The 115,152-nt window shown below is 43.2% G+C and overlaps 5 protein-coding genes across 11 annotated transcripts; 3 read left to right on the top strand and 2 right to left on the bottom strand.

The window, feature by feature from the left end:
• Positions 1-24,259: 24,259 nt before the first annotated feature.
• Positions 24,260-27,049, top strand: LOC131307834 (3-hydroxy-3-methylglutaryl-coenzyme A reductase-like). Its single transcript, XM_058334543.1, has 3 exons — positions 24,260-25,456; positions 25,846-26,027; positions 26,178-27,049. The coding sequence occupies exons 1-3, from the start codon at positions 24,417-24,419 to the stop codon at positions 26,765-26,767; spliced, it is 1,812 nt and encodes a 603-aa protein (XP_058190526.1). The 5' UTR covers positions 24,260-24,416; the 3' UTR covers positions 26,768-27,049.
• Positions 27,050-32,143: 5,094 nt separating this feature from the next.
• LOC131307831 (cellulose synthase-like protein D4) lies at positions 32,144-37,726 on the top strand. Of its 2 annotated transcripts, XR_009194237.1 has the most exons (5): positions 32,144-33,119; positions 33,248-33,643; positions 34,445-35,663; positions 35,926-37,309; positions 37,604-37,726. XR_009194237.1 is itself a non-coding variant. In XM_058334535.1 (4 exons), the coding sequence occupies exons 1-4, from the start codon at positions 32,647-32,649 to the stop codon at positions 37,255-37,257; spliced, it is 3,420 nt and encodes a 1,139-aa protein (XP_058190518.1). In that variant the 5' UTR covers positions 32,144-32,646; the 3' UTR covers positions 37,258-37,726. The 2 variants fall into 2 exon arrangements, 1 of the variants encoding a protein (XP_058190518.1); XM_058334535.1 differs by having other exon boundaries at positions 35,926-37,726.
• Positions 37,727-38,392: 666 nt separating this feature from the next.
• LOC131307835 (AT-rich interactive domain-containing protein 6-like) lies at positions 38,393-49,221 on the bottom strand. Of its 3 annotated transcripts, none has more exons than XM_058334545.1 (12): positions 47,805-49,221; positions 47,654-47,693; positions 47,185-47,237; positions 45,484-45,529; positions 42,178-42,270; positions 40,948-41,070; positions 40,761-40,812; positions 40,604-40,679; positions 40,066-40,132; positions 39,916-39,966; positions 39,254-39,346; positions 38,393-38,845 (listed from the first exon to the last, which is right to left on the bottom strand). In XM_058334545.1, the coding sequence occupies exons 1-12, from the start codon at positions 48,800-48,802 to the stop codon at positions 38,738-38,740; spliced, it is 1,800 nt and encodes a 599-aa protein (XP_058190528.1). In that variant the 5' UTR covers positions 48,803-49,221; the 3' UTR covers positions 38,393-38,737. The 3 variants fall into 3 exon arrangements, with proteins under 3 accessions (XP_058190528.1, XP_058190527.1, XP_058190529.1); XM_058334544.1 differs by having other exon boundaries at positions 40,948-41,073; XM_058334546.1 differs by lacking the exons at positions 38,393-38,845; positions 39,254-39,346; positions 39,916-39,966; ... (2 more) ...; positions 40,761-40,812; positions 40,948-41,070 and adding an exon at positions 41,087-41,723.
• Positions 49,222-55,499: 6,278 nt separating this feature from the next.
• LOC131307832 (protein FAR1-RELATED SEQUENCE 5) lies at positions 55,500-98,137 on the top strand. 4 transcript variants are annotated; one of them, XM_058334538.1, is made up of 4 exons: positions 55,500-56,041; positions 56,162-58,391; positions 60,066-60,241; positions 60,722-61,077. In XM_058334538.1, exons 2-3 carry the CDS (start codon positions 56,202-56,204, stop codon positions 60,237-60,239), a joined length of 2,364 nt encoding a protein of 787 aa, XP_058190521.1. In that variant the 5' UTR covers positions 55,500-56,041; positions 56,162-56,201; the 3' UTR covers positions 60,240-60,241; positions 60,722-61,077. The 4 variants fall into 4 exon arrangements, with proteins under 4 accessions (XP_058190521.1, XP_058190524.1, XP_058190520.1 ...); XM_058334541.1 differs by having other exon boundaries at positions 56,185-58,391; positions 60,684-61,077; XM_058334537.1 differs by having other exon boundaries at positions 56,185-58,391.
• On the bottom strand, positions 62,975-69,115 carry LOC131307838 (protein FAR1-RELATED SEQUENCE 9). The gene is made up of 3 exons (XM_058334550.1): positions 68,886-69,115; positions 64,873-66,433; positions 62,975-63,313 (listed from the first exon to the last, which is right to left on the bottom strand). Exons 2-3 carry the CDS (start codon positions 66,361-66,363, stop codon positions 63,146-63,148), a joined length of 1,659 nt encoding a protein of 552 aa, XP_058190533.1. The 5' UTR covers positions 66,364-66,433; positions 68,886-69,115; the 3' UTR covers positions 62,975-63,145.
• Positions 98,138-115,152: the final 17,015 nt, after the last annotated feature.

The raw sequence follows: 115,152 nt of genomic DNA on the forward strand, positions 1-115,152 counted from the left end.
TGGTCCTGCGTGACCATAGTATTTTAACCCTTCGTGGTACCAGTACTTTCGTTTAGTATGGTAATACTTCTGATAATACAGGTATTCGGCCCTTTGTGGCACAACTTTATTATTTGCTCGGCTTCCCTCTTTGTTGCATCTGTTTGGATGCAAACAGTAAATATTTCGTACTTGAATGCTTCTAAGTTTCTCGTACTTAAAATAGATTGCAAACCATACAAGTGTTTCATACTTGTACTCGCTAAGTTTCACGTACTCAACTATTTTAAGTTTCTCGTACTTAAATAATTGTGGCTAACATATACTCGTTTAAGTTTCACGTACTTAAACAAGGCATACAAATGTTCTCATACTTGTTAAGTTTCACGTACTTTGTACATCACACAAGTGTTTCATACTGTTTAAGTTTCACGTACTTAAACAAGGCATACAAGTGTTCTCATACTTGTTAAGTTTCACGTACTTAGTGTATAGGTGCCTGTTCTCTGCTCTCCAATACGAATGAGGGAAACCAAGCCCGTAGTTCGTATTTAAATACCAAGAATGCAATAGTTGATACTGAAAAAATTGATTTTATTCATAATCTATGAAACTCAAGAGGGCGTTATTCGTACCCCTGGCAACCAAAACAATAAAACTAGAACAAGAGAATTATATTCGTAATTCCCACACAATCACGTAGTGCAATCTAAAACAGAATTTTAACGCTTCTAGACAAAGAATTTTCTTAGATTATGGACATTCCAAGGCTTCGGAATTGGATTACCATCCAGATTTGCCAATCTATAGGCCCATGTGCCTACAATCTCGGTTACTCAATACGGGCCTTCCCAGTTGGCCCCCAGCTTGCCTTCGTTGGCCACCTTGGTGTTGCCGAGCACCTTCCGAAGTACGAGGTCCCCAACACCAAACTCTCGAGGGTGAACGTGTTTGTTATAGCTTTTCATCAGCTATTCCTGGTAAGAAGCCAGATGCACCAGGGCCCTTTCCCTTCTTTCTTCGGCGAGATCAAGCTCAATCTCGAGGGCTCTGTCATTGCCTCCACTTTCAACCAAAACGGTTCTGTTGGTCGGCAGACCTACTTCCAGAGGTATGACAGCCTCTGTTCCATATGCCAATGAATAGGGCGTCTCTCCCGTAGACCTTCTAGGCGTTGTTCGGTGAGCCTAACTCATCAGGCCACTTCCCTTTGGCTTTGTCCAGCCTTTTCTTGATCCCGTCAAGGATAGTTTTATTAGATGCCTCTGCCTGCCCATTACTCTGAGGGTAGGCTGGGGTGGAATAATAATTTCGTATTCCATACTGGACACAAAAAGCTTTAAATTTCTTCTGAAATTGGGATCCATTGTCAATTACCAATGAATAAGAGACCCCAAAGCGAGTGATAATGCTCTTCCATACGAACCTTTCTATCATAGGTTCAGTGATTTTGGCCAGTGATTCTGCCTCAATCCACTTAGTAAAATAGTCCGTTGCAACTAATAGAAATTTTCGATTCCCAGTTGCTCTGTGTAATGGACCCACGATGTCCATTCCCCATTGAGCAAACGGCCAGGGACTAGTCAAAGGCACCAAATCCTCGGCGGGTGTTCGAATCATTGGTGAGAATTTTTGACACTTCTCACAAATCTTCACATACACCTTTGCATCTTCCTGCATGTGCGGCCACCAGTAGCCTTGGGTGATTGCTCGGTGGGCAATGGATCTGCCTCCAGCATGGCTCCCACATGTTCCCTCATGGATTTCATGAAGAAACTTCTGCACCATCTCAGGATGTACGCATAGTAAATATGGTCCTGTAAAGGATTTTCTGTATAACTTACCCTCTGGGGACAGCCAAAACCTAGCAGATTTAATCCTTATCTTATGAGCCTCATTTTTGTCAGAAGGGAGTTTCTCATCTCGTAAGAACTCCATGATTGGGTCCATCCAACTTGGTCCTTGGTTCACGTCCAAGACCAAGTTTATACTCCTCCCAATGCTCGGCTCATTCAAATATTCTACTGCCACCTTCCTTTTGAACTCAGTTGGTACAGCTGCAGCCAACCAAGCTAATGAATCTGCATGAGCATTCTGTCCAGAACTTATCTGTTCGATATATACCCTTTCGAAGGTATCAAGTAGGTCCTTGGCTGCCTGTACGTAGGCCACCATCTTTTCACTTCAAGTTTCATATTCCCCGGACAGTTGATTGACCACAAGCTGTGAATCACAGTACACCCTCACCCGTTCTGCTTTTAGGGTCTTTGCACTCCTTAATCCAGCCAAGAGTGCCTCATATTCAGCTACATTATTTGATGCACTAAATCCGAGCCGAACAAATAGTTCAATCAGTTCTCCATCAGGAGGAAAAAGGACAACCCCAATTCCTGAACCTGTATTACATGCTGATCCATCAACGAATAACTTCCATTCTATAGGATCCTGTTCGGCTGAGGAATGAATTTTCTCTGGCGATGTCTTAGTTACCTATTCCTTTCTCGTAGGAGGTAGGGGAGCCACTGTAGGAGAAAACTTTGCCACAAAAACTGCCAATACTTGGCCTTTGATCGCTGTGCGTGGCTGATAATCGAGATCGTACTCACTTAACTCGACGGACCACATGGAGATCCTTCCCGAGAAGTTTGCTTTTCGTAGCAGTGATTTCAATGGAAACTCAGTGTAAACCACAATCTTGTGGCTTTGGAAGTAGTGTGGCAATTTCCTTGTGGTTGTCCTAAGTGCCAGGACAAGTTTTTCTAAAGGCAGATATCTCGTTTCTGCATCCAGCAATGTCTTGCTAACATAATAAATAGGGATTTGTTCTACTCCCAAATCCCTCAACAGGACTGCACTTACTGCATGCTCGGAAACAGCTAAGTACAGAATTAAAGACTCACCTGTCTGTGGAGTCGATAAAAGTGGGGGCTCGGCCAGATACTTCTTCAGGTCCTGGAAGGCCTATTCACACTCTGCTCCCCATTCAAATCCCTCCCTTTTTTTCAATAATTGAAAAAAGGGTCTACATTTGTCACTTGACTTGCTGATAAATCTATTAAGTGCTGCAGCCATTCCAGTCAACCTCTGGACTTCTTTGGTGGTTTTGGGACTTTGTAGCCTTTGTAGGGCCGCAATTTGATCGAGATTAGCCTCAATTCCTCTCATGGTCACCAAATGGCCCAAAAAAATTTCTGATCCAACTCCAAACGCACATTTTGAAGCGTTGAGTTTCAGTTTGTACTCCCTCAAGATTTCGAAAACTTCTTTCAAATCAGTTATATGCCCCCGTTTATCTTGACTTTTTACCACCATATCATCTATGTAGACTTCCATAGTCTTTCCAAGGAGCTTCTTGAACATGATGGTTGCAAGTCTTTGGTATGTTGCACCAGCATTTTTTAGCTCGAACGGCATAACACTTTAGCAATACAACCCTCGTGGTGTGATAAATGAAGTCTTCTCTTGATCAGACCCAAACATAGCAATCTGATGATATCCTCGATATGCATCAAGAAAACTCATTCGCTCGTATCCAGCGGTTGCATCAACCAACTGGTCAATTCTTGGAAAAGGAAAGCTATCTTTTGGACAGGCTTTGTTCAAGTCTGTGAAGTCTACGCATACTCGCCACTTCCCATTCTTTTTCTTCACCACAACGGTGTTGGATAACCACTATGGGTAGTAGACTTCACGTATTGCTTTGGCCTCCAGTAAGCGATCTACCTCTTCAATCACTGCATCCACATGTTGCACGGCTGCCCTCCGTTTTTTCTGAATGATTGGCTTATGCTGAGGATCAACGTTTAAATAGTGACAGATCACACCTGCATCCACTCCGGGCATTTCCTCTGGCACCCATGCAAATACATCAACATATTCCTTCAGAAATCTTATGGATTCAGCCTTTTCCTCCGCTGGTAATGATTCCCCTATTAAGAAATATCTCTCAGGATCAGTCTCGTCGATCTGGATTTTCTCCAAGCCTTCAACCACATTTTCAGCCGGACTCCTTCCAACATCCTCGATAGTTGGTTGATCTGGTGCTTCTAATGTATGAACGTGGTGGACCTTTGGGGCTCTTTTAATGATTGAAATCAAACATTGTTGTGCCACTTTCTGATTGCCTCTTAGTACTTCAACCCCATTCGATCCTGGGAACTTCACCATCTGGTGATAAGTCGAGGAGACTGCTCTCATCTTGTGCAACCATGTCCTTCCTTTAATCGCGTTATAGGAAGAAGGAACATCGACAACTAAAAATCAGTCCTCAACACCACTGATCCAACCCGAACAGGTAGTGCTACCTTTCCAAGAGGCCAGACTACTCCTGCACCGAACCCAATCAGAGGTGTTGTAGATTGCTCTAAGTCTGTTTGGGCCAATCCCAGCTTCTTGAATGCATCGTAGTACATCACCTCTATACAACTTCCTGAATCCACTAGAATCCTCTCAATGTCATATTCCCCAACTCGTAGGGTTACGACCAAAGCATCGTTGTGGGGTATTTGGACCTCTCCCAGGTCATCATCAGTGAATGCTATGCTCTCATTACACACATCATTCTCTCGCCCTCTCTTGTTTCCCAATCGCATCACATACTGATCGCGCTTGACTTGCCTTTGTAACAGCCTAACCTCATTTCTCGTATAAGGTGTGGCCAACCCATGTATCATATGGATTACTCTTTTAGGGTTTTACTCGTAACCCAATTCCATAGCTTTCCCTTTCTCCTTTGAATCCTCCTGGATAAATTCCTTGAGATAGCCCCGAGAGACCAAATCATCAAGGTGTCTCTTGTACATCTCACAATCCTCAGTCATATGGCCCCAATCTTTATGGTAACTGCAGTGCTGATTCGTAGCACGTTTTGCATCCTTGTCTCCGCCTAGACTCGGGGGCCATTTAAAATATGGATGATTCTTTATTCGATAAAGAATCCTGTATATTGGTTCCTTCCAAACCGTAGTGATAGAAAAGAAAGATTTGGGGTCAGGAGCTTGCTTATCCTTGTACGGTTCTTTCTTAGCTTGCCCATACTCCCTTCTTTCTCTATAAGTTTTGAGCTCTGGTTTATCCACCTTTTTGACAGGTGCTTTCGGCTGCTCGGCAACAGTCCTGCCATCCTCACGGAGTATGTCATCCTCCATTCTGGCGTGTTGCTCTATCCGTTCCATCAGTTTGGCCAACGTGGCTACTGGATGTTTATTCAATGACCGACGCAGCTCTCCCCGAACAGGCAAACCAGTCTTGAAGGTGGCAATTGCGTACTCCTCACTGCAGCTTTCAATCTCGTTGAAAGTTTCCCAGTACTTTTTTGCATAATCCCTGATCTGCTCGTTCTCCTCCTGTTTCATGGTGGAAAGACTCTCAAAGGTCTTTGGGGCTTTTCTGCTTGTCAGGAACCGAGCAGTGAATTCCTCTACCAACTGCCTCCATCCTCGTATGGATCACGGGCCCAGTTTATGAAACCAAGCTAAAGCCACCTTACCAAGGCTGGAGGGGAACATCTTGCATAAGATGGCATCATCTCTCTCGTGCATGAACATAGCCTGCTGATAATGCTGTATGTGAGCTACGGGATCCGTATTTGTCTCGTAAAGTACGAACGTACTGTGCTTCACTCTGCTCGGCAACCTAGCCTCTTGTAGCCTCTTTACAAAAGGGGAGGCTGCAATATTACTTAGGGCCTTGCGTGCTGCTTCTCGTGCAGTCACTGTCCCATCCTCATGTTCCTTCGATTTGTGAGCCGTAGCCTCGACCCAATCAGCATCAGGCCTCTCGTACCTGTCTCGATGATGCTTCCTTTTTTCTTCCTCTTCTGGGGTGGAATTTCGGTCTCTGCCCCTCCTTTTCGTGAAGAAGCCCTTCTCACCGGTGTTCGGCTTCTACTTCTGCTTCTCCTTTTTCGTGGAGAAGCTTCGTATCTCCCTTTGTTAGGACTCCTGCTCGTTCTCCTTCGTGAATGAGTCTGCTTATGGACTACCAGAGTCCGTCCGTCCTTTTGGGAATTCCTATGAGAAAGTCCAAAATCTTCTGGGTGCTCTCGTACCCGCTGCAATTCCTGTATCTCGTACTCTCATTTTTTAATCAAGCGAGTGTACTCCTCGATTTCCCTTCTCTTTTTATCGAGGACATCATTATCATTATATACATTTCTTGAATGGGTGTCTGACTTTTCTCTTCGATGAGACTTACTCCTTCTCGTGGAGCCAGTAGCAGTTTTGTCTCATTTTTCTTTGAAGTTATCTCTATCATGTCTACCAGTGGGCTTTCTCGGAGCACCTGGTGGGGATTTATCTCTTCCCCCACCCAACTGGTCCTTTGGACTAAACGGAGTAACTAGATCTTCTTCTATCATGATTATTTTTCTGAAAAATTGTTCGCTTTCCCACAGACGGCGCCAATTGTAGGGGGATGAAAACAATTGATGTTTCAAATCACCTTGGATTGCAACGGCTTATTCGTGCCTTTTCACCGGAACCCTAATTCGTCGTCTGAACCCTAATCTGCAAAATAGACAGGGGGTGAGTGCACCTCTGCCTCTCGTGGCAAAGGCCCTCCGATGCCAAAGTTAGTATCACGTACTAATAGTCGAATCCTAATTATCAGTAGGAAAGCAGTAAGAATGCAATATATTGTGTACCTTTTTCCTTTAGCTTTACCTCATATTTATAGATTTGCGTATGCTTGTTGCCTAAGCATCCCTGTTGCCATAGGATTCCCATCTCGTATAGGAAACCCAGGATATCAAGGATTCTCATTTCCCTTATCAGTTTATTAGAAAAGAGTCCGTTTAGGATTCTTTTCCATTACTGGCCGAACATCCCATTCTCATTGGGTATTTTTCTTAGATCCTATATTCTCGGGATCTTATTCCCTTATGGGACATGACTACTCTAGAATCTTCTAGAGTATTCTTTCTGCTTCTACCTTTAATTGGAGCTCTTCCTTTGTTCGGCCATCTCATGGCCGAATAGACGGCTTGGACCGGTCACTTCACATGTAACTGGTCCTTTTATCATTTATTTGGACCAACGACCTCACATGCCTTTTGTCTTGATTAGCCGAACAGACTGCGTGGATCAATGACTTCCCATATCATTGGTCCATATCGCTGTTCACCGTACTGCCCGGCGATAAGTCCTGTCTTATTTACCACGTGCTTTCAAATATCACGTGTTCGGCAACTATAAGTATTTGTTCAGGAATACCTCCCTACAGTGGGTTTTATTCTGAACATTCTATCCAGTATTAATCAGCTGCGCACAGGGGCGGAGCCATGATTTTCGATAAGTGGGGTCGAAAATTTAAACTATGTATTTTTCATTTTTTCTAGTTGCTATTTGGAAGGAACAATCAAATTAACAAGTTAATCAAAAAGTAGATATATATTAATACAAGAACAATGAAACGCTATTCACATTTTGGAGATTTTTGTGGATGAAAATTCTATTTTGACTCCTCTTTTTTCTAAGTACAAAACCCTTATATATGGGTTGGGGCAAAAATGAATTTTAAAGGGGGGTCAAAAGAGTAAAAATTATTCCAATCTCTAAAAAAATTTGGGAGGCAGCGGGGACAACTGCCCCCCCCCCCTTGACTCTTAATCCCTCCGCCCCGGCTGTGCACAGACCACAGACCTCGAACCACAGGCCACGCCCACGAATCCTGAGCTTCAGCCTCGGCCCGGTCAAATTTAGGTGTTTGGTGACGGTATGCACACACGTCATTTGGCTTTTCTAATTCCCATAATAAGACAATTTCTCATTCATTTCTTAATGCAATTTATTCACTGTTGTTGGGTCTACCTCACGCGGTGTGAGTCCTACCAAATTCTCTTTGGTAAAATTCCATTTTTCCAACAACTTTTCATGCAAATGTATCAAGAGTCTCTAAACTTTACAAGTCTCCAATTACTCTTTCTTTTTCTTTAATTATTACTCCAAATATTTTGAAAAATCTAATACATATGGCATGCATCTTTTTTTTATAACTAGGTGTTCGGTTTAGGTTCTGCGCACCATGACTAATTCTGAGAACCATAAAACCACCATTCACTAGAGGGAGCCCTACTTAAAGCCAAAGCAAATACTCCGTATGGACTGACATCAAAATAGTTAATAACACTTAAGAGGTTTTGAATATGAAATCTTAGGAGAGTAGAAATCCCTAACTCAAACCTTAATCACTAGGCCAACTCCTTGGGGTATGTGCACCGTAGACAGCAAATGCCCCAACTCTTATCAATCTCACAAGCCAACATTATTTCCCTGAAAACTTGAAAATTAAAAAGAAATTCAAATATCGAAACCCTGCGAAGCCAACATTATTTCCCAGATACACTTTATCTCTCGTTTGTTATTACGGAGTACAATTCTGATTAGAGAGAGAGACGCGAGGCATTTCTTCTTCTTCTCATTCGTACATCATGAACTGTTCTCACTCATAAAGGCTCCGTTCCGGTTTCTTTCAAAAAATTACTTTTTGAAAAGAAAGATAATTTTAAGTTTAAAAATTATGTGTTTACGCAAATAATTTTTTTACAAATATGAATCTTATTTAATAGATCTAATTGAGATCTTTTAAAATGTGCAAAAAAAATAAAAAAAAATTTATTTTTATTATATTTGAGCTTGAAATTAGTTTTTAAAAAATTAAAAAAAAACTAGAACGGGGCCAAACATCAACTGAATAGTGTAGTCAAAATTATAACCCAGTACTTTTCCTTCATTAATTATGAACTTCACACAAGAGCTGATGACCTATGTGAAAATCTATTTTGGATGAAAATATCTCTTTTTCTTTTTCTTTTTTTTTTTAAAAAAAAAAACAGTAACGTGCGGTGCGGGAATGATTATGCTTCTCGATTTTCCCTTTTTGTTCTTTGTTACGATCACGTCAATTAAGAACGAGCCAGCTTATCCTTGCGTCGTTTTTTGAGATTTTGGCACACACCTCTAGTAATGAAATCAATAAAGAAAAAATGGTCATAGTCGGACGTTTGAATGTTAGTAGATAGATGATTCGTCAGTATTGAACACAACTCGAGCACAAGGAAATAGATAAACATGAACAATAAGAAAGCATGGTGATTGGTGGAAGTTGAGTCAGTTGACTGCCTAATTGGGCATTTGCATTGATTGAAGATTTCAAGCTCAGTATTATAGTAGTTTGAGTCATATAAAATAAGATAAGAGATTGGCGCCTGCCACTTGAGACCGGCACCCTCAATATGGCTCAATGTATGTATTACTACTATTGTTGTAACATTTGAAAATTACAAGTATATTTTCTGCACACTCTTTGTCAGCTTACGCTATCTTTATTCTCTGTTTTTAATTCTTCGTCCACTGTTACTTTTCATAAGAACCAGTCTACTTGCACAGCAGATCTGTGCACAGATTGTGCACAGATTTTTATGTGGGACCCACTACGGGTCTCACACAAGTGATCCAAGTCATTCATTATATTTAAAACATTTTTTTAGGGGCCTCTGCAAAAAATCAGCTCAATCTGATACTTATAAGTGTAGGGAGGTATTCCCGAGAACATACATTTTGCTGCCGAACACGTGATATTCGGGAGCACGTGGTAAGTATGACAGGACTTACCGCCGGGCAGTTTGGTGAACAGCGGTATGAACCAAAGATATGGGAAGTCATTGATCCATGCTGTCTGTTCGGCAGATTAAGGGCCAATAATATGAGAAGTCATGACTATAAACTGACTGTTCGACAGTTAGAGACATTCCGATTACATCGGACCAAGTTACATGTGAAGTAGCTGGTCCAAAGCAGACTGTTCGGTTATAAAACAGCCGAACAGATGAAGCAAGAACTAAGCACGTGATGCGAGGGATCACGGGTTAAAAGTAATGCAAATGGTATGTAGGACCATAGTTTGAAATATAGACAGGACAGTCATCATGCTAAACAAATGTTCGGCAATATGGACCAGTGACATGAGAAGTCAATAGGTCCAAACCGTCTGTTCGGCCATGAGATGGCCGAGCAAAGAAAGAGCTCCAATCAAGAATAGGAGCATAGGGAATACTCTGGAAGATTCTAGAGTAGTCATGTCCCGTAAAGGAATAAGATCCCGGGAGTATAGGATCTAGTAAAGATATCCAATGAGAATGGGATGTTCAGCTCATTATGGAAAAGGATCCAAAGAGGACTCTTTTAATGAGCTGATAAGGAAACGAGAATCATTAATGTCCTGGGTTTCCTATACGAGTTGGGAATCCTATGGCAATAGGGATGCTTGGGCGCCAAGCATACGAATGTCTATATAAACAGAGTAAATCTAGAGGTAAAAGGTACGCAATACATTGTATATTTCGATATTCACCTACTGATAATTAGGGTTTCTTTAGTACGAAATACTAACTTCGGCATCGGAGGGCCTTTGCCACGAGAGGCAAAGGTGCACTCACTCCTTGTCTGTTTTGCAGGATAAGGGTTTTGTTGACAAACTAGGTTTCCGGTCAAGAGGCACGAGAAGCCGTTGCATTCCAGTGCTGTTCAGAGCATTACTAGAATTTGTCCACCTACAATAAGTGCTTGATTTAATCATCTAACTTTTCATTCAAGTTTTAGAGAATGAAAAGTTAGACAATTAGATCAAGTACTTATAGGTATCGGATTGAGCTGATTTTTTGAAGGAACCCTTGAAAAAATGTTTTAAACATAATGAACGGCTCGGATCACTTATGTGGGACCCTTAGTGGGCCCCACATAAAAATCTGTGCACAATCTGTGCACAGATTTGCTGTGCAATTAGACTTTCTGTTTTCATAATATGTGAGTTTCTCTCTCTCTCTCTCTCTCTCTCTCTCTCTCTGACACCACCTCCCTTCCCGACCCCACCCCCACGACAGAAGTACCCTCCACCCCAAACTAAATTCTTTTTTTTTATTTACTTAATTTTATTTATTTAATTATTTAATTTAATCAAATTATATTTTCAATTAAATTTGACTTTATATAATTTTAATTAGTTAATTAATTTATCTTAACAATGAATAATAAATAAATAAAACTTTTAATTAATAATAATAAATTTAAATAAAATTTTATTTTATTATAATTGAGTATATATTGACAATACATGAAAATATGATTAAAAAATTAAGTGCTCCAATTTTCAGTCCAGTTGAGCTGGTGAGAAGATCTTATTTTTTTATTGTTTTATCCTAAATTATTGTAATAAATTTTTGGCTTCAAGGCCTTTTAACGAACACCTTAAGACTCCTTATTTAGTTTCAGGACTCTCTTAGGGTGCCCATTGAAAGTCCTTAGAGTCAAAAATCCATTATGACCATTTAAGATAAAATGATCAGAAAAATAATATCTTTGCACGGATTCAAACAGATTGAAAATTGAAACACTTAATTTTTTAATTATATTTTTTAATATATAAACGATGTAAAAAAATAAGTGTTCGGATTTTCAATCCGGTTGAACCGGTGTGAAGATTTTATTTTTTTGATCATTTTATCCTGAATGGTCGTAATGAATTATTTGTTCTAAGGCCTTTCAATGAGCACCCTAAGAGAACTCTGAAACCAAATAAGAAGTCTTAGGATACTCGTTGAAAGGCCTTGCCAAAAATTCATTACGACCATTTAGGATAAAATAAAATAAAAATAAGATCTTTGCACCAGTTCAACTAGATTAAAAATCGGAGTACTTAAATAATATTAAATAAATAAAAGAGAAAAAAGATATACAAAATATTAAATAAATATTCTTGGCACACGAATCAACATTTTTGTTGTCTTTTTTTTGGACTAATAATAGGCCACATTTATTTATTGGCATACACAGATCAACATTTTGACTTCTCAAATTCGGTGATTAAATGGATTGATCTTTGCAATATTGTAATTGTCTTGAGAACATTTTAGACTATCCAAAATTATCAACGTTGTCCGATCAAGTCCCGAGATATGTCAATTTTCTCATATCGGCGCACACATTACAATAGTGAGATTGAAGGAAAAAAAGAAAGAGATAAATAGATAAACAAAGAAATAAATTGTAGACACCCCAATCTGATTTCCCGATCGTTTTACTTTGTTCTTCGGTTTCTTGTTTCGCCGATGATGAATCAGGTCGAAAACAGTCTCGAGAACTTGGAATGGCTTGAGTTTGGTGTACGCGGAACCCATCCTTAGCCCTAAAACATTTGAATCAAAACCTGGACCTTGGGTTTGACAGTCGCGCGACACATTGGGATCCTCGCGCGATGGTCCATTTGCCAGGTGGTGGTCAAAGTCAAAGCTTTGACTATTGACCCTCGCGGGGTTGGATGGACCCTCGCGCGATGGTCTCATTATCTCGCGCGATGGTCAACACCTGTTGTTTTCACCCGGATTGCGTGGTGGTCAGGGGGCTACAGGCCTATGTGACCCCGTTTTCGTCGGCTGAACAGCGTTCTGGGGGGCTCCCCTTGCACCACCTCACCCCCCATTCTCCCATCACCTTTGCCACCCCACTTCTCCACCAAGCAATTGTAACCAGCATTGTTGGCTGGTTACATGGCCTTGGCTAGCCACCAACCAACCCATTTTTCTATAAACACCACCACCCCCCCCCCATGCTTCATTTCAAGGGGTTACCATTTTCTCTCTAAGAAAGAAGAAGCAAAGCTCAAGCACAAACATCTCATACCACACTCTCTCCTACATAGTCACCTCCCAAGCCTCACCACCTCATTCAAGCCATCTCCAAGACACTCAGGCAAAGGTATAATACCTTTCTGCTCACTGTTCGAACCCCTGAGGGGGGCTGGCAGGGCCAAGGCTGGTAATCAATACCAGTTCTGGCCCTAAAGCTAGCAAGGTTTCAAGAGCCGTTACCAGGAATACCCTCGCGCGATGGTCCCATACACTCGCGCGACAGTTTTGTCTGTGTGAGATTGGACCACGTGGGGAAGGGATGCTGGTCTTTAAGTTTATTGTTATGTTCATAGTCATTTTTAAGTCTTTTAAAAAGTATTAGTTCACTGTTTTGCATGTTAAAAATCATCGTTTAGCTTAGTTTATAACTCCTTTTGGTTTAAAATGCTCTTGGGATGCTCTTGAATATGTCTCAGGGCCCTAGGTGTGCAAAGCAATTCCTGGAAGTCCAGTCTGAATAATCGCGCGCCTGTATCACTCTGTCGCGCGATGGTTCTGTGTTTTTCCAGGGATTGCCCTTGCATGAGCAGCTTGGCCTTGGCCTCTGTTTAGACACCCCCACTGTTTAGGGGTCGTGTTTTCAATATTTTCATCCGTCTGTTGTAATATTGTTTACTTTCAAGTACTTATAAACTGCTTGGTTTGCACCTGGGTGAGCACTGGTTCTTCCAGAGCCCAGAAGGGGGTGAAATTCAAACCATTGGTGAAGCATCAACACTCACGCGAGTGTATGGTATTGTCGCGCGACGGTTCAGTTGCATGCAGATGGATTCACGCATGCAAGCTGGCTGTTTGTTCGTGCCAAAATCATATTGATCGATGTTTTGAACTTTATTCCATTTATTACTTGTCATCACATTAATCCATGCCATATCTATCACATCCTGCAAATTGTTACAGTTTTAATCCCCGATTAACTGTTCCCCCGTCCTAATTGGCTTAAAATTAATTAATCAAACAGAATCACAAACAAACATTTTCGCAAATGCCTAAGTAGAGACCGATCTCCGGATTGGGCGATAGGGGTGCCATAAAACCCTTCCCCTCTCGTAACCTGGCTCCCGAACCCAGATATGGTTATGACGGACTGGTTCCTTAACTTTTTCAAATCAATCAGCGCGGCAAGTGCTTCGAAATACGGTTCCTTGGGTGTCGGACCTTCAAAACCCGAGTGGCGACTCTGTATTTTGCGAGCGCTTGCTTCCCCGCTCGCGCTCCCTCGATCTGGGCCCCTTCGCGTCTCGGAATCCGGAAATTCCGAAAGGCACGCATGCCCACATAAATAAGAAATAAAATTACATGAAAAATATTAAATAAAATAAGATAAAAGAATTAAGAAATTAAATAAAAAATATTTTAGTTAAAAAAGAGGGGTATTTTGGATAAATAAAAGAGAAAAATATATATATAATAAATAAAAGAGAAAAAAGATATAAAGAAAAGAGAAAAATAAATAATTACATAAATGAATTAAATAAATAAGATAAAGGAATTAATAAATTAAATAAAACTGGAATTTAATTAAAAGGGAGGGATATTTTGGACTTTTGACATGGGTCCCATGGGGGTGTGTGTGTGTCGGGGGTGGGAAAAGCAATTTACATTTTTTTTTTTTTTTGATCAAGTCACATTAGATTAAACGAAAGCTCTAGTACAAGTCTCTAAGCAAAATAGAAACTAGCTCGGGCGGAATACAACCCGTTTGAAGTAAAAGCTTTCTCTCCATACATTTTGATGCAATTCAATGGGCAGCTCTATTAGAAGATCGCGCACACCAGGCAAATGTCCATTTTCGATTATGGGCTCATTCCGTAATGTCCTTCGCCATCGCAGCTATTTCCCAAGGCCACTGCTTCTTCTGATCATTGAGGCAATCTACAAGATTTTTGCAATCAGTTTCAAATATTACTTCCTGGAGATTTTGCTCCTTTGCCACTATACAAGCTATACGCAAAGCCCAAGCTTCAATGGCCAAGGCCGAGTATACCAAAACTCTTTCACAACGCCACAATTGAGCCGATCCGCCATTATCTCTGACGATGACGCCAAAGGCAGCTAAGCTGCGGGGGGATTTAAATGCTCCGTCGCAATTGATTTTCAGAACGGAAGGGGGAGGGGCTACCCACCTTCCCAACCGAGCAGCACTAGCAGGTAGGCGCTGGACTTTTCTACACACCGCTTGAAGATAATCAACCACATCCTTCTTTGTACGTTCTATTACCTCTTCTGGCTTTGGGTTCTTTTTTTCGAACACGTAATTGTTCCTTGCTTTCCAGATACCCCAACATATTTGAAATAGAGTTCCCACATCTTCCTTGGTCGTTTTCTGGAATTTAGTATATTGTGCTTCTAGAAAAAGTTATCTCAAAGGGTAAAAATTATACTTTGGCTCTATATTGTTTCAGGGATGGATCATGGATCACTACCTGGAAAATGCAGGTTTAGAACACGGTTGTTTCACTTATGGTTTTATGGGTTTTGTAGTATTTTGGCATGAATCATGTTCAAGTTGGAATATGGCTCAGTGGAATATGTGCAGGTTTTCCATACAGAATACATGTGGCGTATAACCTTCCATCTTCTTCTTTTTTTACTTTTTACTTTCAAAAATTACTTTTCACTCTTTATTTAATTTTAGTAATAAATAAATATGCAATAATTTTATTACTATTTATTAAAAATTACTTTCACCCCATTTTTTATTTTTAAATTACCCCTCTGTGTGTGTGTGTGTGTGTGAGAGATTTAAGGTTTGGATTCAGGGAAATCTGAAATTCCACTATCGGTTGGTTGTGGGGCTAATTGGTGGTGTAAGGTTGAATTTTTTTTAAAAAAAAGAAGAGGGAGAGAGGGAAAATGTATGATTTGTAAATAAAAAAAACGGGCTTAAAGTAATTTTTGTAAATAGTTAAAAAAAACAAGGGTGAAAGTAATTTTCGGAAAATAGTAAGAAAAAAAGAATTTTATTTCATATTTATTTATTACTAAAAAAGTTAAAAGTTAATTTTTGAAAGTAAAAAGTAAAAAAAAAAAAAGAAAAGAAAAGAAGAGGAGGTTAAAGTAATTTAAAATTTCTGAAATAGGGGCTAGGGTTTTGGCGGTTGATTAGTGGTGTGGTGTCGAATTTCTAAAAAAAAAAAGGGAGAGAGAGAGAAGTAAAAAAAACGGGGGTTAAAGTGATTTTTGATAAATAGTAAGGAAAAACTTTATTGCATATTTATTTACTATTAAAAAAAGAAATAATTAAAAGTAATTTTTGAAAGTAAAAGTAAAAACGAGAGAGAAGGATAACGCCTTCCATTATAAATTGACGGAATTAGATGGTGGGGGCCTAATTGTTAACAGAATGATAAGTTCAGGTGTCTTTTTGTCATTAATTAAAATTCAAGTGTTTTTTTGTAAAATTTCTGAAAGTTCATAGGCTTTTTTGAAATTTTCCCAAAACTAAAACCAATCTTATAATCGATCGGGTGTGAATGTGCGTAACTACTGTAAATATGAAGTCCTTTTTCTTTTTTATTGGGTAAACCAGGTGCATTACTTGCAGGAGTCTTATTTTTCTGTTTCTTTCTTGACAATGACGCAGTTTGGAGTACTAATAAATAAAGAAAAGAAAGCTTGTTAAAGTTTCATTTGTTTTTCTTTTATTATATTATTATAATTTTGGAGCAATAAAGGAGGCTTTAGTATACCATTTCCATCAATCAAAACGTGCGGGCGGAAAGAAAGCGTATTTGGCCCCAAGTTTGAAGTTTCTGTCTTCCATTATTTTATGAGTATATTACAGTACTCCGTATATTATTATATATGGACAAAAAGTGCAATAGCTAGACATGCATGTACCCATAATTATCTTGGGAGAAACTTATTTACGGTTTTACGTAATTTTAATCGTTCGTTTCGACAATTAATGGTTCGAATTTGAAAAAAACTATTTGCACTAAGAGTTTAACTATTCAGGCAAAAAAAAACTATCTAGAACGTCCAAAACACATTTGAACGCGTGCGATTGAGCATCGTAAATTATTTTCACAGCTCCTCCGTAAAAACGTTTTTCTCAATTTAGAATAAATTCCGTCCAAATGAGACGGAAACCACACGATTTTCGCCACCGCCATTTACGGGCCCTAATGTGTATTCATTGCAGTAATCTAAACCGTTCATCTTGTAGGGCCCGCAAAGTAGTTTATCCACGCAAAAAATCAGCTTTATCAGACATCTATATGTATATCAAAAATGGAATTTGGGTTTATAAAATGGACGGCATGGCTTCTGTCAATAGTTTGTAAGTTGATATGTTCATGACCATTTTATAAATCAAAATTTAGATTTTAAAATACCTATCGATGTCCGATCATGTTGATTTTTGGCGTGAATACACTACTCTACAGGTTCTATAAGATAGACGGTTTAAATTATTGTAATGAATGCAAGGTGGAGTCCATAATGGAAGGCAGAAACCCCATGATTTTCACCTCATCCAGAAATAACTTTTTAATGACTTTTTCTCTTCTGAATTATCTATGGTACTCCATGAAAATACTAGTAGTAGTATTTGACTTGTTTTCGGAGGGTGGAGTGCAAAGGTTTTTCTGTACTACTCTCTCTGTTCCGATTTGCTAATTCAATCTCGGGTTTTCAACTTATTAAGGAAATCAAATCTTATCTATTGATTTGAAAATTTACATGATCTAAACCATTGATTTTGAAATTGAACAATCAATTTGAAATATACATTAGTCAAAAAGAGAATAAATAAATCGGGACGGAGGGAGTAGCTGGTTTAAGAAAGTGGCAAGTCACTTGCGTAATTGTTACGGAGTCAGTGCTCTTGACCGATGTCTCCATGTGCTTTGACAAAGTCTCAAACCAGCAGTGCAGTTGACCCCTGCATCCTCCAATCAATTTTCATTTTCTTGTTCTTTACAATACTCCTAATTTACCATGCACTTACTAGTAGCCAATTATAGACGCCTCGTGCTCTTATGGATCAAGTGATGGTTTTAAATTGCACTCATTCTATTGCCAATAGAGCACAGCAAATTTCTTGTGTTGTAAAATAAAAGAACAATAGTACTAGAATAATTAGGCCTCGTTTCGCTAAAATTTTTATTTTTTATTACTTAATTTTTGCTTTACAAGACCGGTTATTCTCTCATAATACCTCACTTTTAATTTTTTAAAAATGTACTTAGGCTCCATTCCATTAAGGTTCTTACATTTTAAGTACTTATTTTCTGTTTTACGAAACATGTCATTCTCTCACAATACAATACCTTTAGTAAAAAAAAGTACTTATTTTAGTTAGCGGAACGAGATTTTAGTTAGTGGAACACATCCTATGATGCTATGTTTTCTAGGCAAAGAAACTTTATTGAACATGTAAATAGTTTCTAAGGTCAATATAGGAATTTTGCAAAGTGTATTTGGAAGAAAAATGCCACAAAATTAAAAAAAAATATTTGACCGTCAATTCTAATGTGGAAACTAGCAGTCTTACTTTAGTCCATAGTACAAGGGGTTACGTGTTTAAAAATATAGTTGAAGGGGTGTCTCTGAAAATTGCTAAAAGTATAGGGGTGTAAGTGAAAATTCCCCAATATACATAAAGTACGTGAGATATATGAGGCCTAAACTAAGAAACAAATACTCCAAAGAGAATTTGTGCCAGAATTTGTGCCATGCCAAGCACAAGAATGTTAAACACGTTTTCCAAGGTATAACTTTTTCCCGTTCTCAAAACGTTCAAACTTGAGAAGGAGAGAGAGTTTCCACCCCTCTTCTCATCTTTTCCTTCTTAGAGCCCGTTCCAGAAAACAAATAAAAATTTATTTTTTGTTCAATAATAAGGATTGTTCCAAAAAAATAAGAAGGTAGTACTTATTTTTTCAGAATTTACATAGGTGCCAATGGGCGCCGGGGAGGGAAATCGTACCGACGGCCGCGCCGGGCCATCTCCGGCCACCAGAAGGCCGATCCGAGCTGTCCAAAAATTCTTTAAAAAAAACCCGAATGGGCTAGCCTAGGAATCAACGACATCCGAGATGTGTCGGGTGCTTGATCCGAGCACCCCTTTTCCGTGTAGGGTGCTTGATCATATATTTACACACCTCGGATGCCGTTGATTCCCGCAAAGGTCCCCTTGTTTTTTTTTTTTATAGAATTTTTGGACGGCTCGAATCGGCCGTCCGGTGGCCGGAGACAGCCCGGCGGGGCCGCCGGTACGATTTTCCTCTGCCGGCACCCATTATCATAGCAACAATCTTATTTTTTGTATAAGGTAACTTCAAGCTCAAAAATCATGTGTTTACGCAAATAATTTTCCTACCACTGTAGATCTTGTTTGGTAGATCTCATTGAGATTTTTAATATCGTGCAAAAAAAAATTGAATTTTTTTTTTCATTTACATTATTTTTGAATTTGAAAATGTGAAAGAAACTTTTTATTTGGATTTTGTGGAATAACCTTTCTTATTTTTGAATGAGAAGTGGCAAAATAAGTACTTATTTTTTAAAAAGGTTTCTCAACGGAGCCTTCATCCTCTCTCAATTGCTCACCACCCAGACTCTCTCATCTCCTCTCCGCTTCTCTCCTACCCATCTTCTCATCATTTTTAGACTCAGGAATCAGATCTAGGGTTCTAAATCGGGTTTGTTGGAACTAGTTCAGCGGCGACAATTGCGGCGTCTACAACGTCTTCAGCTTTCAGTCTATGGCAGGAATGAGCTCAAGTTGGTGCGGCGGTTCCATTCAGGAGAGTTTTGCTCCGTGTCCATACCTGATCACTCTAACCCCCTTCACGAGTATGATCGACGGGTCCAACTCTGATTTCTTGGCTCTAGATGGCTTTTCATTTTTGTTTATTCTTTTGTTTTGTTTGTTTGTTGTATTTTGTTTTTGTCCGTTATTTTTTGTATTTTCAAACCGATAGTATCCATTTTTATAGTATTATGTTTTTCTTATTTTATAATGTTTAAGATGATCTGGTTTGTCAAAAAAAAACCATTCAAACATTGAAAGGCTCTGGGGCCTGATGGATTCCATCCGGCCTTTTTCCAAAGATGCTGGGAATCCGTTAGTGACTCTGTTGTCTATCTCACTTCTTCTGTTTTTACGTCTGGCCGTATTCTTGATGGATTGAATAAAACGCTTATTATACTCTCTCGTTTGATAGTCTACTATGAAAAGTTGTGTCAATTTCAAATTAAAAAATCAACTACTTCCGTGTGTTTTAATTTTTTTTTTGCACCAAATTAAAGTACTAATTGAGATCTTTAATACGGTGCGAAAAAATTCAAAAAATTATACACGAAAGTAATTGATTTTTGATTTTAAAAAATAACAAGAGAGAAAATGGGACTCTCAATATGGATGGGAGGAAATATGTCTTATTCCCAAAATCTATCGCCGCCCGGAAATGGTTAATCATCTCCGGTCTTCGCAACACTATCTACAAGTTGGTTAACTAAAAAATACAATAATGCCTCTAGTAGGCTTAAAGCTTCACTGAAAGAGGATTGTAAGAATCCTAAACGGGTCCTCGAATGGGAAGAAAAATCCAATCGAAAACTCTCGGAGTAGTGCAGTTGGTTGATCAGTTAGGACGGAGGGGTTTATCATCCTCAAATTTCTTCCTAATCCTAACTTCAAGGGTGCGGTTGGTCGATCAGTCAGAAACGGAGGGGCTTAACACCCGGAGATCTCAGGTTCAACTCTCTTGCACTGTGAAAAATTCTTGGGGCCACCCCATGCGTAAAAACTCTTTGAATTGACGAATGTTGGTGGGGGACTAGAGAGATTAGTCCTGTGGTGGACGCAAGCTGGCTCAAGAACTACTCTTCATTACCTAAAAATAAATAAATTTCTTCCTAACCCACATCTCAAATTGTTTCCAAAATTCATTTTGCGTTAATTTTCTCACCATTAATCCCATGACGGTATTCTCCACTGAATTTTAAAGCTCACAAATGTCTACAACTATTGCGGGCCTTTTCTTGGTAGCTGAAATGTTTTGATCCAAACTGAGAAATTCTGCAAATCGGCAGATGACCCTTCTTTAGATGCAGTTCGACCTTTCAGACTTAGGCCTAGTTTGAGTTGAAAAGTTACCCAATTTATTTTTTTGTTTTTATTTTAAAAAAATTTACATTTGTTTTTTTTCATCAAACTTTTATAACTTATTGATTTGTCTCGACGAGAGGATTCAAAAAAATAAAAAATTTTGATCGAAACTCATAATTTTTTGAATAAAGACGAAAATAAGTCAAAAAGATATATTTTTTTACTTATTTGTGTCTTTTTTTAAAAAAGTATGAGTATCGATCAAAATTTTATACTTTTTCAATTCCTCTTGCCGAGACAAATCAATAAGTCACAAAAGTTTAACGCAAAACTAAAAAATACAATTTTTTTTCAAATAAAGACAAAAAATAAGTTACTATTCCACTTTTCAATCTAAATCCACCCTTATTAAGCATCTTCAATAGCCTAATCATTTTTCTAGCCATTTTGGCTAGGAAAAGTGTGTTAGGCAGCCACTAAATTTGTAGTCTACCCAACAGCCTCTCAACACCCCTAGGCATTTAAGCCTCGTTTGATAACAGTGATAGATGTGTGGGATTCGTAAAGAGATGTGATTAGGATTGGGATTGGTAATGAGAATGGATTAATAAGAAGAAGGGATTAATAATGAGTATGTTTGTTTGGGATGTGATGGGATGGGATTAGATGATAGGATTATTAATATCATGTTTGTTTTCATGGGATATGATTGGATTGATAGTATACATTTTCATTTTTGCCCTTATGCAAAATTGAAGGATAACAATCATATGAGAGCCCTAGAGCAAAAAAATAATTATGATCCTTTAGAATAAAATGATCAGAAAAATAAAATCTTCGCACCGGTTTAAACGAATTGAAAATTAGAGCACTTAATTTTTTAATCATATTTTTAGTGTATAAACTCTTTTTAAAAATTAAATGTTTCAATTTTCAATTCGCTTGAACCAGTGCGAAGATTTTATTTTTCTGATCATTTTATCCTAAAGGGTCATAATTATTTTTTAGCTCGAGGGTTTTCATATACGAGCCCTAAGATAGCTGAAAAACCAAATAAAGGCAATTTGGTCAACATAATTTAGTCCCATGGGACAGGACTACCAATGCCATGTGATCTACCGGGGTATTACCAATACCCCAATTTGGCCGGATTTGTAGTCCATAGGATTAATAGTTCGAAGGTGTTTTGAGTTAACAAACAAGGGATTCATAATCCCTTCGGATTCACAATCCAATCCCATGGCTTAACATGTTTAACAAACGGGGCCTTAGAATAAAGTAAGGGCATCAAAGTAAACCATCTCTCCCTTTGTCGTTATCCCAGAAATCTTGAAACTCACCCATCGGAAACACAGAAATCCACCGACCGGAAACTACCTTTTAGAATAAGAAGAGAGAGAGTGAACGGCAACTCTTGAAACCCACCGATAGGAACCACATCTCTCTCTCTCTCTCTCTCTCTCAAATTGAAAAACCTACAAATCAAACCTCCAATGAAACCACAGAACTGAAAAAAATCATAGATCGGAAACCGTAGAACTATAAAACCCACAAATCAAACCCCCTGAAAACCCCACAAAAATCAAACCTCTGATGATTATGAGGTAGGGCTATTCTCGGTCGAAGCTGTTCTCCAGCGATGACGTTGCAGCGGAGAGAGTGGTACTACTGACCGATGATGACATTGCAGCAGGAATCGAAGCAAGCTCGCTCAAAAAGCTGGCCTCCCTCAGCGAGGGACTGGAGCCGAGGTTAAACTGGCGACCTCTCAAGAGAGGCTGCTGGGTCTGTGTTTTCCCCCCTTTTGTCGCCATTTTGTTGAATATTGTGTTTTGGCTAGTCTGGTGGAGATGCTTTAGGCGCTTGGCACGAGTGACCGTCTTTGTTGTACAGTAGTACTTCCTCCGTCTGGATTTAATAGTCCATTTTTGGAGTTCGTGCCATTTTTCAATCGATTATATCTTCAAATTTATAATGTTTTACGTGATTTTGAAAATATTGTATTATAGAACTAATCGAGATTTATCAAACAAGATCCATATTCGATATGAAATTCATTACGGATTCAAAGATATAACCCATTTTTTAGACGGTTAAAATAGAACTAGGGACAATTAAATCCGGACGGAAGGAGTAATAGTTTGCGTGTGGGTCTTACTCCCATTTACACCCTGGCTCACCTTGTTTTCTTCTCTTTACAATGAGAACTAATTATCTATGCCTGAAGGGGAGTAGTTCCCTTTTCCTCCAAACCAATCCCCTGGAGCCGAGTTGAGTTTTGTTCACCCTCCACTTAAGAGGGCGAACATTACCCTCCTTTCCATTGGTTAACATACTATGGACCCCACCACAAAGTGATGTAATGCTTACCAAAAAATGTATTGCATAGTAAGCATAACATCATTTTATGGTGGAATCCACACCATTTTAACCAATAGAAAAGAGAGTAATGTTCACCCTATTTAAAAGAGGGTGAACAAAATTGCACTCCCTGGAGCCACGTCATCAACAGTGCGAAACCAAATGAAAATCACGTGTGGTGTCTAAACATGAGTTAACTCTTCTACTCCTCCGGTATAAACTTTTAAGGTTTTGAAAATTACCCACATGCCACAACACCCCATATATCTCACCGATAAAAAAGTGGAACGTGCGATCCATAAATAAATGTCTGGTCCACAAACTTATACCTTTATAAACATGCAATTTTTTCATAATTTTTTTTTACAATTTGAAAAAACTCATTAATATATATTGATTTGTGAAAAGAATTTGAATTATTTAGCGAAACAAACTCATCTTTTTGGGAACGAAGGGAGTACAATACAAATTTTTATGGATGGAGGGAGTATTTGTTAAGCGGAAAGTCTACCCTTACCGACCCAAATTTCCGATCGGAATCCTGACACCTCGCTGGGCACACTCCGGCCACCGGATGGCCGATCCGAGCCGTCCAAAAATTCTATAAAAAAAACCCGAGTGGGTTGCCGCAGGAATAAACGGCATCCGCCGGGTGTACATGGCCGATCCGAACAATCCATTTTTGTATTTGGATCGGCCAAAAATGGAGTGCTTGGATCGGCCACCTACATACGTCGGATGCCGTTTATTCTCGCGTAGGCCCACTCGGTTTTTTTTTTTAAATTTTTGGACGGCTCGGATCGGCCGTCTGGTGGCCGAAATGTGCCTTGCGGGACGTCGGGATTCCGATCGGGATTTTGGCCGTCAAGAACTGTAGCTTTACTCTTTGTTTAGTCGCATATTCCACTTTTTAATCGATGAGATATAATGGGGTGTTGTGGCATGTGGGTAATTCTCGAAACCTTCAAGGTTTAAGTTTTTACCGGAGGAGTAGAAGAGTTAACCCGTGTTTAGACACCACATGTTTTTTTCATTTGGTTTGGCACTGTTGATGACGTGGCGCCGGGGGATTGGTTTGCAGGAAAAAGAAACTTCTCCTCCTCAGGCGGAGATAATTTATTGTAAAATTACTCCATTTTTTAATAACATGGAAAATGACCAATCTTTCTCAGCTTGCCCAAAACCCTATAAATGTGGTCTTAAATGAAAGCTCCTCCATCCAACCCCAAAACCCATATCTCTCTCTCCCTCTCTCCCTGCGGTGTAATTCTCTTTTGATTCCTGTTAGTTTCAAATTGAATTGCAGCCGGGGAAAGGGAAAGAGTGGTGAGAATGGACTTGAAACAGCGATCGATCAAACCCCACCTCCACAGAATCCCTTCCTCTGCGGCATTTCCACCGTCCAATATCAAGGCCAAGGCCGCCAAGGTGGTCATGGTCGACGAGGATTCCCCAAAGGCCTCCGACGCCCTGCCCCTCCCTCTGTACATCACAAACGGCGTTTTCTTCACCCTATTCTTCTCTGTGGTCTACTACCTCCTCACCCGCTGGAGGGAGAAGATCCGAAACTCCACCCCTCTCCACGTCGTCACCCTCTCCGAAATCGCTGCCATCGTTGCGTTTGTCGCCTCCTTCATCTACCTCCTTGGCTTCTTTGGCATCAGCTTCGTCCAGTCCTTGATAATCCCCCGCTCTTCCCACGATGACGTCTGGGCCGCCGATGATGACCTTGACCTTGACAACATCATCCTCAAGGAAGAAACTCGCTCCGTTCCTTGTGCTGCCGCCGCCATAGTCGATTGCCCCTCACTCCCCTCCCCCAAACCCCAACCCCACAAGGCCAACGTCGATGATGTTCTCCCTCTTCCTAATAATACTACATCATCGGAAGAAGAAGACGAGGAGATTATCAAGTCTGTGGTGGCCGGAACCACTCCCTCTTATGCCCTGGAGTCCAAGCTCGGGGATTGCTACAGAGCCGCCGCGATTAGGCGGGAGGCATTACAGAGGATGACAGGGAAGTCGGTGGAAGGGTTGCCCTTGGATGGATTCGACTACCAGTCAATACTGGGGCAGTGCTGCGAGATGCCTATTGGGTATGTTCAGGTCCCAGTTGGTATTGCGGGTCCTCTTTTGCTGGACGGCAGGGAGTATTCGGTTCCCATGGCCACAACTGAGGGTTGTTTGGTGGCCAGTACAAACAGGGGATGCAAGGCCATTTACGCTTCCGGTGGGGCCTCCAGTGTCCTGTTAAAAGATGGGATGACCAGGGCTCCTGTTGTCAGGTTCGGCACTGCCAAGAGGGCCGCCGATTTGAAGTTCTTCTTGGAGGACCCCCTCCATTTCGACACCCTCTCCCTCGTTTTTAATAGGTTTGTTTGTTCTCTCTCTTTCTTTTTTTTTCAAAAAATGGGTTCCGTTTCTGATGTTATTTCTATCATTAGACTAACAGCCACCTTGGATTGTGAGAAAGGGCGTGATGAGAATGGGGAACCCTTTCTCACCATTTTAGTGAGGTTTGCTGAGAAAGGAGAGCCAATCAACAACATATCATTATTGTGCTTGACTCCCCATTTCTCACCTAATCACTCAATCCAAGTGAGTGATTTGGTTAGAAACTCTAAGCCTTTCTTCTCTTCTCTTACCAAATAACTCAATCCAAGGGGACTGGAAGGGGAAAAAAACCTTTTTTGCTCTTTATTGTCAATAGAGCTTGGGAATTTAATCATGGTTATTTATTCCATGCCTTTGGATGTTACAGGTCTAGCCGATTTGGTAGGCTACAGAGCATTAAGTGTGCAATTGCTGGGAAGAATCTGTACATGAGGTTCTGTTGCAGCACAGGAGATGCCATGGGAATGAACATGGTCTCGAAAGGTGTACAGAACGTTTTGGATTTCCTTCAGAATGACTTCCCTGACATGGATGTCATCGGCATCTCTGGTAAATTTCAACATTGTTTCTTTCGTTTGTCACTCTCTAATCCGCATTTCAAAACTAGTGCCTGCCATCGTTTCTTGTCAATTAAGATTAGGTAGTTACAGCATGGGCATGTGGGTCTTAATTGGTTTGGTGTTCAAAAATGTATTGCAGGAAACTTCTGTTCCGACAAGAAGCCAGCTGCAGTGAACTGGATCGAAGGAAGGGGGAAGTCAGTTGTATGTGAGGCAATCATTAAGGAGGAGGTGGTGAGGAAGGTGCTAAAGACCGACGTTGGTTCCTTGGTGGAGTTGAACATGCTCAAGAACCTTACGGGTTCAGCAATGGCGGGAGCACTGGGTGGATTCAACGCCCATGCGGGTAATATTGTATCAGCAGTGTTTCTAGCCACAGGCCAAGACCCAGCTCAAAACGTGGAGAGTTCCCACTGCATCACCATGATGGAAGCAGTCAACGATGGCAAGGACCTTCACGTATCCGTTACAATGCCTTCTATTGAGGTTGGAACAGTTGGAGGTGGTACCCAACTAGCATCTCAGTCAGCATGTCTGAACCTGCTTGGGGTGAAGGGTGCGTGCAAAGATTCGCCCGGATCAAACGCAAGGCTGCTGGCTACCATTGTAGCTGGTTCGGTTCTAGCAGGGGAGCTCTCCCTCATGTCAGCAATTGCAGCTGGACAGCTTGTCAAGAGTCACATGAAGTACAACAGATCAAACAAAGATGTTTCTAAACCGGCTTCCTAACTTTTGGGCATATATTCATCAGCTTGTAACTAACTCCAGAGGAAAATTGGTGTATCCTTATACTACTTCAACAATTCTAGTGCTGGATGTTCATAACTGAAAGGATGTTGGAGGGGTGAGGAAACCGGGGAAGGTGGAAAGTTTGCACTGGTTTTGGTTATTTTGTTGTTGTGCTACTCTTGTATTCATTGTTTTGGAATTCCGTTTCCAGTACTGAAATCCCATGTTTCGATTTACAATAAGCTACTACCGTACCAATGATAATCAATCTAAAGTCTGTCAGCCTCATCTCCCATACATGAACATTTATTTGTGTCTGCTACAAAATTACCTTCCAAATTTTCGATGATCTTATATCCGTGGTAGTAGTTTTCAGTGACAAGAAGGGTTCTAAGAAATCTTTGGCTTAATTGCAAGAACACCCCCTAAATTATCGTGTTTTGGCAAGTTCACCCCTTAAGTTTAAATTCGAGCAACTTCACCCCCCAAACTACCAAATTCGAGCAACTTCACCCCCTCCCCCATTTTCCGTCCATTTCTGTTATAAATTTGGATGGAAAGTTTCAAAATTGGGTACCAGTACCACCTAAAATTCGGTACCAGTACCAAATTTGGACAGAAAATTGGGTACCAGTACCACCTAAAATTCGGTACCAGTACCAAATGTGGAAACTTTCCATCCAAATTATAACAGAAATGGACGGAAAATGGGGGAGGGGGTGAAGTTGCTTGAATTTGGTAGTTTGGGGGGTGAAGTTGCTCGAATTTAAACTTAAGGGGGTGAACTTGCCAAAATGCGATAGTTTAGGGGGTGTTTTTGCAATTAAGCCAATCTTTTTTCAACTCAAAGTTTGCGATGAACTCCAGTTCCAGGGTGCGAATAATCACGACAGCATTATTATTTCCTTGTGTTGCGTGATTGACTTCTCTTGGGCGTCCTAGTGAATACCCCTTTTTACTAATCTTTCCTCCTCTTTTTTACGTCCCCTTATTTATTATGGCGGAATCCAGGTGGTCAAATGAAGAAAAATGAGCTTTTGGGAAAAAAAAAAATGTCCGTAATGGCTGCGGCCGTTCCATGTTGACTGATGAATCTAGATTAAACTCTAGGCATTCAGTAGCGCCCACCCCCGAAGACTTACGACCAAGTCTATCTTCAAAATTCGACCCTTTCTGCTGGCAATGTATCTTAATGCCAATTTTTCTCCGTGGGAGGCAACAACCCACCAGAATTGACTGTTGTTTGTCCCTGATGTATTCTTTCGTTTTTTCTTCTCTCAGCACAACCATTTAATTATAATATCTTATATAGTGGAGTACTAATTTCTTAATGAATAATAGCCTGAATGATTCTATATTTTACACGTATTTCATAAGTGGGGGATCATGTGTTTTGATGAGATCCTTTTTAAAAAAAAATTAGAAATGGTAAATTTTAACTATTTATGGACCCCACCATAAGACCAATCCTTTGCATGAGGAGGATATATTTTGTGTTGTGTTTTTGCAAGTTGTGCACATAGTGTTTGTATCCAAAAAAGTGTTTTTGCAAGTTGTACACTTATTAGTGTTTGTACCTAAAAATGACCGTTCAATAAAACGTGCCACAATGCTGGTACTTGGTAACCAAAGGGGAGCAGAGCATGAATTTTTCCCTGCCAAGGTTGCAGTGAATTGCTTTCCAGAATGTGAAAACGTGGGTTCAAGGATTATGGTTTTGTTTGTCCCCATGAAACCATGGCAATAGCACAAAATAGGGCCGTGGGACACTTGGCAATAATTGGTTACAAATATGTTGCATGATTTCAAGCACTATGGAGGTTGTGCATCATGATCCTGAGAATGGGGTGATAACCGCCCTCGGCCAACGTCTATAAAAGCAAGAAACAGAGAAGAGAAAAAGCCCCTGCAAATCAACACACAACTTCAAGCTCTTGCTTCAATTATCTTCCCTTCTGCTCCGGCCACACTATGTTTATTTTTCTGCACTTTCAGTTTCGGCACATGTTACTTTTATTATTTCTGACAACGGAAATCCCGAGCATTTCCATTTCAACAGCGTTCTTTACGTTTGAGCACCGCGCTCATCTCTTCAATAATGGAAAACCCCGAGCATTTTCCATTCCATTCCTACGGCGTTTACAAGGTTCGAGTACCGCACTCGTTCCTCTCTCTACATCACTTTAAGAAAATGGTAAAGTCCTCTTCCGCTGAGGCAAAAAAGAACCAGCGGTGGATTTCATCTATTGCACACAACTCGCATGTTCAGAAGTCAGAATCATGCTCTCTAGCCTAATTCATGTTTGGATCACATCACGGTCTTGGCAGTGTTGGCACGCCCGCGCATCTCAATCACACGGCCAAGGCGTATGCTTCACCTTTTCGATGGAAACACGTAGTATTAGTGACAGGGGGTTATGAGACAACATGCGCGGGGTAGCATGTTTTTGTAACCTGTGTTGTGGTTAAGGTAGGGCACCAAAGGTTTATCATGAAAACCATGCCCATGTCTTACATGCGCAGCTGAGAGATAGTAGTAGAAAGGCGATGCTTTGATATATTCCAATCAAACCAGACTCGCTACTTAACGTGGGACATCCCTTAACGTGAGGGCAGGGAAGAGCTCCAACATTTTGTTGTTTTCTGTTAATCTGAGATTCTGAGTCGAGAACTCCCACTAAATTTCACAAATAAGATACATAATACTGGCTTCTAGCCTCCAGAGATGATCAGTCACACGAGTGTAGATCTTTGTGTGTGTGTGTGTGTGTGTGTGTGTACATGACTTGTGACGCCCAGTCGATAACTATATCTTGCAATACCATCTAGAAGAAAGAAGAAACAAAAACCAATGGTACATGTTCTTATGCAAGTGAAATGCTCTTATTGACAGCAAAGCAGTAGAAGTTCTACCAAAGTCTTGTTCCTCCTCACTACCCCCAATACTCATGTTTTCGAAAGGGTAAGCAACTACAGAAGCAATTTCACCCATGAGCGATTTGTGATGTAAAAGGGCATGAACAAAGATTACACTTGAAGGATTTCTGTGCACGCTCAAACTTTATCTTCTTCAGACATTTTACAGGCTATAAAATGGATAGTCTGCACCTTATTCTCTATTTGTCTAGGTTTTCTGGAAAATATACTATAGTCCAAAAATTGGAAACAGTTAAAAACCCTTTTCATCATGAATGGATGATCACAGTCCATGAGAAAGGTTTTTTGTCATCATGGAAATCTTACATAGAGGTGGTAACAATATCACTCTCGGTCTATGCAATGCCATGTTTTTTAAGCTCTCGGAGTCTTTGCACAAAGAAATGAATGCATCCAGGACACGATATATACTTGTGGGGTGATGGAGACAGTACAAGGAGGATTCACTGGCTTTCATGGCATAAAATGGTGAGAAATAAATTGAGAGGAGGTTTTGATTTTAAGGACTTGTCGATCCTCAATCTAGCCATGTTGGCTAAATTTGGATGGAGATTAATAGCCAGCCCTCACACTTAGGTTGGTAAAGGTACTTAAGGCCAAGTACTACCAAGAAAGCTCTTTTTTATATGCTAAATTAGGTTCTAATCCATCGTGGGTATCAAGAAGCGTTATGGAAGAGGAAGAATCCTTAAAGCTGGGGTTCAATGGAGAATTGGCTGGGGAAACAATGTGGGGCTGACTCTGATCCGTGGCTATAGAAACCCATGACTTACAGTCCCCAATGGGTTGCTGAGGAGGGAAGGAATTTAAAAGTTCTTTTTATGATTGGTGGGTACATGAGATCATGGAAGAGAAATATAGTTCATGAACTATTTCGAGAAGATGATGCTGGGGGGATTCTTGCTATTAATTCAATTGCCAGCGGGGACTTGGTTGGTCGACTAGTGTGGCATTATACTCCAAATGTCATGTACTAGCTTAAGTTTTAATCCCAATGGAGAATTTGGAGAATTGCCAGCAAATCCAGTAGGTGTGAGGAGTATAAACGAAAGTAAAACAAGCTATCTATGACATAGTGCCTGTTAAGAAAATTTTGTTCATGAGAAAAATCATAGTGGATCCTATCTAGCCTGTGTCCAAAGAAGATCCAAAGTCCCTGTCTTCAGGTTATTGCTCATTGTAAGCTTCCCCAAACCTTTGGGAAGGCTTCCCCGCTTCTATTACTAACAAATGTGACAAAGGTAAAGTAATTTGAAAGAGATTGTGCCGTACAAACCTACACATAGGTGTGTATTAATCGTAACAACTAACATACTTCGATATTGTTCAGAAGGATTGACAAATGGATGTTGCTCTTTGATTTCTTCTTCTGATTTTGTCCTCCTATAGTCCTAGTTCTTTAGGGTTGGGTTCTCTAAGCCATAAAGAGTAAGCTTTGTAGTCATGAGGTCTCTAACTAAAGATTTCAAGGCAATAGAGTAATACAAATGATATTGAACTCCTCTTTCTTATAAATACATTTCAAATTTATCCTCTTTTTTCTTTTTCATATCTCAAAGCAAAATTTGTACATTTTAAATAGTCAGCTTAGTTAGTAAATTTTTTGGAAATGAACAATTATATTGCTTTTACTTTTGAATTTAGGAAGTTATTATACATAACATTTGATAGGTAATTTTGGAGAAGTTACAAGTATTTGAGTGCCATTATTTTATTTTACAGTTAATTTAAAATGCAAATTTACAAAATATTGGACCAATAAATGTTGTAGGATACTAGGAGTAGCTTTTCCACGTTGGTGCTCGCTTCTGCTTTCATTGTAAGAACTTCTTTGTCTTTTGATTCATTGTTGATCCTGTTTGCTGGTATATACGTGTCGTGGGGGCGTAGTGATAGTGGTGCATGGTGGTGGTGGCAAAGGGTGATGAAGAGGGACTCAGTTGCAGTGGCTTTAAAAGAACAAGAAGCTACCTATGCACTATGTATGTATGTGTATAATGTGGTCCGATTTGAATTTGAACTGAAATAACTGGAGTTTTTTTTTGGGTTTTGGTAGTTTCACTTACGATTATGAAGACCTCTTGAACCAAATTATGGTACTCTCTCATTGCAACATGTTGCGGCTTCATCTCCTGATCCTGATTCATCATTGCAAGATGTTGCGGCTTCATCTCCTGATCCTGATTCAGCTTATTGTGTGGTTATCGCATGTATGTATAGCTACATATGTATATGAACAAATAGAGTTGGCATTGTGGATGAGAGCATGAAAGCCCTTGGTGTCATTGGATTCCACAAACAACCCTCCTTCCTTGAAACCCGTAAACAGGTGGCCCAAAATAGGCTATTAAGTAGGACTTGGTCTGTCACCATTAATTCCATTAGCCATTCTTCCTACTTTCTTTGCATATCTCTCTCTCTCTCTCTCTCTCTCTCTCTCTCTCTCTCTCTCTCTCCCCACCCCAATTCCTATTCCTAAGTTAACGGAGGAAATTCCATGGATGTTCACTACTTTCTTAGCCATTCTTTTGTGGTCTAATTAGTTATGTTCTATGTTCTTGTCTGCCCCCTTCCCTCACTTTTTCCCCTCATTTTTACTGTTTTTGACAACCCAAGCAGAAACTAGTCTCAATTCTTGTCGTTCATGTGGGTTGGATCTTAAGTCTTAAGCCCTTTTTTAAAAATAAAAATAAAAACTGACAATGGTTCATTTCTCCTTGTCTATGTTTTTATGAATCTACCGTTCAGAAGCTCGAAAAATTTGGATTTAACTCCGGAGCAATATTATTCTTTAGAGAAAAATCCATTGCAAAATGCATAACGCACCACGAGTTAGGGGAGAGAAGAGTCATTGATAAGAACGAAGGAGGGGAGGGGGAGGGGAGATTAACAGAAAATAAGAAGTTGCAGGGGAAAGAAAGAAAGAAAAAAAGATATAGTAGATGGCATCTTTATCCACCCAACCATCTAAAAAGGCAATACGTACCCCTGGGGGTGGTGGTTCTAATTCTGGCTCCCAGGGGGGTACTCGCAATTCAAGTGGACAAACTGTGAAATTTGCCAGACGAACTTCAAGTGGCCGATATGTTAGCCTTTCCAGGGAAGACCTTGATATGTCGGGAGAACTGTCAGGCGATTATATGAACTACACAGTCCACATTCCTCCAACACCTGATAACCAACCAATGGACACCTCAGTGGCTGCAAAGGCTGAAGAACAATATGTTTCCAATTCTCTATTCACCGGTGGATTTAACAGTGTCACTCGAGCCCACCTCATGGATAAGGTGATTGAGTCGGAGGTGAGTCATCCTCAAATGGCTGGTGCCAAGGGCTCTGCATGTTCCATGCCAGCTTGTGATGGCAAGGTCATGAAAGATGAGAGAGGAGCTGATGTTACCCCTTGCGATTGCAGGTAAACTATTTACAGCATTTTGATTTTTATTATATCATGCATGCATACCGGTTAGATAGAACCAATAAATGCTTTCATTTCTCTGCTAAAGTTTCTAATCAGAAACATCAAATGGACTGTCCCTGCAGGTTCAAAATTTGCAGAGATTGCTTTCTTGATGCCCAGAAAGATACAGGTCTTTGTCCAGGGTGCAAGGAACCATACAAAAATGGGGATTATGATGATGATGTACCCGACTTTTCTAGTGGAGCTCTGTCATTGCCAGCCCCAGATGATTCAAAAGGAGACCGACGCAACATGTCCATGATGAAGAGGAACCAAACTGGAGAATTTGATCATAATAAGTGGCTGTTTGAAACAAAGGGTACTTACGGCTATGGTAATGCTTATTGGCCTCAAGACGACATGTATGGTGATGATGGAAATGATGGATTCCAAGGGGGCATGATAGAATCTAATGATAAACCTTGGAAGCCATTAAGTCGGAGAATTCCCATCCCACAAGGCATTATAAGCCCTTACAGGTAGTGGTGGAATTGAATCTCTCATCTAGATTTATTGCATTTTTTACCAGCAAACTAACATGATGCAGATCACTTTACCTAGAAATTTGAAGCTACAGTGCATACAACTAACTTCCATTTTAACTCATCTTAAAATGAAAAACCCTTGTCATACCACTTTGAGAATTTTCACTTTTCATACTTGCCTGAGGAAAAATTGTGAGATTTGTATATACCAATCAGATAAGAGAAAAGGCAAGGGTTATATGGACCCTTCACATGGAAGGCAAGGAAGAGAGATTAACTGTTGCCTACACAAATTCTGTACAACTATTGAGGGCATGCTATTTGGTTTTGTTAAATCTCCATTGCTCGAAGACATTAGAAAAAAAAAATTCCTGAAGGGTGCTTTCATTCGTTTGGTGCCTCTATAGATCTTTTGAAAATTTCATCTCAGCGGGTGTAGTGCTGTAACCGCAGCTCTAGACCAAAACTCTAAAGGGTGATGATGCTGGCTGGTACACCAAGGACGCAATTAAGGGCACATGAGGTGTGAGTTTGATCTCAAAATGTCACTTGTAGTTCAATCATAGTGCATTTTATAGAACATCAAAGTGCCGAAGCATAAGTGCTTGGGTTGAGAACTTAAATTTTCATGGTGCTAAGCATGAAAGAGAGAACTTTGTGGTAATACAGGATCATTGTGGTAGGGCTAGGAACGCTCGTTCAATGTTCCAATTTGGACTTTTCTCAAAGATTGTTTATGTGATATATAGTACTGTTTTTTTTTTTTTTTCCATATGTATTGATCTCGCTTTGTAGGCTGCTGGTTGTGATACGGTTTGTGGTGCTCGGCTTCTTCTTGGCATGGAGGATAACACATCCAAATGAGGATGCTATATGGCTGTGGTTGATGTCAATCTGTTGTGAGGTGTGGTTTGCCTTCTCCTGGATACTTGATCAGATTCCAAAGCTCTGCCCAATAAATCGTTCCACCGACCTTGAAGTCCTGCGTGAGAAATTTGATATGCCATCGCCGTCCAATCCTACTGGCCGCTCCGACCTTCCTGGGATTGACATGTTTGTGTCCACCGCTGATCCTGAAAAAGAGCCTCCACTAGTTACTGCAAACACCATCTTATCAATCCTGGCTGCTGATTACCCAGTGGAGAAGCTCGCTTGCTATATTTCTGACGATGGAGGAGCACTGCTTACTTTCGAGGCAATGGCCGAGGCTGCAAGCTTTGCTGATTTGTGGGTACCATTCTGTCGTAAACATGACATTGAGCCCAGGAATCCGGAGACCTACTTCACCCTTAAGGGGGACCCAACGAAGAACAAGTTGAGGTCAGATTTCGTCAAGGATAGGAGGAGGGTGAAGAGGGAGTATGATGAGTTCAAGGTGAGGATAAACGGGCTCCCTGATTCGATCAGGAGGAGGTCAGAAGCATTCAATGCAAGGGAGGAGATGAAGATGTTGAAGCACATGAGGGAGACTCAGAATGCTGGTGACGCTTTAGAGCCAATCAAGGTCCAAAAGGCCACTTGGATGGCTGATGGAACCCATTGGCCTGGGACTTGGGCAGTGTCTGCTAGAGAGCATTCCAAAGGCGATCATGCAGGAATCCTCCAGGTCATGCTGAAGCCACCAAGCAGTGACCCTCTCATGGGTGGGGCTGACGATGACAAATTCCTAGACTTCACGGATGTTGACATACGCCTTCCCATGTTTGTCTACATGTCTCGTGAGAAGCGACCGGGCTATGATCACAACAAGAAAGCCGGTGCCATGAATGCCCTGGTGCGAGCGTCAGCCGTATTGTCCAACGGCCCTTTCATACTCAACCTCGATTGTGATCACTACATCTTCAACTGTAGAGCTATTCGTGAAGGTATGTGCTTCATGATGGACCGAGGTGGAGAAGACATCTGCTACATTCAGTTCCCTCAGAGATTCGAAGGTATTGATCCTTCTGACCGCTATGCCAACCACAATACTGTGTTTTTTGATGGCAACATGCGAGCGCTTGATGGTGTTCAGGTACTAGGCACTCTGTGTCATCAATTTTTTTGTATGTTAAACTTTCCTTCTCCTTCTACTACTACTAATGTCATTTTCACTGGTCATATAGTACTAGTACTTTGTGCTCCCTTGTTTCAACATCAGGAGCAGCCAAAGCCTAGTTGTAGTACAACTGTAGAAGTATCACTATTTTAAGCAGTACAGTACTAATTTTTGAACATGAACTCATGAAGTAAAGATTGTGCTAATGATCCTGATACATGAATAACTGTGCATGAAGGGCCCAGTTTATGTGGGGACAGGCTGCATGTTTAGGAGGTTTGCACTGTATGGGTTTGATCCTCCGCAGCCTGATAAGTTGCTGGCTCCTAATAATAATAATAAAGCAGCAGCAGATGCAGAGACCCAAACCATATTGACTGCCACAGATTTCGATCCCGAACTGGATGTGAATCTATTGCCCAAGAGATTCGGGAATTCTACAATGCTGTCCGAATCCATTCCAGTTGCTGAATTTCAAGGTCGTCCACTGGCCGATCACCCTGCAGTCAAGTTCGGTCGACCTCCCGGGGCCCTCAGGGTCCCACGTGAACCACTTGATGCTGCTACTGTTGCTGAATCAGTCTCCGTCATCTCTTGTTGGTATGAGGACAAGACAGAGTGGGGTGACCGCGTTGGGTGGATCTATGGTTCAGTTACAGAAGACGTGGTGACAGGGTACCGCATGCACAATCGTGGGTGGCGGTCGGTGTACTGCATCACCAAGCGAGACGCCTTCAGAGGGTCAGCTCCCATAAACCTCACCGATAGGCTCCATCAGGTTCTCCGGTGGGCCACAGGGTCGGTAGAGATTTTCTTCTCCAGAAACAATGCAATCCTGGCTACCAGGAAACTCAAGTTGCTCCAGCGCCTCGCTTATCTCAACGTCGGCATGTACCCCTTCACCTCCATGTTTCTCATCGTCTACTGCTTCCTCCCAGCCCTCTCCCTCTTCTCGGGACAATTCATTGTCCAAAATCTAGATGTCAAATTCCTAATCTACCTTCTGGTGATCACGCTTTGCCTGATCGGGTTAGCCATTTTGGAAGTGAAATGGTCCGAGGTGGGACTGGAGCAGTGGTGGAGGAACGAACAGTTTTGGCTCATCGCCGGAACAAGCGCGCACTTGGCTGCTGTGGTACAAGGCCTTCTCAAGGTGATAGCAGGTATTGAGATATCCTTCACATTGACAGCCAAATCTGGGAGTGAAGACAATGATGACATATACGCCGACTTGTACCTGGTGAAGTGGACCTCCTTGATGATTCCCCCAATTGTGATTGCAATGGTTAACATAATAGCGGTTGCTTTTGCCTTCTCAAGGACGGTTTATAGCACTGTCCCTGCTTGGAGTAAATTCATCGGCGGTACCTTCTTCAGCTTCTGGGTGTTGGCTCATTTGTATCCTTTTGCTAAGGGTTTGATGGGGAGGAGAGGGAAAACCCCCACCATCGTCTTCGTTTGGTCAGGTCTCATTGCAATTACCATCTCATTACTCTGGGTTGCCATCAACCCCTCTACGGGTGCGACCACTGAAGTGGTTGGAGGAGGGACTACTTTTACATTCCCATGAAAAAGATGATGATCAAGTTGCAGTAAGGAAACTTGTGAAACAAATACGCATGGTCGGTTCTTCTTTTTCTTTTCCTTGTACTTCCACTTTTTTCAAGAGGGGAACTACTGGATTCACTGCTTTATGGACCTCTCCACTTAGGATTCATTCCATTACAGAATTTGTTGGGAAAACAAGAAAATATATAGTCCCGTTCAACCCCTGCAGATTGCCATGTCAAGTGGGCCAGTGAAAACGGAAGACATCGCCATCCTTTCTATTTGCTCTAGGATCTTTTTTCTTTTCCCTGCTTTTCTACGCTTTATTTTAATCGTTAGCTTTGAAAACTAAGAGGAGTTTGTGACAGGTTTCAGTAAGATTGCCTTGCACTGAAGATAACAGTGGAGAGAGATCAGCATGTGCAATAATAACGGGTAGAGATACTAGTAAACCTCATACACAGCGATTTGCTACAGATACAAGCTAGGGAGTCGTTCATTTCACTCAAAGTCGTACCTGTTGACAGAATTTATTTCTCAGAACGCGCTGTTCTACCCAATTCTTTTAGTAAATATATATATATATATTAGCTTTTCATTTCTATTGACCTTGTAGAGAAGTGAGGCATGCCCGTGTACATTTTTCATGCAAATATTCCTCCTTTACCAGGCTCCAGTTTTTTGGAGCACCCTACGCTAGTGTTAAAACTCGTTTCCAATGCTATATAGAACACAAATAACATGGTCGTGCATAAATATATGCGCACACGGTAAAGGCATAAACAATGCATGATGCCTACTTTTTTTTTGAGAAGCAACACTGCAAATATATATATCATTAATAATATCCAAGGTTACATCATTAAAAAATTGTATCAATTTTTGCATCAATTCATGGAAGAAACCAGTCCTGCAGATTTCAGTACACATCAGCACACTGTCCACCAAAAATATCCACAAAAAACGCAGAGAAGTTCAATATCTTTTGCAACTTCACACGTGAACCACCCACAAAGCAAAATAAGAAACAAAATTGAATAAAGCTTCGTTTTAACCCCAGTCAAATACTGTAACCCGCAGTTCACACTGAATGATTTAACTCAAAGACATATGAACAAAAAAAACAGCAAGAAAAAGCAATAAGATGGTCTGAAAGCTAGAATTGGAAGAGAGATCAATAAAATTCTGCCTGGGAAAAAATTAGTAGCCGTTAGTTCTATACAGTAATGCAAGCTTTTGCAGGGGTTCCTAACTGCATTAAGACCATGATTAAACAATCGCAATTCTCATCTCTCACTAATAATAACAAAGGCGCCCTAAAAAGAGAAAGCACTTATCCAACTGGATAAGATAGCAACATTGTTATACTTTGAATGAGTTGCCTAAGAAAAAACTTGCATCCAAAAGCTGAATTTAATGCCCTATATTTCCTCCAAAAAAGTCCGAGTCTATGTGCAAAGGTGGTCAGAGCAAACCACTCCCATGAAGTATAATCATCCCTACTACTGCAGATCTGACTGCTCGAATGGTACTCGCACAAACAGCTGGCCATGTAGGGTGACCACAGCAGAGGTCTGATGAGGATCGATCCTGGAAGGTAGGCTCACAACCTACAAATAAAATACAATTCCATAATCATCTAAAGTTGGATTGAGCAGTCTCAAGCAGAAATTGTTGAATTAAAAATTCAAGGAATATCCAAAGCCCGAATCTGTTTTCCAATCTCAAGGGGAGGGGAGGGGGATATAGATCCTTGAGAAACCAGAAAAAAACATCAACATTATGCCATTTATAAGCAGCCGAATTTTCTCATAACAGAGACTACATGATTCTGAAAGTTAATAGAGCATAGAAAGTGGTATCTGAGAGAGAGAGAGAGAGAGAGAGAGAGAGAGAGAGAGAGAGACGTGCTATACTTGGAATATCTTCTTTGAAAGTACCGTTTTCTGAATGAGCCATTCAGATGGGACTAACAGTTCTGTATTTTACACTGCTTCCAGAAGATACATTATACAAACCTTTTTGAATGGTGTGACACCCCAAGGATTGTCTAACTGCTCTGGTTGACCAGATATAACCAAGCGCCCCGCTGGATCAGACTGGACTCGCACCTGATTTCACCAAAGAACAAGAATGTTTAAATAGTGGTTAAAACTGCAAACCACGTAAACTGTATATAATAAGCATGGGAAGAGCAAGAGTCGAAGTTTCAGTTGATGTCCTATTCATCAGCTCTTAAAATGAAATGTTTCTTAGATGGAAGGGGAACAAAAAACAAATATGGAAACACCAGAAAACATAAACAAAGACCATTATATATGTACCTATAAAATAACTATTGAATATTGATTGCATAGAGTTGAGGTTTATCCATCCATTTACGTGAAGATTTTTGAGATAACTGCGTATATTACTAAGAACTAAATGCAAATATGGCAATAAACCAATGATAGAATGTCCAAATACAACCATTTTTTTTTTTTTTTTGGGTCAAAAGTCCAAATACAGCCATACCGTATGTAAATCTATATTATCTCAAGGTACACCAAATGAGGTCAAACAATTTGGTCAAATGGCTCAAGTTTTCTACTGTTCTTATTTCATTAGCGTACTGGTCCAATGTACTGCTAAACTCAGTTCAACTAAAAATGTGGAGAGATTTACAAGATTTTCTACTAACCTCCTCGCGCAAAAGCCCAGGAACCAAAGCGTATACCTCATAGCAGTCTTTCTGTGTAATCAGGATAGTAAACTTAGTTAAATACCCTTAGATTTAGGCTGAATATCCAGCATATCATACTGCTCAAAGAGTAGTACTAGACAAACATACAGTTCTCTGCACATTGATCTTTACCCAATCAGCAGAGGGGCCAATATCAACAACCATGGTGTCAGACCTGACAAAAAAAATCAGATGAATACCATCAATAGAAAAGTTGATGGGCACATGAATATATAAATTTTTGTCCTCCATTACAACCACTTTATGTACATCAGCATGGAAACATTGAGAAGAAATTGCTGCTACCAATTTTCTCCTAACTGGAAAAGAAAGGGGCAGAAATGGAAGCTTTGCCATCTAGAAGGGCCTCCCGATGAGGCATTAGCATTTCAACAAGCATTATTGAAAAGTCCACAGTATTGGAACTTAAAATGACCATTGGGACATAGTCCTCAATCCTCATAGATCAGCAATAAATTTATATGGGCCAATAAAACCAACAAAAAGCAAGACAATTCAGATAGAGAATATTAGATAATAAAGGCTAAATACAAGATGTGATCCAATACCCTACATTAGCATCAAACACAAGGAATCAAAATTCCAAGTCAAACATGATTGCAAGATATAGACTTTAGATCTTAACTGTGACTTTGATGCTTTCAGACGCCCAGCTTTGACAGCTCGTTCAACCGGGGATGGCCTTTTCCGCTTTAGCAAACCTGAAGCATCAAATTTTTAAGGAAAAATTGATGGGGTCTCATATTGCATGACAACTTGCAGATTTAGCAGAGAGAATATACCAATGCTTTTAAGGTATTTTTCACGTCTGGGAGTAGAAGTTGAGTTTTTGTCCTAACCAAAAATGAAGTCTGACATCATTGAATGAAGAAAACAAAAATCATACGTGCAGACATTTTTAGTCGGCCGGGAAGGAACCAACCAAAGAGAAGAAGTGACAAGGCTATAGATTACTTTTCCTCCACAAACCTTTATAAGTGGGTCCCCAACCTCGCCATTCCCAAGAAGACGCTGAGAGTGCCAACCCTGCATAGCACGAGCCGCAGCATCTCTTCTTGCCCTACCTGGTCCTGAAGCTTGATGCATGCCCGGCTGCTAAAAGTAGTTTGTAATGGCACTAAGATATGCGCTAAAAACAAACAAGTACGATCACAGATATTCAAGAAATTTTAGCATTTAAGCACACAATCATGACTATCACCAAGCTGGATCAGGCACAAAAGCGTTACGCATGGACATCCAGAAACTTGGCTAGCATAACAGTTTCCACACCATCACAGGTATTATGCATGGGCTTATAAGACCAGGAACAGCTTATCCGCTTTACCCTTGAAGCAAATATCGTTAATAAAAGAACCCATCTGGATACTGAATGCACTATGGCAAGCAATTAACGTTGACTAAAGGGAAATGCAAAAATACATTTTACCCCCATGGGGTTTGGCTTTGAAGCACTTAGCTTCTTTGACATTCAAAAATAGCCAATGCCCCATGGTTTTGGCTTCTCCACACCTTCCCCTAATCAATGAAAACCCCAACACTAATCCCAGCCACCTTCTTCCACCTCGTTCTCCATCCCTCCGAGCCCCCACCACCACCATTACTCCACTCCCCTGCCACCTGAAGCACTGACACTTCATTTCAGCGGTGGTATCTGTGCCCGGCACACGTCTTGTTGTTATGTACTTATATAGTGGTATTAGCTTCAATGAACTCATCTGGAACACAGAAAGGGCATTTGTGTCCTGTATGAAAACAGGTTTCTGATATTGTTTTTCTTAAATATATTTGGTGTCAAATGGTAATATTAAGATATGACTATTACAGCTCCAAGAATCCGATATGCATCCATGTTCATTCAGATAAAATCACATATACAGAAAGAACTTATTGACGAACTAACCTCGTTATGCCTCTGTGACTGAACTATGAACTGAGACTGAAATGCAGACAGTAGTTGATATTTATGTAGACTTTGCTTACATTAGTATATATTGTATTGTTTGTGGTTATTGCAGCTTCAATTTAATCAAAACATTACAGAGGTAACATACATAACATATGAGAAATGGATTTACAGCTATGACAGATGAAAATCGCTGAATATTAAGATTCCGGACGAACATGAAGGGGGTTCTGTATTACTTTTATGAAAAAGAATCAACATGATATGGAGCACAATTACATGTAAACCCTTACCAGATTCCCAGCACTTGCAGGCTCGGTAAAAGAAGCATCAGTGAAAGGGAGCTCGCCACTACGCATTTTATGCTTTTCATATTCCAGTAAAGCCTGCAAAAAAAATATCAGCGACTCCAAAAAATGCAGGTAAGAAGAAGCAAGCAGATGCCCACCAAAAACAACCCGCACAAATGTGAAGAACCCATTGACCCGAATCTACATAGAGATGTATAAGGACATAGTGAAAATTTCAAAAGGAACATTATCCCCCCTCCTGATCAACTATAAAGATTCACAAACACCCATGTCTGTAACTTGAAATATTTTAACCACAAAGGGTAGGTTGTACTTAAGCGGAAGCCCTTTCAATCCAAAATATATTAACTAGAACTTCATGAGTTCTCTTCTTCTAGCTAACAAAAACATGACTTGATTATTCGGGTGAAACATCCAACCAAATGACACGTGTATGTGAAGCAAAGTCTCACATCGCCAGCTCTCACTTCATGAGCTAACTTTTAGGGTCGAGTTCTACCCAATACCGTGTAACATAGCATCAGAGCTATACCAGAGAAGGATAGGGTGTGTGTATCTGGCTGCACGCGACAGTTGCTGCCGAGTGAGCACGTTGCACGTGAGGGAGGGTACAAAGAGAAATCCCACATTGCCTGGGTACCAAAGTAACTTGAAGAATATAAGTATGAGGGTACCCTCACTTCAACAACTGGGGTTAAGTTCTACCCAAGACCGGGTGACAGTGTAATATTTAGGAAGAACCATAGCTTTCTGTATAGTCAATATTGTACCAATTTCCTCTTTGTTAAGAAGTTATATTGTTCCAACTTTCCCCTTGGACAGAGTAATTATGAGTGGAGACTAGGAAATTTGCAACAAAATTTTATGAGCCAGAGTTTCGATACCACAAACAACCAAAGTAGAGAGAGAGAGAGAGAGAGAGAGAGAGAGAGAGAGAGAGAGATGGTATATTACGGTTATGGCATAACTACAAAAGAAGATAAACAAGAGAAAAAGACAACCCCGTTTAGGCAGTGTAGTGGCCAAGAATGATGCATAGTAGAGTAAGGGTATCACAATTCAAATGGATGTACAGGAGGATGTATACATGTACAACCTATCCGTTAGATGGTTGTACACATTCTAGCCGAATGCTCCCTCCGTCCCATAAAGATAGTCCCTTATTCCATTTTGAGAGGTCCCAAAATACATGTCCACTTTCCAAAAATAACCATAGAAACTTTGTAAAAATCCATTATTACCCTAATGATTAAATTAAAGTATGTCTACCTACATCAATCAAATTTGGAAAGTTAAGGGCATAATTGGAAAGTCAAATGCATTTTGATGTAATCATTATGCTTTGTTAAAAAGTTGGAATCCCCAAATGGGACTATAAAAATGGGACGGAAGGAGTATAACAAAGCCATGACAGGTATTCTTGCCTTTCCACCTCAGCATATGAAATTCCCAAGTACAAACTTTTCCAGAAAGGAAAAAAGATTCTGACCTCCAAATTTTCGGCAAACCTGTCTCCTTGGTTCTGACAATCCAACTCACCTTTCATGGTTCATAGAGAAACATCAAAGGACACGGAAGTACTGAATTAGATTCATTAAGAAATTTGGCTTTTCCTTATTTGGAAAACTATTTGATTTATTTGGATGCAAATTGTTACACCTCGCACATTTGATTTCACTATCCGGAAGACCCATCTCCTTGGGCCCAACAATCCAACTCACCTTCCAGGGACAAGAGATAGCAACATCAAGATAGTACACTAACACATGGAATTATTTGATTTCACTATTTGCTAATTGTTGATGCATTTGGTGCTGAGCTGGAACCAAGCAAACAAATAAATTTCTTGAATCAAATTCTGGGAGAACCATCCAACTATTCCAAAGTTTTACCTAAACTTTTAATGCTTACATAGTTTTTTCATCTATTTTTTCCTATTATTCCGTTCGCCTTATTCAGGAATATGTAGTATAAGAACATCTCACATAGTATCTCCTACTTAACACAAACTAAAACGCAAAATTTTAATTTTAATTCTAATTTGAATTTGTTTTTCGTTTAAGCATAAGAGTAGGATTTGAAATCATATCATCGCTACCTTGCAAGACCAGAAAGGCAGACAATCATTGTAGTATAGAACCATATCTATCTTAGCTGCTCCTACTCCACCTTCCCCCCAAAATAACCAAGCTCCCATAAAGTGTCATAGAAACACACAAATTTTTAAACTACTTAAACATTTTGAGCATGGACTTTCCACCTCAAACAAAGTCAACTGGAAGAACGATGTTCCATGGAATTTACTTTCTCTTGCTACTAAATTAACAAAAAAGTTCTTATAGGCTCAAACTCCTCTTTAATGAGTCTTAGGCTATGTTTAACCTAGAACAAAGTCAATCTGCTCAACTCCACAAACAAATATACATTGTCCTCACCCCTCCGTCCCTACATCAACATATTGTCTTTTACCATAATAATATTCGCTATGCGAGAGGTCAGTGGATAAAGGATTACCGGCAAAAAAAAAGCAATTGACATCAAGGAAATCAGCGAAAATAAAGGCAAACCCAAAAGAAGAGAAACCCTACATACTTGATCTCGATGTAAGTGGCTCAATGCAATATCATATTCTGCCCAAATCTATTGTGCAGAGGCCTATCCATAAACATGCTAGGAAACCCTAATCAAAGTGAAGCAAAATTTAAATCCTAACAAAATTCCAAGTAAAGATAAATTTCCCAGAGTCTTAAATTATTGCCTCATCGAACACCTTCTATTGCCTCATCAGTTGGTCTGCAATAGAAGTTAGAACCTCCTCATGTACTTCAAAATTCCTTTAGGCATAAACTTTTACTCCTCAAATGTACCAGAATATCACAATTACTTCCGATAAGCTACATGAACCTATATTGTGCCTCTACTCATCCAATGTTATGTCTTCTACGAAATGATGACCCCTTGTGATTCTGTCACCATCTTGCTTTTGTTCTGTATGTGTTTGGCCTAGCATTTGTTGCACCTTGCCCCTGCATGCACACTTAGAAGGGAAACACTCCTTTCCATAGCTGTCATTCTTGTTTAACGAAACATTCATGTTACAAAAACTTTAATCCAGATTGAGAGATTAGGAAGTGTACTTTATAATACTTCTATAAAAAAAATTGTCATACTATTCCCAATGCAGTTCAAGGTTCCACATGTTCAAGGAAAAAAGAAAGACTCACCATCAAAATTCTCAATATCAAGCAATATGCAAAGGAAGAAATAACTCAGCAACTATAGCATAACCTTTTCATAGAAACATCGAAAGGTCCATGAGACAGTTGTACATGTCCTGCAAGTTTAAAATTATGAAACATTTAGCCCTGAAGTTCAATTATCGTAAAAAATCAACAATATAATACAGCGGCCAAGCAAGAGGAGTATGAGAAGGTAACCTATTCTTAACAAGTGTACAGTCTAACTTAATTTTTCCAGATTTCAATTCTTTTCCAGGGGAAATTTTAGTTAATGACAGGAGATATGGTCTTTACAGTTTTATTACACAGCACTACCCTAAGGGTAACCCCAGCATAATTGATCAAAAACCTACACCCTTAGGGATTTCCTATATGCTCTAAACAAGCTCCAACTATATTTGACATTCAGGAAATTGCTTTCAAGTCTATCTATTGTGCAGCCGTGGATAACCTACGTGGACCTTTATTTGCTAAGTTTGGGACAAGGGTCATCTACAATTTGGGCAGAAACCTCTATGCCAAAGTTGCATCTATCATTACTAATCAGAAATGGCAGTGGCCAAGAAGAAGGAATGCAGTTACTAGAGAAATCCTAAGGAGTACTCCTGCTTCTCTTACTCCTCACATCTCTCAAGAGGATTCAGTGGTATGGAACCTGACAGCAAATGGTAGATTCTCCATAAAATCTGCCTGGAATCCCCTCAGAACTCCCCACCCGGTTGTGAATTGGTCCAAAGTAATTTGGTTTAAGCATGCTGTCCATTGTTGGTCAATTATCCAGGGGATGACAGTCCTGGGTAGTTTGTTCACTAGGGATAGACTCCTTAAATTGGGAATGCTTGTGGATGCTCAGTGTGTGATGTGCTCAGCTGCAAATGAGAGTCACGAACACCTTTTCTTTCAATGTTCTTTTTCATCTCAAGTGTGGAAGTCAGTTCAACAGAGGCTTAGGCCTCCTTGCCCCTTCAATGACCTACCTCAGATTATGGGATGGATGGTTCAACATAGGACTGATACCCAATTTCATCTAAGCTTGCTTTGGCTGATATTATCTACCACGTTGGGGGAGAACGTAACAGAAGAATTTTCCAGGCTGCTCGGGGTGATGTGCATCAGTTGGAAGCCAAGGTTTTGACTGATATCAAGGCTTGTGCTAGTTCCTGGAGAAGAATTAAGAAGACTGCTGCTAACATAGCTTTCTGCTCTTCTTTGAATATTCCTTCTCAAGTCTTTAGTAGAGCTTAAGACTGGATGTGTATACCCCATATTTGGATGCTTGTTTTTTGTTGTGCTAACTCCTAGCTAGCAGTTTTGCTTTGTAGGGTGTTAGCTTGTTGTTTTGTTTTTTAGCCCATTTGGCTCTTTTATGGGGTATGCCCCTGTCTTAGTAGCTTCCTGCATCTACGAGGATTTTCTGACTGCTGCTCTCTTTGTCAACTGACAGCTAACCGGTACATACAACTAGTCCGCACCGCTCTAACAGCTGCTACAAACCGATGCGAGAGCACTGCCACTTACTTCCTCTCCGAAAGCTGCTCTGTAAGTTTGGTTTTGTCAATAAAATCTTACTTTACCCAAAAAACTATATTTGACAACTAAACAACTAATTTGAGAACTGAACAACTACTACTAATAGAAAGGCAATAAAACTGTATGCATACAAACTCAGATGTCCCTTCTTAAGTCATCTAAAACGAATGATTTAAATTAGAACCATACAAATTGACAAGAAACATTTGGTACTCCTTACTTCGGGGGCTTGAATGATTCTCCGACTTGCCGCCAATACTTGCACGACGTTACCTACAAATGCCATACAAAAAGGAAAAAATTACAAATTTAATGTTGCAATTTTTTGTAGCTGACAGTGACGAAAGATTATACTTGTTAAAACCCTGGAAGGAATCTTACAATCGATCAACTAAAACTAGAGGTAACAAGTATATTTGACGGACAAATGACCAGCAAAACTAAGGCGTGTACTTATCAAGAAAACTAGGATTGCTAAGTTTTCTGCTAGTTTTCCCTCTTACGTGTGTGTGTGTGTGTGTGTGTTGGTGGGGAAGGGATATTAAACATTTTACACAGAAGCAGCAATGAATACTCTGAACATAACCACGCATTTGCATATCTAGTCACATGAACCCATACAACTACCAACAGGTCAATACACACACACACACACACACAGAAAGAGAAGTCAATCAAACTCTGGTTACCTGTTCATAGCCGCCAAGTCTGATGACAGCTCTCCATAACCTAACTCACGGGAAAAAAAGGAAGAGAAGTCGGTGCAAACAAGGAAGGCACAAAAAAAATTGACAGTAGGCAAAAACTGCAAATATGAATAAACAGTCACCAAAAACTGACTTGAGGCAATTTAGTGGTTCTCCATAAAATCTTGGGGGTTTGAATTCCAGAAACCTCTCTTTGTGGAAGGTTTCCAACTCCCTCATGAATGCTGCTTGCTCCTCCTCTGTTCCCCACTCATCAGCCATATCATTAGATTCCAAGAGGAACGACCTGTTCGAGCTCTTGTCCTCAATTGCAACTCCTACATCCAATTCATCCTTACGAGATTCATTTTTTATTTTGCTGTCCACTAGCACCTCTTTCCCCATCACCGCGCCATTTGATTCCTCTTCAATTCCATTATCGGGTGTTAACTCTGTTCCAGTCATCACGTCATCCAATTCCTCCTCCTTTGTACCCGTATTCTGAGGTAATTCCAAGTCAGTCACCCCAACATTCAATTCCTCACTGTTTGATTCGTGGTCCTTTGTTTCATGTTCTGGTAGAAACTCTGCCCTCATTTCACCATAGTTCAATTCATCTTCCTTTGCTGCAATGCCCTCATCCAACTCCATCACAGTCAACCCTCTCTTCAGTTCCTTCCCTATTTCATCGTCAGCTTGAGTTTTCACAGACATCTCAACAAGCCTGATAGAGTCTGACTGAATCGGGGGATCCAGGTGCATGTCCTCGAATTTTTCATTTCTGTCCTGAGGCTCATTTGGGCTGGCATTATTGGCAGGATCAACAGCAGAAGGTTCAATAAGACTTTTTTCTTCAAGCGAGCTACCTTCTTTAGGCAATTCAAGACTCCTAACATCAGGGTGCTCAAGGTCATCTTCTGGATGCAACCTTGCAGTTGCAATAGGGTTTTGGATATGGTGAGGGAGAACGCATTCCTTGTTCCCAACGTTTGCATAATCAGATTGCAGAGACTCCTTATTTCCAGCTAGTCTGTCGGTGGAGTGAGTGGAATCCTTGTCGCCAAGATAGGTGCTTTCATCCTTCTCCACCTCCGTGTCCTCCACCGCGATATCGTTGCTAACACCATCGTGTTCATCTGTGACTTTTACCATTTCTTGATTATCCTCTGCAGGGTCGGCCAAGCAGAAGCCTAGAAAGCCACCGCTTCAGGCCAACAACAAAATGCCAAAGGAGCTGGCACTGAATGTGGGATACTCGTACTTACTAGACCCCAAAACTAATGTGTTCGGTGAGATAACCACGAACAGGAAGAGCGGAGAGAGGGGGATATACGACGACGGTCCACGGAGAGGGATGAGAGACAAGTACCTGTTGTTAGCGTCGCCGGAGCTGCTGAGATTTGTTCGATTTAGATCATCTCGGGTGGTATTCTGATCGATTGACTATTAGGGCTTACACACACTCTCTCTCTCGTACATACACAGTAAAACAGATTTTGCCTCTAAACACAGGTCTCAGTTGTTATTGGTCAACGAATTGTGCAGGAAACTTGGTCCGATAAAAATGAATGGGGTGGAGGAACCGAAAATGAAATTTATTTTATCTTTATCCAATGGGATTTCGAACAGTTCAAAAAAAAAAAAAAGAATCTCGAATAAAAGTAATTTTGGAAGCTAAATATCTGACCATCATATTTTCAAGAAATTAATAAATACAAAATACTATCTCTGAATCGCTTAAATAAGCCAACCAGTATTGTTTCAAATTGACCTCAATATATATTTTTATAAATTTATGAAAAACAAAAATACTTCAAATAGAGAAATAAAATAAATTCTAACACTTTGATATACATTAACATTAGTCCTAATAACAAATTAAGATGGTTAACATATTATAGAGTTCAAGTTTTATTAAATTATCCTAAAAATCAAGCCTTTTTTAAGCAAGAGAAACAAATACATTTATTTTTGTACCAGCCGAGATTCCGTTACAAGTTTGGCATTGATCGGTATCTGCCGGAACGCCCAAGTATCGCTTGGTACAGGCCAGTACACCTAGGTATCGTCCGGTACAGGGTGTTTGGGCAATCCAGAGATTCTGCAGGGCACCTTGTAGGGCACAATCATAACCGTTCAAAAGTGCTTCCAATAGTCTGAATTTAAAATAAACTCTTCCAGCGATGAAAGACTTTATTTTAGGGGGGAATTTATTTTAAATCTCCCTGAAAGAATTTATTTTAAATCCAGATCTTAACTCTTTCCTATAAGAGTTTATTTTAAATTTGGACATTTGAATACACTTGTGGACAACTTTAATGTGCCCGTAGGATTTCTGATTCCGTATTTGAGGCGATACAAAACACTTAAGTATAAGTGTCGTTTTATTATCGGTACAGGCCGGTATGGTATATGGTATTAACAACGGAGTCTTCGAGATGCCTCCAAGTTTCACTCTACTTTTCCATTTGGCATTTATGCATACTTATGTGCACATCCAACCCACCCTTTAAATTTTTTATTCTCCATTTTGGCCTGTCAATGGACTGGATTCGATTCGTAAAATTTGATCCGAATCCGATAACAGCAATCCGTAATTTGAATTCGATAAATACGGATCAGATCGGATAAAATTCAGATTGTGTCGGATTAAATCCGACAACAATCCAATCCGAAATGTTTTTTAAAAAACCCTATTCCTTTCACTTCTCTCAATTCTCTGGTTCCAGAAGAAGTCACCACCGCCAGGTCCACCACCATCACGTTTCATAATCAATCGAAAATAGAGAGAGAAGAGGCAGAACGTTACTTACCCTCTCTGTCGTTGTCACCGCCGGAGCTGCGGTTATCGGCGAAAATGAGCTCCAAAACGCCACTGTCATTCGGATTTACTTGGCCAATGGGGACGCAACGGAGTCGTCAAGTGACGAGGACGAGCCGTTCAGGCGTCGTAATGGAGTGAAGAAACGCGTGACTGAAATCAAATTCGAAGCTTGTTGTGAGAACAAGATCAAGGTTGTGTCCGTCACCGGTGGGTACGACTATGGCGACCTCTTGTCGCCGACCTTCGTTCTGTGTTTCAGTCACAAGGAAGAAGAAAAGAGCGATTGAGAAGCGGTGGGGCTGGAGACCAGCTGAGTTAGCGGCGGAGGCTGTGAGTTTGCCGGATGATGATTGTTGCTTGCCACTGGATGATTATTGATTGTTTCTTTCCTCTTTTTTTTTAAATTCTGAAATTTAAAAAAAAAAAAACTAAATCGGATTCGGATTTTCGAATCGGATCCAATTTTTTCATATTCGGATTACCACTATTAAATCTAAGTTTAATCGAATTCAGATCGGATTCGAATTTGTCAGATCCGGATCGGATCCGGCCTATTGATAGGCCTAACTCCAATATAGAGTATAAAAAAAAACTTATGGAGATATACTTCATTTCAGTATTGGGCCACGGTCACCCCTTAATTATCTTCTTGTAATATTTTTAGTATTAGGTTTTAAACCTATAAATGCATGGCCCCAAAAGTAATTTGGAATGAAATATATTACTTAATAAAGAGTTTTTCATTTAGAGTTCCTAGAGTTATAGTCCAAGTGGTTGATGGATATGCTCCTCACACAATTGTTTTGAGTTAAGCTATTGCGGTTAGACTACAAGAAAGTAAATTTTTGTAAATCCTTTTATCTTAGCATGAATGGGTATGCCTCTAATCATGTTAAGAAGACGAAAGTCGAGGTACGTGTAAGCTGATTTGGATACACCTAACCGCCATACAAAAATAAAAAGGAGTTGTTCGTGTTGTGTCAAACAAGAACTTGAGAATATAACAAATAAACAAGCGATAAACAATAACACAAAGATATACGTGGTTCCGCTCAAACACAAAGCAAAAACGTACTCCATGGAAAAAAGAGCCGGAGGATTCACTATAAACAGGGAGAGAAACAAAGAGCAGGCTATACCTGTAACTCTACTCTAAGTACCAAACAAATATCTAGGGACAAATCTCTGTTGGAACCCACAAGGGAGACACAAACCTTTGGTGGAACCCTAAGAGATGAACAAAACCCTAATATCTAAACCATTGAACAAAAAACTATAATATTAGTAGCCCCAAAACCTCTTATTTATAATATGGTACAAAAACGGGAACAACATAATTAACCAATATGGGACAAAATATTTAAGGTATTCCCAACAATTCTCCACCTCAACTTGAATTCCCTTGAATTCAACATTATAGGCAATCATCTCTTTCAATCGCTCATCTCCCCGGCCAAAAGCCCCCCACGGGGTAATCACCAACGGTACAAACGAGCAAGGCTCAAGCACACTTGCTTGACCTTGTAAACACGACTTAGGAAACCCAGCTACACATGCCTCCAAATTGAGTCTCTATCTTCCAACGGGCACCTCCCACCCAACGCATCCTTCTAGAATACACACAAAGATCTGCTTAAAGTCCCCCACAGAGTTAATTACTGACTCCACCACGGAGTTAAAAACCCAATATTGAGTCAACCTCGAATTCACCGATGAAGAACCCAAAGACGTAGCATCCACAATCGTACTACCATCAAGCACATAGAGGTTATTCGATTTTCCGACTCTTCATCAAACACGAGCATTCTTTGAAACCCTCAAGACTCCACTTTCAACGGTACGCTTCCAACCCAAAGAGTCAAGAGTACCTAAAGAGATAAGGTTCCTCTTCAAATCTGGTACATGTCGAACACCAAACATCGCCCTCACAAACCCATCATGTATTCTGACTTTAACTATTCTAATTCCAACAATTCTACGTGGCATATTATTCCCTATAAGAATTGTACTGCAGCTGACCGATTTATAAGTGTTGAACCAATTCTTATTCGGACACATGTGGTAAGAACATCCGGAGTCCAGAATTCATTCAGTATTCGAACAGATATCACCGACACTTACAGAAAGAACCATAAGTGAATCGTTAGAATCCCCTTCAACAATTCCAGCAACAACCTTCTTTTCAAAATTGTCCCTATTTTTCAACTTAGGACAATTTTTCATCATGTGCCCGTATTTTCTATAGTAAAAACACTTTATTTCCTGATTTGTGGAATGAGAGCCAAAAATCCCTCTACTACCATTATCATTCTCAAAATGTCTTTCTTGCACCACCAAACCATCAGCATAAATCTCACTTTCACTAGATACTTTTTTCCTTAATTCCTTTGAATATAAATTAGATTTAACATTCTCTATGTAAATCGTATCTCTCCCGTAAAGTAAGGTAGTAACAAAATGCTCATAAGACGCAGACAAAGAACATAACACAATAAGGGCTTGATTTTCATCATCAATCACAACATCAATATTTTTTAAATCCATAATAATTCGATTTTAACTCATCTAGATGGTTTTTTACGGGCGTACCTTCCCTCATACGAAACAAATAAAGGCATTGCTTCAAATACAATCGGTTGGTAAGAGACTTCATCATATAGATGCTTTCCAACTTCAACTAAATACCGGCAGCCGTATCCTCCTCCCCAACCTCGCGAAGCACATCATCGGCTAAACACAACTGAATCGAACTGAGCGTCTTCGCATCGAGATCCTCAAACTCACTATCCTGCATATCAGTAGGCTTCTTTGATTTTCCCAATAAAGTCAAATCCTTGTTGAACAAGCAAAGCCTTCATCTTAATACGCCATAAACTGAAGCTAGTGCTGTGCCCATCGAACTTTGCAATTTCGAAATGAGTCACCGTTGAAACAATCACTAATTGCATAATACACAGCGGAAAACAAAAGCTTCGGATTGAAATCCAGAGCTCTGATACCAATTTGTTGTGCCGAACACGAAATTGAGAATATAACAAATCAACAAGCGATAAATAAAAACACAAGGATATATGTGGTTCTGCTCAAGCACAAAGTAAGAACGTACTCCACGAAAAAAAGAGTAAGAGAATTCACTATAAACAGGGAGAGAAACAAAAGAGCCGCCTATACCCGTAACTCTACTTGAAACACCAAATAGATATCTAGGGACAAATCTCTGGTGGAATCTGAAAGGGAGACACAAACTCTTGGTGAAACCCTAAGAGATGAACAAAACTCTAATATCTAAACTAGGGGTATGCACGGGTCGGATGGGTCGGGTTCGGCCCCCGAATCTGAACCCGAACCCGACTGGTCGGGTATCGAATTTTTTTTTTTTTGGCCCCGAACTCGAACCGAACTAGTGGGAATAACCGTTCGCGTGCCCCATTTTTTTTGGTTGGGTCGGGTCCGACCAAAACCGAAGTAAATCTATATGAATTGGTCGTCTTTTGGTCGGGTCGGGTAAGAAAAATAGCACCCCGAGCCTCGAACCGAAAACTGATTTTTTTCAAAAAATGAACCCGTACCTAATCGAACCACATGTTCGGCCCCACCCGAAACCCTTCGGGTCGGGTCGGGCCACTGGTTTTTGCACACCCCTAATCTAAACTATTGAACAAAAAACCATAATACTAGTAGCTTCCAAACCCCTTATTTATAATATGGTACAAAAACGGGAATAACATAATTAATCAACGTGGGACAAAATATTCAAGACATTCCCAACAGTTCATGTTGTGGTCCTCTCGTGTAAGAAATTCTGGTTGTATCCCTGTTTGAAGTTACATTTTATTTATCAAATAGGTGTTTGTAGAGTTCATTTTCATAAAATTGTTTATGCAATATTTTGTCTTTGGTATTTTTTAACTAAAACTTACTTTTCATACTTTTTGTTTAGATTTTTGTCGTAATCTTGGAATTAATTTGGTCGCCTTGATGAATAATCGAAAAAGCATAAAAATGTGTGCTGAAGTTAAAAAATTCATATAAGGCTATAAAGGTACTCCTAATCGGAGTAGAAAATACCGGCTGTCAAGCAATTTTTTGTCTTTACTGTTTTTTTTTTTTGTTATAATTTTTTTACTTTTGAATAATTAATTCAAAAAAAAGTGAATTTAACAGCAAAAAACGAATAAAACTACCGAAACGAAAAAGGAGTACTACGAATAAAACTCATTTTATATAGTATTTTGTTTATTTATGGGAGTAATAGGAAGGGCACGCTTCATAGTACATACTAGGGGTGCTCAAAAAATTCGGTGAACGATGAAATCGGTCCGGATCGAACCGATCCGTACCTTTTGGATTTTGTCCGTGGATTAATGGTTCGGACACGGATTGAAAAATTAAAAAACAGTGACTCGCGGTTCGGTCCACGGATTTTCATTACGAAACAGTGAATTAACCGAATCGGACCGTGAGATATTTATTTTATATAAATAATATATATGTGTGTATTTATATAATAAATTGTTAGTAATGTTAACACTTTTTTTCACCAATTTTAGTATTTTATCTTAATAATGAGATATAGTGTAGATGAACATAAAATATAAAGAGTAAATCGTAGTTTTTTCGTATAAATTATGAGTAACCCTAGTTGAGTTTCAGTAGTTTGTTTTTTTTCCGGTTCCTTTATGTTATGTAATGTACTATAATGATACAATCCTACTAGTGTTTTAGATTTTTTTGAATTTGATTTCTAAAGTAAACCTTTGGTAGTTTATGTAACAAGTACTTTCTAGTGGTGTTAAACTTAATTCTGAATGTAACATTCTTCCCTTTTATTGTGGGATATATGCTTGAGCTTTATTTTTGCTAAAATTCGTGAACAAAATCGTAACCGATCTGCGAGTCACGGATCGGATTGGCACCAGATCGTAGGACTTTTGGTCCGGACACGAATTTCATTTTGTAAAAATCGTGATTAGCGGTTCGATTCTTGAATTTCTAGAAATCCGAATCGGACCGGACGACGAGCAGCCCAAGTGCATACGTCCCAAATTTTGGGAAAGGGAAACCAAAGAAACAGAGATGCGATGAGCCGATGATCGAACGATGGAGGCTCTCCTTACCTTGTGTAGGGTTAGAAAATACTACTCCTACTAGTACTAGTAAAACACACGATCCCATCCGCTTTCTTTCTCTCGGAAGTCGTCGTCCTCGTCGTTTTTCCCCCAATTTTTGTTTGTTTTTACGCCTCCTGAAAAATCGACACAGAAACTCCCACCCCCTCCTCCACCACCGCTCTGCAGCGGAAATACTACTATTCAAACTTCCGTTATAGGGCAGCATCGGTCGAGCGTTTTGTTTTACTTTTTTTTAACTCTTTAATCTTTCGCGACTAGTCCGTTTTGTTTCCCAGAAACCCTAAAAGTGGAATTACCCTACCAAATTCACTCCACCCTTTCCTCTAATAGCCGTCGAGACTAAAAGACGACAGTTCAGCGGCGCTTCCCTTACGAAAGGAGAGTTTTCTTTCCTCACTCCTGTCTTCTGTACATCACGGGCGCCCGCATATGACGGTGAGTTCTTCTTCCCTCTCACTCTAAAACAGTGTATACATCTTTTTTGCTCTGTGAAAAAATACTCAATCTTTTTTCTTTTTCCGTTTGCAATGTTGCAAAAAATGATTATAATTTTAGTGAATTCCTATTCCGATGCGCAGTGGTGGCCCTTTTAGAAATGAACATGGAGAATGAGATGATTGAGTTCGATATAGGTTTGGGAGGTGGAGGTGCTGGCAGTGGAGACGATGATGCCATGGACAGTGAGCAGCACCATGTCATTGACGAAGAGATGGCTGATAGTTCCCCCACTGGTGGTGGTGGTGGAGCAATTTATATTCCTGAAGGGGACCCGGATCTCGAGCCTTATGAGGGCATGGAATTTGAATCTGAAGAGGCTGCCAAGGCCTTTTACAACTCTTACGGCCGGCGTGTTGGGTTTAGCACCCGCGTTAGCTCCTCCCGCCGTTCCAGGAAGGATGGGGCTATCATCCAGAGGTCCTTTGTTTGTGCTAAAGAAGGGTTCCGGAACTTGAATGAGAAGCGCACCAAAGACAGAGAGATTAAGCGGCCCCGCATCATTACTCGGTGCGGATGCAAAGCTTCTCTGTCTGTGAAGATCCAGGAGCCCTCTGGGAAATGGGTTGTATCTGGTCTTGTCAAGGAACACAATCATGAACTGGTTCCCCCTGACGAGGTGCATCGCCTCCGGTCCCACCGCCAAATTTCAGGCCCTGCCAAGACCTTGATAGATACGTTGCAGGCAGCCGGAATGGGCCCCAGGAGGATTATGTCAGCCTTGATAAAAGAGTATGGTGGTGCCAGCAAAGTTGGATTTACGGAGGTAGACTGCAGGAATTACATAAGGAATAATCGCCAGAGAAGCTTCGAAGGAGAGATTCAGCTCCTTCTGGATTATTTGAGGCAAATGCATGCTGACAACTCTTCATTCTTCTATGCCGTGCAAGGTGACGAAGACCAGTATACTGGTAATGTCTTTTGGGCTGATCCCAAGGCAAGGATGAACTACACTTACTTTGGTGATACTGTTACATTTGACACGACTTACCGGTCAAATAGGTACCGTTTGCCATTTGCACCTTTCATTGGAGTAAATCATCATGGCCAGCCTGTGTTGTTTGGCTGTGCTTTCCTGTTAAATGAATCAGAAGCGTCATTTGTTTGGTTGTTTAAGACATGGCTCATGGCAATGTCTGGTCGCCCTCCGGTATCAATCACCACTGATCATGATACCGTGATTGGGTCAGCAATCATGCAGGTTTTCCCAGAGACCCGCCACCGATTCTGCAAATGGCATATCTTCAAGAAATGCCAGGAGAAACTGTCCCATGTGTTTCTTGCGCATCCAAATTTTGAAGCAGACTTCCATAAATGTGTCAACTTGACTGATTCAATTGAGGAGTTTGAGTCTTGCTGGTTATCACTTGTTGAAAAGTTTGATCTTAGGGATCATGAGTGGCTTCAGACAATATACTCTGCTCGCAGGCAATGGGTACCAGTGTATTTACGGGATACATTTTTTGCAGAAATGTCTATAACCCAACGTAGTGACAGTATGAACTCGTATTTTGATGGATACGTGAATGCCTCAACCAACCTCAACCAGTTTTTCAAACTGTATGAGAAAGCATTGGAGAGTCGCAATGAGAAAGAAGTGAAAGCAGATTATGATACCATGAACACTTCTCCTGTCCTGAAGACCCCTTCTCCCATGGAGAAACAAGCATCTGAGCTTTACACTAGAAAGCTGTTTGCAAGATTTCAAGAGGAGTTGGTTGGGACTCTTACTTTCATGGCATCAAAAGTGGAAGATGATGGAGAGGTGACGACTTATCAAGTAGCGAAGTTTGGGGAGGATCATAAAGCTTACTATGTTAAGTTTAATGTGCTGGAGATGAGAGCAACTTGTAGCTGTCAGATGTTTGAATTCTCAGGTCTTCTTTGCAGACATGTATTGGCCATCTTTAGAGTGACAAATGTCCTTACTCTTCCATCTCATTACATTTTGAAACGATGGACAAGAAACGCCAAGAGCTCTATCATACTGGAAGAACGTGGTGGCAGCGGTGTAGTTAGCAGTTATCTGGAGTCTCATACTGTCCGATTTAATACCTTGCGCCATAAGGCCTTCAAATTTGTAGAAGAAGGGGCAGAATCTATAGACTCTTACAATGTGGCAATAGTGGCCCTAAAACAGGCTGCCAAAATAGTTGCCGTGGCGACCAAAAATGAGGGGAAAACACCAATGACCAATGGGCGCATCAGGGAGAATGTAAGTAATGGTGGAAGCCAGGCAAATAATAGCGTTGGGAATCACCCCAGAAGTGTATCAGGGCAGTTGTCTGAGGTTAGTCATTTTCTTCTTGTTGTGTTGTCAAGCACTTTTTTTTTGTTGCTTTCTGGTGAAAATACTGGCTGTTGCTTTATTTGTCTTCTTGCAAGTTCACGTAATTTGCTTATAGTTAACGTGCCTTTTGATTCTGGTTGAATTTTTTTTTTTTTGTCATATCGACCTCTCGTATTAGCTAAATAACTCTGCTTCAGAGATTGTGTTGCCCCTCATTTATTTATGTAAAGATGTTAGCAAAAGTGCCATGGGGGCACAACTAGTGGGAAAGTTGATAGACAGCGAAGATTACAAAAGGAAAACCCAAAACAACAAAAGCCCCGTCTCTCCAACATATGTGAAAGAAGTCAAAACAAAAACCTCCCCTTCAACGAAAAGATACAAACAATAACGAGTAGCAGCGACTTGTTTACCCTCTGCCCTTTCAGTAATGCACTTGCTTGCCTTCCAAGTACTCAACCGGGAGCACATCATTACACTGGTCTACACCTTCTTGTCTTCCCTCCAAGCCAGGATTTTGACTCCGAGGGGGCCGGCTTAAAAGACATTTTTTATCGGAACATATATTTATTATATCATAAGGTTTTTGCTTTTCGATTCACTACATTTGTACATTAAAATGATTTTTTAGGCTAATTTAACTCTCACGTGCTTATTTTTTATTTATGAAAGAAATTGAGAAATGAGAATGTAAAATAACTGGTTTTTTTATCAAATCGGACTAAAATTATTAAGATTATAAGTAGCTATATAGGAATAATTATCAATAATATTCAAATCAGGTATGTACGTAATCAAAATTTTAAAACTCGGATGCTCAGGGGCTGGGGCCAGGGGGGGCCCCGGCCCCCCCGGGCCTCAACATAGCTCCGCCCCTAACGCCAAGCTGATGAAGCCTATGGCTGAAAGAGGCATAAGCCAATGCTTTAAAAAAGGAGCATCAAGTTTTCTGTGCTATGGGAATGATGTAATGCTACTGACCTTTTTGAATGTACGTTCCAATTGGGAGAAATTAGTCCTGGACGGTTTATTACCATTTACCAGTACTCAAGATTTTCTCCAAAGCAATGGTCCACCCATAGAAGTCACAATAGGGTGGACTTTTGAGCACCAAGAGCCTTAAGAGAAAACTGGGTGAACTCTCCCTCCTGATCAATCGTCCACTAGAATCTTACGTTTGTGTTGTGCTAAGCAAATGTGGGGATCATTATCAAATACTATGTTCCACCTCAAAAGTCTTACTCCGTAAATTGCTAGCTCCCCACGAAAAGTCATGCAATTTGGTGCAAAAAAATGTTGCGTGGAAGTATTTTGTTTTTTGATGCGTGACTTTCCGTATGACAGTATGAGGCAAGCAATTTGGGATGGAGGCAGTAGAAACGGCCATAGTTGTGAATCGTGTGATTTTCGTGTTCCAGCAATTCACCACACAGACGTGAATTGATAACTTGGTGTATCATGAATCGTATGGTTTTGATAACGCAATAAACAACTATGATCTGGTTGGTAACTTATTTTCTCATGAACTTGACCCTGGTTTTAATGTAACCCAATTTCTGTGATTGAATGAGTTACACCTCTGTCAGGATTTTTTTATTTCATTAGATTGTTGGAGTCTTTTAAGTTCATTATTGGACAACTTTTTAAAGTTACAAGTTTGTCGATATCATGTAGGATGACATGGACAGGAAGATACAAGATCTGACCCATGAGGTGGACTGTGCGAATCGTAAGTGTGAAGTTTACCGGGCCAACCTGCTGTCAGTTTTGAGGGATATTGAAGATCATAAGCAACAGTTATCAGTCAAAGTCCAAAACATAAAGCTTAGCATGAAAGATGGCCTTTGAAGGTGCACTGCTGTTATATCCTGTCTTTTGTCTTTAAACTTTTTCGAATGTCTGTACCTTAGTAAGAAAAGGTTTTCTTTTACTCTTCGATGGTGTGCACATGGAAAAGGTTTTCCAGTTACATTGTCTTTGATGGACCATTTCATAAGTGTAGCCAAAAAAAAAAAAGGTTCCTTCTTTCCAATCTCGTACAAGTGGATTACCATTACTCCTAATATTTAAATGATTTATCTTTCATAAGTTCTCACAGATCATGAGAAGGATTGTGCTAGAACCTAGGCGTGCAATGGCGCAGGTAGGTGTAGGCTGCAGTTTGGCTGATGAGAGGATTAGAAAGATATACATTTGCTGATTTAAGCATCTTTCCTTTGTGCGATCCATCTGGACAATTTTCCATCGGACTATTTAGTTGTAACCTCCAACTTCGTAAATTTTACTTTGCAGGTGAAGAGTATTTCTGTATGATCTGCTTGCTTTTGCAGGTACAACAGATGTGGAACTCAAGGTGCAATGCCTATGGCATGTCTGTAATGCTCCTATGTTTGGATTTGTGAACAAACATCTTACCATATCACAACTCAAGGGTTGAAAAGATAGAGATATTCACTGGTCAAGGGTCTAGGAACAACTACAATTAATCATCAAGCAGATGCTAGTCAAAGCATCTCAATGCTTATCAACCGAGTTTGAACGAGGTTGGTCAAACCCATTCATCGGTCAATTGTGATTATTCCCTCCTGCAGAAATATATTGAATTGCTGTTTTCTCTTGTAAGGTAGACTAATATAATGTTCCTGGGAACAATTTTTACTAGTGGAAATATCTGTAGTTAAAAACATTCTAAATCCTCCTGAAACTTACGTACTGCTGCTACTTCAATCCATTCACTCTCTCTCTATTTTTGTTGCCTAAGCATTTTAGTTAAGTGAAATGGGTCCTTTTTCTATGTTTGGTTCACATATGCCCAGGAGAGACAGGACAAGGATGATAGCTGGAATTCAGTTCATTTTTTTTTCCGACCCTTGGCAGAGTTAGAATGTTTTTCTATTTTTGCACGATTTCAGGATCTCGTAGTTCTTAGTTGGGTCCATTTGATCAATACACTCTTTGGTAATAATAAGGTTAGTTTGTTCACCCTCATTTAGTTGGGGTGAAAAAATTCGCACTCTCCATTTCTTGCACTGCTTCTTTAACTTTTTGTCTTTATGCTGTGGCCAGATTTTAATGCAGTTAATTCGACGGTGGAGGTGTTCACTCCTATTTCCTATAGTTTTTTCTTTTTTCTTTTTTGAAGGTAGTTTAACTTGATGTTTGGACAAATTAGAGTTAAATTTTGTGGGTTCCAATAACATTCAGGGACGTCTCCTGCAGTCAATGGCCTTCAAAGCTCAACCAAAACTACAGATCAAGAATATGTCTCCAATGGCCTTCGGGGACGTCTCCATTTTTCGCATTAATGTTTTATGTTGTGGTTTTGTATGGTTGCGGTTAGTACTACAAGTTCACAGCACTCAGCGCCTGACAAGCCACCATTTGTGATTCCATGAGGGTAACAACAGAATCCAAGTAGCCCCAAATCATTGGGGGTATGGGTGGGGAGGGTTGGAGATAGACTTAACTTTTGGTAATATGCACAAAGTGACTGCTCTCAAAATACTACTGAAACAATGATCACTTTATAGCTATTTTGTTGCGAAATCATATCCCCAAATTAAAACCACAATGTTCTCGAACATTTTGGTATTATGCTAGTAGCATACATTGGTAGATCCTTGATTTCAACTCAGCATCTCTTTTTGTTTAAAAAAAAATACATTAACAATCCATTTAAGTTTGTCCTTGCAAGGTCTTCACCAACATGCAGGAGTACTTCGTTTCGATTTTTTCTAATTGAAGATTGGACATGACTCTAAGCCAAAGGTGTGCTTTGCAGTTTTTATTTGACATGAGCTATAACTTGGGAGTCTTCATTTGCATTCGTAACGAGAGCTTTGGACAATGTGACCACTGTAAAATTAAATCAAACCAAACTAAACCAAACCCAATCAAGGCTGAACTCCTATTGATTGGGGTTTTGACAACATCACAGTCACAAAATCAAATCAAATCAAATCAAATTGAACTTTTTGTCCCAATTAGTTGGGGTAATCAACTACTGCATGATATCACAAAATATACGAATCTCAAGTTTGTGTCCAAACTTGAACTTGGTCTTTGCCAACACTTGTGTCCTGGAAAATTGACTCTCAGATTGGTCAACCGTAATGTACGACTGATCGGCTATAACCCTTATGAAGTTTCTTGGCCTGTTTTCTTAATAACTTTTTGGGGCAAGGCTACAAAAAGATTTCTTTGCATGTTAGTAATAATTTTCTCTCTTCTTTTAAATAACTTATCTTTGACCAAGCAAAGCATTGGGCAAATGGCACTACAACATTAGATCCACACCTCCAGTGTAGGAGCCATTGGACACTGATTCCTTGGTACCACTACAACCTAGGCTCTATGGCGTTTGAATTCCTAGCATAAGACATAAGTAGGCAACTAGAGAGATGCTAACTACTATATTAAATTTCAATTACTTTCAAATCCCCCCAGATGGGCAAAATTCCTAGAAAAAAGGGGTTAGCACTCAAGTCTCCTTAAAAACCGTATACCTCTCATTCAGCCACCAGTTCCTCTTCAGTTTGCCATCAAATCCAGTCCATCCACTGGCATTGTTTCGAAAGCACAAGAGCAAAACATCTATTCTCAAACATTCAACTAAACTGTGATAATAGTTTCTTCCACAGAAAAGATGAGGGATGAAATTGATGCAAACCAGCCATCACTCCAGCCCCTCAAGTACTAAAGCAGGAAAAGTAATAGAGAACGATGGACATGTTTTGGTTCAATTTTTTTCAAGTTCATTCTTTCAAGCTAAGCCTTGCATTTTGAACTTTCACCGACAATTTTAACTTCTGGTCCTCCATATCTCTCAAAACCGCAAGCAGATTTGCACGATATACTTCACATCGTTGATTTGTGCTTTCCAACTCAGCAGCCAAATCATGAATTTTCTTTTCCTTCTCATCCTGCAAATGGGCATTAAGAGGACCCAATCATTTATTCTACTATGAAACGCAGAAGGGCTTTGGGAGTGAACAGATTTGTAAATTTGTGTCATAAAAGTAATTTCCGTATGTACAAAGAAATCTCAAATTGACACACATCTCAAAGGAAAGAAGGCAGTCCTAGTTTGCAGCATCGAAACCATAGATCTGTCGATCTTCAGGTTCCTCTCTCTTCCTCGATCCTCAAGGCCCCCTCTTTCTCTCTAACCTAAATGTATTGGTATTCAGCATGTATGTCTGACAACCAATTAAACACCTAAAAAAATACCCCAAATCTCAATCTCATAGTTCCCGATCAAATTTTTATGATCCGAACCGTTCAATGTGTGCAGAATGTGATTTTAAGGGTGCACGCGAGAAATTAGCAAAAAATATGACCGGGAAGTGCTTGTTTTGAGCAATTTTTAATTGAACCGTTCATCAAATTTAAGCTAAAAACTGCTCAAATCAAGCCCTTCCCGGTCTTTTTTTTGCAGATTTCTCGCGGGTACCCTTAAAATCACATTGAACGGCTTGGATCATTAAAATTTGATCCGGAACTATGATGTGTTTTTTAGGGTGTCTAATTAGTTGTCCCTGGAACTGCCCCATATATATATATATACAGAGTCCCGCTCTTATGAGGACCACCTCATTTTAATAAAATGCGGACCTCCCTTTCCCGATCGAATTTTGATGATCCGAGCCGTTCAATGTGTTCAGAACGTGATTTTAAGGGTACCCGCTAGAAATCAGCAAAAAAAATGATCGGGAAGGGTTTCATCCGAGCAGTTTTTGTTTATTTTTTATCGAACGGTTCAAACAAAAACTGTTCGGATGAAGCCCTTCCCGATCATTTTTTTTGCCGATTTCTCGCGGGTACCCTTAAAATCACGTTCTGAACACATTGAGTGACTCGGATCATCAAAATTCGATCGGGAAATGAGAGAAATGAGGAGGTTCGCATTTTAGTTAAAATGTAGACTCCCTCATTTGAGACTGATTGTATGTATGTATATATATATATATATGTGTGTGTGTGTGTGTGTGTGTGTGTGTGTGTCCTAGTCCCCCGTCATGTCTGTGTCTCCATTCTTTAAAAATTGCAATGTCCCGTGTCCGTATCTATGTGTGTGCTACATAGGTGGATGCTGATCAGATAGAGAAAATAGTGGGATGTTTCTGTACAGTATCAACTAGAGGGAAAGGATCTATGACAAAGGCATATTTACCGCAGAACAAAAGTGTGCACAATGTAAATGGAAAATTTAAGAAAAAATGGAAGTCAACCTCTACACTAGCCAACATAACTATACGCTAGTTATTCACCACCAATTTTTTTTCATAAGTATTCACCAACTGTATTCCTTATTCTCAAACTATCGAAAGATAAGTTCTAGTTTCAGGTTCTAGAACTTATCCCATCCCTCAACAAAAGGGGAAAACAAAAGAAATAAAGAAAAACAAATATTGAGCAGCAGTATAGTCTAGGACGATGCAAATGATGCCAATGACTCAAATTTAGATCACGTTCTACTTACAGCAGATTTATGTGGTGGCATCATTTGATTTTCTTCACCCGTGTGCGTTCCTTGGTTGGCTCCATTGCCCAGCGTGCTTCCCTGTGTGGCTCCAGAACTTTGCTTCTTTGCAGCAGCAACCTTTTTTGCAGCCTCTTGTAGAGCATCCATAGCGACGTTATAAAAATGTATAGACTTTGCTCCTTCTTCAACGAATTTAATTGCTTCATGCCGTAGATTGTTATGTCTAACAGTCAAAGGCTCTTGAGAATTTCCCCGCAATTCAGAAGCCTGTTCATCAACGGCGCCTCCACTCTTGGCATTCCTTGTCCACCGTTTCAACAGATATTCAGAAGGAAGTGTAAGAACATTTTTTGATCTGAAAACTGCCAATATGTGCCTACAAATAATACCAGAAAATTCAAACATTTGGCAGCTGCAGTTAGCTTTCATCTCAAAGGCATTGAACCTAACAGTATGAGCTTTGATCTCCTCCCCATACTTGGCCACTCGATATGAAGTAATTGTTCCAGATTCTTCAATTTTAGTAGCAGGATTAGCTAGGGTCTCTACTAGTTCCTCTTGGAATTTCGTGAATATTCTCTTCGTGTAAAGGTCTGCAGCTTGTTTTTCCATGGGTGATGGTGTCTTCAAAACTGGCGTAGTGCTAGTTGTATCATAGTCAGCCTTCAATTCCTTTTCATGCCAACCTGCTACAGCTTTCTCATACTGTTTAATTAGCAACTGTATAGAGGTTGCTGCATTCACATAACCATCAAAAAACAAGTTTACAGCGTCACCTCTAGTGTCCGTCATACACAACTCTCCAAAAAATGTGTCTCGCATGTAAACTGGGACCCACTGGTGACGAGCATTGTAGAGTGACTGAAGCCATTCATTATCCAAGAGGTAGTATCTCTCTAGGAGTGATTCCCAGCATGACTCAAATTCATCAACTGTCTCGGTCTCATTAATGCACTTCTTGAACTCCATTTCGAAGGTTGGATGTGTCTGATATATATGAGCCAGTTTCTCCTGAGTTTCTAGGAATATGCTCTGCTTACAGAAACGGTGACGGGTTCCAGGCAAGACTTGTGCAACAGCCATCTGTATGAGCCGATCTGGGTCAGTAGTAATGGAGACGGGGAAGTGTCCAGACATTGCATGAAGCCAAGTCTGGATAAGCCAAAGAAAAGTGGTATCAGACTCATTTAAAAGTAAAGCACAGCCAAACAAGACCGGTTGCCCATGATGATTTAGGCCTGTGAATGCTGCAAATGGTACTTTGTAGTTGTTCATCCTGTAGAATGTGTCAAACTTAACAGTATCTCCAAAGTGATTATAGTTCATCCTGGAAGTTGCATCAGCCCAAAATATGTTTCCAGTAGAGTGCTCATTATCACCCTGAAATGCATAAAAGAAAGCAGGATTCTCTGCCTGCATTCGCTTGAGATAGTCCAAAATTTGTTGAGCCCCACCCCCAAGGGTTCTGTGTCGGGCCCCGCTACTCATCTATCTCTCCAGCAATTAACGCGGTTCTACAACTCAAGATGCATCAATTTGATCCACCAGATTGAGTGATCTACAAGTTGATCAGAGACAAAAAACAATTAATTGGGCATCAAAAGCATGCAAATGGTGCTCTACGCTATATTGTGCGTCAATGTGATTGTTTGTATCTATTTTGTGTGCATATTGATTGTGGGTGAGATTGCAGGGATATGCTCTGAACTCTCCTCAAATATGTTTCTATAGCCGCCGACGAAGAGTTGACAATCAGTTCAATGTTAGGCTACCAATGATAAAAATATATTGTCATTATCATCACATAGTTATTTTGAAAAGGGAGAGTAAATATGGAATCACAAAAAATACCCAAAGTGCTCTGGCCAAGTCACCACCAACTAAATACCCAAAATTGCTACAACCATAAACATTCACTCTAATCTAGCTGCATTGCTAGTTCCAAATCCATACACACTTCTCTCACCAGATATCATACCAAAATTTTAAATCTGGAAAATATTAAATTACAATCAATAAGCAAATTGGGTTCTCTCCCTCCCTCCCTCTCTCCCTCCTGTGTCTACTTGGGCAAAATAAGACACGCACACACGTACAACAACAACAACAACAACATAACATAACTCATCTAGTCCCCAATCATTGGGGGTATGGGCGGGGGATGATTGGAGACAGACCTAACCTTTGGCAATATATGCACAAAGTGGCTGCTCTCAAAATACCACTAAAACAGTGGCCCCCCTAACCTCCAAGAACTGAGGAGCTACAGGGACGTTTTGTTGTAGAACCATGCCTCCAAATCAAAGCCAAATGGCATCAGAGAGGGCAGGGCTAGACACGCACACACGTAACAGTGGTAAATTGTTTTGCCATTTGATAAACAAAACCCAGTGGAGCTGATTGAACTCAGATTGACAGTTCAGCAAGAAAAATAGAGAAGTAATGACATAGGCAGGGCTGGCCCTGGTCAGAAGCCTAGAAAGCCACCGCTTTGGGCCCAAAAGAATTGCTAAAAAGAAAAGCCCTTAAATGGCTAATCGTCCTACATCTGAATGATTCACTCCCTATTCCATTTGACTAAAAAAAAAAGAATAGATTCACTCCAGGTTGTGTGGATCGGACATCCCCTTACTCATGAACAATATTGCTATTAAGTAGGGGCTGGGAACCCGACCCTTACAATGATCCTAAGTGGAAAGTTGTAATTGTCCAACTCCTCTATTCCCAACTTCACAAACGCGTGTGAGTTTTGCGAGAAAAAGGAAGAGAAACCCATTTCAAAAATCTTGGGAAAGTGGTTTAGTGCTCTCTCTCTCTCTCCACGATTCAGCACCAATGCCCTCCCACATATGCTGGCCCACCACTGATCGACCACCACCGGAGCTCCCACATACGCCGGCCCACCACCATCGGAGCTGTACTTGCTCGGCTGGTGTTGTGTGCCGCACCCAAGCTCTGTGTGCTTCATCGAAAGAGCTATATTTTTTATACACGGCACTAGGGAATCTAGTCACTTGTTCACTACAAGCTGGCCAAGATTCATAAATACTGGGAGTCCTACTCACAAACACAACGTAATAGTCTTGTTTTCCCACCATTTCTAAGAAAGTTAATTTCGAAACAACTTACACCAAATAAAAGTATAATAAAGGTGTATGTGACAGTAAGAAAGAGCATTTGAAAGAAATCAATGCCTCTGTTTTTCCAATATAAATTTTGGAAATTTGTATGTCAGCATTTGTATGCGATTAGTGTTGAGGGAAGGAACACAAGCTGGCACCTTAACCGAACTTCAAGGGAGACTCTTAGGTTACTTACATGTTGTTTAGAAGTACAATAGTTCGGAATTGATTTCTGAGAATTCAACTGCAATGGAGTTTCACACGAATGAGAATAAATGACTTAGTCAAAGAGAACTTGGCAAAGGAGTCCTTGAATGATTGGTTAACTCCTAATTCCTCGCAAGATACTTCAACAGGATAACTAAGGAGCGATGCTTTTTTTTTTTTTCCCCTTAACATGGAAGCCTTCCTGTTGCCAAGGGAACAAAACAACTCAAGGTCTAACGATGTCCTCTTATTTGGAGAGTTTTGTTTCTCTGGGCAGGAATGTCTTTATATCAAGACAACTCACCAAGGTACTGGACTATTGCATCTCGTTTAAATCCTTAAAATTCCCATTCAATTGTTCATCCATTTCATAGCCAATTTTGCATGGAAGGGGAAAATTGGAAATGAAAGAGAGGAAAGTTTGTCTTTAACAAGCCGTGCAAGAAACAGAGAGGGTTAACTCGTTATTCAATCAACAGAATGACAGCCAAAAGAAACGATAACATCTACAACCTATACCATCAGAATCGAAAACCCTAATAAAATTCAGCTTCTACGACTTTTGAACAATTAGAAATAATTTTATGAAAGCTGAAAAAAACCCACTAATTTTTTTCGTGTGTGTACGTTAGTGAAAGAATCAAATGTAGATTAGTGGAGAGGGAAGTGAGAGAGAGACACCTGTGAGAGAGAGATGGTGGTGGTGCGTCGGTGGTGTAGGGGGGTTTGGGATTGCCCGTCGCTGGTGAGATGGAGGAGAGAGGAGAAAGAAGAGAGGAGATCGGGGTGGGGGTGGTGGTGGTGGTGGGGGAGCTTTGGGTGGCTGCGTCGAGAGAGAGATGAGAGATATCCGGCTGCGTCGAGAGAGATCGTGTTTTGAGAGAAAAGGGAAGAAGGAAAAATTATATTATGCACCAAGGCATAGCCACGTGGTGTCCTAGAGAATTTTTGTACAACACAAATATGTGTGAGCCACTGAAATGTATAGTACAAAAAGTCCTGGGTACTACATGGCCATACTCCGGAGGCATGGAATAATCTCTCCCTAAACCCTGTTGCCAAATTAAATGCTCCATCCATATTGAGCTTGATAAAATATTCTCTTGGTGAAACCCAAACCACACTGATGTTACCATCCTTATCACTAGATGCGTTCTGGTATACACAATAAAGAACCACTCCAACGACTTGCTCAAGATTGGCTTAGCTGTTCAAGATCGACTCTCTCTCTCTCTCTCTCTCTCTCTCTCTCTCTCTCCTATGTGCGTGTGTGTTCTGTTCTCCCCTTTCTCTATGGATAATTGAGATGCTTAAACAGGATAGATTTGGGGTCTAGTGAAAAAATCCTTTCATCCTGAATAATTTTGCAATCAGCAGGAACCTAACCCTTACAATCATCCTACGTGGAAACGAAAGTTACAAGGGTCCCACTCCTCTACTCCCAGCAGCAGCGGTCTTACCAAACAAAATTTAGAAACCCCCAAATTTAAAGGAAATTGATTTTCACATTTTATTTTATATTTATACTTTTTTTTTGTCTTTTATTAGTAAAAAAAAGTACATACATTTTCAATATTTTACATATAAAAAAAGGGCTTTTTATCGCTAGGTATAGAAAATAAAACGTATTTTCCATCAAATCACCTTCAATTAATGAAACGCTAAAACCTTATAAAAGTATCTAAAATCCTAAATTGCCTAAACTCTAGGATACTCTATGAAAGTGCTCAAAATCCTGGAGTACCTTATGAAAGTGCATAAACCATAGCATATTCTATAAAAATACCTAAACCCTAGGATACCTTATGAAAATATATCGCTAAAACCCTATGATAGAAAAGTGCACCTTAAAATCCCTATGAAAGCACCTAAACCTAAACTCTAGGGCTCTATGAAAGCGCCTAAACTTAAACCCTAGGGTACCCTCCCTAGGGTATTCTAAACCCTAAAATCTTAGGACACCCTGAAACCCTAAGGTGTTCTAAGATGACACTCCATTAAAAAGTTGATCTAGTATTAATTAAGTATTCTATCTTATAAATACTCGGGTTTAGGGAGTAGGGGTAGAGGTTTTGGGGGTTGGGGTTTAGGGAAGTATTCAACTCAAAACCAATTGACTAGAAGTGGAGTGTCCTCCAGGCTCATATGTTAAGTTTAAAGGTTATATTTAACAATTGTGGGACAAACTCCAACACTTCCCCACACGTGCGACCTGACTCGCACGTAGAAAAGTAAACAAAGGATCCATAACACTTAAATCACAACAAATAACGGTGCACTTATGACACAAACAACGGGGAACAAATTCTCCAAAATCCTAGCTCTAATACCATGTTAAAGCATCCAACTCCAAACCAATTAGAAAGAAGTGGAGAGAAACCCACCCCCCCCCCCCCCCCCCAACCTCATATACTAGGGTTGTAGGTTATATTTAACTAATGTGGGACAAATTCCAATAGCTTAGGGCTTAGAGTTTGGGGTTCGAGTTCTGGGGTTTAGGATTTGGGGTTTTGGGTCTGGGGTTTAGAGGTTAGGGTTTAGGGTTTACATCCCAAAATTTCATAAGAATCCTTTGAAATAATAATTTCATCCCAAAAATAAAATTTAGTATCCCCGTAAATTTCATTGCATCCCCAAAAATTTTATTCCCAAAACTTTCATTTCCATAATGCTTTTTGAATTACCAAAAATACTTTTGCATCCTCATAATCATCTTTCACAACAAAATTTTAGAATCTCTGTATCGAAAAATAAGAATCTCGCTATCAAAGAATTAGAATCTTGCAAGGATCAACATAAACACCAAAATGAACCCAAAGCAGTTAAGGAGAGTAGCGGCCCACCTGCGCGCATTTGTTACATCGCCAATATAATCGAAGTTTTTTTTTTTTTCATTATAAATTAGTTTCATGATCCCCACTTTTACATTTTCAAAAGGCTCATTCAGTGCATGCCTATAAACCGATCATCCCTATTCATATTATCATTTCAATTCCAAAGTTATATATAATTGGGTGACATGAAACATTTAGGGATGCTCACTTATTATTGTGGATGGAATAAAAATTCGGGGAATTTAAAGATTAGTCCTCAACACCCACCATCTGTAAGTTTCTGTCCGAGTGTATTGAGGCCATTATGTTTCCATCCTCGTTATTTTTTAATACCAGCAATGCCCTTTATTATACAGTATATATATAGATAGAGTCCAGCAAAAAGGGACTACAACGTAACTCCTCTAGTCCTTTGCATGAAATCCGGTCATCAGTCCTCGCGTGAAATCCGGCCATCAATTGCGAAAATTCCTAAAAATCTGGTGGGATTCTATATAAGAAAGCATCTCTCTCTCTCTCTCTCTCTCTCTCTCTCTCTCTCTCCACAAACAGCCGCCGCCATTCACTAGTCCTCCAACATCCTCTGATGGGCGGCGATCCACTCGTCCTCTGACGTCCTTTGCCAACAGCCACCACCATCCATCAACAGCTGCCACGTCGGAGTTTCGATTGCTATTAGATCAGACCTTTAAAAATATAGGTGGAGCCAACGAATCAGGCAACCACACAACGGCCCATCGCCGTCGAAACTCCCAACGTTGCCGTACAGATCGGAGTTCAACAAGAAGGCCTCACGGATCGAGTTGGGCATCCACGGTGCAATTATCTTTTGATTGGTTTTCAAGTATTGGTCATTTATATTCATGTTTTTTGTTTTCATGTATTCCGATATGACTAAATATCTTTTCTGGCCACCGGCGAAAAGGTCATTTGTATTCATTTTTTTTCATGGTTTATTCATTTTTTTAATGTTTATTTATGTGTTTACATGGTGTATGGCATTTTAATTTTCATGGTATATTATTTGTATCATTTGCCATGAATCACGTTTTCCGGCCTTTAACTTCTGCCTTTAAATAATACTATGTTTGCACAGTGGATTCAAAAAGATACAGCTCTCTGAAGATAGTGGCTCTCAGTGAGAAGTTCAGATCATGCATACCCTGAAGTCGAATTGGAAGCTCCAGTTTGTAGTATGATATACTCAAACGTGCAAATTCACATTTTAGTCTCGTGAAAGGGATTCCATTCAAGTACTTTGGCCAAGCTCTGCTTCTTGGAAGAGAGTTTTATCAAGAGCAATACTGGTGTGGTGAACCTTAATGAAGAAAATCTGCATTTGTTGCATGGTGGAATATCTCCAATAATCTGCTACTGATGGTGAAGTTACTCGAGTCTTTCAAGATGCCCAGTATCCATGGGTGTGGAGTTATGATGGTTCATTACCATTCCATTCTGTTTCAGTGTTGTTTTTGTTGCTGGTGCAATAATTTTGTAAACTTTAGGCCTGGTTTTGCTGGGTTGGTTACTTGCCAACTCTTCTCCTTTGGTTGTAGCGGGTGGCATATGATTGTCCTTAGCCTAGGTGCCAACATAATTGGGATGTAGGTTTTTGGTTGTGACTTTTGGTTCGGAGATTAATAAAATTCTTTTTACCAATAAAAAAAAAAAGTCACATTTTTTGGCCACCGGCGAGAAGGTCATTTGTATTCATGCATTTTTTTTTGATTGCATGGTGTATTCATGTTTTTTATGTTTATTTATGTGTTTTCATGGTGTATGGCATTTTAATTTTCATGGCATATTATTTGCATCATTTGCCATGAATCACATTTTTCGGCCACCGGTGGCAAGGTCATTTTATTCATGTATTTTTTTTTTTTTGATTTCATGGTGTATTCATGTTTTTTAAATAACATACAAATATATTTTATGGTAAATGGTACAATTTTTTTACCATGAAAATTAAAACCATCATAATTGCAATGTTGTAAAACAAAAAAGACTTAATTAATACACCATGAATATTATAAATATGCACGGCTCAAACGGACATTGCATGGCAAACGGTGCAAATAAAATAAAGAATCGTGAAATGGGAATGGGAATAGCATCCCCAAAACTTTCATTCCCCATAATGTTTTTTGAATCCCCATAAGTACTTTTGCATCCTCATAAGCTTTTTCAGAAGAAAATTTTAGAATCTCTGTATCTAAAAATTAGAATCTCGCTATCGAACAATTAGAATCTCGCTATCGAACAATTAGAATCTCGCTATGATCTAGATAGACACTAAAATGAACCCAAATCAATTAAAGAGAGGCCCAGCTCCATTTGTTCCATCCCAATATGATCGGAAAAAAATTTCATTATTAATTAGCCACGTGATCTCAACATTTACATACCCAAAAGGTTCATGCATCCCCTATAAACCGGCCATCCTTATACTTATTATTATTCCAAAATGTTCACTCCATCCCCATGAAAACATGTCTCCAAAGTAATTATTGGGATGACATGAAACATTTGTGGATTCTCACTTATTATTGTGGTGGAATGCAATTTCTGAGGAAGCTACAGAAAGTCTAGAAATGCTAAGTTAAATTTTGAGAATGCAATTGTAGTTTGGGGATGGAATAATTTTCTGGGGATTCTTGTGAAATTTTGGGATGCAAGTTAATATGCCTAAAGGGATAGGGAGAAACGGATGAGTGAAGAGAAATAAACCAAGCCCTATAAATACCCCCATTCACTTTTCATTTTCGGCACCCACCATCTGATTTCCATTTCACATGCAAGCATAGTTCTAGTGAGTGAGAGAGAGAGTAAGGTTTTGTGAATTGGAGACTCAATTGGAGTTTGTGCCGCCCACAACCCGACCCGACGCCGCTAGAACCAAATTCTACCGCCGAGAAGAAAGGTAGAAATTTTATATCTGCTCACCTAAGTATATATAATATTGATGTGCTATATGTTTAAATATTGAAATTAGAATTTTTAAGATATTGCATGTTAAATTTTATATATCGTGGTTACAATTTTTGCTTAGTTATCGAAAATCGGCTTTCACGACAGGTGTTTAAAAAAAAATAATAGTTACCGGGGAACTTGGAAATAGTATTACTATTAGAATAAAGGAAAGTTGCTGCCACTGTTATTTATTCTTAGATTTTTTTTTGATCGGCAACAAATCTTATTTAACTCGACAAAGGGTAAATCGAGGTGGTCCACACTCTAGATACAAGGAAAACTTGAATCATAGAAAAGGCCAAAGAAAAAGGAAAAAAGAAGAAGAAAGTTACATTCAACATAAATTGAAAAAGACCACAGTGAAATGTGGAAACATTCGAAACCACAGGGCAGCATGATTATGAATTTTGCCCCATTCCGTATCATGTAGCATAAAGATGTCCGGAATACAGGCAAGTTTCAGAGCATCAACAGTTCATCCCCAGCAAGCACATCCAGAGATAATGATAATATATAGCCATAACTATACCGTCCAAAACAGCACTGCAAAGACTTAGCAGCAACACCCATATCAGAAACAGTCACAAAAGCCAAAAATATATCCTCCACAACAGCACTGAAAAAGCAATGTATCAACAACACCCATAGCAGAAATATAAGCAACAGTGATCATGAGTAGCATAATTAAATTGCAGTGTTCATGAGCAGCAGAATTAGATAGATATTCTCCATGGTCAACTACTGAACCAGTAGTATCAAGATAACCTTCGAGTGCTTTCATCCACATCCAGAATCCTCTCCATGCAGCTTGTAGCAATAGATCTCAGCAGTCAGCAGTAACACGAAAGACATGCCCAAAAACAGAACAGCATTAGAACCAGCAAATCATTAGATACATTAACAGATGATCCTCTAAGCCCTCCTACAATCTTTAGAGTTGAAAAGAAGATATAAAACAACAACCACAAGTTCTGGAAATGTTCACAGGTTAAGTAGGACAACATCCATTTATCATTACAGCAGATAAAACAAAGTATCTTCAGCATCTCTTAGCCCTCCTAGTGGTAGGAGTTGAAAGAGCAAAACAGGAATGATAGCACCAGATTATTCTCTTAGCCATCTAAAACTTTGAATTTGCGAGAGAGTTTCGCAGAGAAGCTTCAGATGGTAGAGTTGCTCTTCAGTTGCGGAGCAAACCTATTATTGTTGAGTGATGTTAGTGCTGCTCCTTAGGAGTAGAGCAAACCTGTTATTGTTGAGTGCTTTTGTTTCCTTTCCTTCTGCTTCGAACATTTTCTTCATTGACCTTACATCAGACTCTTCAAAATCTATGCCCAGAATTTCCCCTGCTGCAATGGTGTCTTCAAAATTATCCTCTTCCCCTTCTCTATTATGGTCCTGATCTGATAAGTCATCACTTGAGTATTCATGCACACTGTCCTCCTTGCTAGTACATTCTGCATATTGCTGACTTCTTATTGTATTTCTAATGGTGCTTGGGTTTAGCTCTACTTGCAAGTTTATACCTTTCAGTTGGGATGGACGTATGGAGCAGTTGGAATCAATCACGATTGGGCTATTAATATTGGTTCTATTTCTGTCCAACCCTTCTTGATGGTCCTCTATCTCTGCCTCTCCAGCTTCTTGGGCTCCAACAGATTAGACTTGATTCTTGGATACCTCAGCCCTCTGGCTTTCTCCTTTTGATGGGCTTTGGGAGTCTGGCACCAGAGAATCCATGTCACGCCCTCGATTTTTAACATAATTTAAATAATACATTTCAATAAAGAGTTCCGCTTATCATAGATATAATACCCCAAAGAAGTTCCCACCTATTCAAATTACAAAAAAATAGTCCCCAAGATTAAAGTTATACAACTTAGGCACTCCGGCCCCAAATAGAACTTAAGTATTTGTACGAACTAACCCTTGAGTTACAAACAATTTAGTCAAAATGGAATTTCTAAAATGAATAGTTACAAACTTATCTTTACTAAAGAAAATCCATTACAAAAGATGATTAAGTACTACATGAGATTGGCTTCCAAAAGTCGTCGTTCACTTCAAGCACTCAACATATGCAATCTACTATCCAGCGTTTAAACTTGAAAAGAAAGATTAGGTTGAGCTACACTAGCCCAGTAGGAAAATCTTTACCGATCTATATGTAAACATGATGAAAATGTGCAGGTGAAAAGAAGACAAGAAGTACGACTCAATCGATAGATAACAATAGATTCAAGAGCATTCCAACGTTCGATATGATCATCCTAACGCATGCCTATAACTCAATGTACCACCAAATTCACACGATGTTAAACAACTCAAGTAACCTCGACACGACTCATTGTCACCAATCACCTGCATCGGTATTTCCACCCCTTGCGTTACCGTATGACACCATGAGGATTACTGTGTTACCACCTGTGGGCACGCGCCCCGAAAGTTTTCGTTTTACAAAAATTGGGTGCGGCCCTTTTGTCGGAAAAGTGCGGCGAAACGCCTCGATTCAGAGTCGCCACTCGGGTTTTAGCGGTGAAAGCACCCAAGGAACCGAACTCGAAAACGTTTGCCACGTTTGTTTGATTTTGAAAAGGCATAGACCGGTCCGTCGTCACCTTCGATATCTGAGGTTCGGGAGCCAGGTTACGAGAGGGGAAGGGTTTTATGGCACCCTTCTCGCCCAATCCGAAGATCGGTCTCTACTCAGGCATTTTGTTTTGTAAAACATTTGCATTTTTCTCTCATTTGATCATTTTTCTAGCTAGTTAGGGCGGGGGAGCAGTTAATAGGGGTTTTAAAACTGTAACAAGTTGCATTTATGTGATAAAATGTTTATGGATGACTTGCTTGCAATAATAAATATAGATTGAGAACAAGCACTGAGCGATCCGAATAAATTGAAGTACACTGCCCTGGAGGAACATGAGCAGGATCCACACCAGCATGCACTGGCCGAGCCACTGCATGCTGGTACAACCTGTGCACGCCACACCTAAACTGCCGTACTCCGCTTATCAGGTTTCACAGTCTTTGTTTGCAATCCTCTGGGCTCTGAAAAAGGACCAGCGCACACCCAGGACAAACCACGCAGTTTAATAGAACAGAATATATACAGTTACAGACAAAAGAAATGGCTTCAAGCCTTAAAAGACAGCAGGATACCCCAAAAATAGTGTGGGGTCGTAAAGGAGGCCAAGACTAAGCTAGTATGCAAGGGCCAGCCATTAGATCTTAGGACAAACTGCCGTACGCCAGTCACGGATGGCCGTACGCCACTTTTATCCTAATCCAGTGCTTTGCTTTGCATCATCTGGGCTCTGGAACATGACCAGAAGGATCCCAGAGGCCTTTTGAATAGACAAAGAGTAAGCAATAACTACCACATCTAAACAGTTCTAAATATACAGAAAGCAGTAAACTGGTTATTAGCATGCTAAGGTGATTGACAGAAATATAAGTTAGCAGAAATGATGATCGATGATCCCCACGCCATCAGTGCACGCACTTCCATAGCTGGCGTACGGCATTAATGTACTGGCGTGCGCCATGTCTCATATTGCACGATTGTCGTATTTTACCAGTTTAAGGCCAGGACTAGTATTACTTACTAGCCTGGGCCTTGCTGTTTCCCCTTAGGGGCTGAAAATAGAAAGGAACACAAAGGTGGTATACCTTTTAGTATTGAGGTTTGAAAGTGGTTTTGAGCTCAAAGGTTGAAGATGGAGATTGGATGGTGACTGGACATCAGTAGGGTGTATAGAAGTGAGCTGCCCTCCTTTCTCTTTCAATGGGAGAAGAGAGATAGAGAGTAAGAGGAGAGGAGAAGAAGATTGCACTCCTTAATATGGCTAACCCCTTGCAAATGAATGCAAAGAGGGTATTTATAGAGGAGAGAGGGACTAAGATCAGTTGGGATCAAGGCCTTGTTTGGCTGGTTGGAACAAGAAGAGAGCCTCCCATGCATTAAATACATGGGACTAGTTGATGGGGGGTGTAGGAGAGAGAGGGGGACGTCCTTGCCGAGTGTAATCATCAGGGAGACTGTGGCCGACGTCAGGGTGGCACAAAAGTCTCGTCCATGTGGCTGAATAAAGTTGATTTGACTGGGATCTACTGGCGTGTGCCACATATGGATCGGTGTGCGCCACTGATGACTAGGTCAACGGTCGATGATCGACACGTGGCAGTTAACTGGCGTACGTTATCAAGGTACTGGCGTAAGCCAGTTGGGTTTTGCTGGGGCTGTTTGGCTCTAGTTTGAAGGGTTTGAAGTGAGTTTGAAAGAGATTCGAGACGCTCAAAGCTCAAACACACCATCGTCCTCAGACTGTTCTTGCCCATAATCATCATTGGGGAAGTAAAACATCGGAGAATAGCGTTCTCTGGACAATCCAGAATGGGGTGTCTACAGTAGCCCCCCTTTGACGGCACTTGAGGCACCATTGACAGGGGACCAGTAACGTCAAAGGTTTTCTAGACACCCTCTTCGAGACTATCCAAAATGCATGAATTGTTAAAGAACCTGTTTGATTTGAAGCTGGGACAGATAGACCGCCGCTTTGTTGTCTTTGGCGAGCAGATCACGCAATGTGGATTCTCCTGGGGAATGATCCACCTCACAAAAGCATCGACTCTGTTGGGAAAAGAAAGACTGTCTGACGGGTGGACCGCCATTGATTTGAAGTTGGACGGGCGAACCATCGTTGATTTGAATTTGGATGAGCGGACCGTCGTTGATTTGAAATTGGACGGGTGGACCGTCGTTGATTTGAATTTGGACGGATGGACCATCGTTGATTTGAAGTTGGACGGGTGGACCATCGTTGATTTGAATTTGGACGGGTGAACCGTCGTTGATTTGAATTTAGACTGGTGGACCGTCGTTTGATCGGAAGCTGGACGGGTGGACCGTCGTTGATTTGAAATTGGACGGGTGGACCGTCGTTGATTTGATCTTGGACGGGTGGACCGTCGTTGATTTGAAGTTGGACGGGTGGACCGTCGTTTGATTGGAAGCTGGACGGGTGGACCATCGTTGATTTGAAATTGGACGGGTGGACCGTCGTTGATTTGAAATTGGACGGGTGGACCGTCGTTAATTTGACCTTGGACGGGCTGTGCTTGGGGAGATGCTGAACCACGGGTACCAACATGAACCAAGGCAATTATAAGATGTCATTTGAGAACAGACTTTGATGCAAAGAATCATTTGGGCCTCAGGCCCAGGACATATAGGTGTGCGCCATAAGATAACTGGCGTGCGCCAGTAATCCAAATGATCTGAGCCCAGACCCAGCCCAGGCCCGGCCCAACACTGCTCCTACATCGTATAAACTTCTGTATGGGTGCAGAAACCGCTCTCAGTCGGTTTTGAACCCCGAAATCCTTCCAAGTCTCCCAAAATTCTTCAATTTCTCAGTCAATCGCTCATCTTTCTCTAAAACCTACGCTTCTTTACTCATCCATGGCGGAACCCAGTGGTGGCGGCGGCAATGGCAATGCCGGTGAGGAGGAAAATCGGCCACGGGATAGCATCGAGACTCCGGGGCCTTGAATCGACGATCAGACGACGGGCGAACTTTCGTCAAGTGCCGGTGCAGAGGCTGCAGGCAGCGGTGGCGACGGTGGTGGCCATGCAGCAGTGGTGGTTGGTGGCGATGAGGGGCGTACGCCAGGTTTCGTTCGCGCAGTGGGTCCACGGGTTCGACGATTGGATCCAAGGAGTGGTGTAGAGGGGTTAGTGATCACCGGTTTGGGTTCGGTTAGGGCCGGCGGCAGCGGCAGCGGTGTTGATGATGGTGATGATCGACCGGGGTCACCAACGAGGGACCCGGCGAGGGGCAAGGGTCCCGCGTTTGAGGAGGGGGTATCCGGAGAGACGCCCATGGAGGAGGTTGAGTTCAGGCCTGCAGGGGGGTCTTCGGCACACGTACCCATCACTCGGGGGGATTTTGCAGAGTTTGTGACTGAGGAGGAACTTGGCCGTTTGCTCCGGGAGAACCCGGGGGTGGTGGCTGCAGTGCTGGCAGCGCTAGAGGACAGGTTCCGGCAAGTTGAGAGGGCCCAGGAGGAGGAGCGCTTGAGAGAGGAGGCCGAGAGGGCCAGGGCCGAGGAGGAGGCCTTTGTGCGCGAGACCGGGGCAGCCAAGGAGGCTCAGGGGGAGGTGTGGTCCTTTGAGCGTGCAGTGACACTTGCAGAGTCCATACGGCTGGCACCCCGTGCTAGGTTTGACGCGGCCACGTATGTCTTGCCCGAGCCACACTTGTTTATTCCGTCCGGGGTTGAGAGCCTTGTGCCTTTGCGGGAGAGCTATGACGCAGAGCTTATACTGAGAGACCCATAGAGACACCTGTCCGTGGACTAGGCGCAGGTATACTTCGGAACTTACTTTGATATGCATGCTTTGTTATTTATAACCTTACGTAGCTTTGAACTGTCGCAGCTTGGCTTGTAACGTACGTAGGCCAGAACCTTGAAATGTAGCTTGACTAAAAAAGTAGAACTTGAACAGTATGCTTAGACTTTGAAACTTGACTTTGAACGATAGAACACTTGATACAGCTGAATCGACTTGCAGAACGCCCATAACTTCAATAAAAACCGTTAGTGCCAGGCTTGAATCGACCGTAAATTGTCTCGACTAATACGATAGCCCCTTTGAACTTGAACTCGACTAAGTAGATTGCCATGACATGTTGAACGCCCGAATGGTGTGTCCAATAGTTTGAATCGACCAGTTTGACAAACAGAAATCCTATTGAAATCGACTGAGGGGTGTGCTTTGATAAAATATGACACCATGTATCTCGAAACTTGACTAAGAAATGCCTTTGATTTGATTCGACTGATAGTAGCATTGGATAAAATGCTATGAGTGCCCGGTAGCTTTGTTCGACCTTTGTGATGCTTGTTTCGACCGTAGAATTACTGTTGAAATCCTGAATTTGACTGACTGTTTGAGTTGCGATTACTGACGAGACTCTTTTTGTTGTCTTTCTTTGTATGCAGAGAGGAGCAGCCAGCACTTGGGGCCATGGAGGTCCTTCGAGCTCGCTTGAGTTGTACCGAGGGCTGCCGGAGCGGGTCAGGGCTTTGGTGGACGTTGCAGGGTTTCAGCCGTTTATTCTCACGTTGACGGCCGTGAAGAGCGATCACGCCCTGCTCACTGTGCTGGCTGAGAGGTGGTGGGATTCCTCGAACACCTTCCACTTGCCGATCGGGGAGATGACGGTGACTCCGTCTGACTTTGCAGCGCTTACCGGTTTGAGGGTAGGGGGAGAGCCTATCCCGTTTGATTCGGAGATTCACAGGGATCCCAAAGCTTTGGAATGGTTCTTAGGGCAGGCGCTAGCGGGCGAGGTAGAGACCGTCCATTATGACCAGTTCAAGCGGTATTTGCACGGGAGGGAGCTGGACTCTGAGCTGGAGGCGGAGCAGATGGCGAGGGCCTACTTGTTATACTTGTTTGGGGCTACATTGTACCCGAACAAGCGATCCACGGTGCACCTGTCCTACTTGCCGGCCCTCTATGACTTGAGCACAGCTTCACGGTTCGACTGGGGAGGAGCAGCTCTGGGGACGTGCTATGGCTTCATGGGGGAGTTCTCGCACGGGAAGAAGGCGACGACCGGCTACTATAGAGTGTGGGAGGTAAGAAACAAAGTTTGCAATTCATTTCCTGTTTTTCCCTTTCTTGCACTTGCCTTTGATTTGCATATGAACTGTATTCTGACGCTTTGATTGTTTGACCATTTGCAGCTGTGGGCCTATGAAGTGCTGAAGATGTACCCACCGGAGAACAAGTGCCCGAACCTGAGGATGCTTCCACGTGCCATGATTTGGGGCCCTATGTACAGTGGCAAGAAGAAGTCGAGAGGGAGCCTCATAGCCTTTAGGTCGTACCTTGACGAGCTGTCTGGTACTCAGGTAAGCAACACGTCAAATGGATCATTCTGCCCTTAGAACTGCTTTAATGCTGTCGTTGATGACTTTGAATCTGTGCACTTGTCTTGCAGGTAGAGTGGGACCCGTGGAGTAATGCAGAGGCTGAGCCTGAGTACCAAGCGAGGAGCAGAGTGGTGACGGCAAGTCGGGTGCTGCTGGAGTCAGCCTTCGGGTGGCGATGGTACCTAGTTGACCGGGTGACACGGCAGTCACGGGGCTTTCTTGAGTTCCAGGTTCCTGGGCCACTTCCACCTCACGCCTCCCATACAGATAGGTACACTCTGGCTGAGCTACGGCGCTTCACTGTTCCGGCCGGCCTTGCTGCTTTTCTGAGGCCCGAGCGTGATTATGTTGTCTACCGGAGGCAGCACTTGGCGAGGCCACTTGGGGTTTTGGAGCATATCGCCGTGCAGGGCGAGGCACTGGAGACTGGTGAGAAGAGGCAGAGCCGGGAGAGCAAGGCAGCTCGGCCGAGAGAGAGGAGCGACTATGCCACAGCGACTGGGCTGCCTCGGCTCTCTTGGACACTGGTGGTGCAGTATGCGCAAGGAGAGGAGGCCATAGTTCAGTTTGAGCCTGCCAGGACGGAGCTAGCGGAGATCACAGGACCGGTATGATACTCTTTATCCCTTGTAGTTTCCTTTTTCCACTTTTGGCATGTATATCTGGCTTGCATTCTGATTTGGCCCAAAATTGTATCGCAGGCCCCGATGGAGTGGGTGCGGGAGGCGGCTCGCTTGATGAAGGCCATGGAGAAGGAGTTTCACAAGATAGCCGGCGGCGGCTCTTTGCAGTTGCACTACCCACCACCAGCTCCAGCTCCTGCCGTGCAGCCTCAGGTATGATTTCCCATTCTGCTTTTGGATAGGATTGCTTTCAAAGTTTCCTACACTTAGCATTTCAATATATACAATATGCACAATGTATGCTAAATGCCTTGAATGACCATGCAGGGACACGCTAGGGCGGCTCCTAGGAGGAAAAGTGTGCGGCCTCCTCCAACAAAGAAGGTAGCACCGAGCTCCTCTCGGCCAGCGGCGAGGGTACAATGGGGGGTGCAAATCACTCCGGCCAGCGAGGAGCTCCAGTTCCGCCGAGAGCTGAGGAAGAGGCCTACAGAGAAGAGGCTTGCCGAGGGACCCTCGCAGAAGAGGAAGAGAGAGGAAAAAGAAGAAGAAGAAGAAGAAGAAGAAGAGCAGACGTCCCTCAGCAGCGGCTCTGACTCGGCGAGCGACCCCAGGTTCCGGATGGACCCACGAGAGATGGAAGAGAGCGAGGAGGACGACGACGACGAGGACCTTTTTGACGACTGAGGGCTACCACCGAGCCTTGGTTTATTTTGCTGAGACTTTGATACTTTTTGAGATGGATACTTCGGTACTTTGGATAGGGCCTGCGTGCCCTTTGACTTTTTGGGCGAGTGTGCCTTGATACTTTCAGTTCTGCCCGGGCCGTTGTGCCGTTTTGATGTTTGATACATTTCCACCTTTACATTTTGACACAGTAGTATAAAATGTCTGCATTTTCTGTTTATCGTTTTCCTTTTGCTTTGATGAGATTTTGTAAAGAAAAGAATAAACCCTCCGCTAATATCTAACATGCATTGACGAATGCTCTAAATCGACAAAAGACACTTGCATATGTACACGATCGACTTAGCTCGAAGAAAAGAAAGAGAGAGAAGTCCTAGGATACGACACATATCCCAGACACGCGGAGGATACGGGAGATTTGGGCATTAGCAGGCCCAAACCCGACATTCTCCTAAACAAAGGAAACTAACCCCTTGAAAAGATAACATAGGTACATAACGACTTGCACGAACTATCAAAACTGGTACCAATGTCCCGGCACAAGGAAAATACCGAAGAAAAGCTAAAAATGCCACAAAAATGGACATAAGACGCAGAAGATGACTCGATATGGTCCCGGACTGAAACCGACACCCCCATATAGTAACATAAGTCCTATGTAACATGTATGGTATGACAAAACTTGGCAAAAGCCCTTGAAACGAGATTTGACTTCCCGTATCCTCGATTTTAGCTTGAAACGGGCCGCCGAGGGTCCGAAATCTTCATCGGGCGTGGCTTTTGGAATCCGACACCTTGCCATAGCCCCAAACGACATTTGTGACTTGTAGGAATCAATAACCGTCCGAAGCCAGCCCCGGAATTGAAAACGACCATGCGGAGGTAGTAGCTGTTGCAGACTGGTTTCTGGTGAACGTTACTTGCGTATGCTAGAAAGGATGCCCCGTACGCCAGTAAGTGGAGGACACGCATACGCCAGTTATAAACTGGCGTACGCCAGGTTTCTGAGTGCCAGATCCACTTGACTGACCAACTGTCCTTTTTTAGAGGGCACTTTGTTTTTACCCTCACACGTTTTGCACACGGTTTCTGAGCTCTGAGGAGGCAGTGTCCTTTGCAGGGGTGAGGTTTAGAAGGTAGCAAGATGCTTACATGAATCATTGGTAATGGGAAGGATGGCCAAGGCCTATAAAACTGAGGCAAATGCATTGTGGCCTTCACGGCTGCACTGCTTCCCCATTTTCTTCAATATACTCCAGCATTTTCCATGGACAACCCTCTCCCAACTTTACTTAGGCCCTGGTTGGTGCAATTTCTGAGCGTGGACTGGCTCAATTTTCAATATCACGGCCTTGCTTCATTCCATTTTTTTCGACATGTGCCGCTCCGTCCGGCGCTCCTGCGGGCTGCCCTCAGATTCTGGGATCCTGACGTCCATGTCTTTCGCTTTGGCGATGATGAGATGTGCCCGACCGTTGAGGAATTCCAGGCGTACCTCCGGACCTTCTCGTCCCCTACGATTGTTGTTCCGCCTTATCAAGAGAGCATGCCCAAATTGCTAGCCAGCTCGCTCAACATCTCCCGGGGATTGGCGAACACCATCCTTGAGGGCGGCCAAATGAACATCATGCGGCTGATTGAGATGTACAGCCCAGACGGCGATTTGGACAGCGACGAAGCTCAAGCACACCGCCGCTTTGCCTTGTGTGGGCACGCCACCCCGAAAATTTTTTGCTTGGGAAATTGGGTGCGGCCCTTTTGTGTTTGGAAAAGCGCGGCGAAACGCCTCGATTCAGAGTCGCCACTCGGGTTTTAGCGGAGAAAGCACCTAAGGAACCGAACTCGAGAACGCTTGCCACGTTTGTTTGATTTTGAAAAAGGCTTGTAGACTGGTCCGTCGTCACCTTCGATATCTGAAGTTTGGGAGCCAGATTACGAGAGGGGAAGGGTTTTATGGCACCCCTCTCGCCCAATCCGGAGATCGGTCTCTACTCGGCCATTTTATAAAACGTTTGCATTTTTTTCTCTCATTTGATCATTTTTTAGCCAGTTAGGGCGGGGGAACAGTTAACGGGGGTTAAAACCATAACAAGTTGTGATTTATGTGGCAAAATGTTTATGGATGACTTGATTACAATGCTAAGTATAGATTGAGAACAAGCACTGAGCAAACTGGACAAATTGCAGTACGCTGCCCCGCAGGGGCATGAGCAAGTTCTACCAGCATGCACTGGTCGAGCCACTGCATGTTGGTTGGACCTGTGCACGCCACAGTAAAACTGGCGTACTCCACTTATCTGGTTTCACAGTCTTTGTTTGCAACCCTCTGGGCTCTGGAAAAGGATCAGCGCATACCCAGGACAAACCATGCAGTTAAACAAGCAGGATATATGTATTTACAGACAGATGAAATGGCTTGAGGCCATAAAAAAATAGATAGAAAACCCCCTAAACAGAGTGGGGACATAAAAGGGGCCAAGATTAAACTAAGATGCAAGGGCCAGTCACTGGATCCAAGTTTTAACTGCCGTACGCCAGTCATGGACTGCCGTACGCACGTTTGACCCTAATCCAGTGCTTGGCTTTTGCATCATCTGGGCTCTGGAACATGACCAGAAGGATCCCAGAGGCATTTTGAATAGACAAAGAGTAGGCAACAACTACCACATCTAAACAGTTCTAAATATACAGAAAGCAGTAAACTGGTTATTTAGCATGCTAAGGTGATCGACTGAAATGAGAGATAACAGAAATGAGGATCCATGATCCCCACGCCAGTAGTGCTCGTACTGCCATGACTGGCGTACGACATATATATACTGGCGTGTGCCAGGGTCCATCTCATACGTTTGTCGTATTTTACCAGTTTGAGGCCAGGACTAGTATTACTTACTAGCCTGGGCCTTACTGGTTCCCCTCAGGGGCCAAAAACAGAAAGGGACACAAGGGTGGTATACCTTCTTGTTTGAGGATTGAAGGTGGTATTGAACTTAAAACTTGGAGATGGAAGCTTGGATGGTGACTGGATATCAGTAGGGTGTGTGGAAGTGGGCTGCTTTCCTTTCTCTTTCAATGGAAGAAGAGAGGTAGGGAGCAAGGAGAGGGGGATGAAGAGAGCTTTTCTTCTTAATGAGGCTAACCCCTTGCAAATGAATGCAAGGGGGGTATTTATAAGGGAGAGAGACTGAGATCAGTCTGGGACCAAGGCCTTGTTTGGCTGGTTGGGGCAAGGTTGGAGCCTTCCCATGCATTAAATGCATGGGACTAGTTGATGGGGGGTGTAGGAGAGAGGGGGAGCGGGCCTGGCCGGTATAATCATCAGGGGCTACTGTGGCCGACGTCAGGGTGGCACAAAAGTCTCGTCCATGTGGCTGAATAAAGTTGATTTGACTGGATTTGACTGGCGTGCGCCACACTCGGACCGGCGTGCGCCAGTGATAGCTGAGTCAACGGTCGATGACTGACACGTGGCAGATAACTAGCGTGCGCCTCCAAGATATTGGCGTAAGCCAGTTGGGTTTTGCTGGGGCTGTTTGGCTCTGGTTTGAAGGGTTTTGAAATAGGTTTGAGAGAGGTTAGGGACACTCAAAGCTCAAAACACACCATCGTCCTCAGACTGTTCTCGACTATAATCATCATTGGGGTAATAAAAGATCGACAAATAACGTTATCTGGACAGTCCAAAATGGGGTGTCTACAGAAGCCCCCCTTTGACGGCACTTGAGGCACCATCGACTGGAGACAAGTAACGTCAAAGGTTTCTCTAGACACCCTCTTCGAGGCTATTCAGAATACGCGAATTTAAAAAGACCTGTTTGATTTGGGATTGGATGGATGGATCGTCATTGATTTGAAATTGGACGGATAGATCGTCGTTGATTTGAAATTGGACGGATAGATCGTCGTCGATTTGAAATTGGACGGATAGACCGTCGTTGATTTGAAATTGGACGGATGGACCGTCGTTGATTTGAAATTGGACGGATAGACCGTCGTTGATTTGAAATTGGACGGATGGACCGTCGTTGAGTTGAAATTGGACGGATGGGCCGTCGTTGATTTGAAATTGGACGGATAGACCGTCGTTGATTTGAAATTGGACGGATGGACCGTCGTTGAGTTGAAATTGGACGGATGGGCCGTCGTTGATTTGAAATTGGACGGGTAGATCGTCGTTGATTTGAAATTGGACGGATCTTTGCTTGGAGATGGGCCCAAGACTTTCTTAGGAAGAGTCAGGCTTGTAGTTGGGGATGAATTTCAGCACAGACCACGAATTGGGCCTGAGGCCCACAAATTACTGGCGTACGGCGCCAACACACTGGCGTACGCCATCTTTTAAAGAGATCCGAGCCCAGATCCGAGCCCAGACCCGGCCCAACTGTTCCCTTACGTCGTATGAGATGCCGAACCAGTGCAGAGAACCGCCATTCATTCAGTTTTGAAGTCCAAACTCTCAAAACTCTCTTAAACTTCCAATCTCTCCCTCAATCTTTCATCCTTCTCGCAAAACACTTACCCACGCTCATCCATGGCAGAATTCGGAGGCGGCAATGGGGGCAATGGCGGTGATAGAGGTGGTGGTGACGAAGTTCGACCAAGGGGCGAGCCCGAGAGCCCTCAAATCGACGATCAAACGCCAGGCGAAGCCCCGTCGGCGACTGGTGTAAGGGTTTCCGGCGGCTCGAGCGGCGGTGATGGCCATGCAAAAGAGGTGGTTGGTGGCGAGGAGGGGCGTACGCCAGGAGGGATGAGGCGTACGCCAGGTTCTGTTGTGATAGTGGGTCCACAGGTTCGTCGATTAGATCCAAGCAGTGGGGTAGAGGGTGTGGTGATTACCGGTTTGGGCTCGGCGGGGGCCGGCGGCAGCAGCAGCCATGGTGGTGGTGATGATGGTGGTCGACTGGAGACACCGGTGAGAGATTCGGCGGGGGGCAAAGGTCCCGTGGTTGAGGAGGGTGCATCCGGAGAGGTACCCATGGAAGGGGCTGAGTTTCGGCCTGCAGTGGGGTCCTCGGTGCACGTACCCATCACTCGGGGAGACTTTGCCGAGTTTGTATCGGAGGAGGAACTCGGTCGCTTGCTCCGGGAGAACCCGGGGGTAGTGGCTGCAGTGCTGGCAGCATGAGAGGATAGGGCCCGGCAAGTGGAGAGAGCGCAGGAGGAGGAGCGCCTGAGGGAGGGGGCCGAGAGGGCCAGGGCCGAGGAGGAGGCCTTCATGAGCGAGACCGGGGCAGCAGAGGAGGCTCAGGGGGAGGTGTGGTCCTTTGAGCGGGCAGTGACGCTCGCAGAGTCCCTGCGGCTGGCACCCCGTGCTAGGTTCGATGCGGCCACCTATGCTTTGCCCGAGCCACATTTGTTCATTCCGTCGGGGGTCGAGAGCCTTGCACCTTTGAGGGAGAGCTACGACGCGGAGCTTATACTGAGAGACCCACAGAGGCACCTGTCCGTGGATTGGGCGCAGGTATTCCTTTGCACGCCTTGTTATTTGAATCAATAAGTAGTTTCGAAACTATCGCAGCTTGTAACGTACGAAGGCCAGAACCTTGAACTGTAACTTGACCGAGAAAGTAGAACTTTGAATAGCGTGCCTCGACTTTTGAAACTTAACCTGAATGATAGAACACTTGAAATAGTTGAATCGACTCGTAGAATGCCCATGATTTCGACAAAATCGTTGGTGCCTAACTTGAATGAACCATAAGCTGCCTTGATCAATAAGACTGTCCTTTGAACTTGAATTCAACTATGTAAATTGCCATGACACGTCGAACGCCCGGATGGCGTGTCTAGTAATTTGAATCGACCATATTGATGAGTAGAACACCTGTGAAATCGACTGAGAGATGCACCTCGAGAGAAATAAGGCCTTGGAGCCCGCCACTTGTCTGAAAAATACCTTTGGATTGATTCGACTGATAGCAGAACTGGATAGGATAATACAAGTGCCTGGTAGCTTTGTTCGACCTTTATGATACCTGTTTCGACTGTGGAGTTACTTTTCGAGATTCTGAATTCGACTAACTGCTTGAGTTACAATTACTGATGAAACTCCTTTTGTCGTCTGTCTTTGTCATGCAGAGGGGAGCAGCCAGCACTCGGGGCCATGGAGGTCCAGCGAGTTCACTTGAGTTGTACCGGAGCTTGCCCGAGCGAGTCAGGGCCTTGGTTGACGCCGCAGGGTTCCGGCCATTTATCCTCACGCTGACGCCCGTGAAGAGCGACCACGCTCTGTTGACAGCGCTGGCCGAACGGTGGTGGGATTCTTCGAACACCTTTCACTTGCCGATTGGGGAGATGACGGTGACTCCGTCTGACTTTGCAGCGCTCACTAGCCTGAGGGTAGGGGGAGAGCCTATCCCGCTCGACTCGGAGATTCACAGGGATCTTGAGGCTCTGGCATGGTTTTTGGGGCAGGCGCCGGCGGGTGAGGCGGAGACCGTCCATTATGACTAGTTCAAGCGGTATTTGCATGGGAGGGAGCCGGAGTCAGACCTGGAGGCAGAATAGATGGTGAGGGCCTACTTGTTGTACTTGTTCGGGGCTACCCTGTACCCGAACAAGCGATCTACGGTGCACCTGTCTTACTTGCCGGCCCTCTACGACTTGAGCACAGCGTCGAGGTTTGATTGGGGAGGAGCAGCGCTGGGCACCTGCTACGGCTTCATGGGGGCATTCTCACGCGGAAAGAAGGCGACGGCCGGCTACTGGAGGGTGTGGGAGGTAAGAAGCAAGGCTTGTCATTTACTTCCTGCTTTTCCATTTCTTGCACTCGTATTTGATCTGTATATGAACTGTATTCTGATGCTTTGATTGCCTGGCCATTTGCAGCTGTGGGCCTATGAGGTGCTGAAGATGTACCCGCCAGAGAATAAGTGCCCGAACCTGAGGATGGTCCCTCGTGCCATGATCTGGGGTCCCATGTATAGCGGCAAGAAGAAGTCGAGGGGGAGCCTTCTAGCCTTCCGGTCGTACCTGGACAAGCTGTCGGGTACTCAGGTATGTAACACATCAAACTGATCATTCTGCCTTTTAGAATTGCTTTAATGCTGTCACTGATGCCTTTGAATCTGTGCAACTGTCTTCGCAGGTAGAGTGGAACCCGTGGAGCAATGCAGAGCTTGAGCCCGAGTACCTAGTACGGAGCAGGGTGGTGACGGCGAGCCGGGTGCTGTTGGAGTCGGCCTTCGGGTGGCGGTGGTACCTGGGTGACAGGGTGACACGGCAGTCACTAGGCTCTCTCGAGTACCAGGTGCCTGGGCCACTGCCTCGTCACGCTTCTCACACGGACAAGTACACGCTGGCCGAGCTGAGGCGTTTCACTGTTTCGGCCGGGCTTGCTGTCTTTCTGAGGCCTGGGCGTGACTACGCCGCCTACCAGAGGCAGCGCTTGGCTAGGCCGCTTGGAGTGTTGGAGCATGTCGCCGTGCAAAGTGAGGCACTTGAAGCTGGCGAGGAAAGGCGGAGCCGGGAGAGCAGGGCAGCTTGCCCGAGAGAGAGGAGTGACTATGCCACCGCAACCGGGCTGCCTCGGCTTTCTTGGACCCTAGCAGTGCGGGACGCCAAAGGAGAAGAGGCCGTAGTTCAGTTCGAGCCTGCCAGGACAGACCCGGCAGAGATCACAGGGTCGGTAAGACATTCCTTTATCCCTTTGTAGCTTCTATACTTTACTTTCAGCATGCATACTTGGCTTGAATTCTGAGTTTGCCCCAAAATCGTCCCACAGGCTTCGATGGAATGGGTGCGGGAGGTGGCTCGACTGATAAAAGCCATGGAGAAAGAGTTCCATAAGATAGCTGGTGGTGCCTTCTTACAGTTGCACTACCCACCTCCAGTTCCAGCTCCCGTTGAGCAGCCTCAGGTATAACTTTTCCTCTTTACCTTTGACTAGAATTTGCTTTCGACATTTCCTGCACTCAGCATTTCAATATATACAATATGCACAATGTATGCTAACTGAATTGAATGACTATGTAGGGACATGCTAGGGCGGCTCCTAGGAGGAAAAGCGTACGGCCTCCTCCAGCAAAGAAGGCAGCTTCGAGCTCCTCCCAGCCAGCGGCAAGGGTGGAACGGGGAGTGCAAATCACTCCGGCCAGCGAGGAGCTCCAGTTCCGTCGGGAGCTGAGGAAAAGGCCTGCAGAGAAGAAGCTTGCCGAGGGACCCTCGCAAAAGAAAAGGAGAGAAGAGGAAGAAGCAGAGGAAGAAGAAGAGGAGGGGACGTCCCTCAGCAGCGGCTCTGACTCGGCGAGTGATCCCAGGTTCCGAATAGACCCTCGAGAGGTGGAGGACAGCGAGGAGGATGACGACGAGGAGGACCTTTTTGATGACTGAGGGCTATCACCGAGCCTTAGTCTATTTTGTCAGATACTTCGACGTTTTGAGTAGATACTTTGATACTTGGTGCTTTGGACGGGACCTGCGTGCCTCTTGATTTTGTGGGCGAGTGTGCCCTGATGCTTTTAGTTCTACCCGGGCCGTTGTGCCGTTGGATACTTGACACATTCCTACCGTTGGCTTTGACACAGTGGTATATAACATATGCATTTTTCTGTTTTGTCGTTTTCCCTTTACTTTTGATGAGACTTTATAAAGGAAAAGGATAAAACCCTCCACTAATATCCAACATGCATTGATGAATGCTCTGAATCGACAATAGACACTTGTATATGCACATAATTGACTTAGCTCGAAGAAAAAGACGGACAGAAAGGCCCTAGGATACGACACGTATCCCAGACACGCGGGGGATACGGGATTTTTGGGCATTAGCAAGCCAAATTCCGAGATTCTCCCCGGGGAAAGAAACTGACCCTTGTAAAAGGTGACATAGGTGTATAGAGACTTGCACAAACCATCCAAACCGGCAGAATTGCCTCGGTGTGAGGAAAACACCAAAAAAAAAGCTAAAAAAATGCCGCAAAAATGGACATAAGACGCAAAAGAAGACTTGATATGGTCCCAGACTGAAACCGACACCCCTATACAGTCACATAAGGCCTATGTAACATGTACGGTATGACAAAAATTTGCAAAAGCCCCGGAAACGAGTTTTGACCTCCCGTATCCTTGATTTTAGTTTGAAACGGGCCACCGAGGGTCCAAAATCTTCATTGAGCGTGGCTTTTGGAATCTGATGCCTTGCCATAGCCTTCAATGATGTTTGTGACTTGTAGGAACCAACAAACGGTCAAAGCCAGCCCCGGAATTGAAAATGACCATGCGGAGGCAGTAGCTGCTGCAAACTGGTTTCTGGTGAGACCTACTGGCGTACGCCAGAAATGGAGGCCCGTACGCCAGTAAGTGGGGGACACGGACACGCCAGTTATATACTGGCGTACGCCAGGTTCCTGAACGCCAGATCCACTTGACTGACCAACTGTCCTTTTCCAGGGGCCACTTTGTTTTTTTTACTCCCACACGGTTTGCACGCGGTTTCTGAGTTCTCAGGGGGCAGTGTACTCTGCTGCATTGTGTCTTGGACACTAGCATGATGCTTGCATGGATCTTTGGTAATGGGAAGGAAAGGCCAAGGCCTATAAAGCAGAGGGATTACACTGAGGCCTCCACGGCTTGCTCCGCTTCCTCTTTTCCTCAGTATATTTCAACATTTGCCATGGATAACCCCCTCCCAACTTTGCTTAGGCCCTGGTTAGCACAATTTCTAAGTGTCGACTGGCTCAACTTTCAATATCACGGCCTTGCCTCGTTCCGTTTTCTTCGGCATGCGCCACTTCGCCGAGCGCTCCTGCAGGCCGCCCTCAGATTCTGGGATCCTGACGTCCATGTCTTTCGCTTTGGTGACGACGAGATGTGCCCGACTATCGAGGAATTCCAGGCGTACCTTCGAACCTTCTCGTCCCCTACGCTTGTAGTCCCGCCTTATCAAGCAAGCATGCCTAAACTGCTGGCCAGTTCGCTCAACATTTCCCGGGGTTTGGCAAACGCTATCCTTGAAGGTGGCCAAATGAATACCATGCGGCTGATTGAGGTGTACAGTCCAGACGGCGATTTAGACAGCGACGAAGACCAAGCGCGCCGCCGTTTTGCCTTGGTGATTTGCCTGCTTGTCGCCTATCTGCTCGTGCCGGCCCACGGGCAGGTCAGCCCTTCTCTTATGAGCGTTGCTGCACAGATGGGGGCACGGAGGAATGTGGTTCCTTTGGTCCTGGCAGAAACTCTCCTGGGTTTGGATTTGGTGTATACGGGCTAGTCGGCCGTTTTCAGCGGCAGCCCGCTTTTGCTTCAGGTAATCTCACTCAGCTCACCTTTTTTCGGTTTTTTATACGTTCTCATTTTACCTCGACGCTCGGCTTAGGCTGCTCCCTAGCTCCTTACTTGTCTTTTCGCTCAGGTTTTATCTGACTTCTTACTTGTCTTTTTTTTTCTCTCATGCAGCTGTGGCTGTCGGACAAGTTGAATCTATTGCATCCTCCGGTGGCGGGTTGGAATCTCTTCCCGAAGAGGATTCATCAAAGGGAGATGCGCTACCCTGACATGGACACAGAAGGCTGGTACGAGTTCATGCGGCAAATGCAGCCTGACGAGATTGCCTGGAGGTGCCTTTGGCTGGACCTCCCGGACATGGCCATTCACTCCGATGGGTTCGACAGGGTGGTGATCGCGGGACTGTCGAGCTTTACTTTCTACATTCCCGGCCGTGCTCTTCGACAGCTGGGCGCTTCTCAAGAGAACCACCGCATCAGCATTGGGGACTTCCGTGTCCCGAATTTCAACGCTCAAACACTCAACGGTTACCAGAGGCGCTGGGGCCTTAGAGCCCTTCAGGCTGAGATGCCGGATTTTGCAACAGGGCTAAGGAGTCGCTACAGGTAGTGGCTGAGAACCGAGGTGAATGCAAGGGAAAATATTGACTGACTCCGGGCCACTCTGCTATGCTTAGAATAAACTGCGAGCCGTTAGGCTTCTTAAGCATTTTGTTCTGTTTTTCATGCTTCAACTGTTTTTAAGGCTTTTATGCTCAGCTTATGTATTAGAAGTAGTAATTTGCAATAAAGTCGAAAGACAAAGGGTTTCCCCTTTCTGATTCGCTTCAGTGCGGCCTTTGACTTGTGCTCGACCTCCTCAAACTGCGATATTGACCCAAAAATGTCGAACCTGGATCGAAATTTTGATGGAATGTGACCGAATCTCAAGGTGAGATTGCCTACATATCCCTTTTCAGGGAATCAGGTCAGAACGTAGTTCAGGCTACGGTTCGCTCGTGTATTTTACCTCTCCTTTTACGCTCTAACTTTTGCCTAGCACCGCCTTTTCAGGTTTTCGGCCTAGCGAGCTTTCGACTCTTGCCTATTTATTTTTGCCTAGAACCGCCTCCTTAGGTTTTCGGTCTAGCAGGCTGCTCTAACTTTTGCTTGGAATCGCCCACCCTTGTGGTTTTCGACCCAACGAGCATCTCTCAGGGATAGTAACGTTTGAGTTGATCCAGGTTGACCAGGGTGTTGAATTCGTTGCCGTCGAGGTCAGTGAGTTTAGCAGCACCCCCGGATAGGATGGTCTTGATGATGTACGGCCCGGATTGCTTCGCCCTGAACTTCCCGCGGGGATCAAACACTAGGGCGCGAATTTCCTTTGTGACCATGTCTCCTTCGACCAAGCCCCTGGACTTCACCTTTTTGTTGAATGCGCGGGCAATTCGACGCTGATACCCCTGAACGTGATACAAGGCCCGGAGCCTTCTCTCATCAAACAACATTAACTCGATAAATCTTCCGCTTAACCAGTCAGATTCCTCAAGACCGCTTTCAACCATGATTCTCAGCGACGGTACCTCAAGCTCGATGGGAAGTACTGCCTCCATCCCATAGACTAAAGAAAAAGGAGTTGCACCAGTTGAAGTGCGGATAGACGTCCGGTATCCCCAGAGGGCGAGAGGCAGCTGCTCGTGCCAATCCCTTGCAGACTCGGCAGTCTTCTTGATGATCATCTCGACATTCTTGTTTGCAGCTTTGACCGCCCCATTTGTTTGCGGGCGATAGGTCGTTGAATGGTGGACCTCGATACCAAATTCCTCAAAGAGTTCCAGAACCCTTCCCTTGAAATGACTCCCGTTATCTGACACAAAAGCCTGAGGAACCCCGTACCGATAGATGATGTTCTTTCGGATGAACTGAGCAACCTGAACCGTTGTCAGCGTCTTATAGGACTCAGCTTCGACCCACTTGGTGAAGTAGTCTATCGCCACCAGTATGAACTTATGGCCGTTTGAAGCAGACGGTCTGATCATCCCAATAACGTCGATGCCCCAAACAGAGAACGGCCATGGTGAAGTCATGCCGTACAATTTAGACGGAGGGACATGTTGCAAGTTTGCGTGGATTTGACATTTGTAGCAGCGCCGGACATAGTCGATGCACTGCGCCTCCATTGTAGACCAGTAATAACCCTGCCTGAGGATTTTCCTAGCGAGCATGACGCCGCTCATGTGAGGCCCACAGACTCCTTTGTGAACCTTCTCCATTATCCTTGTCGCTTCGACGCCGTTGACACAGAGCTTGTGCATCCCGCAGTGCGACCTTCGATACAGCTTCCCCCCACAGATGATGTACTGAGAAGCTAGCCTTTGCAAAGCAATCCGATCCTTTTTCGTGGCCTCGGTAGGAAACTCCCCACGCTCCACAAAGTTCCAAATGTCATGGTACCAGGGTAGGCCATCATCGCATCATCAATGGTGTTGACATACTCGTAAGCAGGCAAGTCCCTCTGTTCAATCACGATTGGCCGCAACTTAACACCTATTGGAAGTTCGATCATTGAAGCCAAAGTCGCCAAGGCATCGGCGAACTGATTCTTCAAGCGGGGGACATGGGTGAAAGTCACCTTATTGAAGCGAGGAATCAGTTCTTCCAAATCTTGGTGATAAGGCTTCAGCTTTTCCTCACGAACTTTCCAATCTCCATTGGCTTGAGAGACCACCAGGTTAGAGTCTCCGATCACCTCCAACTTCTCGACCCCTAGAGCAATGGCTGCTTCCATTCCGACGATGCAGGCCTCGTACTCGGCTTGATTGTTGGTGACATCGAAATTCAACTTGAAGGCGAGCGGAATGTGAGCGCCGACGAGCGTGATCAATAACACTCCAATCCCAAATCCCCTCTGGTTAGCAGCCCCATCGAAATAGAGCGTCCATACTTCCTCGATCACAGTTAGAACCTCTTCGTCGGGGAATGTGAAATCCACGTCTTTCGGGCCGTCGATCGGGTGATCGGCTAGAAATTCTGCCACAGCGCGCCCCTTTACAGACTTCCTCGTGACATGTTGGAGTTCGAACTCAGCTAGCAGAAGCAACCAACGTGCTAGCTTATGGGTGAGCGCAGGCTTCTCGAATAGATACTTGATAGGGTCCATCCGAGAAATCAGTCTCACCGAATAGGCTAGCATGTAGTGTCTAAGCTTTCTGGTAGCCCAAACTAGCGCCCAACACGTCTTTTCCAGAGGGGTATAGCGCTCTTCAGATCCGACCATCTTCTTGCTCAGGTAGTACACAGCCTTCTCGACCCCATTGCTTCCTTCCTGTGCTAGCAGACACCCCATGGCTGTTGAAGAAACGGACAGATAGAGAATCAAGGGTCGACCCGGCGTTGGCGGCATCAGTACCGGTGGGTTCTGCAAATACCTCTGAATAGACTCGAAAGCGGCCTGGCATTTCTCTGTCCATTCGAATGGGACCCCCTTTTTGAGCAAATGGAATAACGGTCCGTAGGTTAGAGTCAACTTGGAGATGAACCTGCTGATGAACTGGACCTTTCCTAGAAAACTTCGCACACCTTTTTCAGACTTGGGCGGCTCCATCTCAAGAATCGCTTTGATTTTGGAAGGATCCACCTCAATTCCCCTCGCGGTGATCAGAAACCCCAACATTTTGCCTGACGTGACCCAAAACGTGCACTTTTGTGGGTTCAGGCGCACATTGTACTTGCGGAGCCTTTCGAGAAATTGCCTGAGTGACGGAAGATAGTCCTTTACCTCCTTTGCCTTCACGATCATGTCATCGACGTAGATCTCGACGGTCTTATGGATAAAATCGTGAAACAAGGTCGTTTGAGCCCGTTGGAAAGTGCACCCGGCGTTCTTCAACCCAAAAGGCATCTTCACATAGCAGTAAGTGCCCCATTTGGTGACAAACGTCGTTTTCTCTTGGTCCTCGGGTGCCACAGAGATCTGGTTGTATCCGGAGAATCCGTCGACAAAAGAGAGCAAGGCATGCCCCGCCGTGTTGTCCACAAGCACGTCGATGTGTGGCAAGGGGAAACTGTCTTTGGGGCTTGCCCTGTTTAAGTCCCTGAAGTCGACGCAGACTCGGATCTTTCCATCCTTCTTGGGGACTGGCACAATGTTGGCCACCCATTTGGGGTATTCTACAACCCGTATGAATCCCGCATCGATTTGCTTCGTAACTTCCTCCTTGATCTTCTGAACCCAATCCGGCCTCATCCTGCGGAGTTTCTGTTTGACGGGGACAGCCCCAGGCTCCAACGGGATCCGATGTTGCACTATTTCAGGATCGATGCCGGGCATATCCTTGTGAGACCACGCGAAAACCTCGGGAAATTCCTTGAGAAGCTTGATTGTCCCGGCATAATTTTTCGGGGATAGATTTGCACCGATTTGCATCATGCGGGGGTCATCCTCGTCTTTCAAATTTACAAAAATTACTTCTTCTTTTAGAGGCTGAGCACGCCTTTCGTCTTCCTTTTCGATGAGGGAACGCAACTCAGCCGGGATGTCCCCGTCGAAGTCTATTCCTTCATCATCAGGGTCGACACAGTTTATATAGAAGCTAGCAAAGTAGTCAGAAGTAGGGTCATGCATTTCATAAAACCCCACAGGGTTGCCAAGTACAACAGACTCGAACTCGAAGTAAAAGCTACGACTGTAGACACCCCATTCTGGACTGTCCAGATAACGTTATTTGTCGATCTTTTATTTCCCCAATGATGATTTTGGTCGAAAACAGTCTGAGGATAACGATGGTGTTTAAGCTTTAAGCGTCCCGAACCTCTTTCAAACTCCCCTTCAAACCAGAGCCAAACAGCCCCAGCAAAACCCAAACTGGCTTACGCTATTGATCTCTTGGCGCACGCCAGTCATTTGCCACGTGTCGGTCATCGACCGTTGACCCAGTTATGATTGGCGCACGCAGGTCCATATATGGCGCACGCCAGTCTAGCCCAGTCAAATCAACTTTATTCAGCCACTTGGGCGGGACTTTTGTGCCACCCTGACGTGGGCTATAGCTCCCTGATGATGGCATTCGGCAAGGGATGTTCCCCCACTCTCCTACATTTACCCCATCACCCTTCCCCTCTCGTAAACTGGCTCCCGAACCTCAGATATCGAAGGTGACGACGGACCGGTCTACGCCTTTTTCAAAATCAAACAAACGTGGCAAACGTTTTCGAGTTCGGTTCCTTGGGTGTTTTCACCGCTAAAACCCGAGTGGCGACTCTGAATCGAGGCGTTTCATCGCGCTATTCCAACAAAAAGGGCCGCACCCCAATTTTACAAGCAAAATTTCCGGGGTGGCGTGCCCACAACGACGTGGAGGGCCAAGAGGCACAAACTCCGACTCTGAGCTAGACTTAGACTTGACAGACTCTGTGTCTGACTCAGACTCATCGTCAATGCATGTTAGACGCGGAGTGAAAATGCAGTTATTGAGACTTCCCTGCGCCTTCACGATGAGAGAGGTAGGATCCTCGAGAGCATTTGAGGAGTCGGGCCCGAGCATCAGCACTTCAGCTTCTTCGCCCTTGCCAACCAAACCTACTTGGGAGAATAGCATCTCCAAACCCCCTTGATCAAAAGCTTTCAGCCAGTCAAACTCTCCCTTGGTCTGACCCAGCCGTTTCTCGAACTCCCTTTTGGCCAGTTTTTCTTTGGCTGTCTCCTCATCGGACCAGGTGTCCGCAGCAAAGATTTCAAATCCCGGCAGCCAAGTGAAAGTCTCCAGATCCCAAAACGGCTCTATCTGTCCCGAATAAGCAGAGCCTCCTCCCTCTCGCACAAAGTAGCTGTCGGGGTTACCAAAAAGGGTTCGAGGTTTTCCCTTGTCTTTCCTCTTTTCGGCGTCTTTGGCCGGCGGAGTGTAACCAAGACCAAAGCGACCTTTGTTGGAAGGAAAGACAGGGAACTCAGCGATCCCTTGTTGGTTGACCCCGAGTCCTAGGCCCGGCATGAATGACATCTTCCTCATTATTTCGAGGACAGTTGAGCTTATGGTGAAGTCATCATCCATGGCGATGGCGAGGACTGAGCTAGATGTGTCGAAAGAGAATCCTCCGAAGTCTGAGTCTTCTTCCCCGTGCATGATGCCCAAAACAGGTGTGCCGTCATCTGTGAGTGGGCGGATCCCAGAGTCCGCGCAGATTGTTAAAGTTCCGGTAGACAGCCCCAGCATGACTTTCTGGTGCAAAGTTGAAGGTACGGCCATGATGTCGGCCCTATGAAGCCAAGGCCTGCCCAGCAGCAGGTTAAAGGTGGCAGGGACGTCGACCACGTGGAACTCTACGTCTATTTCGAAACCCTCAGCATCCAGTTTCAGCATCAGAGTTCCTTCCACCATGCGGCGAGTGCTGTCGTATGCCTTGACGGCCAGATTGGAGGGCGTTAGGTCGCTCTTTGAAAACCCCAAACGATAGGCAACCCTCATTGGGCAAACGTTGATGGCCGAGCCGTTGTCAATTAGCACGGTTGGCACCCAATGTCCCCGGCACTTGACAGTGATGTGCAGTGGGCGGTTGTGAGTGGTTCCTTCGACGGGCAGATCCCTTTCGGTGAATGTGACAGAGTGCTTAGAGAGAAGTGGCAGCACGAGGGCAATCATGGCCTCGGGAGTGATGTCGATCGGTATTATGAGCCGGGCCAACGCGGAGGACAGCTTCTCACGATGCTCCTTTAATGACGATATCAAACCCCAGATAGAGACAGCGGCCGAAATCCGTTCGAGCTGTTTCAAAATGGCGTCTTCTTCTGGAACCCCATTTGGAAAGAGCGGATCAGTTCTCTGAGCAGCGGGAACAGTGGCTTTCTGACCGGGCGGATTGGACGAGCTTCCAGCCTGGAGGTTGGATGGCTGAAACACTCGGCCGCTCCTAGTGACGTTGGCCACATCCCACCAAGAAGATGAGTCAATAGAATCTCACAGATCGGCCAGTACTTTTTCCAGCTTGCGCTTTCCTTTGTCCGTTGATGCCACCGTTGCAGACGAGTCTGTCCCCAGAGCGATGTCCCATTGTAAGTCCTCCATCACTAGACCCTCCCAAAAGGCAGGATCCTGTGCAGCCTCTTCTTCAAATGGCGCTCCCGGGTTAGTGACGAACGGAACGTCCCAAAATCCTCCGTCGACGAGAGCCGCGTTAACGGTCCACACTTCGTTCCCCATGTTTAGGTCGACAATGTTGTCAACGTCCCAAATATCGGCAGGCGGTGAGGCCTTAACGGCTTCTTCCGCATCCCAAAGATTGGCTGGAAGCGCATCCAGGACCATGATTGAGCAGTCATCTCCGGGAGCAGAAACAATAGGGCGAGGCTGTTCTACAGAGACAAAGTCGAGAGTAGGATCAAACTCGTGGATGCGACGGTCGAGCGTGTCAGCAATAGAATTCACCAAAGGTAACATGGCGCCTAGTGGGCGACGGATATCGGGCACAATCTCCCCTTCTTGGAATTGGTCCCAGTACTTCTCACTGAAGTCGTTTTGGTTCACATCAGTCTCGAGACCCTGTCCCAATTGCCATCCATCAGGCTGTGGATCCCACACGTATTCCTCGGCTTCCACTTCGACTTGGTTTAACTCGGGCTGGTAAAAGAGCGCGAACAAAGAGAGACCATCCAGAGGGTCAGCCTGCGCCGCGTTCCATTCTCTCTCCCACTGGTCTAGCCATACTTGATTGACCCGAGGGTGCGCGGGAAACCCCATGTTATACTGTTCAGTCCAATCACTGCAAAGCTCTTCCCACTCCTTGGCTTTGTCTTCCATGGCCCAACCGGCCGCCATCATGTTAATGCTTGGTTCGGAGGGAAAGGGTACAACTGGTCTTGGGTTGATGGTTGAGGTAATATGGTCGGTGGGGTTGAATATGGTGGAGCTGAGGTTTATCTGGTTCACTTGAGGGTTAGGGTCATGTTTGGGTAATGAGTTGGAGATGACATTGGGCTTTATGGGTGGAGTCAGAAGGGTGCCATTGTCCACCAAATCCTGTATCGCATGACGGAGGCGATAGCAGGAGTCGGTGTAATGGCCGGGCATTTGGTGATACGCACAGAAAGCGTTGGGGTTATGGCTAGGGGGTGGATTTTGAGGAAGTGGAGTTGGGGCTAGAGGCCTGAGGTGTCCGATTTTGATTAGCTTCTCCAACACCGAGGAAAGAGGTGCCTCGAAGTTGGCGAAGTTACGGGGTTGGTTGCGGTTTCTGGGTCTTTGAGGGGTTTGAACTTGGTTGATGTCGGCAATGTGGTTAGAGCTTTGGGCAGAGGGGTTGTTGGCAGAGTTCGCGTTGGCGTAACTGTTGCCACCGAACAGAGCAGTGCTGTTCTCGGTGTATGCACGGGGCTTCGATTTTGAGGCTGAGGTGGAGGAAGAATTGTCACTCCTGGGCAGAATGCCAGTTTGAAGGGCTTCTTCGATGGCCAGCCCGGAGTCATAGAAGGTTTCGAAATTTGCGCCCTGAACCAACACGAGGTTTTTGGCGAAGTCGGGCTGCAGATTACGGGAGATGATGCGGATCTGATCCTTCTCGCTCGGGCGATCGGGCATGAGAGCGGCCTTGGCTCTCCATCTTTGGATAAAGTCTGCAAAGGACTCCTTTGCAGTCATCTTGGTGGATTCCAACTCCCGAGTGGTCATTTTGAGTTGAGCGTTGTAGCTATACTGAGCATTGAAGGCCGTGTCGATGTCCTCCCATGTCCGCCTCTTGGAGATGTCGAGTGACAGGAACCACTGGAAGGCGGGACCGGCGAGAGTTTGTGGAAAAAGCTGAGCCATGGCATCCTCCCCAACACCATGCAGTTTCATCGCCCCATGATATGCCAACAAGTGAGTTTTCGGATCTCCAGTACCATCGAATTTTGCGAAGTCGGGCATTTTGAACCGATCGGGGAGCCTGGCATTCAGGAATGGGCAGAGGCGGTCCATGTCTAGTACTCCCGACCCTTTTCTTTCGAATTTGGCCACAGCTTCTTCTAACTTGGCCATCTTGGCGACCAAGGCTGCCATTTCTGGGCTTGGAGCGGGATTCTCAACCAGCGACTCCTCTTCGGCAGTGGCTCCTTGTTCACGCCTTTCACCGCCTTCCCCTCCTGCTACAAGGGGAAGTCGCTCCTCGATTAGGGTTTGAAGATTGGCCATAGAGGCGTCGGCCTGGTCGGCCCTTTGCTGCATGATAGCCAGGTTGCGCTGCAGATCGGCTAGGACGGTTGCAAGATTCGGAGGTGGGACATCCGCCATGGCTAGTACTTCTGTTTTAACAAGCTTGGGAGATGCTGGTGGAGATGGAGTAGATGGAGGAGACTCGTGCGGGGTAGTCGGTGGCGAATCCTCCCGTGACACAGTGCAGGCCAGAGCTTCCGTTGCAGTCGACTGAGAGACGAACCCCAAATCAAATCCTCAAACAGACTCGTCGGACGGTCCCAAGTAGGTTTGGCTCTTGATTTCGGAATTTTGCTTTGGCATTGGCGTGGCTAGACAGCAAGGTATAAGAGCTCAGTGACAGCCTGCAGTCATTTTATTTGAAAGAATCGACAAGAGAGGAAAAATGATCATGCCAACGTCGTCGGTGTCCTCCTAGACTCTAGAACTAGGGGGAGTCTGCTTCACGCCACTCAGACAGTTGCCATGGAATCCTCGGATTTTCTTTTCGACGGTGAATCCTTGATTGAATCGAATGTTACAAAGAGATGCCAAAACAGCCTAAGTCTTTGACTTCCTCCCTTCTCGAAGTTTCAAAGTTTGATTTTGGAACAACTCGGTGTAGATGGCATGATACTGCAACCGAAATGGCGTAAGCAGCACTGTGCCGGAGCCTGGTGTAAGTGATTAGCACTTTTAACCCGAGCGGTGTAAGCATCATGCCATTCTCTCCGTTGCTCCTAGTTTTTGGTTTGAAACCTCGATGGGGTTTTAGACAAGGACTTAGAAGGTATCGATTTCCCGAAGTCTCATTGATTAAGGATTTGAAAATGTTGGTAACATGCAACATCGAGATGCACGACTCGTCATCGGTCCAGGGCAACGCCGAACAGGCGCGAGACAGACTCGACAAAAGATATCCTAAAAGCCGCCCTAGCATGCTCCTACGCAAAAACGGTCATGAATGTATGTACAAGCGTGCGATAAGGAAAGCGGTAACACATAGACAGGATATAGGGTTAGAAACAAGTAATCCTACCCTGCGGGTTCCTGTCCTATGTTGAAAGGTTCTAGTGCTTTGAAAACGCTGTAGAGGCCGGTTTTGGCTTAAAGGGGTTCCTCTAACTAGAGCCGCGATATACCTCCCATCGCAACGCGTGGAGCAAAGCAATGGTCGAACGGTAGTACGACTCATCATCGTCCAAGGTTGTTGGGCGTTCGAGGACCCCGGGCTCCAGCAAACTGTGCCGGTTACCCAAAACACCTCAACGGGGCTGACCAACCATCGATACGAACGGAGAATGCCGAAGAATGATTCAATGAGAGAGAAATGCAACACTTTTGAAAACAAATGCCTTTTGAAGCTTGGCTCACTTTTGTTAACTAATACTTGGAGAAAAACTACATAAGAGAACAATAGAAAAAGCCCCAGTTCGGATTGGTCGGATGCTGAGATCCTGTTACGTTACCATTCTGTTCTTTAGCAACGCGAAGCGTGCTGTTTCGACAAGCTTTTGAGAATTGTTCAATTATGTATTAATCGCCAAATATCAATCAACGCAACGGTTCCCCAGCGGAGTCGCCACTGTGGGCACGCCACCCCGAAAATTTTTTGCTTGGGAAATTGGGTGCGGCCCTTTTGTGTTTGGAAAAGTGCGGCGAAACGCCTTGATTCAGAGTCGCCACTCGGGTTTTAGCGGAGAAAGCACCCAAGGAACCGAACTCGAGAACGCTTGCCACGTTTGTTTGATTTTGAAAAAGGCTTGTAGACTGGTCCGTCATCACCTTCGATATCTGAAGTTTGGGAGCCAGATTACGAGAGGGGAAGGGTTTTATGGCACCCCTCTCGCCCAATCCGGAGATCGGTCTCTACTCGGGCATTTTATAAAACGTTTGCATTTTTTTCTCTCATTTGATCATTTTTTAGCCAGTTAGGGCGGGGGAACAGTTAACAGGGGTTAAAACCATAACAAGTTGTGATTTATGTGGCAAAATGTTTATGGATGACTTGATTACAATGCTAAGTATAGATTGAGAACAAGCACTGAGCAAACTGGACAAATTGCAGTACGCTGCCCCGCAGGGGCATGAGCAAGTTCTACCAGCATGCACTGGTCGAGCCACTGCATGTTGGTTGGACCTGTGCACGCCACAGTAAAACTGGCGTACTCCACTTATTTGGTTTCACAGTCTTTGTTTGCAACCCTCTGCGCTCTGGAAAAGGACCAGCGCACACCCAGGACAAACCATGCAGTTAAACAAGCAGGATATATGTATTTACAGACAGATGAAATGGCTTGAGGCCATAAAAAAATAGATAGAAAACCCCCTAAACAGAGTGGGGACATAAAAGGGGCCAAGATTAAACTAAGATGTAAGGGCCAGTCACTGGATCCAAGTTTTAACTGCCGTACGCCAGTCATGGACTGCCGTACGCACGTTTGACCCTAATCCAGTGCTTGGCTTTTGCATCATCTGGGCTCTGGAACATGACCAGAAGGATCCCAGAGGCCTTTTGAATAGACAAAGAGTAGGCAACAACTACCACATCTAAACAGTTCTAAATATACAGAAAGCAGTAAACTGGTTATTTAGCATGCTAAGGTGATCGACTGAAATGAGAGATAACAGAAATGAGAATCCATGATCCCCAAGCCAGTAGTGCTCGTACTGCCATGACTGGCGTACGACATATATATACTGGCGTGCGCCAGGGTCCATCTCATACGTTTGTCGTATTTTACCAATTTGAGGCCAAGACTAGTATTACTTACTAGCCTGGGCCTTACTGGTTCCCCTCAGGGGCCAAAAATAGAAAGGGACACAAGGGTGGTATACCTTCTTGTTTGAGGATTGAAGGTGGTATTGAACTTAAAACTTGGAGATGGAAGTTTGGATGGTGACTGGATATCAGTAGGGTGTGTGGAAGTGGGCTGCTTTCCTTTCTCTTTCAATGGAAGAAGAGAGGTAGGGAGCAAGGAGAGGGGGATGAAGAGAGCTTTTCTTCTTAATGAGGCTAACCCCTTGCAAATGAATGCAAGGGGGGTATTTATAGGGGAGAGAGACTGAGATCAGTCTGGGACCAAGGCCTTGTTTGGCTGGTTGGGGCAAGGTTGGAGCCTTCCCATGCATTAAATGCATGAGACTAGTTGATGGGGGGTGTAGGAGAGAGGGGGAGCGGGCCTGGCCGGTATAATCATCAGGGGCTACTGTGGCCGACGTCAGGGTGGCACAAAAGTCTCGTCCATGTGGCTAAATAAAGTTGATTTGACTGGATTTGACTGGCGTGCGCCACACTCGGACCGGCGTGCGCCAGTGATAGTTGAGTCAACGGTCGATGACTGACACGTGGCAGATAACTGGCGTGCGCCTCCAAGATACTGGCATAAGCCAGTTGGGTTTTGCTGGGGCTGTTTGGCTCTGGTTTGAAGGGTTTTGAAATAGGTTTGAGAGAGGTTAGGGACGCTCAAAGCTCAAAACTTACCATCGTCCTCAGACTGTTCTCGACTATAATCATCATTGGGGTAATAAAAGATCGACAAATAACGTTATCTAGACAGTCCAAAATGGGGTGTCTACACCTTGGTAATCTGCCTGCTTGCCGCCTATCTGCTCGTGCCGGCCCATGGGCAGGTCAGCCCTTCACTTGTGAGCGTTGCTGCCCAGATGGGGGCAGAAGGAACGTGATCCCTTTGGTCTTGGCTGAGACACTCTTGGGTTTGGATCTGGTATACACGGGCCAATCGGCCGTTTTCAGCGGGAGCCCGCTTTTGCTTCAGGTAACCTCACTCAGGTCACATTTTTTCGGCTTTTCTCACATTCTCGTTTTACCTCGATGCTCGACTTAGGCTGCTTTCTAGCTCTTTATTTTTCTTTTCGCTCAGGCTTTATCTGACTTCTTACTTGTCTTTTCGCTCATGCAGTTGTGGTTGTCTGACAAATTAAGTTTACTGAACCCATCAGTGGCGGGTTAGAATCTCTTTCCGAAGAGGATTCATCAAAGGGAGATGCAGTATCCCGACATGGATATAGAAGGCTGGTACGAGTTCGTGCAGCAAATGCAGCCTGACGAGATTGCCTGGAGGTGCCCCTGGCTGGACCTCCCGGGGCCTTAGAGCCCTTCAGGCTGAGATGCTAGAATTTACCACAGGGCTAAGGAATCGCTACAAACAATGGTTGAGAGCGGATGTGAACGCAAGGGAGAACATTAACTGACTCCGGGCCATTCTGCTATGCTTAGAATAAACTGCGAGCCGTTAGGCTTCTTAAGCATTTTGTTCTGTTTTTCATGCTTTAACTGTTTTAAGGCTTTTATGCTCAGCTTATGTATTGGAAGTAGTAATTTGCAATAAAGTCGAAAGACGATTGGTTTCCCCTTTTCTGATTCTCTTGAATGCGGCTTTGACTTGCGCTCGACCTTCTCAAACTGCGACGTGGACCCAAAAAATGTCAACCCTGGATCAAAACTTTGATAGAATATGATCGAATCTTAAGGTGAGATTGCCTACGTATCTCTTTTCAAGGAATCAGGTCAGAACGTAGTTCAGGCTAAGGTTCACTCGTGTATTTTACCTCTCATTTTACGCTCTAACTTTTGCCTAGCGTCGCCCTTTCGGGTTTTCGGCCTAGCGAGCTTTTGACTTTTGCCTATTTATTTTTGCCTAGAACCGCCTCCTTAGGTTTTCGGTCTAGCAAGCTGCTCTAACTTTTGCTTGGAATCACCCGCCCTTGTGGTTTTCGACCCAACGAGCATCTCTCAGGGATAGTAACGCTTGAGCTGATCCAGGTTGACCAGGGTGTTGAATTCGTTACCATCGAGGTCGATGAGCTTAGCAGCACCCCCGGATAGGATGGTCTTGATGATGTAAGGCCCGGATCGCTTCGGCCTGAATTTCCCGCGAGGATCAAACACTGGGGCGCGGATTTCCTTTGTGACCATGTCCCCTTCGACTAGACCCCTGGACTTCACCTTTTTGTTGAATGCACGAGCGATTCGACGCTGATACCCCTGAACATGATACAAGGCCCGGAGCCTTCTTTCATCAAACAACATCAGCTCGACAAACCTCTCGCTTAACCATTCAGACTCTTCGAGACCGCTTTCGACCATGACTCTCAGCGACGGGACCTCAAGCTCGATAGGAAGCATTGCCTCCATCCCATAGACCAAGGAGAAAGAAGTTGCACCAGTTGAGGTGCGGATTGACGTTCGATACCCCCAAAGGGCGAGAGGTAGCTCATGCCAATCCCTTGCAGACTCGGCAGTTTTCTTGATGATCATCTCGACATTCTTGTTTGCAGCTTCGACCGCTCCATTTGTTTGTGGACGATAGGTCGTTGAATGGTGGATCTCGATACCGAATTCTTCAAAGAGCTCTAGAACCCTTCCTTTGAAATGACTCCTGTTATCTGACACAAACACCTGAGGGACCCCGTACCGATAAATGATGTTCTTTTGAATGAATTGAGCAACCTGAACCGTTGTCAGCGTCTTGTAGGATTCAGCCTCGACCCATTTAGTGAAGTAGTCTATTGCCACCAGTATGAACTTATGGCCATTCGAAGCAGATGGCCTGATCATCCTAATAACATCGATACCCCAAACAGAGAATGGCCATGGTGAAGTCATGCCATACAGTTTAGATGGAGGGACATGTTGCAGGTTCGCATGGATTTGACATTTGTAACAGCGCCGTACGTAGTCGATGCATTGCGATTCCATTGTAGACCAGTAATAACCCTGCCTGAGGATCTTCCTAGCGACCATGACGCCGCTCATATGAGGCCCGCAGACTCCCTCGTGAACCTCTTCCATTATTCTTGTTGCTTCGACGCCGTTGACACAGAGCTTGTGCATCCCGCGTGAGACCTTCGATACAACTTCCCTCCACAGATGCTGTACTGAGAAGCTAACCTTTGTAAAGCAGTCCGATCCTTCCTTGTGGCCTCGGCGGGAAATTTCCCGCACTCGACAAAGTTCCAAATGTCATGGTACCAGGGTAGGCCATCATTGACATCATCAATGGCGTTGACATACTCATAAGCGGGCAAGTCCCTCTGTTCAATCACAATCGGCCGCAACTTAACGCCTATTGGAAGTTCGATCATTGAAGCCAAAGTCGCCAAAGCATCGGCAAACTGATTCTTCAAGCGTGGGACATGGGTGAAAGTCACCTTATTGAAGCGAGGAATCAGTTCTTCCAAATCTTGGTGATAAGGCTTCAGCTTTTCCTCACGAACCTTCCAATCTCCATTGGCTTGGGAGACCACCAAGTTTGAATCTCCGATTACTTCGAGCTTCTCGACCCCTAAAGCAATAACAGCTTCCATTCCGACAATGCAGGCCTCGTACTCAGCTTGATTATTGGTAACGTCGAAATTCAGCTTGAAGGGGAGCGGAATGTGAGCGCTAGCGGGCGTGATCAACAACACTCTGATCCCAAATCCCTTCTGGTTGGTAGCCCCATCAAAATAGAGCGTCCATACTTCCTCGACCACTGTCAACACCTCTTCGTCGGGGAAAGTGAAGTCCACGTCTTCCGGGCCGTCGATTGGGTGATCGGCCAAAAATTCGGCCACAGCACGCCCCTTTATAGATTTTCTCGTGACGTGTTGGAGTTCGAACTCAGCCAGCAGAAGCAACCAACGTGCTAGCTTATGGGTGAGCGAGGGTTTCTCGAACAGATACTTGATAGGATCCATCCGAGAAATCAGTCTCACCGAATAGGCTAGCATGTAGTGTCTAAGCTTTTTGGTAGCCCAAACCAACGCCCAACATGTCTTCTCCAGAGGGGTATAGCGCTCCTCAGATCCCACCATCTTCTTGCTTAGATAGTAAACAGCTCTCTCGACCCCATTGTTCCCTTCCTGTGCTAGTAGACATCCCATGGCTGTTGGAGAGACGGACAGATAAAGAATCAACGGTCGGCCTGGCGTAGGTGGCATTAGTACAGGCGGGTTCTGCAAATACCTCTGAATAGACCCGAAGGCGGCCTGGCATTTCTCCGTCCATTCGAATGGGACCCCCTTTTTGAGCAAACGGAATAACGGCTCGCAGGTTAGAGTTAACTTGGAGATGAACCTGCTGATGAACTGGACCTTCCCTAGAAAGCTTCGTACACCTTTCTCAGACTTTGGCGGCTCCATTTCGAGAATCGCCTTGATTTTGGAAGGGTCTACTTCAATTCCCCTTGCGGTGATCAGAAATCCCAACATCTTGCCTGCCGTGACTCCAAATGTGCACTTTTGTGGGTTCAGGCGCACGTTGTACTTGCGAAGTCTTTCAAGAAACTGCCTGAGTGAAGGAAGATAGTCATTTTCCTCCTCTGCCTTCACAATCATGTCGTCGACGTAGATCTCCACGGTCTTATGGATAAAGTTATGGAACAAGGTCGTTTGGGCCCGTTGGAAAGTACATCCGGCGTTCTTCAGCCCAAATGGCATCTTTACATAGCAGTAAGTGCCCCATTCCGTGACAAACGTCGTTTTCTCTTGGTCCTCGTGTAATACCCCTAATCTTTAATTATGTTTTAAGTTAATTATGTGATGTGTTTTGGGCTTAATTAGCTAGCTAAATGAAATTGGAGCATAAGTTGGCATGTGACATACATACACTCAATAGTTTTTTCCTAAGCCTAGCAAGACAAAATAGGGTATTCTACATTCTTCTTCTTTTATTCCTACCAAAAAACGTAAAGAGAGAGAGAGGGAGAAAAAGAGAATCGGCAGGAGGAAGAAAAGAAGGAGAACAAGAAGGGAAAATTTGGGGAAACCTAGGGTTGATCTTGCTTGACTTTGATTGAAGTTCCAACTTGGTAAATCATGTTCTTCACACTTGAATTTATATTTCTTGACTTGAATATCATGCTTTACTTGCTGAATTCGTGCTCTAGATGTTTGGTTTAAGTTGAATTGGAGTTTTGGGGTTGAACTCTTAAAAAAACTCAAGAACCTAACATGAAATTCCTTGGATTGGATGTTTTAAACTTGTTTTGGTGCATGAATTTGATGTTCTTGGAATAGCTCTTCTATATTTATGGGGTTGAGGGTTTAGGGTTTAGGGTTTAGGGTTTAGGGTTTAGGGTTTAGGGTTTAGGGTTTAGGGTTTAGGGTTTAGGGTTTAGGGTTTAGGGTTTAGGGTTTAGGGTTTAGGGTTTAGGGTTTAGGGTTTGGGGTTTAGGGTTTGGGGTTTGGGGTTTCGGGTTTGGGGTTTGGGGTTTGGGGTTTGGGGTTTAGGGTTTCGGGTTTAGGGTTTGGGGTTTGGGGTTTTGGGTTTCGGGTTTCGGGTTTGGGGTTTAGGGTTTGGGGTTTGGGGTTTGGGGTTTGGGGTTTCGGGTTTAGGGTTTGGGGTTTGGGGTTTGGGGTTTGGGGTTTGGGGTTTAGGGTTTGGGGTTTGGGGTTTGGGGTTTGGGGTTTGGGGTTTAGGGTTTCGGGTTTGGGGTTTAGGGTTTAGGGTTTGGGGTTTAGGGTTTAGGGTTTGGGGTTTGGGGTTTGGGGTTTGGGGTTTAGGGTTTAGGGTTTAGGGTTTGGGGTTTGGGGTTTGGGGTTTAGGGTTTAGGGTTTAGGGTTTCGGGTTTAGGGTTTGGGGTTTAGGGTTTGGGGTTTAGGGTTTAGGGTTCGGGGTTTGGGGTTTAGGGTTTAGGGTTTAGGGTTTGGGGTTTGGGGTTTAGGGTTTAGGGTTTGGGGTTTCGGGTTTAGGGTTTCGGGTTTGGGGTTTGGGGTTTGGGGTTTGGGGTTTAGGGTTTGGGGTTTGGGGTTTGGGGTTTAGGGTTTAGGGTTTGGGGTTTAGGGTTTAGGGTTTGGGGTTTAGGGTTTAGGGTTTAGGGTTTAGGGTTTAGGGTTTAGGGTTTAGGGTTTAGGGTTTAGGGTTTAGGGTTTAGGGTTTAGGGTTTAGGGTTTAGGGTTTAGGGTTTAGGGTTTAGGGTTTAGGGTTTAGGGTTTAGGGTTTAGGGTTTAGGGTTTAGGGTTTAGGGTTTAGGGTTTGGGGTTTGGGGTTTGGGGTTTGGGGTTTAGGGTTTAGGGTTTAGGGTTTAGGGTTTAGGGTTTAGGGTTTAGGGTTTAGGGTTTAGGGTTTAGGGTTTAGGGTTTAGGGTTTAGGGTTTAGGGTTTAGGGTTTAGGGTTTAGGGTTTAGGGTTTAGGGTTTAGGGTTTAGGGTTTAGGGTTTAGGGTTTAGGGTTTAGGGTTTAGGGTTTAGGGTTTAGGGTTTAGGGTTTAGGGTTTAGGGTTTAGGGTTTAGGGTTTAGGGTTTAGGGTTTAGGGTTTAGGGTTTAGGGTTTAGGGTTTAGGGTTTAGGGTTTAGGGTTTAGGGTTTAGGGTTTAGGGTTTAGGGTTTAGGGTTTAGGGTTTAGGGTTTAGGGTTTAGGGTTTAGGGTTTAGGGTTTAGGGTTTAGGGTTTAGGGTTTAGGGTTTAGGGTTTAGGGTTTAGGGTTTAGGGTTTAGGGTTTAGGGTTTAGGGTTTAGGGTTTAGCGTTTAGGGTTTAGGGTTTAGGCTTTAGGGTTTAGGGTTTAGGGTTTAGGGTTTAGGGTTTAGGGTTTAGGGTTTAGGGTTTAGGGTTTAGGGTTTAGGGTTTAGGGTTTAGGGTTTAGGGTTTAGGGTTTAGGGTTTAGGGTTTAGGGTTTAGGGTTTAGGGTTTAGGGTTTAGGGTTTAGGGTTTAGGGTTTAGGGTTTAGGGTTTAGGGTTTAGGGTTTAGGGTTTAGGGTTTAGGGTTTAGGGTTTAGGGTTTAGGGTTTAGGGTTTAGGGTTTAGGGTTTAGGGTTTAGGGTTTAGGGTTTAGGGTTTAGGGTTTAGGGTTTAGGGTTTAGGGTTTAGGGTTTAGGGTTTAGGGTTTAGGGTTTAGGGTTTAGGGTTTAGGGTTTAGGGTTTAGGGTTTAGGGTTTAGGGTTTAGGGTTTAGGGTTTAGGGTTTAGGGTTTAGGGTTTAGGGTTTAGGGTTTAGGGTTTAGGGTTTAGGGTTTAGGGTTTAGGGTTTAGGGTTTAGGGTTTAGGGTTTAGGGTTTAGGGTTTAGGGTTTAGGGTTTAGGGTTTAGGGTTTAGGGTTTAGGGTTTAGGGTTTAGGGTTTAGGGTTTAGGGTTTAGGGTTTAGGGTTTAGGGTTTAGGGTTTAGGGTTTAGGGTTTAGGGTTTAGGGTTTAGGGTTTAGGGTTTAGGGTTTAGGGTTTAGGGTTTAGGGTTTAGGGTTTAGGGTTTAGGGTTTAGGGTTTAGGGTTTAGGGTTTAGGGTTTAGGGTTTAGGGTTTAGGGTTTAGGGTTTAGGGTTTAGGGTTTAGGGTTTAGGGTTTAGGGTTTAGGGTTTAGGGTTTAGGGTTTAGGGTTTAGGGTTTAGGGTTTAGGGTTTAGGGTTTAGGGTTTAGGGTTTAGGGTTTAGGGTTTAGGGTTTAGGGTTTAGGGTTTAGGGTTTAGGGTTTAGGGTTTAGGGTTTAGGGTTTAGGGTTTAGGGTTTAGGGTTTAGGGTTTAGGGTTTAGGGTTTAGGGTTTAGGGTTTAGGGTTTAGGGTTTAGGGTTTAGGGTTTAGGGTTTAGGGTTTAGGGTTTAGGGTTTAGGGTTTAGGGTTTAGGGTTTAGGGTTTAGGGTTTAGGGTTTAGGGTTTAGGGTTTAGGGTTTAGGGTTTAGGGTTTAGGGTTTAGGGTTTAGGGTTTAGGGTTTAGGGTTTAGGGTTTAGGGTTTAGGGTTTAGGGTTTAGGGTTTAGGGTTTAGGGTTTAGGGTTTAGGGTTTAGGGTTTAGGGTTTAGGGTTTAGGGTTTAGGGTTTAGGGTTTAGGGTTTAGGGTTTACGGTTTAGGGTTTAGGGTTTAGGGTTTAGGGTTTAGGGCTTAGGGTTTAGGGTTTAGGGTTTAGGGTTTAGGGTTTAGGGTTTAGGGTTTAGGGTTTAGGGTTTAGGGTTTAGGGTTTAGGGTTTAGGGTTTAGGGTTTAGGGTTTAGGGTTTAGGGTTTAGGGTTTAGGGTTTAGGGTTTAGGGTTTAGGGTTTAGGGTTTAGGGTTTAGGGTTTAGGGTTTAGGGTTTAGGGTTTAGGGTTTAGGGTTTAGGGTTTAGGGTTTAGGGTTTAGGGTTTAGGGTTTAGGGTTTAGGGTTTAGGGTTTAGGGTTTAGGGTTTAGGGTTTAGGGTTTAGGGTTTAGGGTTTAGGGTTTAGGGTTTAGGGTTTAGGGTTTAGGGTTTAGGGTTTAGGGTTTAGGGTTTAGGGTTTAGGGTTTAGGGTTTAGGGTTTAGGGTTTAGGGTTTAGGGTTTAGGGTTTAGGGTTTAGGGTTTAGGGTTTAGGGTTTAGGGTTTAGGGTTTAGGGTTTAGGGTTTAGGGTTTAGGGTTTAGGGTTTAGGGTTTAGGGTTTAGGGTTTAGGGTTTAGGGTTTAGGGTTTAGGGTTTAGGGTTTAGGGTTTAGGGTTTAGGGTTTAGGGTTTAGGGTTTAGGGTTTAGGGTTTAGGGTTTAGGGTTTAGGGTTTAGGGTTTAGGGTTTAGGGTTTAGGGTTTAGGGTTTAGGGTTTAGGGTTTAGGGTTTAGGGTTTAGGGTTTAGGGTTTAGGGTTTAGGGTTTAGGGTTTAGGGTTTAGGGTTTAGGGTTTAGGGTTTAGGGTTTAGGGTTTAGGGTTTAGGGTTTAGGGTTTAGGGTTTAGGGTTTAGGGTTTAGGGTTTAGGGTTTAGGGTTTAGGGTTTAGGGTTTAGGGTTTAGGGTTTAGGGTTTAGGGTTTAGGGTTTAGGGTTTAGGGTTTAGGGTTTAGGGTTTAGGGTTTAGGGTTTAGGGTTTAGGGTTTAGGGTTTAGGGTTTAGGGTTTAGGGTTTAGGGTTTAGGGTTTAGGGTTTAGGGTTTAGGGTTTAGGGTTTAGGGTTTAGGGTTTAGGGTTTAGGGTTTAGGGTTTAGGGTTTAGGGTTTAGGGTTTAGGGTTTAGGGTTTAGGGTTTAGGGTTTAGGGTTTAGGGTTTAGGGTTTAGGGTTTAGGGTTTAGGGTTTAGGGTTTAGGGTTTAGGGTTTAGGGTTTAGGGTTTAGGGTTTAGGGTTTAGGGTTTAGGGTTTAGGGTTTAGGGTTTAGGGTTTAGGGTTTAGGGTTTAGGGTTTAGGGTTTAGGGTTTAGGGTTTAGGGTTTAGGGTTTAGGGTTTAGGGTTTAGGGTTTAGGGTTTAGGGTTTAGGGTTTAGGGTTTAGGGTTTAGGGTTTAGGGTTTAGGGTTTAGGGTTTAGGGTTTAGGGTTTAGGGTTTAGGGTTTAGGGTTTAGGGTTTAGGGTTTAGGGTTTAGGGTTTAGGGTTTAGGGTTTAGGGTTTAGGGTTTAGGGTTTAGGGTTTAGGGTTTAGGGTTTAGGGTTTAGGGTTTAGGGTTTAGGGTTTAGGGTTTAGGGTTTAGGGTTTAGGGTTTAGGGTTTAGGGTTTAGGGTTTAGGGTTTAGGGTTTAGGGTTTAGGGTTTAGGGTTTAGGGTTTAGAGTTTAGGGTTTAGGGTTTAGGGTTTAGGGTTTAGGGTTTAGGGTTTAGGGTTTAGGGTTTAGGGTTTAGGGTTTAGGGTTTAGGGTTTAGGGTTTAGGGTTTAGGGTTTAGGGT

Source organism: Rhododendron vialii, chromosome 11a, assembly GCF_030253575.1.
Source record: "Rhododendron vialii isolate Sample 1 chromosome 11a, ASM3025357v1".
Lineage (NCBI taxonomy): Eukaryota > Viridiplantae > Streptophyta > Magnoliopsida > Ericales > Ericaceae > Rhododendron > Rhododendron vialii.

Coding starts and splice junctions, on each gene's coding strand:
- LOC131307834 (XM_058334543.1), top strand. CDS start 24,417: ATGGACTTGAAACAGCGATCGATCAAACCCCACCTCCACAGAATCCCT. Junction 25,457..25,845: donor CTCTCCCTCGTTTTTAATAG/GTTTGTTTGTTC, acceptor TGGATGTTACAG/GTCTAGCCGATTTGGTAGGC. Junction 26,028..26,177: donor GGATGTCATCGGCATCTCTG/GTAAATTTCAAC, acceptor AATGTATTGCAG/GAAACTTCTGTTCCGACAAG.
- LOC131307831 (XM_058334535.1), top strand. CDS start 32,647: ATGGCATCTTTATCCACCCAACCATCTAAAAAGGCAATACGTACCCCT. Junction 33,120..33,247: donor GTTACCCCTTGCGATTGCAG/GTAAACTATTTA, acceptor CTGTCCCTGCAG/GTTCAAAATTTGCAGAGATT. Junction 33,644..34,444: donor GGCATTATAAGCCCTTACAG/GTAGTGGTGGAA, acceptor CTCGCTTTGTAG/GCTGCTGGTTGTGATACGGT.
- LOC131307835 (XM_058334544.1), bottom strand. CDS start 48,802: ATGGTAAAAGTCACAGATGAACACGATGGTGTTAGCAACGATATCGCG. Junction 47,694..47,804: donor GAACCACTAAATTGCCTCAA/GTCAGTTTTTGG, acceptor CCCGTGAGTTAG/GTTATGGAGAGCTGTCATCA. Junction 39,967..40,065: donor AGATCAATGTGCAGAGAACT/GTATGTTTGTCT, acceptor CTGATTACACAG/AAAGACTGCTATGAGGTATA.
- LOC131307832 (XM_058334538.1), top strand. CDS start 56,202: ATGAACATGGAGAATGAGATGATTGAGTTCGATATAGGTTTGGGAGGT. Junction 58,392..60,065: donor TATCAGGGCAGTTGTCTGAG/GTTAGTCATTTT, acceptor GATATCATGTAG/GATGACATGGACAGGAAGAT.
- LOC131307838 (XM_058334550.1), bottom strand. CDS start 66,363: ATGAGTAGCGGGGCCCGACACAGAACCCTTGGGGGTGGGGCTCAACAA. Junction 63,314..64,872: donor TGCCACCACATAAATCTGCT/GTAAGTAGAACG, acceptor GCCCATTTGCAG/GATGAGAAGGAAAAGAAAAT.